This window comes from Phocoena phocoena, chromosome X, assembly GCF_963924675.1.
Source record: "Phocoena phocoena chromosome X, mPhoPho1.1, whole genome shotgun sequence".
Classification (NCBI taxonomy): domain Eukaryota; kingdom Metazoa; phylum Chordata; class Mammalia; order Artiodactyla; family Phocoenidae; genus Phocoena; species Phocoena phocoena.
This window is the reverse complement of record NC_089240.1, coordinates 90858233-91002411: the sequence shown is the minus strand read 5'-3', so window position 1 is coordinate 91002411 and position 144179 is coordinate 90858233. Positions and strand designations below refer to the sequence as shown.

Sequence of the window (144179 nt, the reverse complement as noted above, 5' to 3'; positions counted from 1 at the left end):
TTTAAAAACCACTCAAATGGACAGGACTAAATAACACCTTGTGGAGGTGAGCCTGCTCTGCAAGTTCCTCACTGTGGTGGGCCCAAACAAGAGGCTGCGGGAGTTTCAAGAGACTTCCAGATCTCCTTTACTAACGCTGCCTGCCCTTTGAGAGGTTCCAGGCTGAGTCCCTTCTGTGTTTTATGGCGCACAACTCTAGGGCCCTGACTGAGTACTTCAAATATCCAGCAACTTCAAAACTGAAGAAATTTTATTTTATTTTTCAAGAAAATTTTATTTTATTTTATTTTATTTTTCACTCCCTGCCCCCCCGCCACCTCACCTCCCTGACCAAGCTCTCCACTTCTCTGGGGGAGAATGAAAGTCAGGCATACTGATTGCCAATAAAAAGCCAATCGTGTCCTCTACACCTGGCGTGGGAAAACATAAACATAAAATGGAAATAAAGTGAATCTAAAAGTGCCTTTTGGTTGGTAGTATTCTTAAGAAAATCTCAAGAATTTAGATGGATGTTGGCACGTGCAAAATATATGGGATTAACTAACAAAGGTTAGAGTTCTTAGGAAAATCCTAGGCAACCAAGGTTAAAGTCATCCCCCTCTCAGCCTATCCAGAGTAACCAAATAAACCAAAGTTATTTAACAATATTGAAGAGAATTGAGTCCAAAAATTTAGTACATATAACAAGAAAGAAGCAGACTCACAGATATAGAGAACAAACCAGAGGTTACCAGTGGGGAGAGGGAAGGGGGAAGGGGAAGATAAGGGTAGGGGATTTAAGAGGTACAAACTACCATGTATAAAATAAATAAGTTATAAGGATATATTGTACAACACAGGGAATACAGCCAATATTTTATAATAACTATAAACGGAATATAACCTTTAAAAATTGTGAACCACTTTGTTGTACACATGAAGCATATAATATTGTACATCAACTATACCTCAATAAAAAAAAATTTAGTACATTCAGAAGTTTCAAAAGCCAGATGAATACTGTAACAGCAAAAAATTTAAAGAAAATACTCAGAGTTGGGCAAGTTACTTAACCTCTGAATCTTAGTTCCTTCATCCATAAAATGGGGATAGTAAGAGTACCCCCTCAGAGCAGTGTTGAGGGGATTAAATATTAGATGTGTATAAAGTGCACAGCATAGGAACTAGCACATTTTAAGCATTCACTATTTATTAATTATTAATATCATCATTGCTGATAGCAGAACTCGTTCAACTTTTCTAGAAAGCAAATTTGGCAATAGGTATTAAAAAGCCTGAGAGGGACTTCCCTGGTGGCACAGGGGTTAAGAATCCGCCTGCCAATGCAGGGGACACGGGTTCGAGCCCTGGGCCAGGAAGATCCCACATGCCGCAGAGCAACTAAGCCCGTGCACCACAACTATCGAGCCTGCGCTCTAGAGCCCGTGAGCCACAACTACTGAGCCCATGTGCCACAACTACTGAAGCCCGCGTGCCTAGAGACTATGCTCCACAACAAGAGAAGCCACCGCAGTGAGAAGCCCGTGCACCACAACGAGTAGCCCCCGCTCACTGCAACTAGAGCAAGCCCGCATGCAGCAAGGAAGACCCAACGCAGCCAAAAATTAAAAAAAAAAAAAAGCCTGAGAAGTGGTGTATACCCTTTAACCTAGTAATTCCCTTCTAGATATTTATCCTAAGGAAATAATCATAAACAGTCAAAAGATTTACATTCAAGAGTTTTCATATAAAAGAATCAGATCAAAACTTTTAAATATGTAATAGAGACTTGCTTATCTAAAATTATAGTAAAACCATGACAAGACTATACAGCTATTTAAAACCATGTAGACTAAATATTAAGAGAAACTACTCAAAATATATTGCTGAGTGAAGAAAGCTATAAACAACCTATCTTACTTTTTTTTAAAAGTACATAAACAAACAAACATCTGGAAGTTCATAAATCAAATGTTAAGTTTATCTTGGGTGGTGGAATTATTTGGGATGTCTTTTCTCCCCTCTGTCCTCTTCTATATTTTCCACATTTTCTGCAATACCATCACCACCCCTTACCAACACTGTGAATTTGTTAGACAATTTTCTAAGAACTTTACTCCTATCTCATTTAATTGTCACAATAGACTCTGGGTAGATGCTACTTTAGAGATGAGATTACTGAGGCAAAGAAAGACTTAGGATTCAAAACCCAGCTTCTCTGATTCCAGAGCCTGAACCTTTAACCTCTCATAGTTATTTGTGTGTGTCATACATCCACATATATGTATGTATGTTTCCTCAAAAACAGGACAGCAGGGGCTTCCCTCGTGGCGCAGTGGTTAAGAATCTGCCTGCCAATGCGGGGGACACCGGTTTGAGCCCTGGTCCGAGCACTGGTCCAGGAAGATCCCCCATGCCTTGGAGCAACTGAGCCCGTGTGCCACAACTACTGAGCCTGTGCTCTAGAGCGCGCGAGCCACAACTACCGAAGCCTGCGCGCCTAGACCCTGTGCTCTGCAACAAGAGAAGCCACCTCAATGAGAAGCCCTTGCATGGCAACGAAGAGCAGCCCCCACTGGCAGCAACTAGAGAAAGCCTGCGCACAGCAAAGGAAGACCCAATGCAGCCAATAAATACATTAATTAATTAATTAAATCTATATATATATGAAAAAACTAAAAAACTGGACAGCAAAGGATGATCCTGACTTCAGAAGAAAGCTACTCAAGACAGCATCGACCCCTGAGATTCAGCCAAATTGCTGCAAAACAGTCTCATTTGAGGATGGGCTCTGCAGTTCCCCATCTGATGACCCAAAGCACCCACTGAGCTGCCCTGTCCATGACCTTTAGATCCCAAGAGTCACACAGGGCAGCAGTTACCACTTATGCAGTGCAGAAAAGCCAAAGGTTGGGGGAGGGAGGTAAGGGGAAGCTCCATAAGCAACATATTCGATTATGTTCAATGAAGATTTCAGAACATCTAAGGAACCAAAAAGCTAATGATTAAGCCAGAAACAAGGCAACTTAACCAGTCAGCAATTTTCCACATTGGGCTTAATCTTATCCAATGTTTCCAAGCATGTTACTGTCCAGTTGTTTAAAAATGAATTCAGGGGCTTCCCTGGTGGCGCAGTGGTAGAGAGTCTGCCTGCCGATGCAGGGGACACGGGTTCGTGCCCCGGTCCAGGAAGATCCCACATGCCGCGGAGCGGCTAGGTCTGTGAGCCGTGGCCGCTGAGCCTGCGTGTCCAGAGCTGTGCTCCGCAACGGGAGAGGCCACAACAGTGAGAGGCCCGCGTACGGCAAAAAAAAATGAATTCAGCTTTTTATCTCAGGGAAGTACATTGGGACTCCTGCTAATTCCGATAAATCAATCAGTAGAACACTAAAGTGTTCTCCCCCTCCCCTCTCCCAATATAGCCTCAGGTCCTGATGTGTTGCACTAGGCAGAGGGTCCACAAAGAAAAAAAAGTCTTTGTATTTTTTCATGAAGCATAGGAAAAGGACTTAATAGTCACAGTTCTCTAAGGGGAACCAAAAAAACCTCTAAATGAAAATCATTCTTGTCCCCTAGCTATAGTGCCACTTGCAAAGTCTGGTCCTGTTTTGCTTTATTACAGCCCATGAGTCATAATGCTGTGGTTAAAGCTAAAGACAGCAGCTCGGCTAGCCTTTCCACTAAGGTACTGCCTGGTTACAAATGGCATCAGTGTTTGCACTATCATTTGCATCACAACCAACGATCAAGAATCCAGAAGGAAGCTGTCCACTACAGACGAATGCTCTTATCAGCAGGGTCTACAAAGGATAGGGGGAGTTACACTTTGGTAAACAGTTTAAAGAAAGAAAAAAGAGAACAAAAGCATTTAGGAAAAAATGTTCAAAGCAATCTTCACTAATTTAACTGATTCATTAGGTTTGGTGTAAACTTTCCCCTTAATAAGAGGACTGACTGTAAGACTGTGGGCACTGCTCTGATTTGATCAACAGGGCATCAACGAGAAACACAAAAAAACACCTAACAGAACCAGAAGATGCTATGTTTAGGTGGAAGGGGTATTGAAAGGATCAGGTGACCAAGCTATCTCTAAGATGGCCCCAAGGTGCAGGAGCACGGTAGAAGTGGGGGGAAGGTGCAAATTTAATTAGCAAGGCAATGAAAACAATTCATTGCAATGAATTGAATGAATTGCAATGAATGCTCTATGCATTCCTGGCCTTCCACTCCATGACCTTTTCTCGATTATCTTAATATTCAGGGATAAAACTGTTTCCTAAATCCCCCGCACAACGTTAGAAGTGGGCAAGTTCAGGATAGACTTTGGTACTGAAAAATATGCTTTTGTATTGTCTAGACCAGTAGCTACACTTGGGAAGATCAAGGATTCCAGAATTAAGGTTCCCTAAGATTTTCTGGATGGCTCAAACTGAGATGCTGGCAATCAGGATGCAGTTAATGCATCATTTTATCCGAGCAACTAGATTTAACTTAAGTATGGCTCCGAGTCTAAAGATGTGAAAAGCCAACGCTTGTCAATCGAAGGGAAGTCCTCAGTATTAATTTTGGCGGCCTCAGTACATAATGTCAAATTCCCTCAACAGGAAATCCGACCGACACCGTTTCGAATTGAAAAGCTACTTCTTAGACTCTAGGAGAAGCACTACGAGGGCTCAGTACGCAGTAGGATCTCCCAGGCAAGCTGGTCTAAGAGCTGAAGAGAACCCAATCTGGTCTGGATGGCTCAAAAGCGAAGCGACAAAGCCACGTGTCCCCACTGCCGAGCCTAGGCGTCTTTTCCCTCTAGCCGCTCTAGGCAGCCACCATCCCCGCGTTGGGTCCTCCAGCCCTTGCCTTCAAACCCAATAGCTTCGCCTCCTGCTCCATCTTGACTCCACCCAACCGCACGGTGAGAATGAACGTGACCCTCCCGCGAGAGGTAAAATAACGGAAACAGCCCGTGGGGCACGCTTGCCACAGAGCTGCCCCGTACCCCCCCACCAAAGCCGGCCCTTCAGAACTCACGCGGTGGCCCCATACCCCTACCCTCTGCTGCCCAAGTGTCGCCTGGCCGCCCCGGCAGGTGAGGCCGGTCGGGGTCCCAACTTCATCCTCACCAGGTCTCCTGGTTGCTGAATTTCTTAGTCACCACCTTGCCCAGCTCCAGGCCCAGGCGGTCGGCAATCTTCTGGGATAGGTCCTGGTGGGAGCTGCCGCTGAAGATTTTGATATTCGGCATCTTGGCCAACTACCCTAGGCACTCTTTGCTTGGTAATCGCTGCTGCCGCCGAGACCCGAACCGAGTCGGCCCAGAGACTCAGTACTAAACACTCCGCATTGCTACTCCGCCATCTTACATTCCCGCCGGCGCGCGGCTCTAAATTGCCCAGCGCCGGGTAGGCGGAGTCAGCGGGGAAGTTTACACCCCGCCCTTTCCGATTGGCTGAGCGCCGGCGAGGGGCGGGTCCTTGTTGTAGTTCTGCCTACACCCGGCTGTCTCAGGGATTGACTGGAAGCCCTGAAGGGGGCGAGGCTAAGGAATCGCCCCGCCCCCTATAGCGAGGCAGTCCGAGAGGGCTGACTAGAAAACGCTGAGATACCCGCGCTTGGCTGGGGGTGGAGGGGTGCTGGTGACGCGTAGGGCCAGATCTTTCCCGCAAGTCACGCTTTTTTTTTTTCTTCAGCACCTGAAAGCAAGCCTGGCTCTGGTTTACAGTTTCTTTTAAAAGTATCTGTTTATCAGGATGGCAGCCACAGTTCGTCTGAATGAAAGGGAGATTTCTCAACGTGATTGAGTTTGTATGTTTCTGAACATGATTTTTGTCTTTTTGTAAGGATGGGGCTGAATTAAAGCACGTTTGCACACAGACAGACGCCCATAGCACAGGCTCATCCAAAGGGCAAACAAGCAATTTCAGTGTCGCCTTTGCCTGGCAGACAAGTCCCAAGGGGAAAGTGACTGAGGGCAGGCTACCTGAGTCATCCAGGGACACTGCAAGAGAAGTCTCATTTTGTTTTCAGCGCTGGGACCAAGTATGTTCAAACAAGTGATGAAATATGGATTTTCCACGATATCTGGGCAATAAAGGTCTGATTTATCTGACCCTTGGAAAGGAGAGAAAATTTAGAATACTTATGGGACTTCAGATAAAGAACCCCGGAAGAATCAGAAAACCTGGTTTTTGGTCCTGTCTGCCTCATGTCCTCAGCATCATATTCTGCGTGTTACTAATGTGTCCTTTTACACCACTATTTTATTATTTTTATGATGATAACTGCTAATTGGACCAAAGAGGGCCTTTATTCTCACCATATTTTCATTAAGCATATTCCAACCATGGGTTAGAAGTAAGAGAAAAATCATACAATTTTAGAATCATACAATTTTAGTTATGAGTGCCATAATGCTCATAACTATAAGCTGTAAAAATAAAAGGGACTTCAAAAATCATCTAGTCTGGGCTTCCCTGGTGGCGCAGTGGTTGGGGGTCCGCCTGCCGATGCAGGGGATACGGGTTCGTGCCCCAGTCCGGGAGGATCCCACATGCCACGGAGCGGCTGGGCCTGTGAGCCATGGCCGCTGGGCATGCGCGTCCGGAGCCTGTGCTCCGCAACGGGAGGGGCCACAGCAGTGAGAGGTCCGCGTACCGCAAAAAAAAAAAAAAAAAAAAAAATCATCTAGTCTACTGGCTTCATTTTACATATGGTTGAAACTGAGACCAGAGATGGGAAGGAATTTGTCCAAGTGGCAAAGGCAGAAAATATGTAAAGCAGCATCCTAGCTTTCCCTTCCTGCCATTTTCAGCAGTGTCCGCAGAGGACCTCTCCTTCTGACCTTTTGTCATAATTTTACGAGTTCAGAAATGTAACATAGGCCTAGGTGTATAGGAATACTTGAAGAAGGAAGTAGACTGCAAGGCAGAATATTAGTAGTCTTCCATCACATTTCATTCATCAAAGATTTACTGAGTGCTTCATTGCATACAAGGCAGTACACTAGGCACTGAGGGGACTATAAAGTATTTGCCTCCAAGGAATTTGTTCTTTCAATATTTAATGAAATATTTATTGAATACTTCTAATGCACCGGGCCATGTTCTGGGCACTGAGAATACAGCAGTAAACAATCAGAAATCCCTGCTTTCATAGAGTTTATATTCTCAAACAATAAACATGTAAATGAAGAAATTGTATAATATATCAAGTGGTGATAAGCGATGTGGAGAAAAATCAAGCAAGGAAGTAGCAAAATGTGCCATGATGGTGGTGAAGGGGAGGAGTCTAATTTTAAATAGGGTAGTCAGAGAAGGCCTATCTGGGAAGGACACATTTGAGCAAAGACCTCAAGGAGTTAAAGGAATGAGCCATGTTGATATCTGGGACAAGCAGAGGGTACAGCAAAAACCCTAGGACAGGAGTGCATCTAACTTGTTTGAGGAATAGTAAGGAGGCTGATGTGTCTGGTGCAGAGTGAGTGTTGGGGCCGAAGGGGTAGAGCACACCAGTAAGAAAAAATAAGGTCAGTGAACTAAGAGCAATTGGTGGGAAGGTGCCAACCATGTAGGACCTTGTAGGTCATTTTGAGGAGTTTTGCTGTTACTGAGTAAGGGTATTTACCAAAGAATGACATGATCTGACTGCTCTCTTAAAAGGAATAGAGCGTAGGCAGCAAGATAAGAAGCAGAGAGACCAATTAGGAGATGGCTTCCTAGTAGAGATGAGACATTTATACAAATATTTATAAGACATGGCACAATTTAATACACTACCATAGAGAACCCTGTGTTTGGGTAAAGGGTAAGCTGCTGTAACACAGACCCTAAAACACAGTGGCTCAAATAACACAGATTATTTCTCTCTTGCATAACATGCTCCCGGGCCAATGGGACAATTCTGCTCCATGCTAGGTCATGAGCACATCCATGTTCCAGCCCATGGGAAGGAGGAAAGAGAAGAGGCAAGGGATTTCTTTTTAAACAAGTCACGTGGAATTTGCTAATTTCATTTTCCATCACATCCCTTTGGAATGAGCTTAGTCACGTGGCAAGAGCTTAGTTGCAAGTCACACCTACCTGCAGGAAAGACTAAGAAATGTCTTGTTAGGTGGCCCTGTATTCAGGATGCAGAGGAAAAGGGGATTTTGGAGGTACAACTAGACATCCGACCCAAACAAAGTCATATGCAGTAAAGTCAGCAGTAAAAAATATCACCTCTGCCTGGGACATCCTGTCCAGATATCCTGGAGGTATTTCTGGCAGTGGAAGCACATGAGCTAGGCCTTGAAGGATGGGCAGGGTTTTGACAGTGATGGAATAAAATGCATATATTGTGGCAAGGCTAAATGTTTCTCTGCCCGTTTGGGCCTCCTCCCTCCCTTTTAGTGTGTATTGTGTATCTGCACTAACCAGACCTCCCTAGGAAATAACCTTCCTTCTCAGTCTTGTAAGGGTTCACTATGACCCACTACTCACTTTGTATGCACAGATCAGGATTACGTAAACTGTCAATATATGATTTGATGTATAACCCTATGTCTCAAAAACTTATATATAACTGTGCTTTGACGTTTAACGGGCCGAACAGTCCTCACAGCTTTCTGAAATATTGTCTCCCACATTATAATCCTCGGGTTGGCTTGAATAAAATTTTCCATTTCTTTCTTAGTTCGATTAATTTTTTTTTGACAACAGGCAATGATTGGCAGGAGGTGGTTCTCCCCTGGCAGGAAGCAAAGTAGAGGTTTTGAGGAAAGGGAAGTAGTCTGCTTTGGCTGGAGTATCAGGTACCATGTTGAGATTTTATTCTGCCCGTGGTGGGAAGCCACTGACTACTCTGGAATAAGGGAATGACATAATCATAATTGTGCTTTTGGTAAATTTAACTGTGTGAATTAATAATAGGGAAGAGATTGGAAGCAGGCAAATCAGGTTGGGAGGGTAAGTTAGTAATGTCCTTAATTGGGCCAGTAGCTGTAGGGTTTAAGAAGAGGGATGAGAGATGTGAATCTCAACCTTTTGGAAATCATGGACCCCTTTGAGAACTTTATGAACACAAGGGACCTTCTCTCCAGATAAATGATCAAAGAGCCCTGCACTCATTAGATTAAAACTAATAATCCCATTAGGGCAAAACCTAAGGAATCTAATCAGAGAATTCGAGAATATAAATGTATGTGGGAAAAATGCTGTTGTCTTTGTTCCTTTTGTCTCTATCTAGAAAGGTAAACAATGTTAGGGCATGGGAGATAGGTGTCTTAGTCCATATCTAAGGTAAGGTAGTCCTGAGGAGAAAGTTTAAAGGAGACTTGAGTTAAAGTCATCTAGGAAAAAACTGTCCTCAGACCTTTAGGGATGGATGAACATGGACAAATTAGGCCATCAGAATAGGAACAATGTGTGCGAAACTGGCATAAGGATCCTAAGATATGAGGTTTTGAAAAGAGTATGCTGAGTTATATGTAAATGGTGATGGGCTCTGTAAGTTTGATATCATTCAAAAGAAATGTGCTGTGGGGCTCCCCTGGTGGCACAGTGGTTAAGAACCCGCCTGCCAATGCAGGGGATACGTGTTCGAGCCCTGGTCCGGAAGATCCCACATGCCGCAGAGCAACTAAGCCCATGCACCACAACTACTGAGCCTGAGCTCTAGAGCCCGTTAACCACAACCGCTGAGCCTGTGCTCAAGAGCCCGCGTGGCACAACTACTGAAGCCCGTGCGCCTTGAGCCCATGCTCCACAACAAGAGAGGCCACCGCAATGAGAAGCCCACGCACCGCAAGGAAGAGTAGCCCCCGCTCACCGCAACTAGAGAAACCCTGCGTGCAGCAACGAAGACCCAACACAGCCAAAAATAAATAAATTAAATAAAATAAATTTATATAAAAAAAAGAAATGTGCTGAGATCCTTCTATATGCCAGGGCCTCTGGAGGGTGGGTATACAGAGAATGAACAGTACACAATCCTTTCCCCCTAGCAGGCAAGACAGATAGTTACAGAAATAAGGTTAAGTATGGGGGGTGGGGCGTGAGAAATGCAATCAAATTGAGAGGATGTGCGAAGGGTCTTGCAGGAAATGGGCCTCCTAAGACCAAGGATTGCAACCTTGAGAAGAGGATTGTTGCAGAGAAAGAAGGGGTGCAAAAGGATGGTCATGTCCCAGGTCTCAGGTGAATCCCTGGGACGAGCTGCAAAGTATGGGTTCTTGGCTTTGCGCAGGAAAGAATTCAAGCCATAGTAAAGTGAAAGCAGGTTTATTTAGAGAGATACACATTGACAGAATGCAGCCCATCTCAGAAAGTGAGAGCAGCCTTGGAAGAAACATACTTGACAGACAGAGTGTGGGCCCTGAAATATGGGGTGGTTAGTTTTATGAGCTGGGTAACTTCTAGGCTAATGAGTGGGAGGATTATTCCAACTATTCTGGGGAAGGGGTGGAGATTTCCAGGAATTGGGTCACCGCCCACTTTTTGGTCTTTTATGGTCATGGCGCTCGTGGGTGTGTCTTTTTATTTTTTTGGCCTCACTGCACGGCATGAGGGATCACGCAGGATCTTACTTCCCCAACCAGGGATTGAACCGTGACCCCTGCAATGGAAACGTGGAGTCCTAAACACTGGACCACCAGGGAATTTCTGGGTGTGTCATTTAGCATGATGATTTATTACAATGAGCATATAATGAGGCTCAACTTCTAGTGGAAATAGCATCTTCCACCATCGGCGTAGTTGGTTCTAACCAGTTTATGTTGTGTCCTCAACGGCTATGTCGTTCTTTTAAAGGTTGTGCCCTGCCCCCTTCCTGACTCAGGTTTATCAAAGGCCCTGGGGAAGGCGAATGCACAAGTGGGGTGAGGTGAGGTGAGGGAAGGTGTGTTGGGAGCTGGGGCAAAAAAGGCAACTAGAAGCCTTTTATGTATCAACTTGTCTAGGCTGTGGTCCCAGTTCCTGAATCAAACACTAATCTGGAGGTTGCTGTGAAGGTATGAGGCTTCTCTAGTTGAGGCACGTGGACTCCACAGCACACTCAGTAGTTGCGGTGTGTGGGCTTATATTTGCCCCGAGGCATGTGGGATCTTAGTTCCCCGACCAGGGATCAAACCTGCGTTGGAAGGTGGATTTCTAACCACTGGACCACTGGGGAAGTCCCGGTATTTTGTAGATGTGATTAATATTCCTAATGCTTGTCTTTAAGTAGAGGAGATTTTCCTAGACAATTTGGGTGGGTCTGATTCAATCAGTTGAAAGGTCTTAAGAGCAGAACTGCAGTTTTTCTGAGGAAAAAGGAATTGCAGCCTGCCCTTCCTGATGGCCTGCCCACAGATTTCAGACTTGCTGAGCCAGCCCCACAAAGGTATAAGCCAATTCCTTACAAGAAATCCCTTAATATACACTTCCTACTGGGTCTTTTCCTCTGGTTGACCCTGACCTATACAAAACCAGATTGTGGAGAGCTTTTTTTTTTTTTTTTTTTTTTTCTGTACACGGGCCTCTCACTGCTGTGGCCTCTCCCGTTGCGGAGCACAGGCTCCAGACGCGCAGGCCCAGTGGCCGTGGCTCACGGGCCCAGCCGCTCTGCAACATGTGGGATCTTCCCGGATCGGGGCACGAACCCGTGTCCCCTGCATCGGCAGGCGGACTCCCAACCACTGCGCCACCAGGGAAGGCCTGTGGAGAGCTTTGAGTACCGCTTTCCGGGTGCTGAAGGTAAAGGGCTGGAATCCTGATCCCCAAATTGGAAAGGAAGGGAGGAGCAGGAGCAGACTATTTTGTTCTAGAAAAGGCTGAGGAATGCCCTCTTGTCCATATTTCACATTTCCAACTAACTCCAAAGCTCAGACCACTGGGAGAATTTTGTAAACACCCACCTCCTTGGAAGGGCCCCCTCCCTTCCCCTCCCCACATAGGGTAGGTATGGCTTTGCTTCCTTTTGAAATTCTAGGCATTATAGGAGGGTCTAAATTCATCCATTTATTCAGTCAGTCACTTCTTCTGTAGGTATTTCTTCGGCAGCAACTATGGGCAAAATAACAGTGCTCAGCCTTTGGATTACAGGAATGAATAAAACACGACCTTTTCCTTGAGAAGCTTTACAGACTCACAAATGACTACTTTAACAGCAGGCAGAGAGAAAGAATTCCCCCTGTAGGACTAGAAGGAAGGAGTTGCAGCAGAATCTCTCTTTCCTGGGCCTGCCACTTCAATCCCAGCGCGCAGGCTTTTTTTTTTTTTGGCTGCACCGCGCGGGCTTGTGGGAACTTCCCCGACCAGGGACTGAACCCTCGCCCCCTGCAGGGGAAGTGGGGAGTCTTGACCACCGGACCGCCAGGGAAGTTCACGCAAGGCTCCTTCTAGCGTCACCTTTGACTAGCTGGACCTCCTTGTCATCTTCAAGCAACCTTTCCTGCTCCTTCTGGGTATCAGCATTTCTTTCAAGACATTTTCTCTTTTCTGTCTACTGCCTTTGTTCAGATTTTTCCCTCTCGAGGCCAGTGTGGCCTGTCATTATTCATATCCTCAGCTTTGAATTTTCAGCCAACTCCTAATTCAATGCCAAATTGATGGCAGGTGGGCGTCTCTCTTTTGTAAGCACATCAGAGGGCTTTCAGCCCACCAGAAAGCACATCACATCTGTAGAGACAGCCCAGTGTGCTGCAGCCCACGCTGAGAGCACCAGCTCTCAGGAGTCAGCCCTTGCATTAGGACCTGGACTCCCAAACTTATGTTCTCTGTGTCTTCAGCAAGCATGCAAGCTCTTTGAGGCCAGAGACCCTGCATTTCCCACAGCCTCTTGCACAGACCCTCAGAGTAGATGCATTTTATTTGTTTATTTTCATTTGTGGGAGTTTTTTAAAAGGTTTTTTTTGATGTGGACCAGTTTTAAAGGCTTTATTGAATTCATTACAATATTGCTTCTGTTTTATGTTTTGTTTTTTTGGCCACAAAGCATGTGGGATCTTAGCTCCCTGACCAGGGATCGAACCCACACCCCTTGCACTGGAAGGTGAAGTCTTATCCACTGGACTGCCAGGGAAGTCCCTGGATGCTTTCTATTTTATTTATTTTATTTTATTTTTTTAACAGGGAAGTCCCTGGATGCTTTTTATTTTATTTTATTTTTTAAAATTATTTTATTTATTTATTTTTGGTTGTGCTGGGTCTTAGTTGCGGCATGTGGGCTCCTTAGTTGTGGCATGCAAACTCTTAGTTGCGGCATGCATGTGGGATCTAGTTCCCTGACCAGGGATTGAACCCTGGCCCCCTGAATTGGGAGCTCGGAGTCTTAACCACTGTGCCACCAGAGAAGTCCCCTTGGATGTATTTTAAACGCTTAAGGATTTGAACTGAAAAACTGGATTGACACCGAAGATATATTAGGAGGTGAGTATTAATGGCTTTGCAAAAGGATTCACTTTAGGAGTCCTTTGAAAGAGCAAAGGGCATACATGTAAATCATGGTTTTATTAACAAACGTGTATCTTTTTTGTGTGTGTGCTGTGTGGCATGGCTTGTGGGATTTTTAGTTCCCTGACCAAGGCCCTTGGCAGTGAGAATGCAGAGTCCTAACCATTGGACCACCAGGGAATTCCCAACAAAAGTCTATCTTAAAAGCAGCCCTGCCTGTTCCAGATTTATCTCATAAAACAAAGTTTGCTGTTTTACCTTAGGATTTGCCTGGCCCCTTTAGATGCATTTCACTCTCCTAGGGTGCCTGTGAGTTGGTTTCCCGTGAATATAGGCTTTATTGTACAAGTTCAGTATCCCAGTGAGTTAGAATCATCTGGGGATTTAAAAGAGATGGTGCTTAACTTTTATGAGTTGGGGAGTTCTCCCAGTTTAATTACTGATCTGAGGAGTGTTTGGGTGATGCTAGAAGTACTTGCCTTTGTCCAAAAAATGTTTAATGTAGAGAAAATGTGCTTTTTTAAAGCTAAAAGGCCCTCTAGTTCAACCCACTCCTTTTATATGGCAAGACACTGATACTCAGAGAAGGGAAGTGAATGCCCAAGGTCACACAGCTAGTTCTTGGAAGAGCTGCAAGTAGAACCAAAATCTCCTGGCACCCGATGCAGCTCTGTTAACAGAGCCAAGCTAGCGTGGGCTCAGGGCTGCAGAAACTGCAAGTCAGATCAAAGCCTCTTCCATTGTTCAGCAGGGGGAACATCTGTCTGTTTTCGACTTGGCTCTTTTAATTTTTCCAGGTCCCTGGAGGCATACATGCCTGCTGTACCAGGTTAGAAAAGGGGCAGGAATGCTTGTCTTTGCCTCTCTTTCCTAGCAATTCCCCTGTCCTTGGGGGCCAAGGGTCATGCCATTGCCATATAGCATTTTTTCCCCTTTTTTCCTATAAACTGTACTAGGAAGCAGGAATGGTAGTTACCTCCAAGAAACTGCAGAACAGCTTGCCCATACTGCGGGTTTATCTTCCAATTTAAATGAGGGGAATTCCCTGGCGGACCAGTGATCAGGACTCTGCGCTTCCACTGTAGGGGGCACGGGTTTGATCCCTGGTTGGGGAACTGAGATCCTGTATGCTTTGTGGCTTGGCCAAAAAAAAATTATTTTTTATATGAGGTAGGGAGAGAAAGGTGGGCTTCTGAGTTTACAAGTGGGCAGGCTGAGGGATTGAGTGATTAGGGTTCTAGAGAAGGCGAAGAGAACACTGTTTACCTTGATGGCTTAGACCCTCCCCACTGGCATAATCCCATAACTGAGAGAAGGGATTTCCAGCAGCCCCGTTACCAAGGTCACAGGCATGCATACCAATTAAAATATCAGATTCATTGCGTCCTGCATTGGATATGACTAAATCTAACTTTGTAGGAAGCCCTGAGTTGCAGCATACTGCTCTGTGTGTTAATCAGATGGCTCAAAACCAAACATATGCCCGTGATACCAGTTTTTACCTGGGGAGAGGAAGAGGTCATTTTGAAGGGAGAACAGGCCTAGAGGGTTATTACCATGTAGGGCATTGAGAAGCCAGAAGAATGCTTGAGGGCCCAGGACATCCTGGCGAGAACAGGGGGTAGGGAAGGAACCAGGAGGTGGGAATCGAAGCCAGCTTTGCCTTCTAAGCCATCTTGCCATGATCTGAGAACTGAATTACCCCTGCCCCCCACCATGGGTCTTCAAAAATCGTTTCTCCGGCTGCCCTTGGCATGCTGCCATAGGTTGGCAAACCGCTAGGGTGGGAGTGGGATGCACGGGAACTAAACACTGGGCACGGTAGCTAGAACTCGAAGCTGTCACCGGGAAGCTGGCTAAGAGTTTGGAGTTGAAAGCCGTTTCCTGTGACCTAAGCCTAAATGATGAAAAAAACCGAGAAGTTCAAGCCTCCTTGAATTATAGCTGCTTCTAGTGAAGAGGATGAGAATGAAGAGAGGAGAGGAGGGTGTCAGAGAAACAAGCTGGGATATTGGCCAAAGGCCAAGAAGAGTCTTGGGTCTGCCTGACTGTGTCCACCCCTGGACGTGGGTCTTTACTGAGGTAGCAGGTGGGCTTCCCAATTTCAAAAGAAAGGCCCAAGAGGGAGGAGGCAGGCCTCAAATATGCCTTTTTTAGGGGAAGGTGGTTTTGACGGAAAATAATGGATATTTGAAGGAAACAGACACCCAGTTTTCTAGTGCTAGGCTCTTGGTGCAAGCTTAATTAGTTTCTGTGGACCAGCTGCAAACGGGGCAGTTCAATTTGTACTTGTTAAGCTCATATGCCTAGGATTTGGGATTTTTATAGCTGTTTTATTCAGCACTACATCATTAATCCTCCGAGCCTCAGAGGGAGGCTGAAGACTCAGTCATCTTCATTTTAGAGAAGAGACCCAAGCAGGTGAAATGACTTGTATCCCATCATATGGCAAGTCAGCGGCTGGGCTGAAGATAGAACCAAGCCTTGATTCTAGGGGGAACCGCTCACCTTAGCCCACATGGCCTCCCTGCTTTGCTTGCTCATTACAGATGCGGAAATCTCGGCTGGCACAGAATCTGGCTCCCCTCAGTCTGTGCCTGGAGCTGACCCTGTGCTAAAGTGTATAAGAGGCGACACTGGGACTGAGAAGGAGGCTTTGATAACGCTGCCCCATCTCCTTCCTGGCACCCTATTACGCCAGGTCTCTCATCCCCAAAGAAGTGCCTGACCCCTACCTATGCCCAGATCCATGGAAATAGGCCAGTCCTAGATGTCCTCCCCTTGGGGCCCACACCACTAGTTGGTTCATCTGATGGACCCTGAGTGTGTCCAGCATTTCCACCAAAGCATCTCTGGGGTAGAGGAGAGTGAATCTGGACGCTGGGAAGGTGGACATGGGAATGAAACCAGAAGTATCAGGCACAAGTCTCAAGTGTCTTTGAAATGATGTTTTCTTTACAGGGTGTGCAACTTCTGCATTCCTCTCCATATTTTTACATAAAAACATTGAAGATATCATTTGTGTGATATTTGCCTCCAAAATCTTTGAGAAAAATGCAAATGCATAAGGAGTATGGGTCACAGCCTTGGGAGCTCAGACCCCAATTTGAGGAACACAGGGGGGGTCCCCTCATTTTGATGGTGCCTTTTTGGGCACAGCTGCTCTACCCACAAATTTTCATGCACAGATACCACTCCACCCCCTGGTTCCGAGAGGCATGTGGCACTAGGGCCACCTGGCAAAGGGAGTCAGGTGGGCTTGCCGTATCCCACACCTCACACCCCAACGTTACCAATGTCTGGTTACCCACAGGCTGCCTGTACCCTGAACAACTGTTACAGGTTATCCTCTGATGAGTGTGGCTGCATCCATGCCTCTGTTTTCAGGGGAAGGGCTTCAGAGGCGGCACTGGGCTGAGTACTGCCGGGTAGCAGGTGAAATCTTGGGCTGGGCTTGGAAACCAACTGGCTTACCGCTTACCAGCTGTGTGACCTCAGGATAGGGATTTAGCCTCTCCAGGCTTCAGCTTTCTCCTAAGAAAAGTGGATATGCTCATAGTATCTCTCTCAAAGGATTGTTAAGGCGATTAAATAAGATCGTGGGGAATTCCCTGGCAATCCAGTGGTTAGGACTCTTTTTACTGCCGAGGGCACAGGTTAAATCCCTGGTCGGGGAACTAAGATCCTGCAAGCCTCTCGGCATGGCCAAAAAAGAAGAAATAAAACTTAAAAATAATGAGATTGTGGGGCTTCCCTGGTGGCGCAATGGTTAAGAATCCACCTGCCAACGCAGGGGACACGGGTTCAAGCCCTGGTCCGGGAAGATCCCACATGCTGCAGAGCAACTAAGCCAGTGTGCCACAACTACTGAGCCCACGTGCCACAACTACTGAAGCCCACGTGCCTAGAGCCCATGCCCTGCAACAAGAGAAGCCACCAGTGAAAAGCCCACGCACCGCAATGGAGTATCCCCCGCTCACTGCAACTAAAGAAAACCCACACGCAGCAATGAAGACCCAACACAGCCAAAAATAAAAATAAATAAAATAAATTTTTAAAAAGTGAGATTTTGCATGTAAAGTACTTAACACAGTGCCTGGCATAGGGTAAATGCTCGTACACTGTTGTTTGTGCACATTTAAGGGCAGCAGTCAAGTTTTCTGTGTTGTGCAAGGCTCCCGACCTACTACAGCCACATACATATCCCTTTCAGCCAAAGCAGTGAACATAGGAATGAGGAGTCAACATGCAGAAGGACGGACATCACAGACAGGAGGGCAGGGAAGCTCAAACTGAGCACATTGCTAAGTGGTAGGTCTAGAACCTGCAGCTGGAAACGTCAGCGAGGGTGTCAGAGGATGTCCCTGTGGTGCTGGGAGCGTGGGTAGCACTTGATGCGTGGGCACGTGGTCATGAGTGGGAAGCAGTTGCTAGAAACCCAAAGTGAAACAAGCAGTTCTGTACTTGTGAGACGGCAGGCCTCCATAATTTCTACCTAATGGTGGCTTCCAGGAGGTCAGGGCATTGAAACCAAGAGACCCGCCTGGAATCTGGAATCCAGGACATTTTGTCCGGGCCCGAGACTGAACCCTCAGAGGCCATTCCCTCCCACTCCATGGAGGACCTCCTCCTTGCTCCAGACACACACCCACACTCTGGCTTCCAGCCTACAGGGTGGGGAATGGGGCGGAGTTATTACTGCCATCCTAGTGGCTGTTTGGAGGAATTTGATCCTAAGACATTAGGCTAAATTCATGTTTCTTCCCAGTGCGGGCAGCTGATCCTTCCCTGCCCCTTGGGCAGTAAAGCTCTGGCTGAGGCAGGTCCTTTCACATCATTGTTGATGAAATTGCCTATTATCCGCAGTGCCTTGACAACAGCTTGGAAAAAATGTGACTGTCCCAGCACCACAGGCATCCTGGGCCCACACCAATAGCGTGAACCCATTTTCCTTGAATGGACTGAAGTTGGAAAGGCAGGAGTCAGGCTCTGGGGATTTGTGCCAGGTATGGGATGGCTGGAGAGCACCAGCTTCAGGCTCCAGCTCAGGCCAAAGCTGGTGAGCAAGATACTGGGGGGAAGATGTCCCTGCCAGCCCCCACTCAGGGCTCCCAGCTCTGCAGAGAAAGGCCCTGGGACCACAGAAAAGGAGCTTGGGGAGTTGGCAAAGCTTTTGGAAAGTAGCTGGTGAAACTCAGCTGAGTGCGTGGGACGCTGGGTGATGGACCTGACTCCTCATCTTTGATAGGAGGATGCCAGGCTGCCTGGCCTCGTCCAACTGCACTGACCCGGATTAGTCATTCCCAGAGGAGAGAGGACGCTTTTCACGAGGTACAGAGGTCTGGGAGGACTCACTCACGGCAGACATCTCATTCAACACTCATGCATTCAACAAATACTTATTGAAGAACTACTATGTGCCAGGTGGGTGGGTACCCAGAGTATAGAACCAAATAAGAGTGCTTTCTGACTTTAAGGAATTACCAATGTAGTTCAGGAGCCCAGGTTTCTGGACTGTCCAGTCAGGTCGTCTTGAGTGGTGGCAGGCCTCACTTTATACTGGCACCAACTTCCTGAGTCCCAACGTGATGTTGTGGGACAGTATCCCTGGCAGGCACATCCCTGATGGGCAGCTCCCAGTCTGACTGTGTTGTCTCTGGCTCCTCCTCCATGCTTGGCTTCCAAACCACTATATACATATTTTTTTAGTTTTAAATTTTATTTATTTATTCATTCGTTTATTTTTAATTTTTTGAATTTTTGAATTTTATTTTATTCATTTTTTTATATACCAGGTTCTTATTAGTTATCTATTTTATACATATTAGTGTACATATGTCAATCCCAATCTCCCAATTCATCCCACCACCACCACCTCCTTTCCCCCCTTGGTGTCCATATGTTTGTTCTCTACATCTGTGTCTCTATTTCTGCCCTACAGACCAGTTCATCTGTACCATTTTTAGAGATTCCACATATATGCATTAATATATGATATTTGTTTTTCTCTTTGACTTACTTCACTCTGTATGACAGTCTCTAGATCCATCCACGTCTCTACAAATGACCCAATTTCGTTCCTTTTTATGGCTGAGTAATATTGCATTGTATATATGTACCACATCTTCTTTACCCATTTGTCTATTAACAGACACTTAGGTTGCTTCCATGAGCTGGCTATTGTAAATAGTGCTGCAATGAACATTGTGGTACATGCCTCGTTTTGAATTATGATTTTCTCAGGGTATATGTCCAGTAGTGGGATTGCTGGGTCATATGGTAATTCTATTTTTAGATTTTAAGGCACCTTCATACTGTTCTCCATAGTGGCTGTATCACTTTACATTCCCACCAACAGTGCAGGAGGGTTCCCTTTTCTCCACACCCTCTCCAGCACTAGTTGTTTGCAGATTTTCTGACAATGCCCATTCTAACTGGTGTGAGGTGATACCTCATTGTAGTTTTGATTTGCATTTCTCTAATAATAGTGATGTTGAGCATCTTTTCATGTGTTTGTTAGCCATCTATATGTCTTCTTTGGAGAAATGTCTATTTAGGTCTTCTGCCCATTTATTGAATGGGTTGTTTGTTTTTTTAATATTGAGCTGTATGAGCTGTTTATATATTTTGGAGATTAATCCTTTGTCCGTTGATTCGTTTGCAAATATTTTCTCCCATTCTGAGGGTTGTCTTTTTGTCTTGCTTGTAGTTTCCTTTGCTTTGCAAAAGCTTTTAAGTTTCATTAGGTCCCATTTGTTTATTTTTGTTTTTATTTCCATTACTCTAGGACGTGGATCAAAAAAGATCTTGCTGTGATTTATGTCAGAGAGTGCTCTTCCTATGTTTTCCTCTAAGAGTTTTATAGTGTCTGATCTTACATTTAGGTCTCTAATCCATTTTTTTTTTTTTTTTTTGGAGTACGCAGGCCTCTCACTGCTGTGGCCTCTCCCGTTGCGGAGCACAGGCTCCGGACGCGCAGGCTCAGCGGCCACGGCTCACGGGCCCAGCTGCTCCGCGGCATGTGGGATCTCCCCGGACCGGGGCATGAACCCGTGTCCCCTGCATCGGCAGGCTGACTCTCAACCACTGCGCCACAAGGGAAGTCCTCTAATCCATTTTGAGTCTATTCTTGTGTATGGTGTTAGGGAGTGTTCTAATTTCATTCTTTTACATGTAGCTGTCCAGTTTCCCCAGCACCACTTATTGAAGAGACTGTCTTTTCTCCACTGTATATCCTTGCCTCCTTTGTCATAGATTAGTTGACTATAGGTGTGTGGGTTTATCTCTGCGCTTTCTATCCTGTTCCATGGATCTATATTTCTGTTTCTGTGCCAGTACCATAGTGTCTTGATTACTGTAGCTTTGTAGTATAGTCTGAAGTCAGGGAGTCTGATTCCTCCAGCTCCGTTTTTTTCCCCTCAAGATTGCTTTGGCTATTCGGGGTCTTTTGTGTCTCCATACAAATTTTAAGATTTTTTTGTTCTAGTTCTGTAAAAAATGTCACTGGTAATTTGATAGGGATTGCATTGAATCTGTAGATTGCTTTGGGTAGTATAGTCATTTTCACAATGTTGATTCTTCCAATCCAAGAACATGGTATATCTCTCCATCTGTTTGTGTCATCATTGATTTTGTTCATCAGTGTCATAGTTTTCTGAGTACAGTTCTTTTACCTCCTTAGGTAGGTTTAATCCTAGGTATTTTATCCTTTTTGTCGCAGTGGTGAATGGGATTGTTTCCTTAATTTCTCTTTCTGATCTTTCGTTGTTAAGTGTATAGGAATGCAATAGATTTCTGTGCATTAATTTTGTATCCTGCAAATTTACCAAATTCATTGATTAGCTCCAGTAGTTTTCTGGTGGCATCTTTAGGATTCCCTATGTATAGTATCATGTCATCTGCACACAGTGACAGTTTTACTTCTTTTCCAATTTGTATTCCTTTTATTTCTTTTTCTTCTCTGATTGCTGTGGCTAGGACTTCCAAAACTATGTTGAATAAGAGTGGTGAGAGTGGACATCCTTGTCTTGCTCCTGATCTTAGAGGAAATGCTTTCAGTTTTTCACCATTGAGAATGATGTTTGCTGTGGGTTTGTCATATATGGCCTTTATTATGTTGAGGTAGGTTCCCTCTATGCCCACTTTCTGGAGAGTTTTTATCATAAGTGGGTGTTGAATTTTGTCAAAAGCTTTTTCTGCATCTATTGAGATGATCATATGGTTTTTATTCTTCAGCTTGTTAATATGGTGTATCACACTGATTGATTTGTGTATATTGAAGAATCCTTGCATCCCTGGGATCAATCCCACTTGATCATGGTGTATGATCCTTTTAATGTGTTGTTGGATTCTGTTTGCTAGCATGTTGTTGAGGACTTTTGCATCTATATTCATCAGTGATATTGGTCTGTAATTTCCTTTTTTTGTAGTATCTTTGCCTGGTTTTGGTATCAGGTGATGGTGGCCTCATAGAATGAGTTTGGGGGTGTTCCTTCCTCTGCAATTTTTTGGAAGAGTTTGAGAAGGATGTGTGTTAGCTCTTCTCCAAATGTTTGATAGAATTCACCCGTGAAGACATGTGGTCCTGTGCTTTTGTTTGTTGGAAGATTTTTAATCACAGTTTCAATTTCATTACTTGTGATTGGTCTGTTCATATTTTCTGTTTCTTCCTCGTTCAGTCTTGGAAGGTTATACCTTTCTAAGACTTTGTCTATTTCTTCCAGGTTGTCCATTTTATTGGCAGAGTTGCTTGTAGTAGTCTCTTAGGGTGTTTTGTATTTCGGTGGTGTCTGTTGTAACTTCTCCTTTTTCATTTCTAATTTTACTGATTTGAGTCCTCTCCCTTTTTCTTGATGAATCTGGCTAAAGGTTTATCAATTTTGTTTATCTTCTCAAAGAACCATCTGTTATTTTTATTGATCTTTGCTATTGTTTTCTTTGTTCCTATTTCATTTATTTTTGCTCTGATCTTTATGATTTCTTTCCTTCTACTAACTTTAGGTTTTGTTTGTTCTTTGTTCTCTAGTTCCTTTAGGTGTAAGGTTAGATTGTTTATTTGAGATGTTTCTTATTTCTTGAGGTAGGCTTTTATTGCTATAAACTTCCCTCTGAGAACTGCTTTTGCTGCATCCCATAGGTTTTGGATCTTCGTGTTTTCACTGTCCTTTGTCTCTAGGTATTTTTTGATTTCCTCTTTGATTTCTTCAGTGATCTCTTGGTTACTTAGTAACGTATTTTTTAGCCTCCGTATTTTTTTTTTTGCGTTTTTTTCCCCCCTTTAATTGATTTCTAATCTCATAGTGGTGTGGTCGGAAAAGATGCTTGATATGATTTCAATTTTCTTAAATTTACTGAGGCTTGATTTGGGACCCAAGGTGTGATCTATCCTGGAGAATGTTCTGCGTGCACTTGAGAAGGAAGTGCAATCTGCTGTTTTTAGATGGAATGTCCTATAAATATCAACTAAATCTATCTGTTCTATTGTGTCATTTAAAGCTTGTGTTTCCTTATTAATTTTCTTTCTGGATGAACTGTCCATTGGTATAAGTGAGGTGTTAAAGTCCCCCACTATTATTGTCTTACTGTTGATTCCTCTTTTATAGCTGTTAACTGTTGCCTTATGTATTGAGGTGCTCCTATGTTGGGTGCATATATATTCATAATTGTTATATCTTCTTCTTGGATTGATCCCTTCTTCATTATGTAGTGTCCTTCCTTGTCTCTTGTAACATTCTTTATTTTAAAGTCTATTTTATCTGATATGAGTATAGCTACTCCAGCTTTCTTGTGATTTCCATTTGCATGGCATATCTTTTTTCCATCCCCTCACTTTCAGTCTGTATGTGTCCCTAGGTCTGAAGTGGGTCTCTTGTAGACAGCATATATATGGGTCTTGTTTTGGTATCCATTCAGCGAGCCTGTGTCTTTTGGTTGGAGCATTTAATCCATTCACGTTTACGGTAATTATCAATATGTATGTCCCTATTACCATTTCCTTCATTGTTACGGGTTTGCTTTTGTAGGTACTTTTCTTCTTTTGTGTTTCCCACTTAGAGAAGTTCCTTTAGCATTTGCTGTATAGCTGGTTTGGTGGTGCTGAATTCTCTCAGCTTTTGCTTGGTTGTAAAGCTTTTGATTTCTCCGTCGAATCTGAATGAGATCCTTGCTGGGTAGACTAATCTTGGTTGTAGGTCCTTCTCTTTCATCACTTTAAATATATCATGTCGCTCCCTTCTGTCTTGGCGAGTTTCTGCTGAGAAATCAGCTCTTAACCGTATGGGAGTTTCCTTGTATCTTAGTCATTTTTCCCTTGTTGCTTTCAACAATTTTTCCTTGTCTTTAATTTTTGTCAATTTGATTACTACGTGTCTTGGCGTGTTTCTCCTTGGGTTTATCCTGCCTGGGACTCTGCCCTTCCTGGACTTGGGTGGCTATTTCCTTTCCCATGTTAGGGAAGTTTTCGACTATAATCTCTTCAAATATTTTCTCTGGTCCTTTCTCTCTCTCCTCCTTCTGGGACCCCTATAATGTGAATGTTGTTGTGCTTAATGTTGTCCCAGAGGTATCTTAGGCTGTCTTCATATCTTTTCATTCTTTTCTCTTTACTCAGTTCTGCAGCAGTGAATTCCAGCATTCTGTCTTCCAGGTCACTTATCCGTTCTTCTGCCTCAGTTATTCTGCTATTGATTCCTTCTAGTGTATTTTTCATTTCAGTTACTGTATTGTTCATCTGTTTGTTTGTTCTTTAATTCTTCTAGGTGTTTGTTTTTTAATTATTCTAGGTCTTTGTTAAACAATGTTAAGCATTTCTTGCATCTTCTCGATCTTTGCCTCCATTCTTTTTCCGAGGTCCTGTATCATCTTCACTATCATTATTCTGAATTCTTTTTCTGGAAGGTTGCCTATCTCCACTTCATTTAGTTGTTTTTAAGTTTTTTTTTTTAATATAAATATATGTATTTTATTTTATCTATTTTTGGTTGCATTGGGTCTTTGTTGCTGCATGCGGGCTTTCTCTAGTTGCGGTGAGTGGGGGCTACTCTTCATTGTGGTGCATGGCTTTCTCATTGAGGTGGCTTCTCTTGTCGCGGAGCACGGGCTTTAGGCGCGTGGGCTTCAGTACTTGTGGCTTGTGGGCTCTAGAGCGCAGGCTCAGTAGTTGTGGCACACGGTCTTAGTTGCTCCTTGGCATGTGGGATCTTCCCGGACCAGGGATCGAACCCATGTCCCCTGCACTGGCAGGCAGATTCTTAACCGCTGCGCCACCAGGGAAGCCCCATTTGTTTTTCTGGGGTTTTATCTTGTTCCTTCATCTGGTACAAAGTCCTCTGCCTTTTCACTTTGTCTTTCTATGAATGTGGTTTTCCTTCCACAGGCTGCAGAATTTTAGCTCTTCTTGCTTCTGCTGTCTGCCCTCTCCCAAACCACTTTAGCCACGACTTTTGCAAACATGAGAAAAAGCATCTGTGCCCAAGCTGTGGAAGGAAGTTACTCATCAGGGCTACTGTAAATGGTTGTATAGTTTGTACAACCGGCCATCAAAGTAAGTGGGGCTGAAATTACCAAGACCTGTGCCCACAGGTCTAGCAACAGCCAGAGGACTGGTTTTTTTGTTGTTGTTGTTGCTGTTGTTTTCTAATTCATCACAGTGGGTAGGTCCCACAGGGAGAATCTTTTTCTAGTTGGCACAAAGGCATCTCATAGGCTAGAGGGGACCTGTGATTACCAGAAGGACCTAGAACAGGAGAAATAGAATCATCACCCACCATTAGGTAACTCTGAAAAGCCGGAGAAGTCAGCTCTGCTTAGGGTCCTGCTGCTTCTATTGTATGGAAATACCCTCTCCCAAGAAATCGCCAGAGGCCATTGCAAGGGATTGGTTAGCCTGAGCTACAAGGCAGTCAAGCTACGTTCTGAGGTGACTGGGAACGTTTCAGAGGGAGAGGCCCCATTTCCCAAAGCAACTTGAGAGCTGACCTGAATCCCTATCTCCCAATTCCCAGGCTGTCCGGTGCTGAGGAGCACATTGTTTTTATGTGCCCAGCCCACCCCATCAGCTCTGAGGTCACAGCCATGGTGGCCAGGTGAGCCAAAGGACCCAAGGTCAAGAGAAAGGAGTAGACAGTATCCAACTCCCGTGACCAACAGGAGACTTCTAAGACGGGCAAAGGGGAGGCGGGAGGAGCAGGATCCTCATCTCTCCTCAACCACCAGGGCCCAGGTAGATGGGCGCAGAGGCCCGGGGGAGCACCCAGCAACCAACAATTCAAGGACACAAGCACACCCACACAGAGGCACTGCAAAGACTTATTGGGATAGTAAGATGAATAGATTTAATCATTCTTGTTTGAAAAACAAGACATAAATTAGTATATATATATAGAATTTATATATTTTATGTAGTATATATACTATGTACAGACATTAGAAAATATGTTCTCTCCGTGAAGCCGAGGGAGAGGTGAAGGATGGCGGTGGAATGAATGACACAGGCGGGGCCTGAGTGGTGAAGGGGCAGGATCAAGATGTTGGGAGAAGAGGCAGACCACGTCAGCAGGCAGGCTCGCGGTGGTCGCGGGGGGGGGAACGGTTCCCCACTGGCTGCATCTCTGGCCCATTAAACAACTTGGTCCTGTGGGAGGAGAGGCAAGGAAGAGGGGGCTGGCTTTTGCAGAAGGAGCTCCCCTAATCCTTGCCGGGAGGAAGCGCCACTCAGGGGGTCCTTTATCGCACTCGGGGATACCAAGGATGGGTGCGGGTTAAGCACAGTGTACATCTTTATAAAACTCACATAAGAACGGAAGGTTTCACGTGAGCCTCTCACGGAATGATGAAAGAGAGGCAGACACAGGGCACGAGCTTGTGGGAAATGGGGGTTATGGAGAGGTGGATGAGAAGCAATCTATACAGAAGAAACATTGGCTTTCTTTGTTCCCTACAATGGGCAATTAGTAGGGACTCCGTGTCTTCACTCCCAGGAACGTTGTAGTGGGGGCGGTGACGGCAGCAGATGTGTGTCAAGGAGGATGCTAAACAGTGCGGATTCCCTTCCAGATGACTCCGGGGGAGTGGGGGGGGGGGGAGAGAGAGAGAGAGAGAGGTGCCGGAATGCACCAGGTAAGGCGCTCAGCTTCTTTTCTTAGAGAGACAAATCCACAGGGTCAATACACAGCCAAAAGCATATACTCAGGGTTAACATATCACGCTAGCTTCCAGAAGTTTAAGATATAGTCATCAACAGCCCCCCTGACCCCTCCCCCCCACCCCCACCCCCCACCCCCCACCCCCCATCTGTAGCTAAGTCGGACTCCTAAGGACAGTCTGTCTGGTAGAGAGATGTTGAGAGGAGCCGCACGCCGGCAGCGACAGCCCCTGCGCTGGGCTGGGCCAGGCGGGCTCTGAGGCCTGCGCTGGGTCTCCCCAGGGCAGACGTGTTCACCAGGTACCTTACCCAGAATGAGCGGGGTGATCCCAGATGCTTGCTCCCTAGTGGACCGAGTCGCCCTGCCTGTCAGCGAGGGGCAGGGCACTTTGGGGATGGCTGGTGTGGAGCTACTGGGCCCGGGGGCGAGCGCTCCCTGAGGCCGCCAGCCTGCTGGGCCGGCTACAAACAGCTGAGCGCGGCTGTTTTCTGCAGACCCACTACCCGGGCACAAGCCCTCCGGGGTGGCTCCTGCCGAGTTAGTGTGAGCCCAGGGTGGGTGGGCACGTCTGGACTGCGTGCCCGAGCCTCTCCGCTCGCTCGGCGCTGTGGCCTGCTGCTACTGCCACTGCTCCCCAGAGGGGCACAGGAGCCAAGAGGAGCTCAGGGCCCACGGGCCCCCTGCTTCAGGCCCGCCTCCCTCCGGCTACCACGATGGAGCAGGAAGAGGACCTGACGTCACGTCTCAGCCCTAGAGAAGAGAGGCTATACAGATCTGCGGCGGGCGTAGTGACGGGGGAGGGGGGGCCTTGGCCCTCACAGTGACGCCCAGAGGCCAGGGAAGGGGTGAGGATACCCGGGGTGGCAGTTGCCGGGAGCCCTCAGGGACAGCCTCAACGCACAGAGCTGTCACTCCCTGGAGACTGAGGGCTCTGGGACCCTGACTGGCCCAGCAGACACCCATACTCACCACAAGATGCAAAGACCACAAAGCTCAAACCTGGGGCCACGGTTGGGGAAGGGGGGCAGGCCCGGGCAGATGGCCTACTTGATAAGGGTTTTTAAGGAGCGGGTGAATGTGCTCATAACAGTCGCTGAAGTGGGGGAGTCCGGTGTGTTCCCCGCGGCTGCTGCCTGCTGCTGCTGCTTAAGGCTCCGGGCGGTGGACTCCTCGGCTGCGCGCAGCAGGAAGGTGTAGTTCCTCACCACCTCTTCCACCTTGGCCAGCAGCTCTTGGCGCTGGGCCTCAGAGCGCACGATGAACACCAGCCGCACGAACGTTTCAATGAGGCTGCTCAGCACCTGGAAGCTGCCCGTGATGGCTGCCAGCATGTGAGTGGGGCTCTTGTCCACGTTGGCCACGCGGCGGCAGGAGGCCCGGAGCTCCTTGAACTTGAGAGCCAGCTCGAGCTTGTACTCAGAGATCTGGGAGACGTAGGGCTTGGGGGCGCGGGCCTCGGGGCTGGCCACGCACTGCCTCAGGACCGTCAGCAGCTCGTTGGTGTCCAGCCGGGCGGCCAGGAAGCCGTCAGGCAGGCCGTAGGCATGGGCCCGCAGGGCGTTGATCTTGGCCAGGCTCCCCTCGAAGGTGGACACCCGCAGGTCGATCTCCTGGGTGCGGGAGGCCTCCGGGCTGCTGCAGGTGGCGGCATCCAGCACCTGCAGGGTCCTGCTCACCACGGGCACCACCTGTTCGTCCAGCTTCATGCCGGGCAGGATCTTCATGGGGATGGAGTAGGAGAGCTCGTCCTTGCCATCGCTGGTGTCATCCGCCATGTCGCACTTGCGGTAGTAGAAGCAGTAGCGGATGGAGCAGCACTTGCTGCTCTCACTGTCCTCGTCCAGCTCCGCGGGCTTCCGGTACACCTCTTCCGGCAGTGAGAACACGGCCATCTGTCTGGGGCCTTTGGTCTCAGGGGCAACGTGGACGTAGGAGGGGTCTCCCAGGGTCGGGGATTCCAGCGACATGCTTTTGGGACCCACGCCTAGGGGGAGGCCTGCCTCTACCTCCTTGGCCTCCCTGGGCAGCATGCCCAGGGGTGGGTGCGGGTAGACGTCCGAGGTCAGCGAGGCCCTGTCGCCCTGGTCCAGCTCACTGATGCTGTAGCGGCGCATCAGTTTCCTGTAGTTGGGAGCTCCTAGACACTCGCCCCCCGAGGCACATGTGGTCAGGCATGAAACCCCGCTCTCAGGGTCCGATCGGCACTCTCGGGATTCCAGGCTGGTGGAGCGGATGCGCCGGACACTGGTGGGGCTGCCGAGGCTCAAGCCTAGGCCGGCCTCTGGCTGCCTCTGGGTCGGGGGGACCCTGTCCCTCTCCCTCCCCCGGAGGCCAGGCACCGGCGTCTGGGGGGCCTGAGGCCGGGCCCCCCGGCACATGCGCTTGCAATCACAGCTGCGCCTCTGCTCTCGGGACATGCCGGGCCCCTGCTGCACGGGGCTGCTGCGGAGCTGGCAGCTGCAGCGGCCTGGAGCTGGGGGTTGCAGGTACTCGGTGCCCGACAGCTCCCCCTGGCTCGGTGGCTTGAGAAGTTCCTCAAGGAACTCCAGCTCATACTGCTTCACCTTCTGCAGCTGGGCCTGCCGCTCATCGGTCTCCTTCTTCTGGCGGGTTGGGAAGGTGGCAGAGAATAAGTTGCGGAGCCGGAAGGGACCCCGGGACGATTTGGGCTTGGTGGGGCCTTCGGAGGCCAAGTGGGCTCCATCCAGGGTCGTTTCGATCTTTCTGGAGGGCATGGTGCTCACCTGCCGGCTGGCAGCCTGAGGCCTCAGCGGGCTCTGGCCTCGCTGCTGACAGCTGGGGCTCTGGCCTCGTGGCGGACAGCTGGGGCTCTGCAGAACCATGGGGTAGCCGGCTCGGGGGACCAGGCTGGTGTCTTCAAGCTTGCTGCTTTGGGGGGTGATCTCCAGCTGCCCCTTCTCCCCCTGGCCGGAGACGGTGCCCTGCTTGTGCAGGGAAGGCTTAGCACCCTCAGGCCCGCCCTTGCCCACCACCTCCCCGGTACCTTGCTTGCCCACTGACTCTCGACTCACTCGAGAAAGATAGCTTTGGGGAGGGAAACTTTGAATAGGCAGCCTGTCCTCTTGTGAAGAGAGGTGCAGGCTATCAGCTCGGCTGCCTGTGGGTGCTCTGGAGCCGGAAGAGACTTCCGGGCTCAGCTGCGGCTGGGAATTCCGTGAGGCCTCTGGAGCACTGGGACTCATTTTGAACTTAAGATTCTTATTGGCACTGCCGCTCATCATGCTAACTTCTGGCCTTCCCATGCTGACCTCTGACCTCCCCATGCTGGCCTCTAACCTCTCCCCACTGTTGGGGGGGCTCCCCGAGGCCCCGCCAGGGGCAGATAGACTCTTAGTATGAACCACCTGCTGTAGGGTGGCCGAGATGATGGCTGGGGTCACACTGCCCTTTGGGTCCAGGATAAGCTTGGGGCTCAACCTGACCTCCTTGGGCAGGCTCTCCCTTAGCTCAGAGACCTGCTCTTCACTGAGGGACGGTGTGGCCGCCCTCAGTGACATCTCTAGGCCCGCCCGAGTGTGGCCAGGCCCTTTGTCCTCAGGAACTGGGGACAGCAGGCTCAGATTCTTCTGCTCACTCAGCTGAGGGGACAGTGCTGGGTGCACAGCCAGGGCGTACGTTCGCTCGTTCTGTGGCTGCGCCTCTGACGGGGGCACCTTCCTCCGAGCACCAGGGGCGCCAGGACTCTGGCCTGTGACAGCTGGCTGGAGGGATGGGCTGGGATCCGGGCGCCCGAGAGAGTAAGGGGCCGTGAGAACGGCCTGGGCTGCACAGCTCTGGATCCGGAAAGGCAGGTCCTTGCGGGCCAGGAGGCTGTCCTTGTTGAGATGCTGGGCCAGGAAGTAGGTGGTATTCTGGTGCTGCTTCATGGCTGACACCACCTCCGACATGTCCGTGAGCTCCGAAGAGTTGGTTTCGTGGCCCGAGTCCAGCGACGATTCAGGGGTGATTGTGGCCAGCACAATCAGACCTGGAGGGACAGGGATAGGGTCTGCAGCATTTACTCGTGTCAAGTCCTTTCCAACCGTATGTAGAGAGTCTATGAGGGTCAAGGTTAGTCAGCAGGATTTCAAGCTGGAAAAAACCAGTCAGGCCTGGGGGGCCTGCAGGGCTGAGGGTGGGAGGTCGGGAGGGGAGGGGACAAAGAAAGGCAAGCTGGGAGAGGGGTGATGAAGGGCTGGAATCCGCAAGAGAAACAGAAGAGGCCTAGAGAAGATCTGGGCAGTTTGATGGCAAATTAACATGCAGATCACAGGCAAAACAACATGCTAATCATCACTATTTTTAGATTCAACAGCTAGGAAATTTTTGTTAATTGTCCTGAAGAGAGCCAGCAAAGAGAGCTCCCTCTCTCCCTGGCCCTCCTCATCTGGCCAGGCCTGCCTACAGTCCCTGCAGCTGAGGCCATTTAGCTGAGCTTGGCCTCTCTCTGGCTATCACATGGGCCTCTAGCCTGGGAGCAGCCAGTGCTTGGAGCTCCAGACTCTGAGCAAAGAGAAATGCCAGGCCCGGGGGCCGAACACATGGGGGCTGCCCGACACCAAGGATGCGCTCACATACAGAAAAGGCAGGTACTCACTCTGGTCAGCGAGGCTCCCTCTGACCCCAATTGCTTCACCCTCTCTGTCCACACTTGCCCTCGCCTCACAGGCTTTCTCATATGCCTTATTCCTCCCTATTTCCTTCCTGTCACTGTATCACTGACCTCTTTGTTTGAAGGCATATGTGTGTGGAAGGATGTATGTGTGACTATGGGTACGTGTCTGACATCCGTGTTTGTCTACAAGATGGATGTATGTGGGTCTATAACAGGGAATAGCATGCATGCTGTATAGTTTGCCCATCGAATAATAATAACAATAATAGTGGCTACCACTTACAGAGTCCTTACTATGTGCTAGGAAGTGTTTATGTACTTTGCATGAACGATCTCATTTAATCCTCACAACAACCCTACGTGATAGGACTATTGTTCTCAAATCCATTGAAGATGACAAAAGTGAGGCTCAGAGAGGGTTAAGTGCCTTGCCAAAGCAAAGGTGACACTGAAAGTGGTGAAGAAGCCAGGACTTGGATGCGTCTGAGAGCCAAAGCTCTTAGGCGGATAAAGGTCTCAGCCCTGAGCGGTGAGGGCTCCTGGCTCCCCTGATCCCAGGTCCCTAGGTGGTTAGTTGGTCATTTTGTTTTTCTTCCAGTCATATGCATGCTGGATGTTCTTTGCCTGTCTTCTATATGTCTCACAATCTTGCTCTGATCCTCCATCCTGGCCTGGCTCCGTAGCTGTCACGGCCCCAATCCCTGGGGTCCATCGGCAAGACATTTCCAAAGCGATAGGAATGGTGAGAGCCAGAGCTCTAGCGGGGGCTGAGCGGTAGATCCCTGCCGCAGCTTCGTCGCTCCCCCGACCCTACCTGAACTGTCTCTGGCCCATCCACTGCCCTGACACACCACGCTGACTTTGACCTCTGCCCGGGAAGAAGAAATGTCACCTGCTGGGTCTGCCTGGCCAGGAGAAGGAAAGGGAGGCAAGAGGGAGGAGGAACGCGCTGTTACCTGCAGTCTGAGGGGCTGGGGGGTGTGGTCCATCCTCTGAGGCTGCCAGGGCTTCCAGAGCCTGCAGAGTGGACACCAGGGCATCATCTAGCTCCTGGGCATGATCTCGGACTGTCCGGGTCTGCACGCTGTCAATCAGTGTCACCGGAATCTCATCGTACAGGAGCCCACGCAGGTGGCGTCCTTGCTCCTGGCTCTGGACGGCCCGGCGCTTGGGGTCCTCTTCATCAGAACTGTTGTCTCGGAAACCAGGAGGTGGGGCAGCAATGGAAGGCAACAGCGAAGTGCTCTCGTCTTCCTCCTCTTCCTCCTCCTCACTCCCGGGGGGTGGGAGGGACATCAAGTCTACCATATTGTCACGAGAGGAGCCAGACCTCCCACCTTTGCGAGGGCCCAGCTGCTCCTGGAGTTTGGCTTTGCAAGAGTCACAGTAGAAATTCAGGGCTTCAGCCCCAAGGGAATTGTCCAAAGTGTAGGACCGGGCCCTGCTGGCACAAGGCTCATGGTCTAGGCTAGCTGCATCAAAGTCATCAGGGATCACATAACCTTGGCCAGAACTCTTGGACGTGGGGTCAGACTTGGTCCGGGGCCTGGTCTCCTCAAAGAAGATTAAGTTCTCATTGACATCTGTCCGGCTTTCCTGATCCTTCCTTTGTTCCCGCATGTGGAGGTAGCAAAAGCTGACAAGCTCAGAGTCGGCAGGCGGGGGCGTGCAGCGGCTCGACTTCCTGGGGCTGGTGCCCATGCTGCCCACATAACTACTCTCCTTTTTCCCCAGGTGGCCCCCAGTGACAGGGCGGTGGGCGCTGTGCATGTAATCTAAACCCAGAAAGAGAATCAACACATGAGCCCTGGTGCTGAGGACTGTGGCTGAGTTTCCTTGGAGTCTCGGGCCTGGGTCTCTGGAGCCCAGTTGGGTGGTAGGTACTGAGAGGGAGCATTATCTGGCTGCCAGAGAGGAGGGCAAGGGGCAGCCACGCTGCTGCTGCCCCTGAAAGTAAAGTGAGTGGAATCAAATGGCCTGGGCTGCTAATAGCCCCATCACCTGTGAAATGGGAAAAGGCATGGGCTGGGGTGGAGGTGAACACCTTGGTATCTGGGCACAGCTGGACTCTCACACAGGTATGTCTGGTCTGAGAGTCAGCTGTAGGGTGAGGTTTGTTTTATGTCCCCCCTGGAACTGTCCCTGTCTCAAACCCCAATCTATTCAGGACCTGAACCACCCCCAGTGCTCTGTGACACTCGTGTTATGCTGGATCTCTTGAGGCAGAAGGAAATGAATCTGACAGGTTAGGAGTGGTTCAGTGGGCAAGTGTAAAGTAGGCTAGTACAATCCCAAGAGTGTGTATTTCAAAGAGGATTTTCGATGGAGGGGCCCTAAAAGAATAGAGCCCTACTAGTAAAATTCAGTATATCTGAATGTGTAAAGCATATGAGGGATACGCTGGGATGTGGGAGGAGGGTAGGGGGAGCATTTTTGTCAACTCCTCAAATCATAGCACTTCTCTGTATTCATACAGCGCTAGGCTGCCTGCTCTACATACATGTGGCAAAATGTTCTAGTCAAAAGTTTTTAACGATGGTAAGTGCGTGCATCTGTGAATTATCCATAGCAAATGCTTTCTTTCTGGTTTCTCTCCTTTAGTCTGTTTTGGGGACCCCTTCCCATGTTATCTGTGAGAATATACTCAGACAATGCCAATTCCCTTTGCTATCAGCAGACAGACAGACAGAGATGGCAGGCATTAACTTAGGCTAAAGTCATAAACATGATCCTATTTAATCCTCACAACAACCCAGTGAGGTAGGTGCTATCATATCCCCATTTTACAGACAAAGAAACTGATCCATTCGTTCTGTGACTTACACAAGGTCACATGAGTTGTAAATGGCAGTATGGATTCTTTTTTATTTTTTTCTTGGCCGTGCCACGTGGCTTGTGGGGTCTTACTTTCCCGACCAGGGATTGAACCTGGGCCCTTGGCAGTGAAAGCACAGAGTCGTAACCACTGGACCGCAAGGGAATGCCCTGGCAGTCTGGATTTGAGCCCAGGTTTGAGGGTCTACAAAGCCCATGTTTCTTTTTTTTCTTAAACATATTTATTGGAGTATAATTGCTTTACAGTGGTGTGTTAGTTTCTGCTTTATAACAAAGTGAATCAGTTATACACATACATATGTCCCCATATCTCTTCCCTCTTGCGTCTCCCTCCCTCCCACCCTCCCTATTCCACCCCTCTAGGTGGTCACAGAGCACCGAGCTGATCTCCGTGTGCTATGCAGCTGCTTCCCAGTAGCTATCTATTTTACATTTGGTAGTGTATACATGTCCATGCCACTCTCTCACTTTGTCACAGCTTACCCTTCCCCCTCCCCGTATCCTCAAGTCCATGCCCTAGTAGGTCTGTGTCTTTACTCCTGTCCTGCCCTTAGGTTCTCCATGACCTTTTTTTTTTTTTTTTAAATTCCATATATATGTGTTAGCACACGGTATTTGTTTTTCTCTTTATGACTTACTTCACTGTATGACAGACTCTAGGTCCATCCACCTCACTACAAATAACTCAATTTCGTTTCTTTTTATGCAAAGCCCATGTTTTTTAACCATTACCCTATAGTTCATCATGATTCTTAAGATGCTGGGGAAAAAACAATCTCAAATGCCCTTCAAATTCCAGCTGGACAGGGTCAATGTGTCAGCGTTGCTTTTTATTAGTGCTTATAGTCATCACAAAAGCATGGTGCTGTCACTTAACAATGGAGCCGTGAAATACATGAAGCAAAACCTGACTGAATTGAAAGGAGAAATACACAACTCAACTGTAATAGTTGGAGACTTCAATACCCTACTTTCAATAATGGATAGAACAACTAGGCAGAAGGTCAACAAGGAAATAGAGGACCTGAACAGCACTATAAACCAACTAGACCTAATAGAAATCTACAGAGAAAGGGGGAAGATGGCAGAAGAGTAAGACGCAGAGATCACCTTCCTCCCCACAGATACATCAGAAATAACATCTACACGTGGAACAACTCCTACAGAACACCTACTGAACGCTGGCAGAAGACCTCAGACCTCCCAAAAGGCAAGAAACCCCCCACATACCTGGGTAGGGTAAAAGAGAAAAGAAAAAAGACAAAAGGATAGGGACGGGACCTGCACCAGTGGGAGGGAGCCATGAAGGAGGAAAGGTTCCCACACACTAGGAAGCCCCTTCGCAGGTGGAGACTGCAGGTGGCGGAGGGGTGAAGCTTCGGAGCTGCGGAGGAGAGCGCAGCAACAGGGGTGCGGAGGGCAAAGCGGGGAGATTCCCGCACAGAAGATCAGGGCCGACCGGCACTCACCAGCCCGAGAGGCTTGTCTACTCACCCGCCGGGGCAGGCGGGGCTGGGAGCTGAGGCTCGGGAGAGGACTGGGGTTGGCGGAATGAACGCAGCCTGAAGGGGTTGGTGCACCACGGCTAGCCGGGAGGGAGTCCAGGGAAAGGTCTGGACCTGCCGAAGAGGCAAGAGACTTTTTCTTCCCTCTTTGTTTCCTGGTGCGCAAGGAGAGGCGATTAAGAGCGCTGCTTAAAGGAGCTCCAGAGACGGGCGCGAGCCGCGGCTAAAAGTGCGGACCCCAGAGACGGGCATGAGACGCTAAGGCTGCTGCTGCCGCCACCAAGAAGCCTGTGTGCGAGCACAGCTCACTATCCACACCCCCCTTCCGGGGAGCCTGTGCAGCCCGCCACTGCCAGGGTCCCGGAATCCAGGGACAACTCCCCTGGGAGAACGCACGGCATGCCTCAGGCTGGTGCAGTGTCACGGCGGCCTCTGCCACCGCAGGCTCGCCCCCCACTCCGTGCCCTTTCCTCCCCCCGTGGCCTGAGTGAGCCAGAGCCCCTGAATCAGCAGCTCCTTTAACCCCATCCTGTCTGAGTGAAGAACAGACGCCCTCCAGCGACCTACACACAGAGGCAGGGCCAAATCCAAAGCTGAACCCCAGGGGCTGTGTGAACAAAGAAGAGAAAGGGAAATCTCTCCCAGCAGCCACAGGAGCAGGGGATTAAATCTCCACAACCAACTTGATGTACCCTGCATCTGTGGAATACCTGAATAGACAACAAATCATCCCAAATTGAGGAGGTGGACTTTGAGAGCAAGATTTATTATTTTTTCCCCTTTTCCTCTTTTTGTGTGTATGATTCTGTGGGAGATTTTGTCTGTATAGCTTTGCTTTCACCATTTGTCCTAGGGTTCTATCCGTCTGTCTTTTTTTTTTAATTAAAAAAATTTTTTTTCTTAATAATTATTTTTTTATTTTAATAAATTTATTTTATTTTACCTTACTTTATTTTATTTTCTTTTATCCCCTTTCTTCCTTTTTTTTTTTTTTTGCATTATGCGGGCCTCTCACTGTTATGGCCTCTCCCGTTGTGGAGTACAGGCTCCAGACGTGCAGGCTCAGCGGCCATGGCTCACAGGCCCAGCCACTCCGCGCCATGTGGGATCTTCCCGGACCAGGGCACGAACCCGTGTCCCCTGCATTGGCAGGCGGACTCTCAACCACTGTGCCACCAGGGAAGCCCTCTTTCTTTCTTTCTCTCTTTCTTTCTACTTTTTCTCCTTTTATTCTGAGCCGTGTGGATGAAAGGCTCTTGGTGCTGCAGCCAGGAGTCAGTGCTCTGCCTCTGAGGTGGGAGAGCCAAATTCAGGACCCTGGTCCACAAGAGACCCCCCAGCTCCACATAATATCAAATGGCGAAAACCTCCCAGAGATCTCCATCTCAACACCAACACCCAGCTTCACTCAACAACCAGCAAGCTACAGTGCTGGACACCCAATGCCAAACAACTAGCAAGACAGGAACACAACCCAACCCATTATCAGAGAGGCTGCCTAAAATCATAATAAGTCCACAGACACCCCAAAACACACCACGAGACGTGGACCTGCCCACCAGACAGACAAGATCCAGCCTCATCCACCAGAACACAGGCACTAGTCCCCTCCACCAGGAAGCCTACACAAACCACTGAACCAACTTTAGCCACTGGCGACAGACACCAAAAACAACGGGAACTACGAAGCTGCAGCCTGCAAAAAGGAGACCCCAAACACAGTAAGATAAGCAAAATGAGAAGTAAGAAAAACACATAGCAGATGAAGGAGAAAGATAAAAACCCACCAGACCTAAAAATGAAGAGGAAATAGGCAGTCTACCTGAAAAAGAATTCAGAGTAATGATAGTAAAGATGATCCAAAATCTTGGAAATAGAATAGACAAAATGCAAGAAACATTTAACAAGGACCTAGAAGAACTAAAGATGAAACAAGCAACGATGAACAACACAATAAATGAAATTAAAAATACTCTAGAAGGGATCAATAGCAGAATAACTGAGGCAAAGGAACAGATAAGTGACCTGGAAGATAAAATAGTGGAAATAACTACTGCAGAGCAGAATAAAGAAAAAAGAATGAAAAGAACTGAGGACAGTCTCAGAGACCTTTGGGACAACATTAAACGCACCAACATTCAAATTATAGGGGTTCCAGAAGAAGAAGAGAAAAAGAAAGGGACTGAGAAAATATTTGAAGAGATTATAGTTGAAAACTTCCCTAATATGGGAAAGGAAATAGTTAAGTCCAGGAAGCACAGAGAGTCCCATACAGGATAAATCCAAGGAGAAACACACCAAGACACATATTAATCAAACTGCCAAAAATTAAATACAAAGAAAACATATTAAAAGCAGCAAGGGAAAAACAACAAATAACACACAAGGGAATCCCCATAAGGTTAACAGCTGATCTTTAAGCAGAAACTCTGCAAGCCAGAAGGGACTGGCAGGACATATTTAAAGTGATGAAGGAGAAAAACCTACAACCAAGATTACTCTACCCAGCAAGGATCTCATTCAGATTTGATGGAGAAATTAAAACCTTTACAGACAAGCAAAAGCTGAGAGAGTTCAGCACCACCAAACCAGCATTACAACAAATGCTAAAGGATCTTCTCTAGGCAAGAAACACAAGAGAAGGAAAAGACCTACAACAACAAACCCAAAACAATAAAGAAAATAGGAATAGGAACATTAATTACCTTAAATGTAAATGGATTAAATGCTCCCACCAAAAGACACAGAATGGAGGAATGGATACAAAAACAAGACCCATATATATGCTGTCTACAAGAGACCCACTTCAGACCTAGAGACACACACAGACTAAAAGTGAGGGGATGGAAAAAGATATTCCATGCAAATGGAAACCAAAAGAAAGCTGGAATAGCAGTTCTCATATCAGACAAAATAGACTTTAAAATAAAGACTATTAGAAGAGACAAAGAAGGACACTACATAATGATCAAAGGATCGATCCAAGAAGAAGATATAACAATTGTAAATATTTATGTACCTAACATAGGAGCACCTCAATACATAAGGCAAATACTAACAGCCATAAAAGGGGAAATCAACAGTAACACATTCATAGTAGGGGACTTTAACACCCCACTTTCACTAATGGACAGATCATCCAAAATGAAAATAAATAAGGAAACACAAGCTTTCACTGATACGTTAAACAAGATGGACTTCATTGATATCTATAGGACATTCCATCCAATAACAACAGAATACATATTTTTTTCAAGTGCTCATGGAACATTCCCCAGGATAGATCATATCTTGGGTCACAAATGAAGCCTTGGTAAATTTAAGAAAATTGAAATCGTATCAAGTATCTTTTCCGACCACAACACTCTGAGACTAGATATCAATTACATGAAAAGATCTGAAAAAAATACAAACACATGGAGGCTAAACAATACACTACTTAATTACGAAGTGATCACTGAAGAAATGAAAGAGGAAATGAAAAAACACCTAGAAACAAATGACAATGGAGACACGATGACCCAAAACCTATGGGATGCAGCAAAAGCAGTTCTAAGAGGGAAGTTTATAGCAATACAATCCTACCTTAAGAAACAGGAAACATCTCAAATAAACAACCTAACCTTGCACCTAAAGCAATTAGAGAAAGAAGAACAAAAAAACCCCAAAGTTAGCAGAAGGAAAGAAATCATAAAAATCAGATCAGAAATAAATGCAAAAGAAATGAAGGAAACAATAGCAAAGGTCAATAAAACTAAAAGCTGGTTCTTTGAGAAGATAAACAAAATTGATAAACCATTAGCCAGACTCATCAAGAAAAAAAGGGAGAAGACTCAAATCAATAGAATTAGAAATGAAAAAGGAGAAGTAACAACTGACACTGCAGAAATACAAAAGATCGTGAGAGATTACTACAAGCCACTCTATGCCAATAAAATGGACAACCTGGAAGAAATGGACAAATTCTTAGAAATACACAACCTGCCAAGACTGAATCAGGAAGAAATAGAAAATATGGTCAGACCAATCACAAGCACTGAAATTGAAACTGTGAATAAAAATCTTCCAACAAACAAAAGCCCAGGACCAGATGGCTTCACAGGCGAATTCTCTCAAACATTTACAGAAGAGCTAACACCTATCGTTCTCAAACTCTTCCAAAATATAGCAGAGGGAGGAACACTCCAAACTCATTCTACGCGGCCACCATCACCCTGATACCAAAACCAGACAAGGATGTCACAAAGAAAGAAAACTACAGGCCAATATCACTGATGAGCATAGATGCAAAAAACCTCAACAAAATACTAGCAAACAGTATCCACCAGCACATTAAACGGATCATACACCATGATCAAGTGGGGTTTATTCCAGGAATGCAAGGATTCTTCAATATACGCAAATCAATCAAGGTGATACACCATATTAACAAATTGAAGGAGAAAAACCATATGGTCATCTCAATAGATGCAGAGAAAGCTTTCAACAAAATTCAACACCCATTTATGATAAAAACCCTCCAGAAAGTAGGCATAGAGGGAACTTTCCTCAACATAATAAAGGCCATATATGACAAACCCACAGCCAACATCGTCCTCAATGGTGAAAAACTGAAACCATTTCCACTAAAATCAGGAACAAGACAAGGTTGCCCACTCTCACCACTCCTATTCAACATAGTTTTGGAAGTTTTAGCCACAGCAATCAGAGAAGAAAAGGAAATAAAAGGAATCCAGATCGGAAAAGAAGAAGTAAAGCTGTCACTGTTTGCAGATGACATGATACTATACATAGAGAATCCTAAAGAAGCTACCAGAAATCTACTAGAGCTAATCAATGAATTCAGTAAAGTAGCAGGATACAAAATGAATGCACAGAAATCTCTGGCATTCCTATACACTAATGATGAAAAATCTGAAAGTGAAATCAAGAAAACACTCCCATTTACCACTGCAACACAAAGAATAAAATATCTAGGAGTACACCTACCTAAGGAGACAAAAGACCTGTACGCAGAAAATTATAAGACACTGATGAAAGAAATTAAAAATGATACAGATAGATGGAGAGATATACCATGTTCTTAGATTGGAAGAATCAACATTGTGAAAATGACTCTACTACCCAAAGCAATCTACAGATTCAATGAAATCCCTATCAAGCTACCGCTGGCATTTTTCACAGAACTAGAACAAAAAATTTCACAATTTGTATGGAAACACAAAAGACCCCGAATAGCCAAAGTAATCTTGAAAACGAAAAACGGAGCTGAGGAATCAGGCTCCCTGACTTCAGACTACACTACAAAGCTACAGTAATCAAGACAGTATGGTACCGGCACAGAAACAGAAAGATAGATCAATGGAACAGGATAGAAAGCCCAGAGGTAAACACACGCACATATGGTCACCTTATTTTTGATAAAGGAGGCAGGAATGTACAGTGGAGAAAGGACAGCCTCTTCAATAAGTGGTGCTGGGAAAACTGGACAGGTACATGTAAAAGTATGAGATTAGATCACTCCCTAACACCATACACAAACATAAGCTCAAAATGGATTAAAGACCTAAATATAAGGCCAGACACTATAAAACTCTTAGAGGAAAATACAGGCAGAACACTCTATGACATAAATTACAGCAAGATCCTTTTTGACCCACCTCCTAGAGAAATGGAAATAAAAACAAAAGTAAACAAATGGGACCTAATGAAAGTTCAAAGCTTTTGCACAGCAAAGGAAACCATAAACAAGACCAAAAGACAACCCTCAGAATGGGAGAAAATATTTGCAAATGAAGCAATTGACAAAGGATTAATCTCCAAAATTTACAAGCAGCTCATGCACCTCAATAATAAAAAAACAAACAACCCAATCCAAAAATGGGCAGAAGACTTAAATAGACATTTCTCCAAAGAAGATACAGACTGCCAACAAACACATGAAAGAATGCTCAACATCATTAATCATTAGAGAAATGCAAATCAAAACTACAATGAGATATCATCTCACACCAGTCAGAATGGCCATCATCAAAAAATCTAGAAACAATAAATGCTGGAGAGGGTGTGGAGGAAAGGGAACACTCTTGCACTGTTGGTGGGAATGTGAATTGGTACAGCCACTGTGGAGAACAGTATGGAGGTTCCTTAAAAAACTACAAATAGAACTACCATATGACCCAGCAATCCCACTACTGGGCATATACCCTGAGCAAATCATAATTCAAAAAGAGTCATGTACCAAAATGTTCATTGCAGCTCTATTTACAATAGCCAGTAGACGGAAACAACCTAAGTGTCCATCATCGGGTGAATGGATAAAGAAGATGTGGCACATATATACAATGGAATATTACTCAGCCATATAAAGAAACGAAATTGAGCTATTTGCCATGAGGTGGATGAACCTAGAGTCTGTCATACAGAGTGAAGTAAGTCAGAAAGAGAAAGACAAATACCATATGCTAACACATATTATGGAATTTAAGAAAAAAAATGTCATGAAGAACCTAGGGGTAAGACAGGAATAAAGACACAACATACTAGAGAATGGACTTGAGGATATGGGGAGGGGGAAGGGTAAGCTGTGACAAAGTGAGAAAGTGGCATGGACCTATATACACTACGAAACGTAAATTAGATAGCTACTGGGAAGTGGTCGCATAGCACAGGGAGATCAGCTCGGTGCTTTGTGACCACCTAGAGGGGTGGGATAGGGAGGGTGGGAGGGAGGGAGACGCAAGAGGGAAGAGATATGGGAACATATGTATATGTATAACTGATTCACTTCGTTATAAAGCAGAAACCAACACACCATTGTAAAGCTATTATACTCCAATGAAGATGTAGAAAAAAAAAAGAAATCTATAGAATATGTCACCTAACAGTAGCAGAATATACATTCTGCTTAAGTACACCTGAAACGTTCTCCAGGACAGACCATATGTTAGGTCATAAAATAGACCTCAATGAATTTAAAAGGAATGTAATCATATAAAGTATGTTTTTTGAGCACAACAGAATTAAATTAGAAATTAATAACAGAAGGAAATTTGCAAAATTCATATATGCGTGAAAATTAAATAAAACATTCCTAAATAACCAATGGGTCAAAAGAGGAATCAAAGGAAATTCGAAAATACTTGGACATGAATGAAAATGAAGACAGTATATGATAACTTATGAGATCTAACTAATGTAGGGTTTAGAGGGAAATTTATAAACACCTACATTTAAAACAGAAGAAGGATTTCACATCAATTACCTGACCTTCCACCTTACAAAACTTGAAAAAGATGAGCGAACTATGGGAATTCCCTGGTGGTCCAAGTGCTTAGGACTCGATGCTCTCAGTGCTGTGGCTCAGGTGCAGTCCCTGGTCAGGGAACTGAGATCCTGCAAGCCACACAGTGCAGCCAAGAACAAAACAAAACAAAACAAAACAAAGCAAACAAAAAAACAAACTAAACCTAAAACAAAGCAAGCAGAAGGAAATAAATAATAAAGTATAGAGGATACAAAAATGGAGAAAAATAAATGAAACTAAAAGTTGGTTCTTTGAAAAGATCAGTAATAATAACAAACCTTTAGCTGTACAGACCAGGCAAAAAAGAGAAGATTCAAATTACTAAAATCAGGAATGAAAGAAGGGACATCACTGCTGACTCTACAGGTATGGAATCATTTATAAGGTGAATATTTTGAATAAGCTTATGCCAACAAATTAGATAACCTGAGATAAAACGGACAAATTCCTAGAAATATACAAATTACCAAAACTGACTTAAGAAGACAGAAAGTCTGAATAGGCCAATAACAGGAAGATAAACTGAATTAGTAATTAACTCTCCCCAAATCAATCAATCAAGTCAGTGAGTCAGTCAGTCAGTCAGTCAGTCTGTCAGTCCAGGCCCAAATGGCTTCACTGGTGAACTTTGTCAAATGCTCAAAGAAGCATTTAGAGTAATTTTTCAAAAACCTTCCAAGAAATAGAAAAGGAAGGGATACTTCTCAACTCATTTTGTGATGCCAATATTACCTTGCTACCATAACCAGACAAAGACATCACAAGAAAACTACAGACCAATATTTCTTATGAATTTAGATACAAAATATAGATCTCAACAAAATACTAGCAATCTGAATCCAGAAACATATACCAAGAATTATACACCAAGACCAAGTGGGATTTACTGCAGGAATGCAAGGTTGATTTAACATCCAAAAATCAATTAATATAATACACCATGTTAATAGAACAGAGGACAAAAGCCACATGATCATCTCAATAGACACAGAAAAATCACTTGACAAAGTCCAACACCTTTCATGATAAAACTCGACAAAATAAAAGGGAACTTCCTCCACACGATAAAGGTTAACTATAAAAAACCAAAGCTGGGCTTCCCTGGTGGTGCAGTGGTTAAGAATCCACCTGCCAATGCAGGGTACATGGGTTCAAGTCCTTGTCCGGGAAGATCCCACATGCTGCAGAGCAACTAAGCCCGTGTGCCACAACTACTGAGCCTGTGCTCTAGAGCCTGCAAGCCACAACTATTGAACCCGTGTGCCACAACTACTGAAGCCCATGCGCCTAGAGACCGTGCTCCGCAACAAGAGAAGCCACCGCAATGAGAAGCCTGCGCACCTCAATGAAGAGTAGCCCCCGCTCACCGCAACTAGAGAAAGCCCGTGCACAGCAACGAAGACCCAACACAGCCATAAATAAATAAACAAATAAATAAATAAAAACAAAGCTTAACATCATACTTGATGGTGAAAGACTGAAAGCTTTCCCCCTAAAATAAGGAAAAGTCCAGGATTTCCATTTTCACCACTTCTATTCAACACCATACTTGGATTTCTAGCCAGGACAATTAGACAGTAAAATGAAATACAGTCATCCAGACTGGAAAGGAAGAAGTAAAACTATCTCTATTTGTAGATGACACGATCTTATATAAAGAAAAATCCCAAGGAATCCACTAATAAGCTATTAGAACTAATAATCTCAGCAAGGTTACATACAGGATAAAAGTTTAATATACAAAAATCAATTGTATTTTTATGCACTAGCAATAAACAACCTAATTGTAAAATTAGGAAACAATTCTATTTATAATAGCATCAAAAAGAATAAAATACTTAGGTATAAATTTAATAAAAGAAGTACAAGACTTGTATACTGGAAACTACAAAACATTTGTGAAAGAAATTTGAAGGAGATTTAAATAAATGGAAAGACTCTATGTTCATGGACTGGAGGACTTAATATGGCTAAGATGGCAATACTTCCCAAATTGATCTATAGATTCAACACAGTCCCTATCAGGATCCCAGCTGACTTTGTAGAAACTGATAAGGTAATTCAAAATTTCACATGGAATCACAAGAGACCTAGAATAACCAAAACAATCTTAAAAAGAAGAACAAAGCAGGAGGACTCATACGTCCCAATTTTAAAACTTAACTATGAAGCAATGGTAATCAAAACTGTGGTACTGGCATAAGACTTAGACATTATAGGTTATATGGAATAGAACTGAGTCCAGAAATAAACTCTCTTTTATGGTCAAATAGCCCAATTTAAAAATGAGCAAAGGATTTGAATAGATATTTCACAAAAAAAGATATGCAAATGACCGATAAGCACACGAAAAGATGCTCAACATCACTAATTATTATGGAAATGCAAATCAAAACTACAGTGAGATACCACTTCACATCCGCTACAATGGATATAATAAAAAAGATGAACAATACAAGTGTTGGCGAGGATATGTTGAAATTGTAACCCTCCAACATTTCTGATGGGAATGTAAAATGATGCAGTCACTTTGGAAAACAGTTTGCAGTTTCTCAAAATTAAACATAGAACAGCAATCTTACTCCTAGATATAAATACCCAATAGGAATGAAAAAATGTGTCCCCACAAAAACTTGTACATCAATGTTTATAACATCATTATTCATAACAGCCAAAAGGTGGAAACAACCCAAATGTCCATCAGCTGATGAATGGATAAACAAAATGTGGTCTATCCATACAAAGGAATATTATTAGTCAACAAAAAGAAATGAAGTACTGATACAGGCTGCAACATGGATGACCCTTGAAAATATTGTGCTAAGTGAAAAAACCAAGCTACAAAAAGACCATATATTATATAATTCCATTTATACAAAATGTCCAGAATAGGCAAAGCTATAGAGACAGAAAAGTCAATTAGTGGTTGCTTAGGGCTGGGTGGGGGAATGGGAATGAGTGCTAATGGGTACAGAGTTTGTTTTAGAAGGGGTGAAAACATTCTAAAACTAAATTGTGGCAAGGGGCTTCCCTGGGGGCGCAGTGGATGAGGATCTGCCTGCCAATGCAGGGGACATGGGCTCGAGACCTGGTCCGGGATCCCACATGCCACGGAGCAACTAAGCCCGTGCACCACAACTACTGAGCCTGTGCTCTGGAGCCAGCGAGCCACAACTACTGAAGCCCGTGCACCTAGAGCCCATGCTCCGCAACAAGAGAAGCCACCACAATGAGAAGCCTGCGCACTGCAATGAAGAGTAGCCCCCGGTCGCCGCAACTAGAGAAAGCCTGCGACCCAACATAGCCAAAAATAAACAAACAAACAAATAAACAAATTTATTTTTTAAAAAAATGTGGCAAGGGGCTTCCCTGGTGGCGCAGTGGTTGGGAGTCCGCCTGCCGATGCAGGGGACAGGGTTCGTGCCCCAGTCCGGGAGGATCCCACATGCCGCGGAGCGGCTGGGCCCGTGAGCCATGGCCGCTGGGCCTGCGCGTCCGGAGCCTGTGCTCCGCAACGGGAGAGGCCACAGCAGTGAGAGGCCCACGTACCAAAAAAAAAAAAAAAAAATGTGGCAAAGATTGTACAACCCTGTGAATATACTAAATATACTCAAAAACACTGAGTTGTGAACTTTAAATGGGTGAATTTTATGGCTTAGAAATTATGTCTAAATAAAGTTGTTTATTTTTAAAAAAAAAAGCACAACCCTGGGTACATGATGAACTCCCAATCATTATAAAAAGAGCAAAAATGTGCCCTGTACTTGAAAGGACCTTATGGGGTTTATCTCACATGATCCTGTCAATCCCTCATGAGGCAGGAACTATTATTATCCTCATGATCACGCAGCTGGGATATGGCAGAGCAGGGACTGGAACCCAAGTCTTTCTGACTTCAGATCCCAACCCCTGCTGTTTTCCATAAGCCATGTTGCCTCTCTATACAGTCAATGTAACCACACTGAGTGGGTTCAATTTAGATCATAGTGGCTGTATCTAGGGAACTCTGGGTCAGCTGGGGGAGTAGTATGTAATGACCTCTGTGCCTTAGGTAAGAAGTGCTCTAGGGATGCACTGAGCCAGAAGCACAAACTGTCAGTTCAGGAAGTCTCTACCCGCAGGCACTGTCCATGGGTCCTCGCCATGTACCCGTGCTAACTCCCTGTGACACAGCTGAACAATCAGAATAGCCAGCCTGGCAATAAGCTGCCATCAGAGGTGGCTCCCACGGGCATGTCCAATAAGCAGGTGGTGACTTCTCTCAGACAAGATCTGGAAGTCTAAAGGCTTCCCTTCCTGCAAGACGGAAACATCGCCCAACATCAGGTTATCAAGGCCAGGTGATGCGCAGCCTGCCACTCGGTATTGTGATTTGCAGATCCAAGAAGCAGCATGGGGCTGTGTGGAGGAGAAAATGTGCCTGGAAAAGCCCAAATCTCTCTTGGACAGAAGGTTAGAAATGCCAGTAAAGCCAGGTGCGGTAGGCTGATGGCTGGGACAGCAGCCTCTCAGATTGTGAATTTGCTATAAATTGCTCATCAGCTTTCCCCAGGAGGGATGCCCTAGTCCATCGCTCTGTACTCAGCCACTCGGAAGGCTGACTTAAAAGAAATGCTTGCAAAGAAACAGGACGGCGATCCAAGTAGATCAGCATATATATATGCTCAAATATATATCTCACACACACACGCGCGCACACACACACACACACACAGCACAATGTTGACCCGACCAGCTTTCTATTACTTGGCCTTGCTGTATTCTATAGTCCGATGATCATTACTGGTTACAATGACCTAGGAGACTTGGAATACATTCATGTTCTTTCTGAATCATCATTAAAAAAAAAAAAGAGTCTGTTATGTTCAGTCTAGCTTTAGCACTCTGCATGTTGTGGAGTTTTAACTTCATGAAAATCAGTAAGCCATGCATGGGCTATGTAGTAGCCTTTAACCAATATTCAATTCACTAGACCAAACTGTTTTCTAACCACGGGAGAAAATGTAGAGTGAGTTCCTCCAACTGTGGTCCCAGTTGGGGCCCCCAAAGCCTTATTTTCCTGGATTTCCCCAGGACACAAGCGAATTCAAGGCTGGAGAGATGGTAGCTGCCTCTGGATTTCCCACCAGCGGTACAGCTGGAGAACTGGTACTTGTCTGAGCCTTTCTCAAGCCCAGGTGTTGTTCTGTTGTGTCAGCTGAATTTCCTCTAAATAAATGCAAATGTACTTACTGCATTGACATTATCCCTTTAATCATCTGTCCGTATTCCCCCACTAGATTGTAAGCTCAGTGAGGGCAAGGACCACGTCTGTTACTCATGGCTCTATCCGCAAGGCCTGGCACACAATGAATAGTCGAGAAATAGCTGCTGGGTGAATAAATGAAATACCTACTGTGGGGAAACTACTGATAAAGCCTAAGAGGTAACCCTTCCATCCCACTTCCCCATTTTCCTTTTGTTTTCTCGGTCTCAAAGGAGAGGTGATGCTTTCCCTTTTCCACTTGTGGGTTTAACAGCATCCTTTTGGCCCAGCCGGCTGAGCACTGAGTTGGCTAGCTGGCAGCCAGCAGCTGCAGAGGAACGAGAGTAGAGGGCCGGCCAGAGAGACCAGGCCCTGAGTAGGCTGGAGTTTTGGCCCCCGAGGGAAAAGCCCCGCTGAGGTTGGCAAGATTCCTGTTTCCTATAGGCCTTTGTTAAACAACAGGTAGCACTGGGGCTTCTGTTCTGATATGAAAGTCCGGGCCAAAGGAGGAAACCCATCTCAACTTTGTACCAGAGACTGATGGCCCCTCACTGTAACCTGGGCAGAGGTCTCCTCAGTGGTGCCGCTTGCTGTCCCCCTTGCCCGTCCTTGGGGCCATGGGATAAGATGTGCATACTAGCCCCCGACAGGCGGAGCTGTGAGGCTCACCCTGTCCCACTGGCCAAGAGCACTGGGTGGCTGCTGTTGAACCCAGCATCTAACAGTCCCAAATGCCACACATCTGGGCCCCAAGCGTGGACTCAGGGCCTTGGGGAAGTGAAGCACTGCAAACAGCAGTGACACCACCGTGGTCCATGTGGCTCCTGTATGGACAGAGAGGCCTTGTGCTAGAGGCAGCCTGAGCCCCCGTCACTCTGCAGGCCCAAGGGGGCTCTCAGGAATCAGGGAGGGGCTCTAAAGCCATGCCCAGCATTTCTAGAAGTCTCCTTTCCAGGCTGCAACACCTCCAAGAGAAATCGATTTGCCTTTGGAACAGCTTCCCTTTTCCCTTTCTCCCTCTCTATCCTGCTCAGTAAGAGGTATCATTGGGTGTGATGACAGAGAGGAAGACCACAGGGGACACTGACAAAGCTAATGCCGGCCTTGCCTTCCTTTGGCCAGATTTGATAGTACGGATGGCCACCCGCTTCAGAGCTATTCACCTGGAGGCGTGTGGCAGCTCAGCCCCTGGGCTCCTTCTATTCTAAGTCAGTTCCTTTGCTTCTCTATGTGGAGCCTCCTTCATATGCTTTGAGGCCACCTATCCTTTCCCACATCTGTGGTGGATTGCCTTCTAATTCCCGTGGACGTGATGAGATGTAAACGTGGGCCTGTCACGACGTTCGTGATGAAGAGATCATGAGGTGAGAGGGTGGGTGTAGGTACACGGCCCACGGGGTGCTGGTCATCCATCAGGAGTGTGTTTCTAGGGGCTTCCCTGGCGGTCCAGTGGTTGGGACTCCGCGCTTCCACTGCAGGGGGCCCTGCAGGTTCGATCCCTGGTCGGGGAACTAAGATCTTGCAAGCTGTGCAGCATGGCCCCCCACCACCAAAAAAAAAAAAGGAGTGTTTCTACTCTCAAACTCCTCGCTCTAGATCACATGGCACCACGCCGTAAACCAAGACAGCTTTGAAGAGAGAAGAAAGAGTCAAGCAGCAAGGCAAGTGGATGGAGCCATCAGCACGTGAGGAGGGTGACTCCTGGGTGGTCAGTCTCAGCTTCCACCCGTGATGTTTGGGTGCAGGGATGGGGAAAGCCTCGGGTCTAATACGTAGAGTACCTGTTCTTTGGGTCTCCCCCTTCTCCTCCTACTCTGGTTCGGAGCAGCAGCATCTGGACCGGTCCGATTTGTCCTGAGGCCCCTGTTTGTGTCATCACCAGGACAGCCCTGAGGGGTGGCTGTACTGAGTTGCCTAACTGGGAAGCCTTCTGTTTGGGGGCAGCACTTGACCCTGTTTGTTCTCAGTGATCGTCCCCTCCTATCTCCAAGCCTCCTGCTGGATTGCATTCTGGGCCTGCACAGCCTTTCCTACCCCAGCCTTCCATGGCCTCTTACTTCAGGCAGCTCTGTCGATGCCGACTCTGACGGACAAAGAAAGGTTTTAGCTTCAGTTTCCACCTCCACTTTCAGAACACCCGTGCATCTCTCTTAGATCACTGTAGCTCTACAGCTTTGCCTTAGATCCAATGCAATTCTCGAATTGGCTCTATGTATTGCTCGTTTGCTATTTTTATCTTACGTTCCTTGATCAACTAAGACACAAGGTATTGTCACAGGCATCCTTTGTGGGACAGGCCCATCTGAAGGCCAGCTGTCTTTTCCACTGCCTTGTGCCACGTAGGACGCAGTGGTACAGCATGGGCTCCTGGTAAACCAGGCGCTGGCAGAATGGGGTGAGCATTCCATGTCTCCAGGGTCCAAAGGGCCTCTGTTACACTGAAAACCGAGACTGAGCCCTACCTGCCTTGATCATTGGAGGTGGGAGAGGCTGGCTAGCAGGCCTGGAGAAGACCATCTTCCTGGAATCCAGCAGGAGGCGGCAGTACCCCGCAATCAGGCAGGCAAAGTTGGTGGCTTCGGGCCACTCCATCAACAGCACCAGAGGCTGGGGGAGACATGGGAGGAAATGTGAGGACACAGGAAGGAGCGGAGCAGGTGCGTGTCCAAGAGAACAACAGCGAAGGCAAGATGACTTGCATAGTTATGAGAACATACTTTCTGAACCCCAAATTAAGGCACACAGCCTGACAAATAATTTCTTCTGGTTTGAGAATTCATTTATAGTTAAACTCTTACCCAGGCATCAAAACTAAATCAACCTTTAATTACACATTTAATGAACCACTTTTACTGAAAAAGACTAAAATAATATAACATCATATGACTGCTGTGTAGCTGTTTGGGTTTTTGGGGGCTCAGCAGATGTGCAGGCCTGCCGGGAGAGCAGGGCCGAACCTGGGAGTCTAGGCTAGGTTGGGGAACATCCTTGACAGGAAGTTCCTCAAGTGCACAAGCTATCTCTTGCTCATCGCTATAACCCGTTATGGTACCCAGAACAGCCCCCCGGACACGGACACCCTGTGCAACCTGGTTCTCACTGTGTCTTCTGGGCCACAAAGTCTTTATGGTCTGCAGTCCTGCTCAGACCTTCATGCTCTCCCCCCCGTTTTCCTCTGTTTCCCGAAGTGCTCTCACGATGTTAACTGGTGCTCCTTAAAAGAGTTCCTTGGTCAAACATGTGGTGAAATGCTGAGTTAAACAAAGCTATGCAGATAGTTATGGGAATTCTCAGATCCTTTAATATATTAACGTGCACTGTGAAACTTCAAGAGGGCTTTAGTATTCCAACTTTTTCCAATTATTTGATGGAAAAATCTATTTTCATAGAACATCTCATGGTAGTAGGGTTGCCTTTTCTCTTTTGTCTTGTTTAACCCACGTTGGAAAATACTAGCATACCCTGTTGACTTCTGTTCCTGACCGTAAATCAGTCAAATTAATCTTGGCGTTAGCTAGTTGACTGCTTCAGAGACCTGGCAACGATATACCCCCAAAATCAGTACCTTTTTAAGAAACCTTCCCAATATCTGCATTGTAACTTTATGGTTTGAAAATAAATCTGGGTCAGACTGAAGTCAGCCATGAGAGTATTCTCCCTGCCATAGGGCAGTGGCCTCCAGATAAAGACCACTGAAGACTGGCTGAAGAGGGAGCCATGGGGTCGTGGGGCATCTCGTCTTTTGAGGGTTCCCGGACCAGGCATTAAGAGCTAAAAGAATTAAGAGCAGGGAATGAGTCTCTTCTCTGACTAGTGAGGGGTGAGGAGTGAGGTGAGGGGTGATTAGGGCCCCCACTAGGGTACTGGCAGTAAAAAGGGACATAATGAAGACTTGATGGAACTTGGTCACCAACTAGACTAGCCTTCTTTGGCTGGACCATCACCTTGGGAACAATTCTGAATCCAAACCAGCTCAGCTTTTAGCTAAAGTTGTACCAGTTTTCTTTGCTATTTCTCAGGATCCTGACATAGCTTGAGTTGAATATTTTCAGTTCATATAGACCAGGGGTTGGCAAACTTTTTCTGCAAAGGGCTAGATCGTAAATATTTTAGGCCTTGTGGGACACATGGGCTGTGTTGCAAGACCTCTGCTATTGTAGTGTGAGAAAAGCCACAGATCATCTGTAAGCTAAACAAATGGATGTGACGGTATTCTAAGAAAACTGTTTCCAGAGATAAGCAGTGGCGGGTCAGGTTTGGTTCATGGGCCATAGTTTGCCACCTGATCTAAGAGAAAAGCTTCTTTCCAGTTAAATACAATTGTCTGTATTCATTTTCACACCTCTCAGCTTGTTTCATTTGTCAACAGTGATCTCCTTGTCCACTGGAAATTCTTCTCTTGGCTTCTGTTTCTGTGAGGTGACACTGTGCTCTGGTTCTATAATCTCTGACCGCCTCCATCTCTGTCTCTCTCTTCTTGTGCAACCTCCCCACCTGATGTCCCAGGCTCAGTGCCCAGCCCTCAGTTCTCCACGAGGGCATCAACTTTCACCTTTGAGCTGGGAATCCCAAAGTCACCATCTCTAGTCTATTTCCCCCTTGAACTCTTCCTATCTCAGAGCTCGTACAGTGCTGGGTCTATATCATACAATCTCGTGCTGGATCGAATCCTCTCTTGAGTTGTTTAATAGTTATTGTTCATCCAATTATACAGCACGCCACGGTAAGGCATTCGGATTCTGCCCCACAGGCAATGAGTTAGCGATGTTCCTATGGAACTCATTCAATACCATCAGGAAAAAAAAGGAACCATCCATACTCGGAAGAGCAATGTCTCCTTTCTCCAGTGAGAAAGGGACCAGGGATGAGATGTTACCTTTGGGTCATCATTTGGAAGGGGCAGAGGGGACGTCTGTACCTCCAGTTAATGCATGCTTCTTAATCACAACAGAATGGTCAACTCTGGGTACAACAAAGTAGAGACAGAAGGGGAATAGAATGGGGGTGGGGGAGAATAAGATGCCCTTCCTTTCTGCCTCATCCCCTACCACCAATGACAGAGGTTTGGGTATGGATAGCTGCTACTGCCATTACTATGAGGTCCCAAGACCTGCTAAGCTGGCCTCCAGAGCATTCACAGACATCATGGCCGTCCCTGCTGCCACTGCTTTATTTCAGACCCTCAACATCTTCCTCCAAGGCCAAAACTTCTCAAGGTGTATGTGAACGGGTCCCAAGTGTGCTGAGATCCTGAGCCCCTCGGCTTCTGGGTCCTGCTGCCTCTGGCCACAAGGTACCTCATCTGTTTATTCCAGTGGGCCGTACAAATTGCGGCATTTTCATGATATGGAAAAGGTGGGGACACACTAACCTCAAGACCGTCAGTAGCCTCCTGATCGGCCTCTCTGCTTCTAGGCTCTACCCACTTCACCTCCATATTGCTGCCTGAGCGTCTTCCTAAGACACAACTCTCACTTAAAATCTTTAATAGCACATCACCTAAAACCCACTGCCTTCCAACATCACACAAAGCCTCCTGTGACCCAACCTATAACTCCAAGCATATCTCCCACTAACTCTGCCCTCCTCCCGCCACCGTCCCTCACCGTATGCTCCAGCAACACCACCTCATTTACAGGGTGCTAGAGAGGCCTTGTTGTTTTACCCATTCATACCTTAACCTATGTTGTTCCCTCTGACTGAAATGCTCCCGTGCCCCACTCTGTCCACCCAGCAAGCTGCTACGCACTGGCTAGATGGCTCATGGACCACGCGACCCGTTGAGAGGTGCAGCTGTGCATCCCAGAATGGGGCCAACGCAGGTCCTGCCCTCGTGGAGTTTATAAACCATCAGGAAATAAGACATAAATGAAGGGAATTTCCTGGCGGTCCAGTGGTTAGGACTCAGCGCTTTCACTGTGGTGGCCTGGGTTCAATCCCTGGTCGGAGAACTAAGATCCCACAAGCCTCGTGGTGTGGCCAAAAAAAAAAAACCAAAAAACAAAAAACAAAGACATAAATGAAATAATCACACAGAGGAATATGATTGCAAGGTATGATAAGCACTATGAAGGAAAAGTAGAGAGACCTACCAGAACACAGAATACCCTGGACTGGGGGATGGGTGGATGGGTGGGTGTGAATGTGTGCATGTGTGGCTACTTTGGTTTCAGAAGCTGGAGGGAGCTTCTTTGAGGAAATGGCATTGGCTGACAAACAGAATGAGAGACCACTGGACCAAAGCACAGGCTGACTGGCTGACTGACTGATGGACAGACTGACAGACTAGCTGGCTGCAGAGTAGCCTGACTTGCTGATGTCCTTGCTGACGAGCCGTCTGCAGGACAGGCACAATGCTTCCCAGCCTGACATCCTGACTGGTTAGCCGCCTGGCTGGCTGGTCTGCTGGCTGATGGACAGATCGGAGGCTGAGTGCCTAACTGGCTGATGGACTTAGCTGTCTGCCTTCAATTTCCCCTCTTCTCTCTTACCCCCAATACAGCCCAATGTCGGTAATAAAACAGCATGAAGGCAAAACCTTGTGCCCGGAGAGGGCCGAACACAGCCTGAACTGGTTCAGCACAGCACATCAGCAGCCTCTCGTCTGCATCCACCCACAGCCCACTGGGTCCCAGCACCGGCCAAATGCAGCTGGCGAAAGGGACACAGAAACAATTTTTGCCAGCAGGGGTAAAAATCAAATCAAAGGCAGGCAAGCAAAGAGACCGGATAGGTTTTCTTAGAAACCCTCAGAAACAACATTTTATTTTAAATAGAATTTTAATGATCATGACGCCTAATGTAATGCTTGTCCCGACAGAAAGCACGAGAGCAATAAGGCTCAAACACGAGAAGAGGAGACACACTGGACCGCAAGAGATCCCTTGGGACTTGCCTTTGATGGTTTACTTTCTCCCCTTACGGGTTCCTGCGGTAATGGGGTATGGTAGTGGCCCAGAGCTGTCTCATTCCCAGACTGTGCTGTCTCCTGAAGAAAGATATTTGCATACTACGCCACGTTTGCCCCACTAAGAGCAAGTAAGCTGAGTGAAAACTGTAACTAAATATGCCCAGGCCATCTTCAAATGGAAAAGGAGAAAAGGAGAATGGAGTTGGAGGCATGGCCAGCCCTGAGAAGGTACAGCAGGCATTAATTTGACATGCTCTAGCCCCATCTCCTTCCTGGGGTGCCCTGGGAGCTCAAACGCAGCCAGCACTTTGGGATGCCAGCTAGGGAGGGGACTGGCTTTGCGGTAGCCTTACCTCATGCTAGCATCCCTGAAAACAGGGGAAAAAAATCGGAATCCAGGGGCCTGGAGGAGTAAGTGTACAAGATGACGGTCCTTGAGTCCCAGGGGACCGGTACCTTTGAGTTCTTGCCTCCACAGCACTCACTCAGCAAAGTGCAACCTTCTCGTAGCCCCCTCCATGCACCAACACGATGTCCTGTTTATCCTGCGATGTAGGCTCTCACCTCTTCACCCACCCACGATTTGGACCGTCCGTGTGCTGTGTGCGCAGCACTGTCGTTCATCAGTGCACTCAGGATATAGGCAGCAGGCAGTAAGGGTTACGTATGACTTACGCCTTGTGTGTGCAAGACAGGAATGTGTCAGGGGATACGCATGCACTCTTAGTGATTCTATGTTTCATCCTCACTCTTTCTTTTCCATTACCACTGCTATTCCTCCAGCTCAGGCCCTGCCCTTGTCACTTCACACCTGCACTAGCACTACGATCCCCTCCCCGCCTCCCTGGCTTGGCACTAGCCTTGCAGACATCCGCCTGGTACACTGGTCCCAGTCAGCTTCCATCCTGTCACTCCTCTCTTCAAGGGCCTACAGTGGATTCCCACTAGGATTCTCAATTCCTCGGACTGGCCTTCGAAGCTTTTCACCAGCTTGTTCTGCCCACTGCCAATCTCTCTCCAATCTCTTTTCTCATTATTCTCCTCTCCAGTCAAGCAACTATGCTTATCGACCTGCACATATGGCTTGCTTATTTCTGTGCTTACTCTCTTCCTGTGAACACATCCCACTTCTCCCTGCTAATCCATGCCTATCACTTCAAGATCCAGCTTCAAATACCCTCTTGTGGGAAGCCAGTTCTGGTTAACCCCTTCCTCTTCTTTTGTTCCATGTTCCACACCACACTTACCTACAAAATTTTACTTCATATGAACTTCTCCTCATTGCTGTTTTGCTTCGGCAAAAATAACAGGTCTCGTTTGTTGACTACTTGCTCTGTGTCAGGCAGTGTCCTAAGACGTTTTACCTACATTTTCTCATTTAATCCTGAACGACAACCTATGGAGGAAGGCACTCCATTTTGCAGTTGAGGAAATCAGGGTTCACAGAAGTTAAGACACCTTTTCAAGGCCACACAGCTAGGAAGTGGTAGAGCTGGGATTTGAACCTGGTCTGTCTGATTCCAGAACTCCATACATGTTCCAATGTGGTGTGATTAAGGCAGGTCATGTGCCTTTGTGAGTCTCCCCACTAAGAGCGAGACCCCTCCTGGGCAGCATTCATGCCCACAACCGTGGCCAGATCACTCCTAGAAAAGAGAATAGTGTTCCTCACTCAGGCAACATCCACTGACCCTGCTTGGGCTGGTTCCTCCCAGAGCTTTGGACCCAGAGGTCAGTGGTTCTCAAACCTGGCTGTACTACAGAATCACCTGGGAAGTGAAAAAGAAATAAATCCTGACGCTCAGGCTGTACCCTGACCAATTAAATCACAATCTCTGGGAGTAGCGTCCAGTCATCTGTACTTTTTAAAAGCTCTCAAGGAAATTCTATTGTGTAGCCAACACTGAGAATCACTCGTAGAACATAGGAGACTTGGTTGGAAAGGTGTTTCTCAGTTTTAAACCCTTTTTATTTCTCAGGAAGCCATATCTCCCCTGAATGTCTTGTCTTTCCTCCCACGCTTCCCTACCTGTCCGTTTGGCTTTTTACCCAGCAACATCTGAGGAGGGCAGCAATCATTGGTTGAGGAAGTGGCCACAAGCCAATGAAATACCAGCTCCAGGCGGGTTCCTAAACCAATGGGAAGCCTGTGAATCACAGGTGGAAAACTTAACATATTAAAGCTTCCTGGGTTTCACAAAGACACAAATAAATAATTTGCTCTTTTAGAAAGAGCAAACGTTCCACCTGTTAATCTGCTAACAATATCTCCCCCCGGGAAATCCTTTAAGAAAGGAAACTTGCACCTCCTCTAAGAGCATCCGCCAGCTGGCGGGCAGGCCCTCCGCCACCCACGCTGGTCACTGGGTGTTGAAACAGGAGAGCCATGGAGGAGGCGGCTGACCACGGCTGTCAGACTCTGCACAGGCGACAGCTGCTTGCCAGTCTGAACGAGCTGATCTATGGGAAAGGTTCTAAGATTCGAGAAGAGCTGGACTCTGGGAGGTGAAATGGGGACGAGGTTCTGCCTGCTCCCTGTCTCCCCAGGCCCCCTTGGTCCTGTCCCCATATTTAGACACCCTCTCCTCCATGGATCCAAGTGTGCACGCCTACGGCAGAGCTCCCTAACTGGCATGCACATATCCCTTCAGCCTCGGGGGCAGCCAGGCGGGGCCTGGGGTGGCCAGAGTCCCCGGGGCTGGTCCATTTAACCCAGTGTCCTGCATGAATATGATTTTCTCTGTGTGCTGTGACACGAGAAAGATTGGGAAGCAATGGCCTGGGAGGTAGCTCCAAGTTCCCCAATCCCCCTGCCCATTGCTGGAAACCTGTCACAGGTTGATCAGACACTTTCTAGCCTTCCCTAGCCCCGCCTGATCTTAATATGGGGTCAAGACGGTGTCCCACAGGGTTGAGAACAGAAAGAAAGATGAGCCCCCAAAGGCCCAGGGTCTGAACCACTTCAGAATCACTGAACCTCACCTAATGGGTTGACACTCTGTTTCTCAAGTTTACTTCTTCCTCCGTTCCCAAGGCCTGTTCTTGGGAAGAAGTAGCCCCTCGAAGCCGCGCTTACCTTGGCATCCATGATGCTGGTCTCCACCCGGGCCACGCCCTGGTTCTCCCGGAACAGCTGGATCTTGCTGATCTTGCTGAACTCGGACAGCACAGTGGTGAGGTTGGTTTTGAGGTCAATAACATGGCTGATGCCGTGACGGGGTCCCACTAGGAGGGTGGTGGCCGACTGCTTCTCATCCTGGTGCCCCAGCGTGGTGGGCAGCATTCAAAGAAAGAAGGGCAGAGGAAGTGAGGAGAGGAGGTGGAAGGAGGAAACAGAAAACAGGCGTTGGACCGGTTCTGCTGGAAGGTCTGGAAACATCTGGAGCTCAGTGCCAGGGCCAGAGGACAACCTCGAGGGGAAAATGGTCTGGGACGCCCCTGTTCTCAGGCCAGGGCCCTGGATCATCGGTCCAAATGGACACATTAGCCTCAGCAGAAGGGAGAGCGAAGAGGGCAGCAGCAGGGCTGGTTCTAGCAAAATCGTCAAATAGGTGAGGTTTATTTTGGCGCCTTGGAAGCACCCTCTTCCTGCCAAGCCCCAGGGATTTTCCATTTGTTGCCTCAGGCCACTCAAGGCTCCCACCTGGTGCTCTGTCTGAACAGGTGGCATCCCGTGTTTGGTGTTTACCCTCCCTCACCAACAGCCACTTGAACTTGCACTTCTCACCTGGTGCTAAAAGCTGAAGTGACAAAGTAACTCTGCCCAAGGTGTCGAAGGTTGACTGGGCGCTTAATGACTGGAGGAGTGGAGGGGGACCTCCCTCCCTAAGAAGATATTTGCCCTTTAATAGGCATTACAGCAGTCTTACCCCAGAGGAATGACCTATAAGAATTTCAGCACTGGGCTTTCCGTAATCCTCAAATCCCAGTATGTAAATGGCCACCTCTGCACCTGATGGACTGGATTCCCTTAAGTGGTCGTGACAGGCTCCTTAGCGCCATCAAGCCTGAGCCCTCTGCCGGCCCATTCCCTGGCATTAGCATCATTCCCGAGGAACCTATTCCATCTGCTCTAGACGCTTCGGTAAACGGCTTTCCATCAGTTGCCCCACGAGCATGACAGCGTGTTCCCCAGAGCGTGACAAGCACCTGGATCCAGTCAGCAAGATGATTTGAATTTCCTTTCACCGAGGCTCACTAGGGTAAACTAGCCTGGGGCACAGTCTTAGGGGGACCACTTGTGCCCCGCTGGAGAGGAGCGTTGCTATAGTGAGGGCCCTGGCAGGGAGGGCGGACGTCTGGGCTAGGGGATTGAGGGAATATGGGTAAAAGCAATGAAACAGGGCAGGGGTCGGCAAACTCTGGCCCACAGGCCAAATCCAGCCCTCTGCCAGTTTTTGTCCAGCTCATGGACTAAGAATGGTTTTATACATTTTTAAATGCTTGGAAAAAATTCAAAAGAACCCTATTTTGTGACATGTGAGAATCACATGAAATTCACATTTCAGTGTCCCGTAAACAAAGAGATATTGGAACACAGCCAGGCCCATGTGTCTATGCGTTGTCGACGGCTGCTTTCGTGCTGCAGTGGCAGGGCTGAGTAGTTGCGACAGGGACCTTCATGGCCTGCCGGCCAGGCCTAAACTATTTACTTATCTGGCCCTTTATAAAAAAAGTTTGCTAACCTCTGAAATTGAGAAAAGGGGGCACAAAAGAGCCTAGAGGAATACTGTAAACGAATATAGCCTCCTACTTTACATTTTATCTTTTCTTTTTGTCCGCATCGCGAGGCTTGCGGGGTCTTAATTCCCCAACCAGGGATCGAACCCAGGCCCTGGGCAGTAACAGCGCGGAGTCCTAGTCACTGGACCTCTGGGGAATTCCTGAAATTTTTTATTGTATTTTTTTGCCTCCTACTTTCACCATTTTACCAGAGGCGGGACCAGAGCACCACAGGAGGTAAGAGGGAGAAGAAGGAGGAAGAGGACAGAGCATGCCACCTGAAAGATCTAATGGAGTCTCTCCCGTCCCCCCAGCCAAGGACAAGCGCCCCCGAAGGGTTCCCTCCCCCTTGCTGCCCTCACTGACCAGGCCCACAGTGTTGAACAAAACGCCCGTGAACGTCGGAAGTTCATTCAGAATTCGAAGATACTGGAGTTTGGCCTGAATGGCAGAGCCCTGTGGAAACAACCGACTCAGAAATATGAGAAACTTGAGGTGCACAGGAAAAGCAAACCCATGTTCCCAGGAAGGAGGGTCAACAGCTTAGGACAGGCACTAGTCAGACCAGTCAGAGAGCCCCACTGTGGGACGCTCGGGAGAACCACAGGAAGGTTCCAGTTTGGACAGCCCTTGCCAGACTCTAGCATCCCATCTCCCTTCCTAAACCCTCCTCCTATCCCCTGATCTTCATTCCTGAAGAATCCAGCTTACTCATTTTGTTCCCCGGTTAATTTCGATGCCCTTCCCCAACTCCAACACCCCACGACATCTATACCTCTCTCCTGAGATCCCTGATGGCCACTAGGTACTGGCCCTCCCCAACTGGGGGTCGCACTCAGTACCTTTATCCTGAGCACCTCTAAGTCCCGAGCCTGCTCTTCCTCTGGCAGAAAAGTCTCCATCAGTGGTACCCGCATCCCCCGGGCACTTGAGCCAGAAACCTGTGAGTCACACTGGACTCCTCCCTCAGCCTCTCACCTGAGGGCCACCAGTCACCAGATCATCTTGATTCTACCTCCTAACTCCCTCTCCACCCTACCCATCCCTCTTCTCTAGCCCCGTGGTCATTGCCTGGATGTCCCCCACTTGCATCACGGTGGCAGCCGGGTTACCTTCAGTACTAACCCTCCTTTCCCTCCATCCGTCCACATTTTCAGTTAGAGGGAACAGCCTAAAACATAATCACACCACTGGCCGCTTAAACCCTTCAGTGGCTCCAGGCTGCCTACAGGGTGAAGGATAACCCCTTTCCACGGCACACGAGGCCCTCCGTGAACAGGTTCCTGCCAACCTCTTTGGCCTCCTCTCTTGCCCGCACCCCACTCAGGCAGCTTCCTCGAACCCTCCGCACTGGTTTATGCTGATCTCTTTGGGTCTCCCTGCCTGGGAAAGTCTTCCTCCCCGCAACTCATCTAGACAAACTTCTATCTGTCCTTTAAGACCCAACTCTGGCATCAAATGCACCGATTCCTGGCCTTTTCCATCTCCTTCAGGCTGGGCTGGCTGCTGTTCCTCCGCGCTTCCAGGGCACCTGCACTGGTCGCACTGTGTTGTGACTACCTCTTGTTTCCCCACCAGCCCGTGCCTGACTTGAGGGCAGAGACCGGGCCTTCTTCATCTTTGTATCTCCAAATACAAAGATGGGGGGCGCTCAGAAAAAGTGTTTGCTGAGGAGATGGTTGGGAGCCCTGAAGCTCTCAGCTGGGAAGAAAACAATCTGATTAAAGATGCACAGCAAAGTAGGAATGGCTTAACTCTCCGGGGAAATCTGCATCTTAAAAGAGAAGCTAGTTGGTAATGCAGGGAATCTGGCATGGGTGGAATATAAGGGGGCAACTGTGTCCAGTGTCTCCATCTGCATGTGGATTCTGGTGCCCCTCACCACCCGCCTGCCTCCTAGGCAAGCAGACCGAGCCCTGCAAGCCTGAGAAGGGCCTGCGGGGCTGGGAAGGCAGGGAATGGGAAAGTGCAGGAGAGCACAGCAGTGACCTGAGTCCTCCACCTGCCACCCGGCGACCCATTCTCCAGGTCAGGCCTTGTCCCATGGGGCTGGGCTTTTATCTCCCAGAATTCCCTGTACCAGGGCTGATGAATTAGAAAGCTGATGAGGGACAGAGCAGTTGTTTCCGTGGGAAACACGTCTCCCCAGGGTCCAGTGCTGTCCACACGACAAGTACTTCATCAGCACTGACTAAATGGGTGGAACGACCCAAGAATATTCTCCTCCTGCACCTTTGTCCCTTTGCTTTGAGGACCCTGGGCTCTCCCAGTGACTTGCCACTGAGCAGTCTCTGGGGGTGTCTCAGGCTTGGGGAAAACCCCTCTCCACAATCATGCCCCATATCTGGCCAAGCTAGATGTGTATCCAAGTCAAAAACAGTGGGGAGGGTTCCCCAGAAGACCACACCTGCTGGGAAACCACACAGGAGTCCCCCATGGCCACTAGTGCCCGAGCAGGGTGCCCGGTGGCCTACTCTGGATACCTTGGTGCTGCTGGAAGGATGTGTTTGGTGCGCCTTCAGCTGCTGAGAGAGAGATTTCCGGAGGTTCTTCTCTTTGATGCCCTGTAGGAGGGAGGGGGGAAGAAAGGGTTCCAGGCCCCACTCCTTCCTAAAAGCAGAAGAAAAGTAAGAAATTAGAGAGACAAGGTGAGACAGAGAAAGCAAAATGGTAAGACAGAAACTAGCTGAAATATGAGACAGAGATGGAGGAATGGAGATTAGGAGAGAGAGACAGAGAGGGGCTGGAGGCAGGCGAGTAACATTGGCCACAGTTCTCTAGTAGAAGCTGTAGCCCAAGGGCATCCTGGTCTAGGTGTGAGGAATTCCAATTCTCACTCCCATCCCAGGCCCACATTCCTAAAACGCAGAGCACAGCTCAACCACTGCACCTTCTCCCTACACAGCTATTTGCCCCCATCCTGAAGGGCCCTGGCGCAACTCACTCCACATTCTTGAGTGAGATCTTCTGACTAGGTCGAGTAGCTGAGACAGTGATATAGATGTGGAGGGCAGCAAGGCCCAAAAGCATCTCTGGCTTGGGGTCCATTCCAAAGCGTTCTCGGATGACATCGTTCCGACTCTGTGAGAGAGGGCAGTCCAAACCCGTCAGTTAAAGGAGACGTTCCCTCCCCACCCCCCACCCCACCCCACAGACTCCCTTATATCCTAGAAAAAACTCGTGGTGTAAGTAAGCATCCTAGATCCAGCGGAAGAGGAAGATTCTGCCCTTGGGGAAGAGGTAACAGAGGAACCTCAGGTCTCAGAGACACTATTTGCTTCATTCAGTGGATATTGGACAGCCCCCTTCTCAGTGACTGGTACACACAATGGCAAGGCACAAATGGTCAGAACATCTAGGGCGCTGCAAAAGTGAGACATGGCACCACTCCCTTTCTTTCCTCCTGTTACAAGAGACCTTTCTGCCTTTTCTCTGGGGCCTATACTCACCGCCCCCCAGCCCCAGCCATGGGAGGCTCCTCTACCAGCTCAGATGGGAACAAAGGAAGAGAGACATTGGAAGGGATTCTCTACAGGTCTCTGGCCCAGAAGCCCACAGTGAGAGATGGATTGCAGGGATGGGGCAGATATTCTTTCCTTGGGGTCTGCAGATCAAAGCAGTGATGAGTCAGTCTTCCCTATGCTATCTTAAAAAGGGTCTCCTGGAACTACTGGCCAAAGGTATGACAACCCCCAAACCCTGAAGGTCAGAAACCCAGCTATCAAGGATTCAGCCTTGGTTAGACCAGTTGCCCATTGTGCTGAGGTGAAACCAGGATGAGCTAAGAGACTAGAGAGCCACAGTGGTATCACTACAGCATAGGAGAGAGTGTAAAAGGAATACTCCATCAGTGATCATCTATGCAGAAAATCCAATGGAATCTACAAAAAAAAAAAACTACTAGAACTAATGAGTTAGCAAGGTTGCAGGATATAAGATCAATATACAAAACCAACTGTATTTCTACATGCTTGCAACAATCAGAAATTAAAGTTAAAATCAAAACCATTTACAATAGCATCAAAAAATGAAATAATTAAGGATAAATCTGTCAAAACATGTGAAAGACCTGTACGTTGAAAAGTAGAAAACACTGCTGAGAAAAATTAGAGAAGACCTAAATAGATATATATTGTGTCCATGGGTTGGAAGACTCAAACCAATGTATAGATTCAACACAATCCCAATCAGAATCACGGCAGGTTTTTGGTAGAAATTAACAAACTAATTCTAAAATTCACATAGAAATGCAAAGGACCTAGAATGGCCAAAACAACTTTGAAAAAGAACGAAGTTGGAGAACAAACACTACCTGATTTTAAGACTTATTATAAAGCTACAGTAATCAAACAAGTGTGATGTTGGCATAAAGATAGACACATAGATCAATGGAATAGAATGGAGAGTTCAGTAATGACCCACACATATACAGGCAACTGATTTTTCACAAAGGCGCAAAGGCAACTAAACGGAGAAAGGATGGTCTTTTCAATAAATGGTGCTGGAACAATTGGATCTCCATATGGAAAAAAGAAGAACTTTGGTCAATACTTTGTACCACATATAAAAGTTAACTCAAAATGGACCACAGACATAAATGTAGAACCTAAAATGATAGCACTTCTAGAAAAAAATAAGAGCAAAATCTTTGTGACCTTGGATTAGGCAAAGACTTCTTAGATATGACATCATAAGCACAATCCATAAAAGAACAAATTGACAAATTGGACTTCATCAGAATTCAAACTTCTGCTCCGTGAAAGACACTCTTTGGAGACTGAAAAGACAAGTTAGAGACTGGGAGAAAATAATTGCAAATAACATACAAATGACTTGTATCCAGAATACACAAATAACTCTCAAAACTCAATAATAAGTAAACAAACAACCCCAATTTAAAAAGTGGGCAAAAGATTTGAATAGACACTTCACCAAAAAAGCTGTATGATGACAAGGAGGCACACGAAAAGGTGTTCAACATCATTAGTCATTAGGGAAATGCAAATGCAAACCAGAATGAGATACCCCTGCATGCGATTAGAATGACGGAAACTTAAAAAATACTGCTAACACCAAGTGCTGGTGAGGATGTGGAGAAACTGGGACTCTAACACACGGCTGGTGCTTACATAAAATGGTACAGCCACCTTGGAAAACAGCATTGGAGTTTCTTCAAGAAATTAAAGAAAGATAGATCTACCGTATGAATCAAGCCATTCCATTCTTAGGTATTTACCCAAGAGAAAAGAAAGCATATGTCATACAAAGACTTGTACGTGAATGTTCATAGAAGTTTTATTTGTAGTAGCCAAAAAGGAATGAACTACTGATACACACAACAACATGGGTGGACCTCAAAACCATTATGCTGAGTGAAAGAAGTGAGATCAAAATAAGTGTTCACACCGTATGATTTCATTTGTACAAAACTGTAGAAAACGCAAAGTAATCTGCAGTGACAGAAAGCAGGTCAGTGGCTGCCTGGAGATGGGAGTATGAATTACAAAGGAGTCTGGGGAGGCTTTTGGGGGTGTTGGATGTGTTTAATATCTTGAGTGCGGTGATGGTTTCGTGGATATAAACATATGTCAAAACTTATCACACTGCCATTTTAAATACGTGCAGTTTGCCGTGCGTCAGTTAGACCTCACTAAAGCTGTTCAGTATAAAAAAGGAATACAGCTGAACGCATCATCACAAAGGGGAGAGAGAGGGTGGACAAGGTCTTGTCACCAAATTCCAAACTATTTGAACTAAACATCCATCTCTGCACCCAGCAAACATCCACTCATCTTTCAAGGCTAACAGCATGCATGCACCACTTCCTCTGTGAAGCCTGCCTTGTGCCCCTCCCAGGCAGAGTTGGCAAATTGCTTCCTGAGCGCCCCTACTGACATTGTACCCTGCCATCCTCACAGTGCGTGCCTGTCACACTGCCTTTATTTGTGCACATATCTGCCTATGAGCTCTAGCGATCTAGGATAGTACTTTGACCACCTTGATTGTCAGCACCTAGCACAGGGCCTGGCCCAGAGTAAGTGCTCAGCAAGTGTTTCTGGATGAACTGAATTGGGAACCGTCTCCTCAGTGGAGCTCGGGACTGGGGATTGGGACCTCCTGTTACTCAAATGCACTTGTTAAACCAGGGTATGCTGTGAAGATGCCAGAGTTACTGGGGTTGCTTCCTCCTGAAAACTGATAAGATCTGTCTAGACAAACAGACAAGACTTGGAGCCAGAGCCAGCTCAGGTCGCCAGGCCAACCAACTTGACCATGGCCTACAGTGGTAGCAGAAAATAAGAGAGCCTTCAGAGCTACCTGAAGGTTGGAAAAACTTACATAGCGACTTCATTGTGATGGCAGAACAGCCTGCCAGCTTGTTTGTCCATTGGTCTGTCTGTCTGTGTATCCCCAAGCCAGACTCTACCTGGATGTACAGGTACTCGAAAGCAGCAGGATCCCGACGCAGCAGCTCCACCGGGTCTTTGGGAAAGAAACTTATCCGGAAGAGGCATTTCATTCCATGATAGTGTGTCCGCTGCACTACCTGAATCCCAGGGGTGAGAGGTAGGAGGAAAAGAGAGCTGGGATCAATGTCTGGGTGCCAGGAGTCAGCTCGGCGGCTCTTCAAGGCAGGGCCTGGCTGATTCCAATTACCACTGGGGAAAGTGATGAGGAGCTAAGTCTTTTCTGCCCTTCTGACCCAAAGTGACTAGAATTTTCGAACCACTTATCCACAACTTGGCCTTTATCAACAACCTAAGGCCCAGGACATGAGGTAGGAAGCAAGGGCCCCTGGCAACTTCTCTGACTCTTCTTGCTGTGGGGCTAATGCCTTTGCCTTGCAGAGGGGCTCAGCCTCAAGCAAAGGAAGTTGCTTATGAGAAACCAAATCAAAGACTTAAACTCCCATTTGGAGGTGTAGCTGAAACAAGTTGGCAATATACCAGTAACTGCTGAAGCTGGGATGGGTAATGAGGGTTCATTATCCAATTCCTTCTACTTTGGTGTATATTTGAGATTTTTTTGTAATAAAAATGCTTAAAAATCCCATTTGGAACAAGAGACCAGTTGGATCCACAAGGCCCCTTGCTGGGTGGGGAGGCGCTTAGGCCTCCCTCCAGGCAGGACACCCACCTTTCCTTCACAGGTGGGAACCTGTGAGTCTCTGGACTGCATCTGGCTGAGAGCTAAACTTGAAGAATTCTTCTTTCCTAAATCCTTTCATTTTTGCGTGTCTGATTTCAGCTTTTGTTTCGCTTCCTTCAGACATTTCTTCCCAGCCGTCCCCTCTCCAACTCTCTTCCCTCCCTCCCTGGGAATATATATTTTTTAAAGCAACTGAGAAATTATTTATTTATTTGGCCGCGGCACGCGGCATGTGGGATCTTAGTTCCCTGACCAGGGATTGAACCCCCGTCCCCTGTATTGGAGGCGCGGAGTCTCAACGACTGGACCACCAGGGAAGGAAGTCCCCACTCCCTGGGAACATTGATTGGCCCTGGTTGCCTCTCTTACTCTCCATGGTGCATCACCACTGGTAAAATACTATCGAGCAATCCTGGATTTCCTTGGCCTTTTTCCAGAGGCTGGGAAGATAAGACACTTCCTCCTACTCTACTTTGGAACTTGACACGGGTGACATGCTGTCCATGCTTGGTCGCACTCAGCCCGTTCCCAGCCCACATGTGTCCTAGCCTCAGAGGTCTCACTAGACTCCACTCGCTCATCCTTCCATATTACAGCCTTCACCCTGAAGGTAAAGTTTCCCCTCGCAGGAGGAAAAGTCTAGCAGGACCTCCAGGAGACAGTGGAGTTGACACTGCTTTCCCCACTAGTGACCGCCAAGACTAACAACTGTCATGCCTTTCTTAGGTCACAAGAGACATTTTACAGAGTTCTTTTTGGCTGTGCTGTGTGGCTTGCAGGATCTTAGTTCCCTGACCAGGGATTGAACCCGGGCCCTTGGCAGTGAAAGCACAGAGTCCTAACCACTGGACCTCCAGGGAATTCCCAAGAGACATTTGAAAAGGCCTCTGTGGGTGGGTCATAAAGATCTTGATTGAGAATTGGGACTTCTGGGAGCTGGCTGAGCATATCATGATGAATTTTCCAGAAGGAGAGTACCTGGTGGCCTCTTCTCTACTAAAGGCCATCTGCAAAGCTATCAGGCCAGGACAAAGCAGTTACTTACATAAGCCAGGGGCTGCTTGTCCTGGAGAAGCAGGAACTTGTGGTTCTGTTCTGGCCCGGCATACTCAAGGACAAGGGCAAAGTGCTCAATGTACCTCAGGGAAAGCCGGTCCTGTAATGTCACCATGACATCCTGTGAAAGACAAAAGAGCCTTGAGAGAGAGATCCCTTCCAGCTCTAAGATACTCTAAGCACCCAAAATGGGAGAAGGGGACTGAACATCCAGAAAGATAGTCCTGGGGAGAAGGCTGAAGCTGGGAAAGTGGGCCAGACAGAGACACCGGCCTTTATGGTAGCCCAGGCATGGTGCTCCAGGATGAGGAGAATGACCCGGGAGTGCTGTTCAGAGGCCTGGGCCCTGGGGAACACCACAGGTGCAGGGGGTGGAGGGAGGTGTTTCTGAACTTGGCCGGGCCAGGCATATGGCAAAAGAAGGTCATGGTCCTTCCTCCCCCTCTCTCTCCTTTCATTCAACAAATTGTCTCCTGAGTGTGTCCTAAGTGCCAGGCACTGTGTTGGTTCTTCCCTCAGCTTCTCACATAAGTCAGAATGTTCACTCTGGTTTGTCCGGCAACTTAGGAATTAACAAAAGCCAAAGCCACAATTACATGATTAAAAAGTGGACGATTTCTGGATTCATAACCTAAATTGAATGACTGGAGTTACTGGCAAAATGTTCATCTTTGATTTAGCTGGCTTTTAGAGACGATCAATTTAGCAACTTGAAAAACGCATCCACGCAGAGGAACAATGTCACGTGTTTTATGCACAGTCATGAATTTGACTACTTCTGCTCTGCTGCCCTACGTTTGATATTAGGGTGTCTGGAAGCAGATCCACGGGGGCTGCCCACATGTCAGTTTTGAGACTTCTACCATCTATTTGCTGTGGCTTCAGCACACACCGGCCTCCAGCGTGTGTGTTCGTAGAATCGGCATCGCTCAGCCTCCGAAGGCCGGAAAGAAGCAGGCTTGGGAATGCGAAGCTCCCTTCCAGCCAGGGTTGCCAAACAAGCCCCTCAGTGAACATTGACAGCTGTTTAGCTATTCAAATGTTAGGCTGGAAATTGGTGGGTACTTGAGAATATCTCTTTGTATTATCCAAGTAGTCACAGAGGCGCCAGTGTTGCTGAAGTGCTGGCAGGGAGAGACGAGATTTTCTCTGCAGTTCGGCTGCTTTGGGACTGTGGACGGCCAAGCTGGTGATTGCCAACCGGTGTTACAAGTCTAACAGCTCCCATGCCAGGCTGTCAATTCACCCAGGTACCTCTCTGGGACAAGCGGCCTGGCAGCCTGTCCAAGTTCCAATGAACAGCCAGTGCACCCTCCCTGAAGTCATGGTAAGGTCACAAGCCAGGGGACGCTGCTGTCCTGGAAGGCTGGGGCTACCTGGAAGCACTAACGGCGGTGACATTGTGAGGTGGGAGGACGCTCAGAGGAGCCTCCACGGGGAAAGAGAGGAGTAAATGCTCCAGTGTGGAGACAGATCGACAACGGACATGCCGGTCCATGATTTAACATAAAGGAGGATTCTGACACAGAGAGATACCCACATCTGGAGGAGGGGAACTTGGACACCTCTGGGGTGGCCTAGTTTCAATGTCCCTCCCATAGACGGAAACCTTCAATAGTCAAGAGACCATTCTGCGGCACCCTAAGGAGTGTGTTTTGGTCCTAAGTCCCCTGGGGGACCCACCCAGGCCTAAGCCTTCCTGAGAAACTCTCGGTTCAATCAACACGGGTTAGGCCCGGGCTCTTGCAACTCGGGTGCTACTGGCGCTTTGGACAGGACAATTCATCATCCGGGGACTGTCCCATTCCTTGCAGGACATTTAGCATCTCTGACCCTGAGACGCTAAACGCCAGTAGCATGCCAAACCATGGGGATGACCCCAAATACCCTCAGACGTTCCTAAAAACTACCTGGGAGGGGACAGTGCCAACGCTGGCTGAGAACCGCTGGCAAGGCCAATTCTGAACACCTGATAACGCCTCTCAGGGCAAGTTTCCTGGCCCAGGGCTTGCTTTATTTATAGGGTTGTCTTAGCCCCAGTAGGGGCACCTCAGGACATTCGTGGGCCAAGGTGGGTTTTCTGGGCAGGCAGCACTGATTGCATGGAAACATTCATTCTGGGGATGGCATTCTCTTTCTGGAGAGAATCCAGAAGAAGCAGGAGCAGATATTTCTATCCCAGAGCAGAGCTGAACCTGGGGGTTAATGGTACATCGCCTCTCCTCCTCAGGACTAAGGGAATAACTACAACTTCTAGATGCCTGGCTGAGCCGTTAAGAATCAGAGCTCATTAATTGCTCTTCCTGGGAAAGGAATAGCCAAAGGGACTGTTGGTGGACTTTTCAAATCTTGGTTCAGTGCTTAAGAGCTGGTTGGTATTTAAAAAGCAAGCCATGGCTAAGCTAATCTCCTGAGAGATGGTTTGTTGATTTCTGTGTGTAAACTTGCGTAGGTGTTATTGTATCAATTTAAATCACTTTTGCTTTATAAATGTTTTAATGATCTTCATACTCCTTAGCTCCTAAGAGTCTTGAAGGACGCAGTGTAACATGGACACGAAACAGTTAGCAGATGTGTGCACACATGCATGCATACACACATGCGTGCACGTGAACATGCGTGCACGCACGCACACACATACACACAAACAGTCACTAGCACACAGTTGGGCATTCAACTTTCCCTCACCACAGTCATCCGAGGACTGTATGTTTTTGCAACAGGGTGCTCCCAGAAGCAGGAGTTCAAAGACCAAGACCACCTTGCTCTGGTAGCAAGCGGCTTGGTGCAGACTCAGAGGAACCCAAGGACCAACAGTGGGGTGTGCTCCAGAGGAGAGCACCTCCTAAGAGAGGACAACACCAATCCGGGAGAGGAGACCCTGTGGGTACCTTAACAGTGGTCCGGCCATCAAACGTGAACGACTTGATCTGCCCATTTTCTAAGAAAACCTTCAGGACATTGGGGATGAGGAGAAGAGCTTCTTTCTTCATCATCTTCTGTGAACAGGCAGGGAAAGGACAAGGAGGGGGACTCATTTAGAAGGAGAAGGGAAGCCAGAGGAGGGGCGTGGAAAGGAAGAGAAAGGAGTGAGTGAAGGAGACAGGGAGCCAAAGGTATGGAAGGACAGAGATACAGAGGAAAGAACCCATCAATGATAACGTTAACGTGGAGACCAGAACCGAATTCTCCAAGAAGACACTGGGCCATATCCAAAGCTCACCCTTCATTCGATGTCACTGCACATCCACAGTCTACTGTGGCTCAAAGCTCCACAGCTCAGAGGGGGCTTGGCCCATAGAGACCACCACACTCTGAAGGGCTGATGGAAGGCCTTAGGAGCCTGCCTCACTCACCTGCTCCTATCTCCTGACTCCTGCCTTTCCACCTGGCCCTTCACACATCGAGATCACTTCCATGTCCATGCCTTTGCTCTGCCAGTCTCCCTCCCTCAAGGCATCCTAGGTCTTCTGTGACCTGGCCCCTGCCTACTTTTCCAGAGTCACATCTTACCATTCCCGGTACCCACAGTGCTCTTTCATGCCTGCATACTTTTAAGAACTCATCATTCAGGGACTGCCATAATCCCTGCAGGACATTTAGCGTCTCTGACTCTGACATAATAAATGTCAATAACATGCCAAATCGTTGGGATGACCCCAAACACCCTCAGATGTTCCGAAAAGCTTTCTGAGAGTGGGAGGTACTGACCCTGACTGAGAACCACTGGCAACGCCCATTAAAGAAATATTTAATTAATTAATTTATTTGGCTGCACTGGGCCTTAGTTGCGGCACACAGGATCTTCACTGCCGCGTGAGGGATCTTCACTGCGGCACGCGGGATCATTTAGTTACGGCATGTGGGATCTACTTCCCTGACCAGGGATCGAACCCAAGCCCCCTGGATTGGGAGCACAGAGTCTTAGCCACCGGACCACCAGGGAAGCCCCCAAAGCCCATTTTCGAATACCCGGGGCTACAGCAAGCGCGGAGGACCGGGGTCTAGCCTTACACTAGTAGTGACCTGGCACACATACACAAATCCACTAGAGAACAACAATAACACCAAATCAAACCAACAGGTATAAGACAGCTAAGGTCTCCTAGATGAGGTGAATTGGATTTTGATTTTAAAGGAGGTGGCAGGCGTGGACTATTAGAGAGGCCAGACAAGAACAGTCCAGATCTAGGGACTGTCACGGACAAAGTATGAAAACATAAGCAAGTCCTCCTGGGTCAGGGTGTGGTAGGAGGAGGGGGGTGGTGCTATCGTGACATCAGATCATTTCGTGATGGAGTCAAGCCACAGTGGGGAGTGATGGGATCTAAAGTTGGAAAAGTGACTCCCCGGTTCTCTCCCTGATCCCGAGACGCCTCGCTCCCGCCAAGCCCAGAGGCCCCGGATTCCCAGGCTGACGATGCTCAGCGGTGGCTGGTTTTATTTAGCACACTGGGTTGGACTCAGATAATTACTTAATTGATCTTGCTTAAAAATAGAGCTGGCAAGGAACACCCACAGGATTTATTTTTGCTCTGGCTACTTAATAAAGCCCTGGAACACCAAGAGAAAGGGATGGTAGGGTAGCTGGGAGTCACCTGGGCCTGGACTCCCCCCGGGACCTGACCGGTGGTGAAGCTGCTACGGTCCACACTGGGGTGGTGGTGGTGGGGGTGTATTGTGACATCATTTCCTGAGCACAGCGAGAGTGAGAAGGTTAATCCCTGTGTCTCTCCCAGACAAGAGCCTCTACCATGCTTGGTGGCCTGTCCGGGAGCCTGTCCTGGAGCGACAGAGTAACCCTGGGGGGCTTCTAGCTACACTGGGGCATTTATGTGCAGATTGGCCTGCAGTGGGGGCCGGCTTCTGCCTGTGGCTAGATGTGACATGTGGAGAGGGGAATCATGGGGGAGGAAGGGGGAGTGGGGAAGGGAGCGGAAGAAAGAGGAGGAAAAAGGAGGGAAAGAAGGGGAGGGGGAGGAGAGGAGGGATTCTTCACTGGGTGGCCTGGCCTTGGTGGGTTACTCGGTGATGCCAAGACAGGATAGGTTGTACCTATCTGTACTCTCCAAATTCAAGCCTCACTTCCTCTGGGTGTTCAAGGGTTCAGGACACAAATGTCCCCTTAGTGACTTGGACCTCAGGATCTGCTTTACTCCGATCCACAAGGACTCCACACGGCTCCCTTTCCTCTCTGCTCACTGGCCCCGGCTTCTCTTCAACCTCTTCTTCTGTGACTGACACGGGGCTCAGCCACCAATTATTCCGATGGCTTAGCCAATGGGGCCCAGGTGTCACTTGGGCTTCACAGCCTTCCTTGAACAGGGATGGAGGAGGGCCTAGGTGGAGTTTGGGTATGAGAGTCAGGGAAATGGAGACGGAAGACACCTCTGTCCTCTATCCATCCCTTCGTCTGGGTGGCTCTGCCTCAAAGAACTATAGGGGTGCCTGGCAACCCACTGATTTCTCCACTCAGGCTGGGCCTCCTAGCTTGTCTCAGCTGCAGCTGCTCCTCACTACAGAAATGCCACGGGCCTCCCGAGAGCCCAGCCCAGGGCAGCCTGTAAATGCACACAGTGCCTGTTAGTTCCGGCTGTCCTTCCCTCACCCACCACCATGGGATATCACCAACTTCTGCAGATTCCTAGAGGACCCAGAGTTATCATCCATGGCCGCTTAATACACATCTTTCTGCGCTCCACCCACCTCTTCTCATTTGCTTATCTGGAACAGATGGCTCAGTTCACGTTAACCCCACAAAGCAGTGCGAAAGAGTGGGCTGGCCATGACCCCCCAGATTGGCCGCTGCATGGCATGGGCGGTCAAGCATCACCTGCTCCTCGAAATCATACCACCCTGCAGTGGATTCTATACTGTCTCAGTCTGAGCCGCTTGTACTCCCAACATCACTGGGAGGTATCCAGAGGCAGGGAACAGGCATTTATTTTGCATCCCTTGTAACGCTGGGAACACAGCCGGTGCCTACTAAAAGCTCTGTGACTTAATGAGTCTATATCATTTCCCCCAGGCTGCTTCACCCTTCACTGCACCGTCTTCTCCAATTGAGACCTGGAGCTGTGGGATCACTTCAACATGAAGAGAGCTCAATGTCACCACCTCTTCAGAAAACCACTATTTCCTTCCTTCAAGTAGCCAAACGATGCTTATGGAGCACTGTGCTAGAGACGGAAATTTCTTGAAGCACCGTGAGGATTCTGAGTGTACTGATACATATTCCTTCTCCCCACAATGCCCAGGGCTTCTCTGGATGCCACACACCCCTCACTCAATACCCACCCAGAGTCCCGAGGTCCCCGCTCCAACCCCTTCATCATAATGCTGTCCATTCTGAGGAGCAGCAGATGAGCAACTGGCCCAGAGCGAGACCTCGACGGCCAGGCCGACTCTGGCCAAGGGCCGAAGGGAGGAGGCTGAAGCTGCACTTACTGCATCTGTTTCTCCAACTGCCACCTGCTCAGAAAATCGGACCTTCACGGGATTGGATCTCAGCTTGGCCTTCTTCGCGGCACTGATGAAGGCGGATTTGGGGGACTGGAAAAAGAACAGAGAGGGCTGGTGAGTTCTCCATGCCTGGGAAAAACCTGACCTTTGCTGCATGGGACTTAAGATGTCTCTGTATGGGTACCCTTTGCCCTGCTGATCAATAAGCCAATAAATAAGTATTGATTCCCTACTAGGTGCAAGGCAACGTGCTAAGTGCTTCCTTAGGTGACTGGTATGTTCCCTGTAAGCTGGGCATGAATCGAACTGGAGTAAGTTGAATCCCATTATTAATGCTCTAGGCCTAGGGGAGTTTGCAAAAATTCTTTGTAATAACATGCACTTAAGTTTTATATATTTGATTTTCTTAATGTGAGATATACCTAAATGGTGGTTTTTATTACATCTGAATATGAACATCGCAAAGGATTTACAGAAATAATCTTATTCACTTCAAAGATATGCCCTGTCCCAAGGATGGAGACTCATAGAAAATATTATTTTAGATGTGGAAGAAAGGAGGCCTAGCCCTCCAAAAGGATTTCTCCATTATTGGGGAGTAGAGCCATTAGGGATTTTACCCAGGTGTCCTGGCTTCCTAGTTCTGGGCTCTCCACTACTTTGTTCATCCAATTCTGTAAGAAATGCTCAATCAGCTAGGCTCTCCAGTTTTCGAAAACTCCCACAAATTCAGCAGGACGCATGGTTAGCAAATGCTGGAAACGAAGTCTTTCCTGGGTGGGCCGTGGATTTGAGGAAATGCAGGAGTCCTGGTGAGGGGCACCCTCACGTCTTTGGGGGCATTTATTCATCCGTGTGACAAATTTAGGGAGGGCCCACTCTGTGCCAGGCACAGTTCTAGGTGATGAGGGATCCAGCAGTGAACAAGATGGGCAAAACTCCCTGGCCTCAGGGAGCGCCCATCCTAGCAGGGACAGACAGACAGACAATAAACACAGAAATATCTCTTAGGTAGCAAATAAGGACACGAGGACAAATCGAGCAGAGTGAGGAACTACAGCAGAGACTGAGGCCGTGAGGGTGGGGAGCGGCCGGGGTGTTATCTTAGACGGGACGGTCAGGGAAGACCTCTTCCAGGACGTGACATTTAAGCAGAGGCCTGAAGGAAGTGAGGTTGAGACCGCCATGAGGACGTCTGGAGCAAGAGCCTTCCAGGAAGAAAGAACAAGGAAGTCTCTGAGGTGGGAGGAGGACTGGGGTGCGTGTGGAACAGCCAGGAAGCCCAGTGTGGCCGGAGCGGAATGACTGAGCGGGGAGCCGCAGAGGAGTCTGGGGGCTGGATCACGTAGGGCCTTGTAAGCCGTGTCAGGAACTTTGGATTTTGCTCCACCGGAGGGTTTTGAGCAGACAGGATCCGACTTGCATTTAAAACGGATGCCTCTGTCTGCTGTGTGGAAAACAGTACAGGAGGGTGGCAACCAGAGAAGGGAGACCTGTTCGGAGTCTACTGCACGAATACAGTTTAAAATATGATGGAGGCTTGGGCCAGGATGGTAATAATGGCGCTATGATCCCAAGTGAGTGGATTCTGGCTAGATTCTGAAGATAGAACCAAGATGCTATGTTGACGGACTGGTTGTGGGAGGTGAGACAGAGGAGTCAGCTGGAAGAATGGAGATGCCATTTACTGAGATGAGGAAGGGGGAAATCAGGCTTGGGGCTCCTTCAAACCATCTCCCCTACCAGTCTTGACATGGAGCCTGCGAGCCCTACAATCAAGCATTCCTTTGTGTTAAGGCCCTGAAGGGTCCCCACCAGCTGGGAAGGCAATACATTAAGCTATTTTCTGCCATTAACGCTGCGGTTGGGATTCATTTACTAGATCAGCCACAGGAGGGCAGGGCCCTAAGATAAAGACACACCAGCAACAAACGTCCTCGTCAGCTCTTGGGCCCTGGTCCCGGCTGTGTTCTCTTCCGGAGCCGACAATCTCACTCTCCACAGAGGGCGGACTGCAGAAAGCCACTGAGTCTCAGTGCTGGCTAGAGGGCAGAAACACCGGAGGGAGGAGCTTTAAAAAAAACCCCGGGGCTTTTAAAACATTTTTCAATTCCTGGGGATGGGGCCCAGGTATTGGTATCTTTTTAAGCTTCCGATGATTTCAAAATGCAGCTAAGGTTGGGAACCACTGAGCTAAAGGAACCTTAGACTTCTCATCCTGAGCCACAGAGACAATTTGTTGGCAGCAGACAATATAGCACAAGGAAATCCAAGGCTGGAGATCGTTGCAGAAAGCGATTACAGTATTGATTGTTCATGGAAGTCGAGAGATGCCTTTGTGTTGCGCAACTTGGTGCTCAAATCTTGGGTGGAGGCTGTGGGCTGGGGCAGGAGCAAAGGGAGGGGGCAAGATAGAAGGATCTGTACTTCTGTTCAGGCAGCTCTGCTTGACTCCGTCTCCACAGTAGTCACATTTCCACCAGAGGTGCCAGACACAAGGTAGGTGAACTCTTTGTTCTACCTGACAGCCACCCTCTCTTTTCTCTGTGATCATCCGTTATCGAATGCCCTCGTGCACAGTGTGGAATGAGGCATGTCTAGAGACCTGAATGGGTCATTTAGTCCACCCTTCATTTTTACATAAGAAACGGAGGCCAGGGAAGAGGATACAGTTTACTCAAGGCATCAAAATAAGTAGTGGAGCAAAAAACAGAACCCAGATTTTCTGAGTCTTGGATTAGCCGTCATCCCCCACAGCAGACTGAAGCTGGAAGTCCATTCCTGGTCTTTCGTTCACTGGTCTGGTTCTACCTTGGTCCTAGTGAATGGATTTGAACAAATGAAGAACCCTAACTGGTACCCTCTTATGTATCACGTATGGAGAGGGGACAGCCTCCTCGCTATCCTCAAGGATTACAGTCATTTCCAGTGTCTGTTGTACAGCTGTTTTCAGCTTGTTTGTGCCTCATTCCTCATTGACCCTTGTCCTGTTGGTTTCTAAGACTCCATCCTATTCTCGGTCTTCGGCCTTGATCACTGATGGTGACTCACTCGCTGTCAGCTGGTCTCTGCTACATGTCACAGAGTCACGTCTAGTTTTATGCTGCGACACAGGTGACACCTATCTTGCAGTGTGACTTGAGGGGCTCTCAAAGGTCACCCTGTCCCAAAGCATCTTCAGAGTGCAAATATGGGGCCTGAAGTTCCTGATACTAGAGTCGCTCATTTGAATTAAAGTACTGAGAATTGGGAAGGCCCTGGTCAACATTCAAATGTGGTACCTAGAAGGAATAATGAACCCACTTCAGGGGCCAGCAGACTATGGGCCTGTGTGGGCCAGCTCCTGCCCACCACATATTTTAGTAAATAAAGCTTTACTGGAACACAGCCATTAGGCCTACAAAGCCTAAAGTATTTACTATATGGCGGCCCTTTACAGAAGAAGTTCAGAGTCCTGCACTAACTCATTAGCATGCACTTACCCACTATGTCTAAAACTTACCTGATGATAAGAATCACTGGGAAATGCTCGTTAGAGAACACAGATTTCTAGGCCTACACCAGACTTCAAAAGTCAGAATCTCTGAGAGGGTAGTGCCCAGGAATTGTTGGAAACGTCCTAACGCACTAAGCATAGACTGAGTACCTTAAAGCTGGGAATCTGAGCTCCTGACTGACCCCATTTTTCCTCCAAGCAGCTGGGAGTCTCATTTTGCAATGGGCACCCTTTCTGGCTGAAATGAATTTTGGCCTGAAACAGGGGACTAGAATTGCTAAGTACCTCCGGGGCCATTGCAAGCCCCTTGAAGTAAATATGAAGCCAGCGGCTCCGTGGAATAAGCAACAGAAGAGAGAGGCTGCTTTTCCCTCAGGACTGAATTAGGCAGCTGGTGATTCTTTGACCATTTTTTAATTTGGTGGCTCTATTAGTACAGATTTCAGGGTTGTGTTCACTTATACCTTGGCCAAAGACAGGTATATGGCCAAACGTTTTAGTGTATGATAGGGCCGCACTTTGATAATTGTGAAAGGATTTTAAGAACACGGAGCTCAGGTTCCTGAAGCTTTGACAGCCTCCTGATTTCCCTTTCTGCTGCCTCATTTTCTTTGACACCTGAGCCTACTTATAAGCAATTCCCATAGCAACCACTGTGGGAGCCGGAGACAATGGAGGGCCATCCTGGTGCCAGGGGCCCACTGATAAGGGACCCAGGGGTCTTTCCTTCCTGCATTCGGGACTGCCTAGAGGGGAACATGTCCTCTCCCTGGCTTCCAAGGTCCCCCACAAACCACACATAACCCTCACTCCCCATCTATCGCCTAGTCGGGTGTTCTGCCCACAGCTCCCTGGACACATGGGGCTTCTTCCCACTTCTGTGTCTACCTCACGCTATCTCTTCACCATCCCCACCCTTCAGGGCCCCCAGCGTCCCTTTTGCTCAGCTAAATGCCACCTCTAAAACCCAGCTCAAACTCTACCTTGGTCCTGAACCCTTCCCCAACCTCGTCATTCCCCTCCCTGGGTTTCCTGTAGTACTCCTTGCGAATCCACACCACCGTTGCTCATCTCCCTAACCAGGCTGCGAAAGAAGAGACGACATTTCATATTGCTGTGTCTTCCCCTAGCACCAAGCGCAGAGTACGCAAATAGAAGGCAGTAGTTGATTGCTCGGGTCAATATCAAATTACTTCATCAATTCAGCAGATAGGGTTTGAGTACCTACTCTCTGCCAAGCAGTATACCGAAGAAGCTCTGTGGAAACTAATTCTTCTGCGGTGGTTCCCATTATTTTGGCTTTTTTTTCTGGACAGGTGGTTCCAAGCAGAGGGGACTGAGACTCTTTGGGTACAGGCTAAGTTTTCAAAACCAGAAGACTAGGGTTTCATTTGAAGGGACTGTCTGCTTGCTTTGCCAGGGCTATTCTAGGACACAAGCCAGTACTTTATTTTAAAATATTTATTGAGGGCATACGATGTGAAAAGGTCTAAGGGTACCAAAATGAATACATATTCAGTCAATCACGGGGAATAGTTGGTCACTCAAAGATTAAAGAACACTCTTAAATACATATAGACTTAGTAAGTGGCTATCTACGCAGTATGGTTTGAGGGTCCCTGGGAAAGGATTCCCTGTGACTGCCCAAGATACTCCCCAATGATCTGCCATGGTAACAGTCACTCCTTTAAAAGGAAAATGCCATCAGAAAGAGACTACACATTAGACTGTGTACCCTGGCTACATATCAGAATCATTGGGGGAGGGTTTTCAAAAGATCAATACCTGGGCTCCATCCCCAGAGCTTCTAATTCAATTGGTCCGAGGCTAGACCTCAAGGATCAATATGTTTAAGAGCTTCTCAGGAGGTTCAAATGTATAACCAGTAGAGAAGCACTGTATTAGACCATTATCAGCCACAGAATGTAGGAGTGGCAGGGGCCTTAAAGATTGTCTGGTTCAATGTTTCCCAAGTTCTACTGAGCATCAGAATTACTTGTGGCTCTTATTAAAAGTACAGATTCTTGGGCCACAACCTGGACCTGTCAGGAGATTTTCTTCTGGAGACTGTCAAGCTTGAACATGAGAGTCTGGTAAGAGGCACCCATGAGATGCCAAGTGCTACCATGTTCTGTGATGTAGGAGCTGTAACAGTGAACATGTGCTGGGGGTCTCCAAGAAGCTTTCACTTTAACGTGAGAGAAGATTCTCTCGGTTGATTTCTGCTATTCATAGTTGTGTGAGCACTGAACTAATGAATACTGAACAGTTGTTCCTGGGGGAAGTGTGTGTGTGTGTGTGTGTGTGTGTGTGTGTGTGTGTGTGTGTGTGTATCTCACATAGATTATAATCTTAAATTCTAAAAACAACTCATCCTGGTAGATTCGCTTTTCTTTATTTCACCAGGAGAAAATGAGGTTCTGAAGTGTTGTGACTTGCCTGAAGCTGCCCCATTAACAGAGTTGGCATTCAAACCCCATCCAACTGTCCCCAGAGCTGGAGCTTCCTGCACTACACTGCACTGCCCGCTACCATCTCCATCCTCTGGACGGCTCTGCATGACAGCTAAAACAAGAAGGCAGAGCATCGTCTTGTTTGACCTCAGCTGGGATTGTGCATTGGGAGACTCAAAATTTTCACGGTGTGTGCATGTCAGCAAATGACCAGGAAACTGCCGTGAGTGTGGATTTTGGAGTCACAAATAAATTTTAGGCAGTGGACGAATCTGCAAATACGGAATCTGTGAATACTGAGGATCGACTGTACGTGTATGCAAGGCTGACATTTGGTCGGGATGCACTGGTATGGCCATACCTGTGGTAAAATATTGAGGGATTCTCTCCCACTGATCGGTAAGTAGTCAGTGCCCTAAGCTTCCTGGGTGCCACCTGACCTCTCCCCTGGGACCTCTTTATAAAAGATCAACTAAAGGCTTAACACCTGGCACAGTTAGACGGCCTGCGAGACTATGCTCCAGTGCCTGTGGCTGGCTTACATTTTGATTGGAAGGCCCCTCCTGTACAGGCTGCTAATTGTTTTACCTATCACTCCTGTTTTTACAATATACACTCCTGTGTATATGTGCTCACCCACTTTTCAATGTTTCTAGGGTTTAGAGAGCACGAGGCCAAGGACTAGAATGTAAGCTCTCTGAGAGTAGGAACCATGTCTGTCCTGTGCACTGCCATATTCCAAGCCTGGAAGAGTGCCTAGAATAGTAAGCATTCAGTAAATGTTTGGTGAACAAATGAATGAACTAGAAACTCTCATTGAGGTTAGTCAGGCAAAGGTGTTTGGAAGACATGAGTCTCAAGGACAGAAGTCTGCAGGGCAGTGAGAACTAAGAAATGTACAAAGGAGAGAAGGAAAGCAGCCTGGCCATGGCAAAGAGGCCATGGGATGGGCAGTGGGGGCATAAGAACTGGGGGACAAAGGGGTGTTGGGGGCACTGGGATGAGAGTTGGGACAGAGATGCAGGGGGATGTTAGGCTCTTCATTCTGCACCTAAGTTTGGACGCTTGAGTTTAGTTTAGTTTTAGTTTAGGTTGCCGTGATGGCTGGAAGTTGGATTTCCTTCGTTCCTCCAACAAATACTTATCGAGTGCCTATTCTATGCCAGCTGCTGTTCCAGGCGCTGGGGATACAGCAGTGAACCACAGCCTCTACCCTCATGCAGCTGACATTCTATTGAGGGAGACAGACAATAAATACCTGTAAGTATAATATTTCACGGGAATGTAAAATGATGCAGCCACTCTGGAAAGTAGCCCGGCAGTTTCTTAATAAATTAAACATACATTTAATATATGACTGAACAATCACACTTTTGGGCATTTGTCCCAGAGAAATGAAAACTTAATGCTCACGCACACAAAAACCTGTACATGAATGTTTATAGCAGCTTTAACTGGGCTAGCCAAAGTCTGGAAGCAACCCCAATGTCCTTCAGTGGGTGGATGACCAAACAGTGGTACATCCATACCATGGAATACTATTCAGCAATAAAAAGGAGCAAACTATTAATACAAGCAATGGCTTGGATGAATCTCAAGGGCATTGCGCTGAGTGAAAAAAGCCAACCACCAAAGGTTACATACTCTATGATTCCATTTATATAATATTCTTGAAAGGATGAAATTACAGAAATGGAAAACAGACTGGTGGTTGACAGGGATTGAGGGTGGTGAGAAGGGGCACCATAAAAGGGCAACATGTGGGATCCTTTCAGTGACAGAACTGTCCATTATCTTGACTGTGTTGATACACGAAGCCACACATGTGATAGAGTGACACTGAAACTTACGCACACATTGTACTGACATCAGTGCCCCAGTTCTGATATGGTACTGTAGGTATGTAACATGTAGCCACCGGGAGAAACATGGTAAAGGATGTCACTGTACTAGCTTTGCAACCTCCTGTGAATCTACAATGATTTCAAAACAAAAAGTTAAAAAAATGTAATATTTCAGCTCTGCTGGGAAAATTAAGCAGTATCAGGAGATAGTGGCAGGTAGATTCTATCTTAGAAAGGATAGTCCAGGAAGGTTTGTACAAGGAAGTGACATTTGAGGAGACCTGACTAACAAAGTAACCCACAATGGGTCTCTGATCAGAGAGGTAAATTCCAACCATGCCACAAGCATCATTTTTTGGGGGAACTGGTAGCCATTTTCATGGCAGGTGATTGGGGAGTGAGGGCTGACTGCCCACTGCCCACTAGGCAAGTAATCATGTGCAGTAAGGTGGGGAGGGAGGGGCCTATTGGTAACACCCACTGAGGGGTGGAGCTTGCAAGCCCTGAGACAGGAGAATTGGAATTGAGAAAGGCCTAAATACCAGGAAGCGTGTGTGTATGTTTGTGTGTGTGGTTCACATTGACACAGAAGATGGCTGGGGGCCATGAGGAGAGGCAGTAAATGCCAGGGTTTGATTTGAACCCCGTCTTCCAGACTCGTGAGCCCATGCCTTGCATCTACGCACTGCCCCTCGCTTTGCACAGAAATGTCATCTCTCTCTGGATAATCTTTCCCTCCATCTGTGCCTGGGAAATCCTGCCCCATCTCTCAAGGTAGAGCTCAGGTGCAGCCTCCTCTGTGAAGTCTCCTCTGATTTCACGTCTCCCATCCCCAACAGATGTGACCTCCCCTGTGGCTATGGGATGGGGTTGGGACATAAGTGCTGGGGTGCAGGGTAGAGTTGGGGACACTGGAAAGGGACAACTAGGCTGGAGGTGGGAGGAGTGCTCTGAGTTTTGCATGCAGAAGTTTTGCACCTGGGTTTGTGAATTTGAGCTAAGATGACTAAAAGGATGTGACCTAGCAATGGACACTGGGCCTTCTGATTTCAACTTTTGAGAAGAAGGGTCTGGGGACTTTCACTTTTTTTTTTTTTTTTTTTTTGCGGTACACGGGCCTCTCACTGTTGTGGCCTCTCCCGTTGCGGAGCACAGGCTCCGGACACGCAGGCCCAGCGGCCATGGCTCACGGGCCCAGCCGCTCCGCGGCATGTGGGATCTTCCCGGACCGGGGCACGAACCCGTGTCCCCTGCATCGGCAGGCGGACTCTCAACCACTGCGCCACCAGGGAAACCCGACTTTCACTTTTAATAAACAGTCTTGGTGACTATTATGATCAGACAAGTTCAGGGAACACTGTTCTAGTCTAAATCCCTCAATTTACAGATGATGAAACAGGTTCAGAAAAGGGAACTAACTCACGCAGGGTCACATAGCCAGTTAGTGACTGAACCTGGACAGAGATGAACCTGTTTGTCCAACTGTACCTCCCCAGCAACTTTACAGTAAATCCCCCGAAACAGTGCTGTCTCACATATTGTAGGCCATTCAGTATACACCTGTGTGCATGAATAAATAAGATTAGCATCCACCGTCTGCAAGGATTAAGGGAATCGGACACTGGACAGGGAACTTTTGATGGGGCACAGCAAAAAGGAGGTAGAAAATATGTCCGGAACTGGGGCAGGGGTGGGGCAGCTTAAGTGGGGCAAAGCAGAGAGCACAAGGCAGAACAAAGCACTGTGTAGCCCTTCAAAATCCTCAAGTCTGGGATGTGAGTGTAGACAAGATGTTCCGAAAGTATGCTTCTAAGCTCACTCCTAAATCCCTGGCTCACAACGATGTTGGTCTTCGTCTCTCTCCTCGCCTTCTCCCATGGCTATAACTTTCCAATACGGGGATACGCTTGTCTCAGTCAGGAGGGAGGGCGGGTGGCGAAGAGGCTCACTCACCTGATGAGTGTGCAGAACTGTAAGAACGATGAATTCCTTAGCGTTCCTACAGAGAGAAGAGGGGACAGGAGAGTGGTGTGTCATGCACTGGGTACTCATCTAGCACAAGAAGCAACACCAGAATTCTCCCCTGGGCTGCATTCAGGTATATGGATTAGGACAGAGGGCAATCTAACTATGTGCATGGCTGCCTCGCCTGCCATCATTGGTGGCGGCTGACATACACCATACGTGTAGGTTCACACAGGCGTCTGAAGACGGTATTACCATTATCTCTGGGGTTATCATTTTTCAGGTCTTTTTTAAATATTCCTTCTCACATTCTCTCTATAGAAATCCTCAAACCCTAGGAGCAATTTTATCTATAAGCTAAAAAGTTCTCAAGGAAAACTAAAGACCTGAATTATGAAACTCAAAGGGAGCACAGTCAGAGTCCTGGGAAATGTGTACCATGATTATTGGCAATTTGGTATTTAAGCAAGAGGAGAAACTGAAAGGAAAAACCCAAAGGAGGTCATTTGGTCATCATGACTCATACTCAGCAGATTTGTTTTAATTGAAGGACCAAAAAAATGAGAGCCAGGAAGCAACAGACGGAAGGCAAGACTCTCCAGATAGCAAATATTCAAAAGGATGAAGAATTTGAAACTCTTCAGACAAGAATTACGCCAATGATCCAACAAGCTGTGAGGTATGAAAATTCTCTTCCAGGAATACAGAATCCTTTAAAAGAACTAAAGGAATGGAAAGAGTTTGCCTTGAAGGAGCTTCCCCTCTCGTTGTTGGCCTTTTTCAAATGTTTCTGGGAACAAAGGTGTTCAGGAAGCAGAGTCAAGATGCCCTTGATTCTGGGTATTCAAGAAAGGCCAAGGCTCCCTGCTCAAGGACTTGGACCATTTCCCATATTCAATGAGGCAGAGTCCAGGGATGAATCATCTACAGGGTCTGGGAAGCTCCCAGGGGAAGGAAGGAGTTGTATTCCAGGGAAAACACCATAGAAAATCCTGTCTCTTGACCAGGGCAGGTGCCTAGTGTAAATCGCATTATGTGACTCCTGCACTCCAGCCCCTGCCACATCTCCCCATGTCATGTAGAGCAAAGCCAAAGTCCTTGCAGTAGCTACAACTCTCCCCCTTCTTTACCCCACTCCACACGCTGGCTTCTCCCCTGTTCCCCAAACACACCAGACACACTCCTGCTTTATGGCCTTTACGCTGGGTTCTTCTTGCCTTCTCTAACATCCTCATTTTCTTCAAGTCTTTTTTTTTTTTTTGGCGATGCTGCGCGGCATGCAGGATCTTAGGATCAAACTTGTGCAGTGGAAGCATGGAGTCCTAACCACTAGACCGCCAGGGAAGTCTCCAAGTCTTTCTTCAAATGTCACCTCATTGAGGCCGACACTGGCCGTGCTATTTAAAGTTGCACTCTGCACTCCTGTGCCCAGCATTCCTGATCTTCTTTATCCTGATCCCCTTTCTATTCTTCAATAACATTCATCAACTTCTAGTACACTGTACAATACTTATTTATCATGTTTATTACTTATGGTGTGTCTCCTTCCACTAGAATGTAAACTCCAATGGGCAAGGATTTTCATCTAGCTTATTCACTGCTGTATATTTAGTGCCTAGAACAATGCCTCATGCACAGTAGACACTCGTTATAATAAATATTTACTGAATGAATGAATGATCTGCTAGCCTCTGAGGTTATCAAAGGAGTGAGCTCTGTCTTGACCCAGAAAATGCTCTGGGCTCCCTCACAAAATCAGGCTACCTTGTTCTGGGGTGCAAAGATATCCACTAGAAGCAAAGCAAAGACTTCCGAGGGGTCAGCCTGAAAGAACGCCAGTATACCCTGATGGGATTGAAAGAACTCACCCCATATTGGTGTGGTGGTGGAGTGTGAAGGGTGAAGGGTGGAGAGTGGGGGAATGCAATGGACAAAATGAACTTGGAGAAGAGACAAACTAAGGGTCATCAGGGACCAGACACATTCCAAGATATTAAGCTGGAGGGGGAGCATGTAAAGGAAGACCTGCTCTGGACTTCAGGAGGGAGTATTGCAAACCCCTCCAGAGCTAGCAAGGGGGTACCGCCCCTCTGCCTTTGAAGGGGAGGGAGGGGGTCTGGAGACAGGTGGGCTTTGGGAGAACAAGAAAGACAAGTGGGATGGAAACACTCCAAATCAAGAAGGGTTGAGGAGATGGATGCAGAGATGGAACAGACTACAGCAGGCAGAGAGGGAGAGCGGGAGGGCGAGCACAGGGCTCCATTTGAGGGGAGACAGCCCAGGTCCTCCAAACTGAGGTCAGCCCGTGGAATCTAGAGCCATCGTCTCTACCATCTCATTCCTTATCAACACGTGTATGCAAGGGGGCGTGGGGGTGCTGTGTGTGCATGTGGGAGTGCCTACAGTACGTGTGTGTGTGTGTGCAGGCATGTTTGTAGTGCATTATGTGTGTGTGTGTGGTATGTGGGGTGTGTGGGGGGGTGCCACGTTTTGTGTCTGTGTGTGTATGGTATGCATGTGGGTGTGTGTGTAGTATGTGGTATGCATGGTGTGTATGTATGTGGTATGTAGCGGCATGGTGTGTGTGTGTGTGTGTGTGTGTGTGTGTGTGTGTGTGTGTGTGTGGTATGTGGTGGCTTGGTGTGTATAGAGGTAAAGGAGAGGAAAAGTCAATGTGATTACTCCACGGACAGAGGGTGGTGGTCCTGCTAACACCCCTTTCTCTCTCTCACCTGCCCCCATATGGGGAGGGCACTAAGGGGTCACACACACTGTGAGCAAAATCCACAATGGCAGGTTCCTTCCTTCAACCCACTGGCCAGGGATTTGGATTTTCTTCTTGTGTTTTTTTGGGGGGGGATGGGAAACAGTGACTTGGTCACATTGTACTTATCTCAGAATGTCCTTTGAATGGCTTGTTTGGTTCTCACTGCTCACTTGGTCTGTCTCGTTGGTCACTCATTGTTCTCATTGGTCACTTACTGCACAGCAAGTCGAAAACCAAAGGGCATGGGTAAGGGGAGTAGCTGGGTGGAGGGAGGTGAGGTGAGCTCTGGCAGGAGGCTGTCCAGTGATGTGAGCAGTGATGTCTGCTCACATCACTGGACGAGGCTAAGCCAGAGTGTGTGAGGGCCCTTGGGCCCCGGATGTCCTGGGTAGCCAGGAACCCTGGCTCGGGCTGCCCTTCCTGGGAGGGCTCCTCTCTCAGGGCCAGGGAGAGCTGTGGCAGCCATAGCTACGCCACTGGTGGGATGGGGAGGGCCGTACTCAGCTCTTGCCAAGGCCCTATTACCTGATGAGTTCTATGAACCTCTCCCTGGGGGCTTCGCTCACGTCCTCCTCATTAATAGCCACAATCTGGTCACCAGCCAGGAGCTTGTCCTCAGAGGGGCCTCCTGCAGAGGAGAGGAGACAGGCGTGAGGGTTGGGAAAGCGCAGGCCTGGGTGGGAGGGAGTTGACACTGCCTGAGGGAGCTGATGTGGGTGCAGGCGACACTGCGGGCCACGTGGTGCCAGTGGCAGGGCCGCTGTTTGAGCCCCGGGCCACTGCTGCTGCCTGTTGTGGATGGAGGGCAGAGGACTGGACAAAGAGAATGGAGCGGCCCTCCTTTGGCTGGGAGTGGTGTGGTAGCAAAGGCCTGGTGCTCAGACGAGGTTCATGCGTGCTTCCTGGCTTGGGTCTAGAGAGGAGCACAGACTTCCGTTTCACCAGGAGGGATCTGCTTGGGCACAGAGAATGGCTTCCAGACTATTGGAGGGGCTACAGGTGATGGGAGGGGGCGAGGAATCTTCTTACTTGAACAATATCCAAACTCACTGGTCTGGAAGGATGTAGGCGCTCACTTGCCCGGAGACAAGGGGATGGACTAAAAGACCTGAAGGGTTTATTTTCTTTCACCTCTGAGACATGCTACTCTCCAAGAAATGAGGGGAACAAGGCATAGACCCTAAATCACGGGCACTTGGAAATTTCCTTTCCCTCCTTCCCATCTCTACTGTCAAGGTTTAGAAAGCAGACCTGCCTGAGGGCCTTACCTTCCTGGTTGGGGTGAAGGGTGGGTTTGAGGGGTGCCCCGGGCTATGCTGCCCGTGGTGTTTAGCAAAGACCTTCTTGGAGGAACGCTTTTTAGAGATTCAGGGAGAACGAGAAGTTGGACCCAGCTTAACTCAAACCTGAAAGGGATGTTTAACGACATGCCTCTCTCAAACCAGCCTGGACGCTTATTGGGATCCACTCAAAAGGGCCAGATCCCAACTATTCCTCTCTCTCTACCAAGAAGTGTGCTGTGCAAATTCCACAAACATGAACAATAACAGGGCCACTGTGTCACTTGAGCACAGCTCAGTGGCTCTGCAGAGTGGGGCCTGTGTGCTAAGTGTGGCTCAGCCAGCAGGCCCAGTCTCCTGACAGCACAGTGACTTCAGAAATGGGGAGCATGGTGGTGAAGAGTCCACTCTTTGCAGCCAGCCAGCCAGGCCCAGACTCTTAACCTCATATCGGCAATTCACTAGTTGTGGACGAGACATTTAATCTCTCTGAATCTTTCTTTCCTCATCTGTGAAATGGAGAAGTAACATCATGAGAATGTTGGGAGGATAGATGGGATGATGAATGTATAGCACTTAAAACAGCTGATTGATGTTGGTAAGAATTCAATAAATGGCAGTTACCATATCCTCCAAGGGACAATTCCTTCAACCCATTTCATTCCTCCTATCTACTTCTGCCAATTATGCCAATCTTTTAGGTAGAGGCCACTCTACCTATTCCCTCCCTCCCTTCTTTGCTTCCTCCCTTCCTTCCTTCCATCCAACCATCCCTCCTTCCTTCCTTCCTTTTAATGGAGGAGGGCCTCATGGAACTCAATCTCCATCACAAGCCTTGGCTCTCTGATGCAGTAGTAAGCTCAGTTTACTACTATTTTCACGGAATGGTCTGTTGGCTTCTTCAACCATAACTGTTCCTCTATAGGATGCATCTTATCTTTTCTTGCGCTCTCAAAAACAAGTTCTCTGCGATCAGCCTGCCGGCCCCGTGGCCTCCTGTGGTCTCCCCTGTGGCTTTCCTTCTCTCCACTTCTCCAACCCCCTCTTCTACATTCTCTACCACCTGCAGCAACCTTATGAATTCTGTCTCCTCTGAAGTTAAACCAGGGGCTCCTGGTCGTCTGTTACTAAGTTTTATCTGGGTCCCTCTTTCCCAGGACAAATTTGATTTCTGATCAGAAACTCAAAAACCTTTCGCCAAACTGCAAGACTGACTCGGGAGCCTTAGGTCAGCCATGAACTCTTGTACTGAATTGTTTTTTTACTTTATGCCCTCTAGTTGAAGAGCGAGCTTACAAAAATCTTTTTCTTTTCCTTGGAGGATTGCAAAATTCATCAAATTTCTGCTAGACCAGTTTGTACTCCGGCTGCTCCTCTTGACAGAGCGAGAAACTGCTGCAAACATCTAATGCCTCAGGCCCAGCAAGTCAGGAATAGAGCTCCTTTCGGTCTGTCTTTTCTGCCAATGCCGAGCAAGATTCAGAACAAAACAGTGCTCAGGCCCTTTCCCATTTCATTCATGACAGCAGGCTTTACAGTTCCGGTGGGGTTCTCGCTTGGTCCACCCCGCATGGTCCCATTCAAGCCCTGCTCCCCCCGCATGGCATCACACAGGCTTAAGTGCAAATCCTGGCTCTGCTGCTTCCTAGCAGAGTGACCCTGGACAAGTCATTTCCCTTCCTCTATGCCTCAGTTTCCTCATTTGTAAAATAGGAATGGTATTACTTACCTTGTGGGCGCAGCTGTGAGGATTGAACAAGATGGTGTAAAGCACACAGCAGTACCTCCATCAATGGTAGGTGTTGTATTGCCACTGTGGCATTCAGAGATTTCACTCTCCTCTCCCACCTATGGTCTATATCCTGACTCCAGTCTTTAATGGATGACCTATTTCATGAACGTGTCCTAGTCTCCAGAGCCTGATGGGTAGATTCTTGGGGACAGGAACTCTGTCTTGTATTTCCCTATAACCTTGCTGGGCTTAGAGTAGGCGGTCAATACATATTTGCTGAATTGAATCGGATGAGTATTCCTCATCCAAGGCAGTATGGCTCTCCTAGGAAGGTTCTGTGCAAAGGGAAGTTTTATTAAGACCCAGACCCTACTAAACCATCAGCTACGGCCTCTGTCTAGAGCCCAAGCAGCCTCGGTGGTGTGTGTGGGTAAGTCTTAAAAGCCTAGCTCCATCACACAGTCACTGGTTGGCAAGTCTTCACCCACTCTTCATGAGTTCCTTGGCAACACAGTATACTCGGGTACTCTGCTCTTTGGGGCGATGTGTGGGTGTTGGGGGGGGTAGGAGCCAGGGCCACGGGGACACTCTGAGGGACACCTACCTGGCCTCACAGATCGCACCACCACAGGCCTCTCACTGCCAGCCACGAAGCCAAAGCCATATATAGGGTCCCGGTGAATGGTCACTTGTCGCAGCGTCTCTGCTCGCAGCTGCTCACATTCCATATCATTTGCGCTCTCTTCCTGTATCACATGACTGAGGGGAAGGGGAAGACGGGAGCAAAACAAGACGCAAAGGCAACTAAGCCTCAGAAGCAGCTGGGAGGGACGCCGAAAAGGGTGCTGCCCATGGCACCAGGGAGTTCACGCACATCACCTCCTACATCCTCCGGCACCAGCAGAGGTGAGGACTGCCTCATATTTCAGACTGGGGAAAGAAGAGTCTAGAAAGGAGAAGCCGCTTGTCTACAGGGCCAGGGCCAACAGAGGAAATTGGCCTCATGGAGCCTGACATTAGAGTCAGTCCTAAAAAGGACTAACAGCTAGTTAGTTCAAAAGGTTATCACCCATTGAACTGGCTATTAACTCCCTAAGAGAAAGCAGAACCTTGAGGGAAGGGACCACAAGACAGGCAAGGAAGTGGGGAAGGAACGTGAAGTCATTTCAGAATGTGGAGCACCTTCAGGAAGTCCTTGTGTGATCTTAAACTTTAATGTCCCTTAGGTTATATATAAAAATAAACTATTGAGATGCCATATGTAAACAAACGGGCTCACGTGGAGGACCCGCACCTACGCAACCGTGCGTAACGCCAGCTTATTTCAGTTAATGGGATAGCTGGAGAGCGGCTCCCATGGGCAAGAAGGGGAGCTGCCTCCTGTGGCTGCCGGAAGACCCGAACCCAGACGAGCTGGGGGGAGAGAAATCGCTGGCTCAGGACTCGGGGGAGATTATAGATAGCACTCCTGATGCTCACGGCACAACTTACTGAAGCTTAGGAATTACACTGGGACTTTACAGAGGGTCTACGGTAAGGGCCAGGGTGAAGCGTCCTGCAGCCAAGGATGGGTCTGAGCTCACTATCTGAATGAAGAGCCCTAAGGGGTGAGGGCGTGGGGGACCCTGGGCTTTGTGAAGGCACTGTGTGCGGGGGCAAGGGAAGAGGCAAAAAGGGGGACGAATGGCCAGCAGGCAGGAGAGGGCAGGTGGAGGTAGAAGAGAGCGGACCAGACCCAAGAGGCCCAGAGCCTCAGCCCCCTGAATTGGCCTAATAAAAGGGATTGAGTTTCCTAGCCTAGGTGTGTATACTCTCAAAAATTAAGGTTCCAGGCAGTGCCCCTCTGAACAAGATACAGAGGGCCAGGAGCTAATTAATCAAACTAGCGTAAGGCTTGGAAAAGAAGTGGGAGGTTCTGACACTGTGAGAGTGATTGTTGACTAGCGAAGAATACCAAATTCCTCGGGAGCAGGTGGTTATAAGCAATTAGGTCGTTTATCAGGACGCAGATTCGGTAGGTTTAGAGTAATCGCATAAAAGAGAAATTCATAGTCCCGGGCTTGTCCCTCTCACAGAAGAACTCAGGCAGGAAGACGGACTGTGGCTGATCTGAATCCGACCACATCATCTCTGGCTGCGCTCATGCTGGCTTGGGCCCTGTCTGGTGCCCCCTGAGGGAGGCGGAAGGAGCTGCTAAGATGGGGTCAAGCCTGCTGAAGATGAATTCAGAAACTGGCTCCTTCCCTCTCATGCTGGTAAGACAAATGGTCGCTCTTCAACAGAAAGTCACTTGGAAGCTGGAACTTGGCTGGCCGGTGTTCTGGACAGGGACCCTCCCAGGAGGCTCAGTGAGGGTGGCCTCAGGCTGGCACCTCTCTCATTTCTGCTGCCCGTGGCAGGCAGGCAGGCACTTGGCCTTGAAGGGAGCCGGAGAACATCTTCCTGTAGCCGCCATCTTGCCTCACCCCAACAGCTGCTTCCCAAACGAGCCCTTTGCCTCCTGTCATCCGACCTCAACTCACTGGCACTAAAGGGGCCTCTTCTTGGGATGACACCAGCTCATTTCCGCCATGGGCACCAGCCAGGGCAACCTGGACGATGAGAGCCTGTCAGGCTGCACATCCTGGGGCATGGGGAGCAGGGACACTGCAAGGAAGATCCAGGCACCCGTGGGGAGTGCTTGCTACCCTGTCCTGCATGCAGGGCCCCCGGGCCACTGCAGCCTCGGTTTTGCTGCCTTTTTCTTTTTCCAAAGCTGATGACATGCCAGTCTCTACTGGGCCTTGAGGCACCACCAATCCTCATGAAAACAGACACTCCTGGTGCCAGGGGACCCAACAAGCTAAGAGCCTTTTGTGACCCAAGTGTTCTGCTTTCCTGTTTTGACTATGTTAATCCATCAGCAGGTATTTATCGAGGGCCTACTCACACAGTTGGAGCTTTGGGGGGCCCAAGAAGTTACAGATCTCTGCCTTCAAAGATCTTCCAGTCTAGGGCTTCCCTGGTGGCGCAGTGGTTGAGAGTCCGCCTGCCGATGCAGGGGACGCGGGTTCGTGTCCCGCTCCGGGAAGATCCCACATGCTGCGGAGCGGCTGGGCCCGTGAGCCATGGCTGCGGAGCCTGCACGTCCGGAGCCTGTGCTCCGTAACGGGAGAGGCCACAACAGTGAGAGGCCTGCGTACCACACACACACACACAAAGATCTTCCAGTCTAGCAGGGGGCGCGTGGGGAGAGGGGAGAGACAAGTGTACACTGAACAAGAGAATTAGAGTGGTAACTGAGAATAGTATATTAAGTCCATGATTAAGGCTGGCAACACAAATTGTGTGTTCAGAGAAGGGGGTGGAGGACCAGAGAGGGCTCCCAGGAGGAGACGGGAACCGTGCTGGATGGCCAGGAAAGGGCAGTGATGGGAAGAGTGACAAGAGGCTAAGCTCTGTCTGTGGGTGGCCCCCATCTCCCCACAAGGGACCCGGCTATTTCTCCCACAGTCACAGGCATGTCTCCAGGTGCGACTGGAGCACATTCGTCCCTGGCTTGTCCCTAACAGAGCTGGACTACCTGTCCCTAATTGGATCCTTCCCCAATTCTGCAAGCAGCCATTTTTTCACACTGTCTGGGCCTTCCCAGCTTCTGTGGTCAGGGAAGAAATACCTCCTTTAACTGACCAGAAGGCCATTTTGCAATGCAAATGGAAGCTGTCACTGCCCTCATGGGGTTTGCATCTTTCAGTGTCTGTGGCTCAGTCCCTCTGAAATTTGCTGAGTGCCTAGAGACTTGGGAGTGACACTGAAGTCAAGCAGTGACGGATGACGGGAGCTCAGCTGTCCACGGGTCACGTGACTGCCATCCTGGGGGAAATACGCACTTCGAAAGATGCTTGGCTTCTGCCTTCTGGTCCCTTCGAACAGGGCAACCCTGAACAAAACTATGAAGCAGCCAAAGCTTATGGTCCTCTCTCCCCACCCTCTGCCCAGCTTTGTTTCTGGGATCTGCTATTTTCTTCTGTTTGCCCCAAAGCACGCAGTGCCTTCAATCTGTCTCTTTCCTACCCAAGGCCCCCAGAGGTGTCCCTTCACCCTGCGCCAGGCTTGCCCTCTCTAGTCAGTGACCCGGGTAAAGGTCTAGCCTTTTATCTTCTGCCAAATGATAACAACACCTTATAGCCATGTGTTTTTTTTTTCATTTTTACACCCATTACCTCATCAGAAAAATGGTGCTTTCACATCCATTATGGCCTCACACTTGCTAACTGTCCTGCCAAATAGGCTAGGTCTCTGATCCTCCTCCAGCCCAGACTCCAAGGTGGAGGCCAATGAGGGCCTCGGCTAGAGCCAAATTTCTTGGACAGGGCCCGCAATCCCAGCACCCACACCCACACCCACTCAGGGTCCTGGACCCTCTGGCTATTCAGTCTCCATCGCAGGGTTGGCCCAACCCTGCAGCCAAAGCTCTCCACATCCTGGCTGAGTCTGGACGGCCACATCTTAATTCATCTGTCTCTGATCCCAGTCACTCAGTGTCATTGGGAGAATGAAATGACATCATAGTTACAGAAACACTTTGGAAGGCTTAATGTATCACGTAGATGTAGAGGTGGCAATGTTACTGGTAGCATCATTCAGGGTGACTGAAGGGGTAGAGGACGGGAGCTGAAGATAAACTTCACCCACTTCCTACAATCCAGGCCCTTCCCCCATCAACTCCTTGCCTCTAAGTGGCAGCCCCATGATATGCTCTGCCCCCTCGTTTTCCAGGGAACTGTCCCAACGATTAGACGACCTGCCTCCCTGTGGACACCCTGACTCCAGTTCTTCTCGGGGCTAAATTCATCTCCCCATCACTGTCCAAAGAGGGACTGGTGGCTGGAGCTCATGCTGACAACTGTTGCTAGGCAGGATGTGGCTGAAGGACAGGTGAACTGAGAAGAAGATGGATTGATTCTCAGCTGCTGCTCTCTCCCCTGCACTTTTCGGCAGGAAGCTGTTACATTTCTAACAGCTAAACTCCTAGGCATCAGCTTTTAGTTCCTCATCCCTCCTTGCCTTTGGCTCCTTTTTCTTTACATTTGGTTAGCTCCTTGGGGAGTCTTGTCACTCCCCTTGCAACTGGCAGGCAATGGAGTCACAGGAGTCTGACTCTCCTGGAAGCTCCAGAGATCCCGCATGGCAGCTGGGACCCCAGGAGATGCCATCTCCTCCTTGTGGCAGGGATGGGAGCTCCTTCCCTGGGACTGTGAAGGAGCTTCTCTGGGTGTCGCCTCACTAGGACCTTGAACACTAACCCTTCTTCTGCTAAAAGAGCCCTCACTTGGGCTCCTTACTCTAGCAGAGCAGCTCAGCCTTGAGTGTGTATATGCACCACATAGGGTATTGCTACAGTAATTCTGATACAGTAGGTCTGGAGTTAGGTCTAATTTTCTAGCAAATTCCAGGGTGGTGCCCAGGATGCTTGTTCATGGACCACACTTTACAATGCTATTCTCAGACGATGAGAGGGCCACAATTACGTGGGAAGGATGAGGTGCTTTCATTCTGTTGGATTACAGCACTGAAGTTAAAACACAGATGCTGAGAGGGTAGACAGCAGAAGCAAAAAGAACTACAATCCTGCAGCCTGTGGAACGAAAACCACATTCACAGGATGATAGACGAAATGAAAAGGCAGAGGACTATGTAGCAGATGAAGGAACAAGATAAAACCTCAGAAAAACAACTAAATGAAGTGGAGATAGGCAACCATCCAGAAAAAGAGTTCACAATAATGATAGTGAAGATGATCGAGGACCTCGGAAAAAGAATGGAGGCAAAGATCGAGAAAATGCAAGAAATGTTTAACAAAGACCTAGAAGAATTAAAGAACAAACAGAGATGAGCAATACAATAACTGAAATGAAAACGACACTAGAAGGAATCAATAGCAGAATAACTGAGGCAGAAGAACGGATAAGTGACCTGGAAGACAGAATGCTGGAATTCACTGCTGCAGAACTGAGTAAAGAAAAAAGAATGAAAAGAAATGAAAACAGCCTAAGAGACCTCTGGGACAACATTAAACGCAACAATATTTGCATTACAGGGGTCCCAGAAGGTGAAGAGAGAGAGAAAGGACCAGAGAAAATATTTCAAGAGATTATAGTCGAAAACTTCCCTAACATGGGAAAGGAAATAGCCACCCAAGTCCAGGAAGCACAGAGAGTCCCAGGCAGGATAAACCCAAGGAGAAACACACCAAGACACATAATAATCAAATTGACAAAAATTAAAGTCAAAGAAAAATTATGAAAAGCAGCAATGGAAAAATGACAAATAACACACAAGGGACTCCCCATAAGGTTAACACCTGATCTTTCAGCAGAAACTCTGCAAGCCAGAAGGGAGTGGCGGGACATACTTAAAGTGATGAAGGAGAAAAACCTACAACCCAGATTACTCTACCCGGCAAGGACCTCATGCAGATTCTATGGAGAAATCAAAAGCTTTACAGACAAGCAAAAGCTAAGAGAATTCAGCACCGCCAAACCAGCTCTACAACAAATGCTAAAGGAACTTCTCTAAGCGGGAAACACAAGAGAAGAAAAGGACTTACAAAAACAAACCCAAAACAATTAAGAAAATAGTACTAGGGACATACATATCAATAATTACCTTAAATGTGAAAGGATTAAATGCTCCAACCAAAAGACACAGACTGGCTGAATGGATACAAAAACAAGACCCATATATATGCTGCCTACAAGAGACCTACTTCAGACCTAGGGACACATACAGACTGAAAGTGAGGGGATGGAAAAAGATATGCCATGCAAATGGAAATCAAAAGAAAGCTGGAGTAGCAATCCTCATATCAGATAAAACAGACTTTAAAATAAAGAATGTTACAAGAGACAAGGAAGGACACTACATAATGATCAAGGGTTCAATCCAAGAAGAAGAAGATATAACATTTATAAATATATATGCACCCAACATAGGAGCACCTCAATACATAAGGCAAAACTAACAGCTATAAAAGAGTAAATCTACAGTAACACAATAATAGTGGGGGACTTTAACACCTCACTTACACCAATGCAAAGATCATCCAGACAGAAAATTAATAAGGAAACACAAGCGTTAAATGACACAACAGACCACATAGATTTAATTGCTATTTATAGGACATTCCATCCGAAAACAGCAGATTACACTTTCTTCTCACGTGCACATGGAACATTCTCCAGGATAGATCACATCTGGGTCACAAATCAAGCCTCGGTAATTTTAAGAAAATTGAAATCATATCAAGCATCTTTTCTGACCACAATGCTATGAGATTAAAAATCAATTACAGGGAAAACAAAAACATAAAAAACACAAACACATGGAGGCTAAACAATACGTTACAACATAACCAAGAGATCACTGAAGAAATCAAAGAGGAAATCAAAAAACACCTAGAAGCAAATGACAATGAAACCACGATGACCCGAAACCTATGGGATGCAGCAAAACCAGTTCTAAGAGGGAAGTTTCTAGCAATACAATCCCACCTCAAGAAACAAGAAACAACTCAAATAACCTAACCTTACACCTAAAGGAACAAGAGAAAGAAGAACAAACAAAACCCATAGCAGAAGGAAAGAAATCATAAAGATCAGAGCAGAAATAAATGAAATAGAAACAGAAAACAATAGCAAAGATCAATAAAACTAAAAGAGGGTTCTTTGAGAAGATAAACAAAATTGATAAACCTTTAGCCAGATTCATCAAGAAAAAGAGGGAGAGGACTCAAATCAATAAAATTAGAAATGAAAAAGGAGAAGTTACAACAGACACTGCAGAAATACAAAGCATCCTAAGAGACTACTACAAGCAACTCTATGCCAAAAAAACGGACAACCTGGAAGAAATGGACAAATTCTTAGAAAGGTATAACCTTCCAAGACCGAACCAGGAAGAAATAGAAAATATGAACAGACCAATAAAAAGTAATGAAATTGAAACTGTGCTTAAAAATCTTCCAACAAACAAAAGCCCAGGACCAGATGGCTTCACAGGTGAATTCTATCAAACATTTAGAGAAGAGCTAACACCCATCCTTCTCAAACTCTTCCAAAAAATTGCAGAGGAAGGAACACTCCCAAACTCATTCTACGAGGCCACCATCACCCTGATACCAAAACCAGACAAAGATACTACAAAAAAAGAAAATTACTGACCAATATCACTGATGAATATAGATGCAACAATCCTCAGCAAAATACCAGCAAACAGAATCCAGCACATTAAAAGGATCATACACCATGATCAAGTGGGATTGATCCCAGGGATGCAAGGATTCTTCAATATACACAAATCAATCAATGTGATACAACATATTAACAAACTGAAGAATAAAAACCATATGATCATCTCAATAGATGCAGAAAAACCTTTTGACCAAATGCAACACCCATTTATGATAAAAACTCTTCAGAAAGTGGGCACAGAGGGAGCCTCCCTCCACATAATAAAGCCCATATATGACAAACCCACAGCAAACATCGTTCTCAATGGTGATAAACTGAAAGCATTTCCTCTAAGCTCAGGAACAAGACAAGGATGTCCACTCTTGCCACTATTATTCAACATAGTTTTGGAAGTCTTAGCCACGGCAACCAGAGAAGAAATAAAAGGAATCCAAATTGGAAAAGACGAAGTAAAACTGTCACTGTTGGCAGATGACATGATACTATACATAGAGAATCCTAAAGATGCCACCAGAAAACTATTAGAGCTAATCAGTGAATTTGGTAAAGCTGAAGGATGCAAAATTAATGCACAGAAATCTCTTGCATTCCTATACACTAACAACGAAAAATCAGAAAGAGAAATTAAGGAAACAATCCCATTCACCATTGCAACAAAAAGAATAAAACACCTAGGAATAAACCTACCTAAGGAGGTAAAAGACCTGTACTCAGAAAACTATAAGACACTGATAAAAGAAATCAAAGATGACACAAACAGATGGAGAGATAAACCACGTTCCTGGATTGGAAGAATCAATATTGTGAAAATGACTATACTACCCAAAGCATTCTACAGATTCATTGCAATCTCTATCAAATCACCAACGGCATTTTTTACAGAACTAGAACAAAAATCTTAAAATTTGTGTGGAGACACAAAAGACCCCGAATAGCCAAAGCAATCTTGAGGGAAATCAAAGGAGCTGAAGGAATCAGTCTCTCTCACTTCAGACTATACTACAAAGCTACAGTAATCAAGACAACATTGTACTGGCACAAAAACAGAAATACAGATCAATGGAACAGGATAGAAAGCCCAGAGATAAACCCACGCACCTATGGTCAACTAATCTATGACAAAGGAGGCAAGGATATACAATGGAGAAAAGACAGTCTCTTCAATAAGTGGTGCTGGGAGACTGGACAGCTACATGTAAAAGAATGAAATTGGAACGCTCCCTAACACCATATACAAAAATAAACTCAAAATCGATTAGAGACCTAAATGTAAGACCGGGCACTATAAAAGTCTTAGAGGAAAACATAGGCAGAACACTCTATGACATAAATCACAGCAAGATCCTTTTTGACCCACCTCCTAGAGTAAGGGAAAGAAAAACAAAAATGAACAAATGGGACCTAATGAAACTTCAAAGCTTTTGCACAGCAAAGGAAATTATAAACAAGACGCAAAGACAACCCTCAGAATGGGAGAAAATATTTGCAAAGAATCAACGGACAAAAGATAAATCTCCAAAATATATAAACAGCTCATGCAGCTCCATATTTAAAAAACAAACAACCCAATCAAAAAATGGGCAGAAGACCTAAATAGACATTTCTCCAAAGAAGACATACAGATGGCCAAGAAGCACATGAAAAGCTGCTCAACATCACTAATTATTAGAGAAATGCAAATCAAAACTACAAGAGGTATCATCTCACACCAGTTAGAATGGGCATCATCAGAAAATCTACAAACAACAAATGCTGGAGAGGGTGTGGAGAAAAGGGAACCCTCTTGCACTGTTGGTGGGAATGTAAATTGATACAGCCACTATGGAGAACAGTATGGAGGTTCCTTAAAAAGCCAAAAACAGAACTACCATATGACCCAGCAATCCCACTACTGGGCATATACCCAGAGAAAACCATAATTCAAAAAGACACATGCACCCCAATGTTCATTGCAGCACCATTTACAATAGCCAGGTCATGGAAACAACCTAAATGCCCATCGACAGACGAATGGATAAAGAAGATGTGGTACATATATACAATACAATATTACTCAGCCATAAAAAAGGAACGAAATTGGGTCATTTGTAGAGACGTGGATGGACCTAGAGACTGTCATACAGAGTGAAGTAAGTCAGAAAGAGAAAAACAAATATCGTATATTAACACATACATGTGGAAGCTAGAAAAATGGTACAGATGAACTGGTTTGCAAGCCAGAAATAGAGACACAGATGTAGAGAACAAATGTATGGACACCAAGGGGAGAAAGCGGGGGTGGTGGTGGTGGTGGTATGAATTGGGAGATTGGGATTGACATACATACACTTATATGTATAAAATAGATAACTAATAAGTACCTGCTGTATATTAAATTAAACTAAATTCAATTTAAAGAAAAAAGAAAACACAAATGCTGTCTTGGAGAAAGAATACATAAAGCCATGCAAACAAAGAACTCATTGCCTGAGTCAGAAAAGGAAAGAACAGGGAGGGCTCTAAAAGTATATGAAATAAGAAAAGTAAGGTTGCATTAGGGAAAAGGAGAGACAGATCTGGAGAGATGGCGCACCGTTTAGCCTTACTGAAGAGTTTGGTCATCAAAAGAACAGCCTGAGGACACACAACATCTGGGAGTAAGTTGAGGAAGATGCTGAGAGAGCACAGTACTGAAAACAACAGCTGCCATTCACTGAGGACTCGCAATGTGCCAGGTACGGTGCACATACTGCCTCGATCCAGCCTCACGACAACCCCCCAAGTAGGAGATATTATCGCCATTTTACAGATGCAGAAACTGAGAATTTGTGAAGAGAGATTAAGTTAAACTTGCTCTGGAACACCCAGCTGTATACACTGTAGTGGAGCTACAATGTCACCCCAGGTCCGTCCAAATCCAGAGCCAATTTTCCCACATGATTTTGGCCAAGAACCCGTGGGCTAAGTAGAAGGCAATGAGTAGACGCGGGGGAAGAGTCAGCAGACCGCTCCTCTGCCAGTGAACGGAGGGCCACGCCAGTGCTCTCTGTCAGAGCAGCCTGCCTTGAAGCCACCACAGTAGAAGGGGCATTATCAGAGACTCCAGCCGCAGAACTGACTTCCTACCTGCCTGTGACTCCACCTTCCCATACGGGAGACTCAGCCCAGCGGGCCTCACATGCCTGTTAACTTCGGTCAACACCAAAGAGAAGTCCACTCGACTCTGGTCATCCCTCAGAACCCAAGGATTCTCATCCCCGTAGGGGTCTGTTCATCCCCTAATGCCACACTTCTCTTCTCTTCAAACCCTTCCGCTGTGCCCTCAGGAACTCTTGGTCAACAGCAACCCCCACTATATCTTTCATTTACTCTCTGAAAGTGCACTTTCACCTTCTTTCTCAATGGAAGCCTGGTCTATTCCTTGAGGACATCATTTGCCCGCCAGCCCTCTCAAGCGGAAGCTGGATTATTTTCCCTCTCAAATCTCAAGACCTTCAGGGCCTGTGGCGGGCGGAAGTAGGTGCAGGTGCCTCCTTGCTTGCCAGTGCCATTCCTCCTCCTTCCTCTGCCAAAAATCCTGCTCCCTTGAGGAACATGCCTGCCGCCCACCTCTACCACTCTATCTCCCTCCCCACTGCTGTCTATGATATCCTGGGTGGTCCCCACAACTCACTGAGGACTTCAGTTCCTAGTCACATGGGATCTTCCCCTCTGCTCTTTTTATTTTATTTTATTTTTGGCCACACTGTGCCGCTAGCAGGATCTTAGTTCCCTGACCAGGGATCGAACCTGTGCCCGCAGCACTGAAAGCGCCGAATCCTAACCACTGGACCGCCAGGGAATCCCCTAACTTTTTCTTTCATTGTGGGAAAATGTACACAACATAAAATCTACCATTTTCACCATTTTTTAAGCACACAGTTTAAGTGGCGTCAAGTACATTCATATTGCTGTGCAACCATCACCACCATCTGTCTCTGGAACTTCGTCATCCTCCCAAACTGAAATTCTGTATCCATCAAACACTGATGCCCAATTCCGCTCTCCCCACTGTCGCTGGCAACCACCATTCTATCTTTCTGGCTCCATGAATTTGACTACTCTAGGAACCTCGTGTAAGTGGAACCATACAACATTAGTCCTTTCCTAACTGGCTGATTTCACTTAGGCTAGTGTCATCAACGTTCATGCATGTTGTAGCATGAATCAGAATCCCCTTCCCTTTTAAGTTCGAGTAATATTCCATTGTATATGTGTACCACATTTTAGTCATCTGTCAATGGACACGGGTTGTTTCCAACTTTTGACCATTGTGAATAATGCTGCTGTGAACATGGGTGTACAAATATGAGTCCCTGCTTTCGCTTCTTTTGGGTATATACCCAGAAGGGAAATTGTTGGATCATGTGGTAATTCTATGTTTAATTTTTTGAGGAATTGACATACTGTTTTCTACAGTGACTGTACCACTTACATTCTTTAATAAATGTATTTATTTGTTTATTTATTTATTTTTGGCTGCGTTGGGTCTTTGCTGCATGCGGGCTTTCTCTAGTTGTGGTGAGCGGGGGCTACTCTTCGTTGATGTGCGCGGGCTTCTCATTGCAGTGGCTTCTCTTGTTGCGGAGCATGGGCTCTAGGCGCAAGGGCTCAGCAGTTGTGGCACGCGGGCTTAGCGGTTGTGGCGCATGGACTTAGTTGCATGTGGGATCTTCCCGGACGAGGGCTTGAACCCGTGTCCCCTGCATCGGCAGGCGGATTCTTAACCACTGCGCCACCAGGGAAGTCCCCCATTTTACGTTCTTAACAGCAATGCACAAGGATTCCAATTTCTTCACATCCCTGACATACTTCTTACTTTCTATCTTTTTAATATTAAACATTTTTTTGATAATAGCCACCCTAAAGGGTGTGCCCACCCCAACTCTCGATACCACCATTGGTGAATTCAACATCCACAGGGTGATGAAGAGGCCTCCAAAAACTGCTTCCTCTACCTTCACTCAGTCACTCGCTCCATCATTACACTTAGATTTGGGGTCGTCATCAGATACTCGACCACCTCCCCAATCTCCCTTGCCAACATCCCACTCTGTATTCCCCATCTATCCTGCCAGTGTACCTCTGCAGGGACTCCCACTGCAGGACTAATCGAGATCACCTATTCACTTGTTATTCCCTTCCTTGGAAATCTGTTCCTCCATTCTTTGCAGAGCGAACTCTTCATTCACCCTTCAGGTCTCAGCTTAAATGTCATCTCCTCAGAGAGGCCTCCCTAAGCACTTGCCCCTAGTTATTCACTTTCTGCTCTCCTTCTTATTGTCACTTCCCTTCATGTTCACATCATTCTTTTGCAAACACCTTCAACTTCCTTACTTCCTCTTCCTCTGCTATTCTCCCCTTGCAAACTCCACTCCTCAATAAACTCAACCATATGCATTATCCATGCCTGTATCCAAGTAGCTAAAGGCAGCTGGAGAAAAACCACACACTTGAGTAGATGGCTTTCACTTTGTACCCATGGTCTCAAACCTGGTATGGGCTCTCAATGCTATCTGGCCACTATTTTCTCACTCTCTCAGATGACTCTTTCATAGCTCCTCCTCTCTCCTAGATCTTCCTTCCCCACCTCCCCATTTGTCCCAACAAGTCTCAGCTGATGACCTCATTCCATATGTTACTGAGAAAACAGAAGCCATCAAATGAGAGCTCCTTTATCTTACCACCACCAAATCTACACACCACCCTGTCTGCACCTGTCCCTGTGTTTTCTTTTTCCCCTTCTACTAAAATGGAGGATCTTTCTTTTCTCCTATCAATGGCAGATCTCTTCAGTTATGCTCTGGTGCCATAGAGGGTACTCTTAACTTCTCAAGGATTTTACTCCTTTGGGCATTCACTCTCTTCCCTAAGTCATCAATCTCTTTACCTCTCCAGAATCGTGCTAGCACACTGATGGAAACCATCCATCCTTAAGAAAACTAACAGAAACCACCTGGCTCCACTCCACAATCCCCTTACACTGCCCCACTTCCTGCCCCCCTTCATGGCAAAATTGCTCAAGAGTTTTCTACACATATTTTCTCCACGTCTTCGTCTCCCACTTGCTCCTCAAGCCACTCTAATCTGGCTCCCACATCTTTCAATTCCACCGAGTCACTCTTGTTAAGGTCACCAATGGCCTCCATGGTTATCTCTCAGTCCTCAGCTTACTCAGCCTCTAACCAGCTTTGGACACAGTTGACCACTCCCTCCTTCTTGGGACACTCTCCTCCCTTGGCTTCTGTGATTGCTTCCTGACACCCAATTACCCTTCTGCCCACTTTTTCTTAGTCTCCTTTGTGGGTTTCTCCTCCTCCACTTAATCACTGGATACTGTGGTTCTTCTCAACTCGGTCACAGGCCTGCTCTTCTCTCTCTACTCTCTTTCCCAGGTGACCTCATCGGTCCCCTAGCTTGAAATACAATCTATCTATGCGCAGACAACTCCCAAATTTCCAATTCTACCCACACCTCTTCTGTGAGCTCCCAAACTCCTACATTCCAATGATCTACTCTGACATCTCTGCTGCCATGTCTCACCGGAATCACAAATTTAACATGTCCAAAACTGAACTCTTGATTCTTTTTCCCCCCTCAAGCCCAGGCCTCCCTCAGCCCTCCTCATCTTAGTACATGGCACCATCACCTCTTCAATGACTCAAGCCAGAAACCTCAGAGTCATTCTTGAGTTCTGTCTCTCCCTTTCCCTCACCCCCCACCTCTAACCCTTCAGTAAGTCCTTGCAGCTGTTCTTTCAGAATCTGACCAACTCTCTCCATCTCCATGGCTGTCACCCAGTTCAAGCCACCATCATCTCTCCCCTGGATTGCTGCAGTAGCCTCCTTCCTGGTCTCCCTCTGTAGCCACTGCTGCCCCCTTTTAAGCCTGGTCACTACAGATATTGCAAAACCCCGAATCAGATCCCGTCACTCCCCTGCCTAACACCCTGTAGACGTTTCCCACTGCGAGTGAAGAAAATCCAAAGTCCTTTGCCGTGGCCTACGAGGCCCTGTTGTGCTCTCTTCCTTGCCAAACTTCTCTTATGCTACTCGTACTCTTGCCTAGGACAATCTGGCCCCACTGGCCTCCTTTCAGTTTCTGAACACATCAAGTTCTATGCTACCTCGAGGTCTTCCCACTTCATACTCCTTTTTCCTGGAAAGCTCTCTCCCCGTTCTTCACGTGGCTCATCTTTCATCCTTCAGGTCTCCATGTAAATATCACCTCCTCACAGAGGTCTTCCCTGAGAACTCTGCCCCTTGATATTCCTAACACTGCAACCTAATCTGTTTCCTTTGTGAGACTCACCAGGCTCTGTAATTATAGATTCATTTCTGTGATTATTTGGCTGTAAACCCTGTAAGAGTATTGACTATGTCTCTTTTGTTCAACAGAGTATCTCTGCCACCTAGTATGTACCTGGCACATAGTGGGTGCTACAATAAATATTTTCTTTTTATTTATTTTTGGCCGTGCCGCACGGCATGCGGGAATCTTAGTTCCCCCACGCTGGAAGAGTGGAGTCTTAACCGCTGGACGGCCAGGGAAGTTCCAATTTTTTTTTTTTTGCCGTACCGCACGGCATGTGGAACTTCCCAGACCAGGGATCGAACCCATGCCCCCTGCAATGGAAGCATGGAGTCTTAACCACGGGACCACCGGGGAAGTCCCATATTTTCTAAATGGCTTGATGGATGCACGGGTAGGAGTGATTTTGAGGTATATGGATTAGAATCCTCTGGCCATTCCATGCAATCCATTATCAAATGCCTACTGGTTCTGCCTCAGCCTGTGAAAGCTAGGTTTCTAGTTGGGGACTCTGGTCCACGGGAGAAACCCTTCAACATCTCTGCCCAAAGACAAAAATAGGGAGAGAATGGAGTAAAAGGAAGAGTACAGCACAGGAGGGCTACAGTCTAAGAAGAAGTGGGAGCCAGAATGCCTCCAGTCCTTTTAGGAGTACCAGGGTGGGAAATCTAACGGCTACTCCTCCCCAAGGAAGGAATGTTTCTTCAAAGAGCAAACAACTCCTCTTTCGGGATGGCCAGAGGCCCAGAGGGTGGGCAGGATGACTTTGGATAGATAGTCTTTTCCCTTCCTGGGAGCCTCTGGGTAGACAATTCGATTACTTTCCCAGGGCTGCCTCCTGGGCTTTTCTCCTTTTCCTCCAGGTTTTCATGGCCCTGCGACTTCCTCCTTAGCTGAGCCTGGAGAGGGATCTTCCGGAAAACCTGCTGGCGTCTGGATTCGTTTTCTGGTTGTCCGAGCAGTTGCTTTTCCCTTGAGGGCTGGAATGGAGGCACCTATCACCTGTTCTACCAGGTCACAAGGGAGCAGGTAGAGAGACCAAAGCCATTTGTCCTTCCACAAATAACGGAGACTGGAGTCACCTCACAAAAGACCGACCCCATGAGGCTTCTGAGAGGACACTGCAGAGGACCCTCTTAACAGCCGACCCCTCCCCTCCCTACTTCTCCCCCTCAGGGGCTACACATCCAATAGACTCAAACGTGTTGTCTAATAGGCCCAGACACGCTCCTAAACCCTCCGTGCTGGGGCTGCCAGCCCAGTGACAGATGTGAGGGCTGTGCCAGATGTGAGGCTCATGCTATATGGCAGCGTGGGTCACCAGGTCTGAAGCTGCTGACACTGAGCTGTGGCGGAGTTAGTGCCTGCATTATAGACCCCAGTCACCTGTCACTGGCAGAGGCAGTGAGGGGGACTGGAGCAACGAAACACTCACGGGAGCTTGAAGGAGTGGTCGTGTCACTCCAAGGGGCTCTGGGCACCCCGCCTCCACCCTCCACGTACCACACCAAGTATTTCTAAAGTAGGCAGAGACAGAGATTGACCGAGCCAGAGGGGGAGAGGTGAGGACAGGAAGGGAAGACGGCTGAGCAGGAGAGGGGGCCAGACAGAGCCAGGAGGGAGGGGAGAGGCGAGATGAAGCAGAGAAACCCAGACAGAAGCGCAGAAATGAGACAAGAGGAGGGCCTTGGAGACAGTGAAGGAGAAAGGACAGGCCTGGAGAAGGCAAGCCTGGCAGAGAAACTGTGCCCGCCGACTCTCATTTGCCTTAGCTTTTTTTGGCGGCCCAGTCCTGTGCCTCGCCTGCTCTCAAAATGCCCTCGAGCTGTCCCCAGCTCTGCCCTCAGGCTCCGGCAGTGGGCCACGCAGTAATGAGAGCCTTCTGGTATAGGACTCCGGGCGATCAAGCTCTTTGGGGAAGGGCACTGCTATTCTGCCACACTGACAGCAGGACGGCACCCGCCCCATTTCACGGCTGGGGATGTGGCGAGCGAGGGGCAAATCCGAAATAGCCTGAGGAAGAGGACCCAGGACACCGTCTCAGCTTGGGCCAATTCCCCAGCCACCAGAGGCTGTATTTTTCTTGCAAAAGAGAATGAGATCAAGAGGAGAAAAGGGGAAGGGGAGAGAATTCCAGAAGGTGAGAGGGAATGGTCATGATGGGAAAAGTGGAGTTGGCAGGGAAGGGAGCAGTAGGTCTGAATTCTTCCCCTCAGTGAGCACATCTCTCCGAGGCCAGGCTGGGCTGCAGAGCTCTGGCACAGAGCGCTAAGCCGGCAGAGGGTCCCTGGCCACCCAGATCTTTCTCTCTTTTCAGATCCTAGCCTCTAGTCTGCCCAGGGCTGAACTGTAAACAAGGTTTGGAGGCCAGACAGGGGGAGCAGGTGTGGACAGGAGCTGCTGGGAGCATCCCAACAAGTAGCTTTCCCCAGCAGCCAAAGACCCAGGGCTCAAACAGCGGCCCTCTGGGGGCTGCTTGGCAGGCGCCGGCTGCACGGGGTTCCAGGCAAAGCCTCCTGAAGCCAAACGAGGGCCTACTCAGTGGGCTGGCTGTGCCATCTCCCTCCTCTCTGTGAGGCTGCCAGGCAGCGATGGGCCGGGCCGCCAGCCTGGGAGGCTCCAACCCCTGACTCTGGTCAAACAGCTGGAGAATCTCAGAGTTGCCGGGGACTTGGGAAGTTATTGATTTCGCCCTTATCCACTCTCTGCGGATTTCCAGAAGCAGCAGGCCAAGGCTTTCTGGAGGACTGCAGCTGGGGATTACAGGAGGGGTCAGATTTGGGCCTGTAGAGAGGGAGGGCACGGAGAACTGGCCCAGAGTCAGATGGGGCGGGGGCGTGGCTGGAGGCACGAAGAGGACAGCCCGAGTGGAAAAGGGGTGCTGGGGAGAGGTGGACTGGGGGAGCAAGTAGCTGGAGCTGACGCAGGGAGACAGCGAGCAAGTAAACCTTCTCCTCGCTCCCTCTCTCATGTCTGGCTCTGCTGGGGCATAAGGTCCCCTCCCCAGTGCCCCCTCGGGGCAAGCCAGCCTAGTCGTAGCTGGACAGAGAAAGGCACATCCTTCCCACTGCTTTGCCTAGATGGCCCATCTTCCCCCTCCTTGCCTGAGATGATGCAGGTGGTATGTGAAGCCCAGGCACCATGCCTAGCAGGCACCAGGCAAACCTCTTGTGAGGGAGCAAACCGAGCAAGGCCCGACTTCCGCCCTGTGTACCAGCCTCAAGCTCTGTCCATTGAGTCAGGGGGAGGGGGGACAGGGCAGAAATCAGGCCAAGAAGCAACTTAACAAAAGAGGCTATGTGAGCTCAATAACAAAAAAACAAACAACCCAATCCAAAAATGGGCAGAAGACCTAAATAGACATTTTTCCAAAGAAGATATACAGAATGCCAACAAACACATGAAAGAATGCTCAACATCATTAATCATTAGAGAAATGCAAATCAAAACTACAATGAGATATCACCTCACACCAGTCAGAATGGCCATCATCAAAAAATCTAGAAACAATAAATGCTGGAGAGGGTGTGGAGAAAAGGGAACCTTCTCACACTGTTGTTGGGAATGTAAATTGATACAGCCACTATGGAGAACAGTGTGGAGTTTCCTTAAAAAACTAAAAATAGAACTACCATACGACCCAGCAATCCCACTACTGGGCATACACCCTGAGAAAACCATAGTTCAAAAAGAGTCATGTACCACAATATTCATTGCAGCTCTATTTATAATAGCCAGGACGTGGAAGCAACCTAAGTGTCCATCGACAGACGAATGGATAAAGAAGATGTGGCACATATATACAATGGAATATTACTCAGCCATAAAAAGAAACGAAATTGAGTTATTTGTAGTGAGGTGGATAGATCTAGAGTCTGTCATACAGAGTGAAGTAAGTCAGAAAGAAAGAGACAAATACCGTATGCTAACACATATATATGGAATTTAAGGGAAAAAAATGTCATGAAGAACCTAGGGGTAAGACAGGAATAAAGACGCAGACCTACTGGAGAACGGACTTGAGGATATGGGGAGGGGGAAGGGTGAGCTTTGACAGGGCGAGAGAGAGTCATGGACATATACACACTAACAAACGTAGTAAGGTAGATAGATAGCTAGGGGGAAGCAGCCGCAAGGCACAGGGATATTAGCACGGTGCTTTGTGACAGCCTGGAGGGGTGGGATAGGGAGGGTGGGAGGGAGGGAGACGCAAGAGGGAAGAGATATGGGAATATATGTATATGTATAACTGATTCACTTTGTTATAAAGCAGAAACTAACACACCATTGTAAAGCAATTATACCCCAATAAAGATGTTAAAAAAAAAAAAAAAAGAGGCTATGTGAGCAGAGGCCTGGTAAACTCATGTCACCCCGTTTGGAGATGTCCAGAGATGCCAACTACAGCCTCAGGGCAACGAGACACCTTTTATTCTGCCTAATTGCATCTTCCTGCTGAGAGGGAGGAAGGAATTAGAAGGTCTTTCCTAAAGCACAGGGAAGATCCTATGGTATCAGAAAAGGGGGAGCAAGGTCGGTGAACCCTCCGCCTAAGGACAAAAGTGAAGGGCAAGAGCAGGTGCTGATTTTCTAGCACCAAACACTCTGCACCTCTTTCATGTCATTAGTTGGGTCCCCCTGTCAGTTTCGAGGATGTGAGTAGCAGTAAAACTGCAAACCTCAAAGGGCTTGTAGGCTTGTCTTTGGGTGAAGGTGGTAAGGTGACTACGCCATATTCTGCAACCAGGCTTGGGGAAGATAGAATCCTAGGGAATCCCAAGAACCCACAGGCTACGTACTTGGCAACACAGATTCAATGATGGACCCCAGACTCAATTCAGTAATTCTGGTTTTCACTAGAAAACCAGACCCAGACACTGCAGAAAGACCCCAAAAGGGTAAAGAAAAATGCCTACTTTTTTTTCACCTAACCCTCAGTTACCCAGAACGTGCTACTAACCAGAAAAGCCCTTCCCCAAGCATTCAGGTTTTGGCATTACGGTGTATTTGTATTTTTTCAGTGATTAAAATCCACAGAACTGGGACTCTCTGTTACAGAATAATGCCAGCTCTGCTCCCACCTGCCTTCTTGTAAGGGGAATAATAGCAGAGTCCCTTGCTGTGAGTCAGGGACTCCCTCCACCGGCTCTTAGATAGCATTCATTCATATACACAACGAAAATGTACTGAGCACCTACTATGTGCCAGGTACAGCGCCAGGCACTGAAGAGAAACTAGGGCCAGTCTTTCCCCTCAGGGAGGTTGCAGTCTGAGGTGGGGGCAGGTATGTCAATAGACAGATAAAAAATCATGTGTCACCTGGAACCACAGGGGTCAGCAGAAGATGTTATGGGAGTAAAGAGAAGGGCCATTGCCCCCTCCCCACGACTCCCACCAGATCCCAGCACCACCCCAAGCTGAGTGGTGAAAGTGAACAGGAGTCCAGCAGATGGACAAGGCAGAGAAGGGCATTCCAGGAAAGGAGAAGATTCAGTAAAGAGGGAAACCTCTAGGTATTTAAGCCACTGTAATTAAAATAAGTCATTGAGAAAATGCAGGCAAAACTGAAGTGAATCTGTAATTTCTAGCCACAGGAATGAGGGCAGAGGACTAGGGCTACCCAGCGGCCCCTTTCGTGCAGCCTTCTGACATGATGCACTGAACTCAGGAGAGGCCACAGAGACAACCAGGGACACAGCCCAGCACTGGACTACCAGCCACACATCCCATGCACCACCCAAAAGCTACACGTGGAAGACCCCCATCTCATGGGAGGGGGCAGGAGGGGTGGACCGCCGGCAGATACACTGAAGTTCAGCCATAGTAATGGAGACCAAAGCCACGAAGCTCACACGCTGTTATGTCCACACCGAAGAGGGTCTGTGGAAGCCAGCTCTGTGAATGGGTCAGGGCTAACGGTGGGAAATTACAAACATCCCCACTGCGGGGCCAGACGTGCCTCAGGAAGAGCCCCTCGGAACCTGGCCACATTCTGTTCAGTTCACAGGGGCCATCCTGGGGGAAGGAGGGACAAAAATCAATAGGAATAGCAATACTTCTACACAAGTGTCTTCTGCAGTCTCTGCTACTGAAGTCCTGGCCGAAAGAGAAGCCCCCTCTCCCTCTGCAGGAGGTGGGAAGATGGCTTTGCTCAGCATTGCAAATAAGTTTCTAAAAATGTTTCAGAAAATAATTCCTAACAGTGGTACTCAGATAGAGCCATAATGTTGGATTAACAGCTCCAAGCCAGCAGACCAGACACTTGTCCAATTAATAAAACTTATAAAGCAGAACAACTTATTGATGCTACAGGCACAGCACTTAGTGCAACGACAAAACCCAAATCCACGCAGAACACTCCATGTTCTTTAGGAAGCCCTTTCTCCACCAACCTGTACAATCCTTTCTTCAGTGCAAACAGGGGGCTGGGGAATGGAGGGAACAGTGCAGGGCTCTGGACAACTGGCGGAGGACGAGATGGCTCAAGGAGTTGGCACAAATCTGCCAAAGGTGAGATCTAATCTGGACTTTGGAGGCAGAGGATCTGGGCTGGAATCCGAACTCTGTGGCAAGTTACTTAACCTCTTGAGCCTCAGTTCCCTCATCTACAAAATGGGGTTCACGATAGTACCTATTTCAAAGTACCTACATGAAGATTAAATGTACAAAGTAAGTGTTGAATCACTAGAGGCTATTAGCAATCACGATTATCATTGTTATGTTTAGGTACTAATAGGATCTGCTGTCCTGTTACAGTCCACTTGGTTTGCCTCTCTCCACAGAATGTAATGAGGATGATTTGAAAATTGGTTCACATCTCTTTGGACCTTGCGCCCTGACTTCAGATCTACAGAATAAATAAGCTGCACTGTGGGGAAAACAAAGCCTGTGTTATTACTTCTTTAAAGTCAAATTCTCACCCTATTTCTAGTGGATAACAGTCGGGGTGCAGACGTAAGAAGTGGGGGTGTGGAACACGGTGGGGGGGAAGCCCAGCTCTGCTTCTCGCCAGCTGTGGGACCTTGGGCTTGTCCACCCCTCGATTTCCACCACCTCAATCTCCTCATCTGTAAAATGGGGGAAATATCGGGTTCTACCTCACAGAGTTGTTGTGAAGATTCAACACACGTAAAGCACTTACAGCAACTGTGCCGGGTACACAGAAAGCACCGAGTGAATGCCAGCTACAGTTCTGACTGTACACGAATTCTCATTACTACCTAAAGAGGTCAGCACGATGCTTGGCACACAGTAACAGTAGCTATTAGGATCATCAGGACTCTTGGAACAGATGAGAATCTGGGGGGCGGGGGTGGGAAGCATAAGGGAGATCTGGGTCTTCTCTAAGAATGGGACTCTGTGACTTTGGATAAACTCACCTTTGTGATCTCAGACACCACCGTCCCCCCCACCCTAGAATTTTACACAGCTCAGGAAAAGAAAGTGACAGGTTCGGGCCTGCATATTCCCACCTGCCAAGCTTTTACAAATAATGCATCACCTTGTCGGGCCGGCGGTCTTGTTTCTCAGCGCCGAGATGCTTCGTGAACGCTGAGGCCACGCGAGGGCAGGCCAGCCAGGGTGCGCAGGCCCTGGGGAAGCTGCGCCTAGAAGCCCCCGCACTTCTGACGTCGGGCTCCCGCGGGGGTGCGGAGCTTCGGGACAGGGCTCCTGCGGGGAGGGCGGGGCTCGAGTCCCCCAGGGTTCGCCCCTGCCCCCGCCGGCGTGTGCCTCTCGGCTTCTAGCTCTCCTCCCGCCTCGCCACCGCCACTTTCAGAGGAAAACTTTCCGCTCACGCCGCCACTTTTCCACGGGCGTCCAAACCCTCGGCCCCGCGCATCTTGTCTTCCAATCTCCTCGCGGGTGGCGCCGCGATGGGGCACGCGGGTGGCCTGTCAACCCGAACGGCTCCTTAGGGACTGGCGGTGGGGTGCTGGCGGATGGTGGGGAGGAGGGATGTCGGCTCCGGACGCGCCAACTCCGTCCACGGTCCATCGACTGCGGGAGCCCAGCGGGCGCGCACCCGGGACGAGGGACCCATGCCAGCGCCGCCCGGAGTCGCTGTGTGGGGCTGGCGAGGACCCCAGCACCCGGCTGCCGACCCCCCAACCCCACACACCCCGGCCTCATCAGCTGGGCGCCCCGCTTTCTGGTCCTTTCCCAGGCGATCCCAAACCCGGCTGCGCGGAGCGCGGTACTTACTGTCGAGGCCCCCTGCGGGCCGGGGCTGGGCGGCTGCCCTGCCCGGGGAACCCTCTGGCCACCCTCTGGCCGTCTCCCCCTCGCGCTGCCCCGGGCTGTGCCCAGTGCCGACGGTAGCGGCAGCGGCGTCTGTAGGAAGAGAGAGATCACGCCTGCCTTAGAAACCCAGCCCCTGCTGTGACCAGAATCTTAAAGAAGGAGGCGACTGGCTCGGCCCCAGAGCCGCGGCTGAGCTGAGGTGGCGAACTAGCGAGGCAGCTGGTAAATACAGCGTCTGCTGCCTCTCGCCCGCCCCCCGCCCGCAATCCGCCGCGGAGAAGCTCCCCCCTCATCCTTTACCCTGGACAGGCCCCCGCAGGGGAGCCGGCGAGGGGGGGCTCCAACTACAGTGACGTGCGGATAGTCCAGCTGCCACTGGGTGAGCACTTACTAAGCGCCGGGCACTGTGCTTTCCATCCATTTTCTCACCTCAGCACCCTCCCCATTGTACAGAAAATAAAACCGAGGCTCAGGGGAGCAAAGGAAATAGACCCAAATGCAGGAGCTGGTAATGAGTGGTGTGGGAGAGATCGGAAACCCGAAGGGTCGCAAATTCAACGCTGCCTGCCTCAAAAGCCACTCTGTGCTACTGCAAAGCAATTATTTGAATACCCGGCTCTCCACCTCCTGTTCCCCCATTTTCCTGCCAGGACTAGGGACAGGTGGCAACTCCAGGCCAGTCTGCTGGTGGAGGTGGGGTAGGGGCCCTGGGAGGTAGGATCCTGACTGCAGTGCCTGGTGCCATGGAGCGGTCATCCCTTTTTAACCTCAGACAATTCACCTACTACGTGCCAGGCCTTGTGGAAGACAGAAAACGGTCTAGGAGGTAATCTCGGCCCAGGTGTGATCCAGGAGACAGGCAGTGAGCCTGTGAGGTGTGGGTTATGCTAGAAGGGTCAAAGGTGGCGGGTGCAGAGGCCCTAAAGGAGCAAGTAACCAGTGTCCTCAGACACCCACCGCAGAACCTTGGGGAACCGCTGGCGGGGATCACACCACCCACTCCTCTTTAAAGGATGAGTGGAAGGCAGCCTTGTTGGGAGACTGAGCCCCGTGGCTTCTCTCTGGGAGCTACCCTGCCATGGCAGTGAGATCTGTGAAATGGGAAAGATCTCTTACTCCTTCCTTCCTGGTCAACATGATGAAATAACACCGAATTCCTGCCCTTGTATTCTGATCATAAAAAAGAGAGCAGTTTTAGAACTTGTATTCCTCCCTGCCTTGCCCCTGCTTGTCCACTCAGTCACTCATTTGGCAAATGTGTATTAGCATCTACTGCGTGTCAGGTACCACGGTAGGTGCTGGGCACCTCCACAGTTCTATGGGGGAGTCTACGTGGGAGGTGGAAGGCACACAGGGCTGGCAGTTAGGAAACACATTTTAAGTCCTAGTTCTTTGACTAAATAGCTGTGTGACCCTGGGTGAGTCACGTATCCTTTCGGGACCTCAGTTTTCTTGTTGGTCAGACAGGGATAATAACACCTTCCCATCCTATTTCACAGGGGTGTTTTGAGACTCAATGGAGACGATGGATGTGAAGGAGCTTTGAAAAGTATAAAGCCACTAGACAAATGTCAGGGATTAGTCTGTCTCCAAGGTGGGAGGGGGCTGCTGGGAAGTAAAGCTTAAGAGAAATCCTGGCTGACTTTCCCAAATGGATTGCGCTGAATTCCATCTTCCCCAAGTCACTGATTCTGCACTCAGGCAGAAGTCTCTGCTCTGTGAAACTTCATCTTCCATCAGCAGTGCCCATGACACCAGGGTTAGTGATGACCTGGTCTTAAGCCAGGGAGATTGTTTGGGGAACTTGAGTGGAACCAGGGGGGCAGTTTTGCCTCTGGGTCTCTAATTCCTGTTAACAGCAGCATCCTCCCCCCAAATCGAGCCCGCCGGATGTGTCTAGATAGAAACCACCTGAGGCCCCCAGAGACACCCTTTCAGGAAGCACAGGGCTCATGTCAGACAGCAGCGGTGGCCTGGAGGGTGGATGCTCTCTCTGTTCTTTTGGAAGCTAGGGGTTCTGGGTTCAGCCCAGATGACTGAGATCTGCGACAGAACCAGGGGAGCCTCTGGGAGGGTCTTCAGTGTGCTCAGTTCAGCCCTGCAAGCAACCTCAAATAGACCTATAGTCTAAATTATACTACTACACTTGCTATGCAACACACAGCTACAAGACAAATTCCCGAATTTCCAAGAAGTACTCTCCCCTACCCCCAGCTACCCCAAGTAAACACACAGTCTAAGGAAATACAGGGTCTCACCAGGCAAACAGCTTCCAGACAAACCTGCTAGCCTCCTTCCTTCTTCCCTCTCCCCCTTCCCCACCAGACTGTCAACGTGAAGCCCCTTCCATATAAAAACAGAGAACCGACGCAGAAAAGGGAGGGCTCTGGGGACCATGGCCGGGTGAGTCCAGAGCTGCACTACACAGCTCTGGAGCCAAACCAGGATGGAAGTCAGAGGGAGAGACAGAAAGGAGCCCGGACGTGGGCCAGGGCACCTCCAGTCAGCAGGCCCCTGGGGAGAGGTGCAGACTCCCAACCCAGCATCTCTTGGCAGTCTCAAGGCGCCTCTCAGTGTCCTCATAGATTCCGTTGTCACATCCATCTCGCCCAGGCTGCTCCTCTTAATAAAGTGCCCCTGTGGCCACGCCAGACGGCCTGATGTTATCCTTCTTCACTCTCCCACCCTCCTCCCCAGCGTGGGCCACACAGTAGCGATTCAGGCCTCCTGGGTCACAATACAGTCTCCTGGGGAAACGCTCCCTGAGTGCCCAAGCCAGGGTGTGACGAAGCTTTGGGTGTGGGTGTATCAAGTACTCCTTCCTTGCCCCCTCAGAGTGGCCTGGGCCCTGGATTCAGAGTCTCAGCCTGCATCTTCCTCCCTGGGCCAGCTGCCGCTGCTCTCCCCCCAGCTATATAACCTGAGTCCAATTTGCAAAGCCCTTCCTCGGTGATTGTCAATAAATCCCCCATCTATATCCCCCTGAAAGACCAGAAAGCTTCAAGATCCAAAGGAATGAATCACTCATGGTGAAATTTCAGGCACAGTGACAGGCAATTGAGGAGACATATTTGATCACATCATGTTTACCTATGTGTAAGGCTGGCCCTGAGGATATTCTGGCATTTTCCCTCAACTATAATGAAGACTTGGAATAATAGCAAAGGAAGCCATAGAAAACACACCAGGCTGGGAGCAGGGACATCTTGCTGCTCATCCCAGCTCTGGCGCTAGTTAGATGTATGGCCCTGTACTTTCCCTTTCACAGCCCTGAATGCCCTCCAACTGTCCCCACCTCCTTCAGATCCAGCAACTAAAGGGTTAATGCCTGGCCCAGCAGGGGCTGATCATTCTGCCTGGTCAGCCCTATAGGCCATATAATTAATATTTGTATTACCACCCCACTCTAGGATTCCACTCTAGTCTAACACCCCTTCCAGGCCATTTCTCTGTGAAGATGTGTCAAGGGCTTTCTGGACCAAGGTATGCCCCACTTCCCGCCTCTGAGGCAGGTGGGTCCTGGTTGTTTCACAGAAGGTAGAAAACGAAGGGAGCAGGGATGTTGGGGGTGACTGGCTCTGCAGTTAGTAGCAGCTGCCCTGGTGACTCTCTGTCCTGTGGTCTGGATGCACTTGCCAGAGGATGAAACCAAACGTGTTGAAGCTGGAGGGACGCTCCTTTCGACTATTACCTGAACGGGGCATTGATTCTGTACCCCTCCCTGGTCTCCCCCGTGCCCCTGCCACCTCACCAAGGCCTGTCAGGAGCTCTTATCTGCTCCCCAGGCCTACCTGGGGTGCCTGCTACCATTTCCTTTCCCTCCTTAGTAGCTGACCACTTCCCTTCTGCTCTTAGCCAGAGCCAGCCTCCTCAGCATTGAAAATCCCCCTCACTTGGCCTGTTTGCCCGCCCTCTGCTCTTCTACTTCCTTTTCCCTGCTAAGGCCTGGCTGCTCCAATGGGTGCTTTGCCCCTGTGGTGTGAATGTTCTGTTCTCGCAGGACCCGGTGTTAATTTGCTGTCATTTGTCAGCTGCTTTGTTAACCTAAGTGGCCTTTTCTCGATGTGTCTGCTTAGTGTTGCCTCTGTTACCTCCCCACCACACCCTCCTTAATCTTGTAATAAGAGGCCCTTCCCTGTGGAGAAGGGGTTGGGCTTTTTCAAAGCCCTTTCTGGTACAGGCTTTAGTAGCTCAGTACATCTTCACAACCACCTGAGGAAACACAGCGAGTGTGATTACTGATTCCTGCGGCAACGATGAGAAACCGGGGCTCAGGAGAGCTGAGAAGGCCTGTCTGCTCGGAGATACAGTGTGATGGCCGAGCAGGCCTAGAACCACAGCTCTTTTCCATAGGACCCCGCGTGCTTATGTCATTCATCTTCGACACTGTTCTCTGAGGCCCCAACCAAGACCCCACAAAGGTCACATATGCACACAAGCCCATATGCAATTTTACTTACGAATTTGTGAGGGCTCATAGGACCTCTGAGGGTCAAGCCCCCTGCATCAGTATTTTTTTAAAGCTGCCCAGGTGATCCTAATGCGTTGCAAGGAGTGAGAACCACTGCTTGAAAGGAAGGTGTGAAAATTAGAGATGAGAGTGTAAAAGTTTTAGGAGCCAAGAGTTTTCTTTAAAAAAAGCCTTGGGTGTCCCCGATAAGAACTGAAGGGAGACTGGGATGGGAACTAGGGCATAGCTTCCCTGCCTCGGTTTACTCCTTTCTGCCTGAAGGAAATCATTCTGCAGGCCTTCACCACCCCTCCCCAGCCCTGGACCGGCTCTGTAAATCAGTCAGCCCTCATTTTGCTGTGTGAAGGGACATTAAGAAATGCACCTCCCTCTCCATATACACATATTGGCTAATTGCTGGGTAAGCACATCACTAGTATCTTCTGCCTATAAAGGTGAAGCTGAATTCCCCTGAGTAAGGCATGGGGGTCTCTCTTGAGGTGAAGGTTAGAGACTTTCATGTCAATCACCTAGAAAGAGGTGCTCCTTAGGTAAGACACTGGAACTCCTAGGAATAATAATCCATCCAGATAGCTATCGTGGATTAATCACTTAGTATGTAATAGGCATTTCACTTACATTTCCTCATTTAATCCTCAGACTCATCCTTCTTTTACATATTAGGAAATTGAGGCTCAAGAAGTTACACTACTTGCCCAAAGGTCACCCAGCTAGTAAGCAAGTATGTTTTGTTTGGCCAGCTCAGTGTTTTCAAAAATTTTACAATGTACTGCTAAGATTTATAAATCCTCAGATTTCATACAAGAATCAGGATTTCTGACTTCTCTTCAGAAATCCTACCTGGCAACCCTGGGCCTTAAAGTCCCCCCAGCCCCCATCATTCCTTCCGTCCTCTAATCATGGGGCCAAGTGTCAGCTGCCATTTAATATTGTTCTTGTAGTGCTGTGTTCCTGGTTTTATTTTTTTATTATTTTTCCACTTTATTTTTTAAAAAAATTTTATTCGAGTATAGTTGCTTTACAATGTTGTGTTAGTTTCTACTGTACAGCAAAGTGAATCAGCTATACGTAAACATATATCCCCTCTTTTTTGGATTTCCTGTTTTTATTAAAAGAATAATAAAGAGGAGAATGAAACATTTCTTGGGCATACATCTAATCTTGCCCTAGTGAATACATTTACTCCTTTAGGTCTGGCCCTGTAGGCATCTGTGCCTATGATCCCTCCACGCCATTCCTGTGCACTGCCTCTTTAACGTGGGGAGAGAGAAGGCTGGGCACCCCAGTTTGGGAGGGCACTTGTTGGTGGGTGGGACTATAAGTGCTCTCTGGTCCATGGAGGTGGGCTGGGAGTTAGGAAGGAGGAATGGGTCCCCAGGGGACCCCAACAGTGAAAGATGACTGAGCAATATCTTCTAGGGCCGACTGTCTAGTCGAGCTTCCTGGTCTTTATCTGTGAAATGAGCGTAATGATAATAATAGTACCATGTCTACTTCATGGGCATATTAGGAGGATTAAAATGAGTATATGTGTACATATACATTTAGAATCGTGCCTGGCTCAAAGGAAGTGCTCAACAAACGTTAGCTATTTTCATTATTATTATTCTCCATGTTGGTTTCCCGGAATCTTGTCATCTCCTAGCCTTTGACATATGAAACTTTCAGCCTGATCTAAACAATACTGTAGAGTATTGAAAGAGCCCTGGCATGCGTCAGTGTTACAGGGGAAGGTGAATCTCACTGATGCTTCTTCCCGCTGAAACCATCTCTTTCTAGTGCCAATCGTGGAGGTTCTGGGTGACATTTTACTAAGTGAGATGACATTTCCTACTCTAGGGAGAAGGCAGCCTTGCCTTGCACACCAGAATGCCCTCCACCACCTTGTCTACCTGGCAATCTCCTACACATCCTTCTGGACTCAGCTCAAACCACTTTCTCTGGGAAACCCTCGCTGAGCCTCATCTGCCTCCCCAGGTGGAGTTACTATAAAAGTCTACCCCTCATTAGAATATGAGCTCATTGAGGGCAGGGCAGGGCATGACTTGTCCACTGGATCCCCAGTGCCCAGAACAAGTACAGGTGCTGAGTAAATGCTGGTTGAATGAACTGGGAGAAGGGGGATGTGGGGAAGAGAAAGGTTCAAGCCATGTCCTGGCTACTGTAAATAGAGCTGCAATGAACATTTTGGTACATGACTCTTTTTGAATTATGGTTTTCTCAGGGTATATGCCCAGTAGTGGGATTGCTGGATCGTATGGTAGTTCTATTTTTAGTTTTTTAAGGAACCTCCATACTGTTCCCCATAGTGGCTATATCAATGTACATTCCCACCAACAGTGCAAGAGGGTTCCCTTTTCTCCACACCCTCTCCAGCATTTAATGTTTCTAGATTTTTTGATGATGGCCATTCTGACCGGTGTGAGATGATATCTCGTTGTAGTTTTGATTTGCATTTCTCTAATGGTTAATGATGCTGAGCATTCTTTCATGTGTTTGTTGGCAATCTGTATATCTTCTTTGGAGAAATGTCTATTTAGGTCTTTTGCCCATTTTTGGATTGGGCTGTTTGTTTTTTTGTTATTGAGCTGCATGAGCTGCTTGTAAATTTTGGAGATTAATCCTTTGTCAGTTGCTTCTTTTGCAAATATTTTCTCCCATTCTGAGGGGTGTCCTTTGGTCTTGTTTATGGTTTCCTTCGCTGTGCAAAAGCTTTGAAGTTTCATTAGGTCCCATTTGCTTATTTTTGTTTTTATAACCCTAAGTGTCCATCGACAGATGAATGGATAAAGAAGATGTGGCACATATATACAATGGAATATTACTCAGCCATAAAAAGAAACGAAATTGAGTTATTTGTGGTGAGGTGGATGGACCTAGAGTCTGTCATACAGAGCGAAGTTAAGTCAGAAAGAGAAAAACAAATACCGTATGCTAACACATATATATGGAATCTAAGAAGAAAAAAAAGAAGTCATGAAGAACCTAGGGGTAAGATGGGAATAAAGACACAGACCTACTAGAGAATGGACTTGAGGATATGGGGAGGGGGAGGGGTAGGCTGTGACGAGGTGAGAGAGTGGCATGGACACATATACACTACCAAGCGTAAAGTGGATAGCTAGTGGGAAGGAGCCGCGTAGCGCAGGGAGATCAGCTAGGTGGTTTGTGACCGCCTAGAGGGGTGGGATAGGGAGGGTGGAAGGGAGGGAGACACAGGAGGGAAGAGATATGAGAACATGTGTATATGTATAACTGATTCACTTTGTTATAAAGCAGAAACTAACACACCATTGTAAAGCAATCATACTCCAATAAAGATGTTAAAAAAGACAAAAGAAAAAGAAAACTGACTAATGCCACATGTTGAAAATTATATGTTTGAAATAGTTGGTGAAATCATTTAATTTCAAAAAATATATAAAAAAATAAAAAAAAGAAAGAAAGGTTCAAGCCACATTTTCGGGGGGCTCCCTGAAGACCTTCTAAGTCTGCTTCTGTGTGGCTCCCTAAATTCTTCAAACCAGCATCACAAACTCTCTGTGCCCCTCCCAGGCCTATTTTAAGGCTCACCTGTAAGGTAGATGGATGTGACCGTGTTTTGGAGCCTTCCCCAACTTTCAGCATGGCCCTGCTCCTTTGAACAGCCCCTCACTACGATGGACCCATGAGCTTCCATCCCCTAGGCTGTTCAGGGTGTCCCCAAAGCATTGAGCACTTCCTGGGGGCATCCCTCGTGAGCATCAAAACTGAGATGTTTTATGTCCCCATAAAACATGTCAGGCCCTGCTCTCCCACTAGGTCTTCCTTCCCAGACGAGATATCTGAATCTCCGATGCCCCCACCCAAAGGGGATTTTGAGCCCTGGGAGGCTAGCTGGGGAGCCACTTCTGTGTGAGCAGGGTTCCAACAGTAATACAGCTGGGGTGAGATTTGTATCATCAACCCTGCCACCCTCCACTAACAATAACCCAGGGCAGCCATGGAAACCCCCCTCCCAGCCCTGCTCAGCGTGATCCTGGTCACCATCTCCTACCCCACTGCAACTTCCCTGCCCCATTTCCTCTGGATGATCTGAGTTCCTTTACCAGGAGCAACCTGTCTGTGTGCAAAAAAACAACTTGAGAGCCATTAACGGGAAAGAGCATCTTTCAGAAAAGCCAGATGATTTTAAAGCATTAACGGACACCTTTGCAATTCTGTCTCAGGAGGAGATGATGTCTCGTAAGCTGGCACTGGGCTGAGGACTGCTCCGCAAAGCAGCCCTCCAACACTGAGAACACGTGCCCTAGAACCAAAGATATGCCAGAAGAGCCAGGTGACATCCGAGGAGCAGTGAGAAAACCCAAAATGTGAGCTCCCGGAGTGCCGATCCCAATGCACGTGTGCGTGCACATGCGCGCACACACACACACATCCAGAGACACAGGCGGGGCCACACATTGGCACAAAAACACCACCCACACTCTTGCTATAAGACCCACGTGTGATTTGCCAACAAATTGCAAATTAACCTCCTAGTGAACAGATTAATGATATTCATGGTAATTTACACTCCAAGTTTCATAGCAACAGACTTTGAGCATTCTGGTTGCATAAGAATTCAAGGATTTTCAAGTTCCTGGAGACACTGTAGTAATTAACCTGATAAGCCTATGCAAATTAGCCCTAATTTGACACTGTCATTTTTGAATCCAATATCCAGGGTATTTGCCCAGAAGGTTGCCTGTCGCCGCTCCAACTCCTTGGCTTGAGGTGCGAAGCTGACAGATGCCAGTCTGCATTTGTCTATGCAAATGAGGCCCCAGAGCAGAGCTCCCCAAGGGACTGGACATGGGATCCTTGCACCGTGATGAGAATGGAGTCAAGGCTTCTAGGAGAAATGGGGAGGGGGCTCCAGTCAATTTGCACACTACTGACAGAGCTATCTTTTTAAGATCCTTGGTTTGAGGACAAAAATTACTGACTTGCACGAGAGTTTGAGCTTTTCACCTGAAGGTCAGAAAGAAGCCTCTTTGCGGCCTGTTGCCAAGTGCCATTGGAGTTTTTATCTTTCCAGAAAGATCAGCTTCTAAAAATAAAACCGAAAGCTGGGGTTCCCCGTTTCTTCCCTGGGAAGGTGAAGTTTAATTGGCTCTATTTCCCATTTTGAGCAAAAAATCACAGAACGTACTCAACTCCCTCATCAAATCAATCAGCCTATGGGCACAGCGTGTGTGTTCTCTCCATGGGTGGACTGGTTCCTGTCTGATAATGTTTAGCCTCAGAAGGTGGCCACTCCTCCACCCGCCCCCCACAGAGCTCCATCCTTGACCTCCTTCTTGTTTGAGCTCTTGAACCACCAGGAGTCACTGAACCCCCGGGGTAATCTGCCCTGTGCTTCGCGCTCTGCAGGGCACAGTAATGAAATGTCACAGAGGACAGTATTCTTGGCCCACTGGCTACCCACTGCTGCCCCCAGCTCAGCTCTCCCCAAGACCTCAGCTGGTTGCTCATGGTGCTGCCACCCCACAGATTGGTTTAGAAACAGCTTTCTGGAGCCCCGATTTGGGGGCAGGGGGTGAGGACGGAAATAGCGCAGAGAAACTGTCCAGGTCACCCAGATCCAACCTGCCCCTAATGGGTTACCATCTGGAGCTCAAAATTCTCTGGAATGCAAGGCCAGGCAAGGTGATGATCAGAGCAGCCTCACCACTCTAGGAGAGCTAATACTTGCAGGTCATAAAACACTTGAAACATATACCAGGGCCTTTCAGTAATACATCTTTACCTGTCTTCCTCAGTAACCTTTGGTTAAGTCAGGATTTCACCTGTGTAACTGTTGGCTTCCTCTCTGAATGCATACATCAAGCCACCAGTCCAAGATGATGCCACTCTCCCTCTTGTCTACATTATACTACATGCCAGACGCTTTACATGAGCTTGACATGCAATATCTCATTGCATCTTCATAACAACTCTGTGAGCTTGGTACTGTCGTTAGCCCCGTTCTGCAGACAAGGACACTGAGGCAAAGGTTTAAGCAACTTGCTCAATATCACACGGGTAATGCTTGGCAGTGCTGCAGATCAAACGCTAGCTGACAGACGCCAGAGACTAAGCATTTTTAAGCACCATCCTAAAACATCTCACACGTGTATGTACCACTATTTTCCAAATGTGAGGCAGACGTCATAATGATGAACAAAATTACTTTAAAAATATCACGTATTTAGATTACTTTGTGGTCATCATGTGTTTCTCAATCAATGGATACTAAGAGTAAAATAGCTATAAGAAGTGTCCAGAATATGGGTCGTTGGCTTTAGCCAGATTGAGAACCGTGGGTATTTTGTGCATAGAGTATTCCCACCCCAGGTCCTCTCACCCATGAAGGCGCACATTCTTTTTTCTGCTCATCTTCTGTTTTATCTCAAAGGACCTATGTGTCTCTGTAGCTATGATGCAGTGGGGAGCCATGTTTAAAGCTATCTGTACATTCATTAAGCAAACATTTATTGAGCTCCTACGACCTGCCAGACACTGTTCTAGACACGGGGGACGCTGCAGTGAACGACGTAGCTAAAAAATCCCTGTCTTCGTGGAGCTTGCCTCCTAGTGGCAATATACAAATAAATAGGTAACATTACATGATATTTTAGAGAGTGAGAAAGTGCTTTAGAGGAAAAATGAAGCAAGGAATCAGGGATGAGTGGTTGCCATTTTAAACAGGGTGGCCAGGGAAGGCCTCTGTGAGAAGGTGACAACTGAGCAGAGTCCTGAAGGGAAGGAGCGAGCCCTGTAGCTGTCTGGGGGCAGAGCCTGCCTGACACAAGGAACCGCACAGGCGCAGGCCCGGGGATGGAGTGTGCCTGGGGTGACCAAGGACTGCGAAGGAGGCGAGCTGTTGGAACAGTCTGTCTACGAGACTGCTGTATGTAGAGAGGTGGATTCAGAGATGGGCTCTGTCATTCTCTCTCCAAGTGGCCTATGAGGGCCACCTTAACCTCGGCTGGTTTGCGGGACTAGCTCAGGGCAAAATTATGAGACAAATGCTTCTGCCCATCACTCTTCAACTCCCTAGTCCTTTCTTGTTTCCTCCTCGGGAGCCCATTTGCTCCCCTCTCCCCCAGCATCTGGGGCCTCTCCAGTCCCCCAGCCTGAGAAATAAAGAGTACGACTTGGGGGTCCCAAAGATCTGGGCTTTTGCCACCTGGTTCCGCCTCTGGGACTTGCTCTGGGTAAGTCATGTACTTCTCTTGAGCCACAATTTCCTTATTTTTAAAATGGAGATAATAAGGTATTGGGAGCATTAAATGAAATAAATGCATGTAAAATGTCGAGGCCTGTGCTCAAGAAATGGTAGCTGCTATTTTCATTCACACCCAGGTATAAGCTATAGAGACAGTCTGTGTGCCTTGGGACGCCTGAAAGGCCTGTGGATTTCTTGCAAGGAAAATTCTCAAATACACCAATTGTGGGTTGTCAGCAGAGAGAGAAAAAAATGCAAGTAGAATCACTACTGTCGGCAGTGTCCTAAATTTTTAACATTACAAATGGGTATCGATACTTAGAAAGCTTAGGAACTACTGGCATCAACTGGCAATGTCAGCATCATTGAGCAGGTGGGAAATTCAAAGGAAGCCTTGGATCTTCTGATCCAGCGTGAGGAGGTGTTTCCAGAGTCTCTTCCCTCTTCCCTCTGTTGCTTCTGCTCACATGGGAGAGTGGGAGAGGTCAGAATCATGGTTCTAAACCCAGAGTGGGCAACCTCTGGGGTTGGCAGGCCTTTCAGCCCAAAGGGCCTAATGGCGTATGTCTTTTTTGCTTTCACACATCTCTAAGTACCATCCCGCTGCTCCTGTTACCTCCTCTTCCTGTACTCTGAGCAAACGTTCCTGGCCAGCCAGAGAAAGTGGCCACTGAGAGAGTGCTTGGTGATGACATCCAGGAAACGCTGCTGAGGGCTTTGCCATGACCTAACCAGAGCTTGGGCATGTCGGTCCCTTACTGTACAGAACGGTTGCAACCTGGACAAGCTTCTCACAAATCACAATTTCACATATCAAAGCCTATTTTCCGTTTAACTTTGAACATAAAATTGGAGATGTGTTTCTCAGAGGAGGAAAAAAAATGGGGCCTGAGACTTAATAAAAAGCATGTTTATGAATGCAATGCAGCAACACACTTGAAAATCACAAATGTTAGTGGAAAAAAATGAGAATTTTCTTATAAAATATTAACAATGCCCTCAAATGAGTCACAAGATCTGAATACAAAATAGCTATAGTGTTATTTCGATGTTTGGCACAATAGCTTAAAGGCCCTAAAGAAAAACAACAACAGCTTAACTGAACAGAACACACTGGACTGAAAAGTTGCCCTATAAAATTGCCTTTCTAACGTTTTACAGCAGGGGACCAGGCACATTCTTTGGAGGCTCGGATCCTGAGCTGTAGCACTCTGGAGAAGATGCTGGATTTCAGAAACGAACAGGTTGATCTGGCCCAGAGAATAGACAAAGCAGCACAGCCATGGCGATGCTTAAAAATGCCCCGGGAAATGAGTTAATTGGGATCGTAGAGGTATAGGAAGACTTTCTGGTAACACAAGTCTTGAAACTTCTGTAAAGTGAGGCTTTGGGTCATGTACAATGAATCAGTCCCCCAATTTCTAACTGTTGCTCTGGCTAATGTCTTTCTATGGAGTCTCTAGACAATGAGAAATTCCTATGAAGGGCTTTCTACCCTTGGCACTTCCCCCAAAGTATGTTGCAAGGAACACCGATCCCAGAAGAGGCTCCATAAATGCGTTTCATGGACAAAAAAGTGTGAGAAATGCCTGGTTCTCTAAATCAGTGCTTCTCAAATTTTAATGTGCGTACAAATCGACTGAGGATATCGTTACAATGCCGATTCTGACTCGGAAAGTCTGGGGTGGAGGCCTGAGATGTTGCATTCCCAGCAAGCTCCCAGGTGATGCATATGCTGCCAGTCCTCAGACGACACTTTGGGTGGCGAGGCTCTAAATGTCCTCTTGGAGATTCATAATTCTCATTAGTATGTTAAGGGCTCTGTGAAACCCTGTAGTAAAGTTGAGCTTATCTAACCCAGCATTTGTTAAACTCATTTGTACTCGGAAACCTTTCTCTCTCGTGGTACCTATTAATCGCTCACACTCTGGGTACCGTGGAAGCCAATTTGGGAAGTGATGCTCTAGCTAATACTACCCTACCTGGAGTGATTTCGCATCATCTGAGAAGTCTATATTTTTGGGTCGTGGCCATAGCCCTCATCTAGGGCTGGTTAATAGCCCTGCAGAGACAAAGGTATGCCAGGGCTGTGAACTGCCGTTGGTTTTCAAAGACTCCAAGCTCAATGACAGCGAAATACTATACAACTCTATTTACCTTCCTGCCATACTCACCACTTTCCAAAATGCTTTACAACCTTAATGTGGCTTGAGCTGAAATGAAAGGGAAAAGTGAAGAGATTTGGAGCACAGAGGGGCAGGCATTTTCAAAAGAGGAATGAAATAAGATGAGCAAATGGCACTGAAAGCAGACGGGAGGTAAGGGACTCAGGGGTTAGCTGGGGTGAGGAGGAAGGAAGAGGCATCAGTAAGAGATGTCAGTGGGCAGGGTGTCCCAGAAGTGCAGTGAAGAGAGAATATACACTCTATAAAACCCAACCTCATAGAATGAGGAAGAAGAAAATATGAAGAGAAGAGTCTTCTTGTTTACCCGGCTTCCACCTGTACAGGTCTCAGCTATGTATTTTCCCAAAGTTCTGCTATACAAATTGTTTGGCCGGGAGGCCCTCTCTGGGCAGGTTTCTCATTCTCGTGGCATTGGCTGCCAGATGGAAAGGGACTGGGTTGTCAAGTTCATGTAGGAGGGCATCTGCTCACACCCGTGGTGGCCTGTCACTCCAGCCCCTATCCCAATTAGCAGACGCGTCCGAGAGAGCTCTCCAATTATCAGAAGCCAGTGGCAGACAGTGTTTCCAAACTGGAAAACAGGGAGGGATGGGAACTCCTGCCCTGGGAGTCAGACAGAGACCACACCTGAGTTCCGCTGCTCACACTAGCTGTGAGGTCATGGGGTAAGTTAGCCCATCGAAACTTCAGTCTTCTCCTCTGTAAAACAGGGTTAAGAATAGGATCTATCTCCCAGCAATTTGGTGAGGAATGATTAGGGTGATCCTGGTAAGATGGTTAGGGCAGTGCCTGACACAGACTAGGAATCCAATAACTGTTAACTGCTATTAGTATTATTCTTTTTTATGATTAATAAAGGCTGTTTAGTGCAGTTGCTTGGCACAAAGAAAGTACTTGACAAATGATCGCTGATATGATGACAGGATGACAATGACCATGACAATGATGACAGTGATAATGTTGTTGTTCTTGATGGTGAGGGAGCTTGCCTTGCCTCAGCCCTGCTTTGGTAGTAGCATCGCAAGGGGGTGTGCTTTGAAAGGCTCTGGGGTCTGATAGTCCTGGGTTTGAATCCTGACTCTGCTACTGACTAGTGGGTGAGCAGTTTTCCCATTTGTAAAATGGGGACGATAACTCTACTTACCTCCCTGTTGTGAGCAGGGAAAGAGATGATGCATGGGGAGTAGGAAGCCCAGTGCCTGGTGCATTGTGAGCACCAACAGCTGTGAGCCGGCTAACTAGCCATCCAACGTCTGAGAACTTGAGAGAGTTCTGGAGAGCGAAGTGGCAGGAGTCAAGGTGCCCTTACAGTCCAATCTGAGAATCACAGGCCCATAAAAGGTGAACATACACACCACGTGCCTTTTCACACATCACCATTTCACACATACAAAAGGGAAATAACTTGTTTAGGCCCATATGCAGAAACCCACTCGTGAGCTGAGAATTTCCAGTGCATAGAAATTCCTGACTCAGAGCTTAAAGTGTTTGTTTTTCTTTTTTAAAATAGTGCCTTTTTGTTCAAGAAGAGTAGTTCCAAAAAAAGATGACTAAAACCCTCTAGACTGCCAGCAGCAGGCATGCAGGTTTGGGTCACCATCAAATCCAAAACACCTAGTCCAGTGGCTGGCATACGATAGTGCCCAATAACTATCCACTGACTAAAACATTACGTTTTCACCTCAAAGTAGTTTTGTAGCAAGAGTATCTATCTATCTATTTTTTAGGTCATGAATCAAGGACGTTTTTATCGGCACTTAGGAAAGTCCCGTCAAGCCTGCACATGGGCCAAATTTGAATATTAGCCATAAGGGCTAGACACCCACAAGTACACAAAGACTCCCTCAAGTGGATACACAGACAGTCACTCTCTAAATGCTTTGCCAACTTTGGGCCTCCCCTGCAAGACGTGGGCCCTGCTTCTTTGGATGGAAATAGCAGAGCACGCGTCTGTGATCGTTCTCAGAGCCAGTGGAGATACGGTGAAGAGGCCATCCAGGGTCCTTGTCAAAACCAAGTGGATCTGGGGTGAAATTTCAATCATCTCACCAGCTGGCACCAGAATCCCTCTTAAGGAGAGAATGGGGACTGTCTTCAGGAAAAGATGTTGATAAGCTACTTGCCTTGACAGCATTGGTAGGCAAGAGTCAAGGCAACAGAAAAGACAGCATAATGCCAGGTGGTGAAAGTGAACAGAACTTTGGGGTTGGTGGGGAGCAGAGGGGAGAGGAGTAGATGGAGGAGAGAGAAGGGAACTGGGGAACATGCTGGGAAGCTAGAGCCTGACTGGGAAAATGACCAAGGCCTCCCTAGGTCTAGGATTCCTACGTTTACATTCTCAGTTGTTTGTGCAAGTTGTACAACAGAATCACCTGAGGGAGCTTTTTTTAAAACCTGGGATGCCCCCGGGGCCTCCCTTCAGAGATTCTAACATAATTAGTCTGGGGTGGGGCCCAGGCATCAAGGCTTCTAATAGCTCCCCAAGTGATTCTGAACAAGCCAAGGTTTAGAACCACTGCTCCAAATGGAACTCTTTCAGGAGAACCACGTGCTGGGGGTGAGCGATGAGGAGAAGGGAGCCCTTCCCTGGGAATGCAGAGGTCTGGGAGGATGGCGATTTGGAAGGATCTCGATCTGCTGGGCAGAGAGGACCACGGGGACGCCTGGATTACAGGGATAAGTGATGCCTATTGTCTGATTTCCTCCTCGGCTGCCCAGTGCTCCCTCCCTGCACGAGCAATTATGACTCTCGGCTCAGCTAGTCCATTATGCTTCTCCTTGTCACAAATATAACCTCTCTCCCCTTCCCATCAAGCATTACTTGCCCTGCATCCCATTTCTTTGTGAGCCTGATTTTGGCAGGTAAAAGCCAATGAATCCGATATATGAAAACTTTCCTCAGACCAAAAAAAAAAACAGATATTTTAACAAAGGTCTTCAGAGGACAATGCCTTGACTCACAGCAATAGTGACAAAGCATGGAGAACACATTCTGGGGTGGAAGGGACCTGTGGAGGTCCTCAAAGCACACCTTGTGAGTAGATGGCTAGCCATGAAGCTGATGAATGGAGATCCACGTCTGAGAAATGTCGGGAACAGCTGGATCCATTCTTTGTGGGCGACTGGAGATGGCACCCAGGAAAGGTCCAGGCGTCCCCCAGCTTCATGGGGTTCTTCCGACATCCAGCCACCAGTGTCTTCCTCCCCACTCCTCCACCAGCCTTTCTAGCTCTTTACCCCTTCAATACAGCTCTGAAGAAAATAAGCTCCACAGGCGAAGCTACCCTGTTAAAAGCTCACTTCATCACGGATAAGGCAGGAGTCAGCATTTTAGTGGCACTTTAGCCTCCGCCAGAGAAGACATAGGCAGAGAAAGGCAGATTGCAGGTGCCAATTCCCTGGTTTTTATAGGCCCAGGCCTGAGGGATGGATCATCCTGTGACACCTCCTGAAGCGAAATGTGACAAATGAGTGCTTTTCAGTGGGAAAACCATTAAGCAGGATGGAACCAAGGAGGAACAGTCCTCCTTCCCCTGTGGCCCTCCCTCCGTCCGCTCCTGCCCTCCACACGAGGAAAGCCTAAGATAAGGTGAGGCTTCCAAGAGCCTAGGGTCTCAGAGGCTACCAGTGAGCTGTGGTCACAGCTCCGTTTCCCAGGGTGACTTACTAAGAGGCAGGAGCTTGAATGGAACAGGCTGTAAACTCTACATCAGAATGAAACCTGTTAGACGAATGGATAAAGATGTGGTACATATATACAATGGAGTATTACTCAGCCATAAAAAGGAACGAAATTGGGTCATTTGTAGAGACGTGGATAGATCTAGAGACTGTCATACAGAGTGAAGTAAGCCAGAAAGAGAAAAACAAATATCATATATGAACTCATATATGTGCGACCTAGAAAAATGGTACAGATGAACCGTTTTGCAGAGCAGAAATTGAGACACAGATGTAGAGAACAAATGTATGGACACCAAGGGGGGAGGGAAGCGGTGGGGTGGGGGTGGGGTGATGAACTGGGCGATTGGGATTGACATGTATACACTAATATGTATAAAATGGATAACTAATAAGAACCTGCTGTATAAAAAAAATAAAATTCTAAAATTCAAAAAAAAAAAAATGAAGCCTGTTAATTTGCTGACCCCTTCCTTCACTGAACTGGGATTCCTGTCTTATTGAACACAGAACTAGAATGCTTTTTAAAACCTAGTAAGCCAATTAAACCCGGGAAGGAACCTGCATATTTTCTAACATTATTGAACAAAATTTAAACACCTACTGCATCTGAGCAGGACTAAACATTTAATTTGGTCCAGGATCGTTCTCCGAAGCTGGGAGATGCTTGTTTGGGAACTCTTTCCTCTGCCTCGACCTCTCCCTCTGCTCCCTGGCCCCCCATCTGTCCGGTGTCTCTGTCCCTGAGCTCCCCACCCCCGCAAAGAAAATCTCAACTGACAAGTTCCTGCAGTGGCATCCCTGCAAGGACGCACCCAGCCCTAAACCGGATTCCCGAAGACCCGACTCACCAGCAGAGGAACCCAAGCTCCACGGCACAAGCAGCCCTTCCATCCCACGATGCCTGCCCCTTTCCTTCCCCCTCACCAAATTACTTGGTTGGCTTAGCCCACTGGCGTGACTAAATTGGAACACTCTTCCAGGGTGTGCGGTTCTTTCCAAGAAGACTTCAAAGAACCCGGAAGCAGACGTTTCTGACTGAGAGCAAACTGATCTGGGGTTCCCTCTGTAACCCTTACCTCTTGGAATAACCAGATCTTCGGCCTTCCCAATTAGCTAACCATCTCCTTTGGGATTTGCACCCACGTCTGGGGAGGAGACTGAACCGTGAGAAGTCCGGGAGGTGGAGGATGGTGCTGAAGTAGGCACCGGGAAAACCAGCAGCTTCGATTTCCCTGAGAGGCAGCAGAGGGACTACTATTGGACTCTACAAAGCTTGGCTCCCTGTCCAGTCGGTATCCGTCTAGAGTTGGACTTGCCCTGGTCTGTATATCCCTTAAAGGACCCAGGCTTGCTGGGCTTCTCTGCACCCCCGGAAGAGCCCCCCACCTTCTGCCCTGGCCCCTGGCTCTAAGACCCAGCACCCGACTGCGTCCTGTCTCAATGCCCCTGCTCCTCTTGGCCGAGACCCGAACCCAGCTCCCCTCCCCCTTGCCCCAAGGAAGTCAGCAGGAGCCAGGGATGACACAGCTTGTCAGGGCAGGAGATTGATGGCCGGCCCTCTGCTTTCTTTCCCCGCCCCTTCTTCCACTGTCTGGCTCCTTCCAGCTCTGGGATTTGGAGACGAGGGAGGAGGCAGAGAGGGAAAATGCTTAGCTGTTCCATTCACATTCTTCTTGATTCAAGGGCTTTTGCTAGTCTTCATTTGAAGGGGTTCAGCTGAGAAGACGCTGGCCTCCTTGTCAGAGTGGAGAGGTTTAGGGAACTGGGCTCCCTCCCTGTCGCCTCCCCCCTGGCTGGCCCAGTGCTGGTTCTGACCCGAGGCCCCTTTCTGAGGCCCCTCTCGTCTCAGAAGCACTTTGGGCAGTTTGCTTCAGGCCCATCTGGCACCATAACCCCCTGGCGTCTGGGAGGGCCCAGAGAGCTCATTTGGAAGCCTTGGGCCTGGGCCTTCACGCAGTGTGGGAGGGGACGCTTTAAGCATCACCAGAAGGAACTGCTGGATCCCAAGGACTAACCTGTCCTCCCCTCAACACGCAGGTTTCTCCCTGTTCCTGGCCCTGCCACAGCTCCTCAGCTGAAGCTCAGTAGGACAGGGTGGGGTCTTGACAGGCACTATGTGGATACAGCAAAGCTGTGCAGGCGAGAGCCCCTGGCCACTGTCATCCTCCTCGCCCACCTGGCACACGTGGTCTCTGGCAGTGAAAAGCACCAACAGGAGGCCTCCATCCAGATAGGCAGGCAGGAGCAAGAGTGAGCTGGCGTGCTGAAGGCAAGACCCCCCCCACCAGGGCCCCGCAGGCCTAGGGGCTGAGTGCTGGCTGCCACAACTGACTACACAGGCGCAGAAAACTGGGGACACGGCCGTCAAGAGTCACGATTCGGACAAACAGTTGGCACCAGACTACCAGGAAGGGAATGGGCATCCAAGACGTGGTAGCTGAGCCAAACAGGTGGGCAGAGCACAGGAGCAGAAAATGCAGGGCTGAGAGAGCTGAGAAATCTGGGAGTCTTCCTGAGGTGGGCCTGGGGCCCAAGAGACCTGCCTCACTAGATCTCCCGCCCTCATGCTCAGAAGATGGCTAGCAAGAACAAAATGCCTGGGACCAGGGGGTACACAGGGAGGGGGAGAGCCTCGGGGTGGGGGGACTTAGGAACCTAAGGGTGGGTCACCATGGAGCACAGGAGCCCATGGCTGATGGCAGCCAGAGCCGCCAGTAGTCTATCCAGTGCCTTTGTGTAAAAAGCTTAGAAGAAGCTACTCCCTCTGGGTGAACACAGCCCCATGAACATATGGCTTTGTCAGATGAAAAATGTACCCCTTCATCCAGGTGGACTCAGCCCGGCACGAGGGCACATGATTTGCGGAGCAGACTACGGGCGGGATTTCCTCCCCTACTTACCTCTTTGTCTAATCACCTTTATGCAGTTCACAACCTGCACAACCCAGAAGGCAACAAATAACTCCCCTACTCCTCCACATTGAGGCGCAGAGAGACTGAGCTGCCGAAAACCTTGCCCACATCCCATCCTCACCGGTTTAGAAGCAAGGAAAGCCGGGTTCACCGCTGGACAGGGACAACGGTGAACCCGGCTGGGGTACCAGACCATTGGGAGGCTACATTGTGAGATGGAGATAGAGAGGCCTTTTCCTTTTTGAGAGAGTTATTTTCTAGGTCCTTCTGCCTGTCAGCAACTTTGCAACTTTTTGTTTTTCTGTGTTTTTTTCTGTCATGGAAGCAATACGCATGTCGTGTGTGTGTGTGTGTGTGTGTGTGTTTTAGGGGGTCAAGGTTTTTAATGCAATACATACAAAAAACCTATATTTATTCTATCACCAACACTTATCCAGGAATTACTTTATATATTTTTTTAAATTGTGGTGAAGTATACATAACATCAAATTTAGCAGCTTAATTATTTTAAGTGTCCAGTTCAGTGGCACTGAGTACTTTCATATTGTTGTGCAATACACACGTGTCTTTTGCATCCCCCAACGTCTCACCTGCATTCCCCTCCCCCCAGAGCCCCCATGTAACCACCCTGCCCAATAGTGTTGGTATGAAAGCCAGCTCTCTGTGGCCCTGCTCTAAAGTAGAACCTAAGCAAGCTATATTATTGTGACAGCGCTCCTCAGTTCCCTTATCTATACACTGGAGGCTGATCAATGTCCCTTCCTGTTCTGAGGGCCTGTGACTATGAAAAGCCCGTACCACCCTCTGCCCCAATGTTTGCTTCCTGACCCCTCCTCTCCGGCAACTCAACAGAGGGCCCCACGGCCCTGGAAGTTGGGGTGGGAAAAATTACGAACCCCAGGGCAGAATCTTGTGACCGCTCAGCTCAGAGCTGAAGGGGAGAGTTGGGCCAGGTGCAGCATACCTACTAACGAGCACTTCACTGACATTATCTTCATCCCGGAGTGGCCTTTCCAGCAAGTCTCTGCTGACAAAGGTAGGGGGGTGGGGGGCGGGGCTTGAGGGTGGGCTGGAGACTGAGCGAGGACCTACTGGATCCTGGCCTGACTCCAGAGCATGGCTACCTTGCTGGGTAAGACAGGGAGGGAGGAGGGGCGAGCCTCTTCCAAGACTGAGCTTCTGTCAGGGCCACCTTGCAAAGATGTTTGAGAGGAAAAAGAACTCTCAGCTCACGGGGGTTTTGCCTGCCAGCATAATGTGTGTTATGATTTATAAACAGAGGACTGGAATAGGATTCAGGGGCTCCACCTGGACTAATTAATTAGCTGGGTGACCTTGGGTAAGTCCCTTCCCGTCGCTGAGTCTCGGTTTCCTTCTGTGTACGATTCGGAAGGAAATTGAACTAGTCAATCATCTCCAGAATTCTATCCTATCCAGGTCTGTCCAATCTCCCACCTGCATTCATTTGTTATGATGACACTGAATCAGGCCCCGCTCACAGCCTGATTTCTTGCAGCCCCAGACTCCATTATTTTGGAACATGGCCATCAAACATGACGTGGAAGGGGATCCAATTTTCAAGAGGCTGAAGTGAGAGCTCACCACAGATTCCTCCTGGCCGGCTCTTTTGCAAACCATCCTGCTCCCCTCCCATCAGGCCTCACTGCTTGCTCAAGCGTGCGCCCGCTCGCTCTCTCTCTCTCTGTCTCTCTGTCTCTCTCGTTCTTGCTCTCTCTGGCTTGCTCCATTCTCTTGGTGCCATTTATCCTTTATGGTGATTAATGTAGACACCAGGCAAATGCCGGCCAAAGGAGAATGCAAATTAAGTCCCTGTCCCTTGTGCACTGGGAGGGGCAGTCAAAAGCCCTTCTATCTGTGTCTGCTGAGGAGGGATGAGGCCTGAACCTGGTGGGTCTAGCAAAGCAACAGCAGGGGCAAAGTGACCCTTACAAATTACAGCTTGTCATGTGCTTGGGAGGGCCAGACCCCACCCTAATGGCTCTGTTTGTTGAGTTCTGAACTGACCTTAAGCCCTGCCAGCAGTGAGATGGATGGCACCTTCATACTCCAGCCAAGAACATCTGGAAGGTCCCCCAGCACTGGGCTAGATCCTTCTCTCTCATCAGCAAAGGCTCAAATGGCCGACAGAACACACGAAGGTAGAGCTGGGTGACCGAATCACAGGTCTTTCCTTTTGACTTCTCTTCTCGCCAAACCTTGGACCACCAAGCCATTATGGATCACCTTTCAGCAAGCCATTCTGACACCCACCTAGAGGATGTGTATTTTGATAAGATTTCAAGAGTGGAGATGAGTCCACAAAACCAACCAAATGAACTGATGACAGTTTTAGCAACTTCTATTTCTGTGTCAATCAATCAAGGAAGACTCACAAGCATCTCCATGGCCCAGAGGAAGGGATGAGGCAGAAACTGGATAGCCAGCCTCTGAATAACTTAGAGCCCTTGAGATACCCATAAACATGAGTTGTGTTACGTTGCAACCTAGGGACCCTCCATGTGACAACTTTCCTATTACGCACCCCAGGTAACATCCAGAGTGGAAAACTGTTTGAGCTCTGCCATCATACCCGTCAACTAACCAACAATGGCCAACCACACAGCAACTCATCATTGCCTCCTCTCCATCACGTGTCCCAAATTTCCACGTGCCCTTGGGGCCCGTGACTCATCTCTGGTACAATGTTTGGCTGCTTCCGACAACCATGTGTCCATTTCTCCATAAGCCTGCTCATACTAAGAGTTTCGTTTATTCCCTATGTTCTACTATGAATATTTTCAAATATACGAAGCTGCTAAAGTAGCCCTAAGACCAATACAATAATCACCTTTATAGTCATCACCTAGATTCAACATTTATTAATATTTTTGCTGTTTTTGCTTTATCTATCTCTGTATATTTACATATATTTTAATTGTGGTAAAATATCACAACATAATAGTTATATTTTATTTTTATTTTTTTTAAATTTATTTTGCGGTATGCGGGCCTGTCACTGTTGTGGCCTCTCCCGTTGCGGGGCACAGGCTCCGGACGCGCAGGCTCAGCGGCCATAGCTCGTGGGCCCAGCCGCTCCGCGGCATGTGGGATCCTCCCGGACCGGGGCACAAACCCGTGTCCCCTGCATCGGCAGGCGGACTCTCAACCACTGAGCCACCAGGGAAGCCCCGTAACAGTTATCTTTTAAATCGTTTTTAAGTGTACAGTTCAATGGCTTTAAGTACATTCACATTGCTGTGCAACCATCACAATCATCCATTTTCATAACTTTTTCACCATCCCAAACCAAAACTCTGTACCCATTAAACAACTCCCCATATTCCCCAATCCCTATTTATATCTTTTTAAATGCTGTATCAGTTTACTAAGTTTCAAACATCACGACACATCGCCCCTAAACACTTCATCATTCGTCTCCTAAGAATCAGAAAATCCCCACATAATCACAATGTCATTCTCACACTGAAGACAGCTAACAATCTGCTATCCAGTTGGCGGGGTCTTCTTAAATAAGCAAAGGGTTCTCCACGTAAAATGAGGGGGATGAGTCACACGTAGTCATTTCATAAACCATGGAGTGCTGTATAAATGTAGGGCATTAATAACCTTATTAGACGATCTTGAAATTTTGGTTCAGCTCTAAAATTCAATTCGGTTTCTGATTTTCCAAAGGGTTCCACCTCCAGATCAGCTGGTATGCCAGAGGCAGCCGCCAACCCCGCCCTAGCGCCCCAAGGCAGGGAGACACTCCTGGGGGTGAGAGCCTTCATTCCAGCTGCCTTTTCTACCCTTACACCTGATCAGCAATCAACAAGCATATCAAATAAATCCATACAAATCCCAGACTGACTCCACAAAGGAGTAAAAAGGCCATATAAAGTAGGTTCTCGAGACTCGGAACACGAAAGGAGCTGTAAGTACCTGGCCACAGCCGAGGGGGCCTTCATCAGCACGTGGAGGATGGCAACAGCCAACGTGGCCGCTGGCCCAGGGAGCAATAGGTCCCAAAGCAAGTGGGGTGCCGAGGGCCCTCCCTCCCCACCTCTAGCACTGCCCCCACCTCTCCTCAAACTAGGTTCTTGGCTCTGTTAGCGCAAATATTTGAGCTCCTTGGTCTCCGTTTTTGTCTCTGGCTCCAGATATCTGTGCACAGTCACCAATCACTTGAGTTTTCAGCTGCTTTTTTCCCAGCCATCTTAACAATCAATTTCTGTATGATTGCACGGCTTGGCTTTGCAGTCTAGCACAACCAGGCACTGAGTCAAACATTTTCTTTTTCTTTATTTATACTGTGTCTTGTTTCAGAAAGGATTTAAAACGAGGAGACAAACATTTAGTAAACATCCTGGACCAGATGCTCGAAACTACGCTAGGTGCTGTGGGAAATGCAAGAGAGAACACATGGTTTTCTGGGGGGTTTGTTGTTTTGGTTTGGTTTTTTGTTTGTTTTTACCCTCAGTTGAGTTTACAATTCACTTGGGGAGACACAACTCTCTAAGGAGGCAACTAACCCACAACAGCTCTGGCCCGGGAACTGGGAGCCTGAACACCTGGGTTCTTGCTCCCAGCTCGGCCACTAGCCAGCTGTGTGATCTTGGAAAAATCACCTCACATTCTCTAGGCCTCAGTTTCCTTACAGGTAAAATGAAGAAGCTGTGTATGAGCGCAGAGACAGAATGAAGAGACTGGTAATATTGATTTTCTGAGGGGACAGGATCAGAGGGGCTGGAGAGGGGGATACTTTTTTGTTCTTGAAGCTTCTCTGTGTTTTTTGACTTGTAATGAGCACGCATTACTTTTGTGGTTAAATAAATTTAGCATTTACAAGTGGAGATGGATGGAACTTGCTAAATTCTGCTTTGGCTCTAACCGCGGTCTGTGACTATCTGTGGCTCGGACAACACCGAGCCTTTGGCGTTGGGAGAAGGGGAAGCTCACTGATGGCTCTGACAGTCAGGAAAGGCTTCCTAGAGGAGGGGAGACTCCAGGCGGGTCTTGAAGGGTTGGCATGCTTTAGATTGGGAGAGACATGGAGAGGGCATCCTTGGCGTGGGGTGGAGGTGGGCAATAAACTAGCTGAGACCATAACAGAAGACGGAGGACAGAGAGTAGAATAACTCTTTCCCAAGGCCCAGATGCATCTTGGGTTGCCGATGGGGGCATCCCAAGCTGGGGAGGGAGCTTGAGAGCAGGAACAACGCAGCTCAGTCCCCTCCCAGGGGGCAGACACCAGGCCCACCTGCCATCACAGCAGCTGCAGAATCTGAGTGGCAGAAAGTCTAGAGGCCCCAGCCTGGTGCTCTTGGATCACGGAGTAAGCATAACACTTGGGTATTAGCTAATCAATCTCGTAAATTCATCTCTCTTTTACTGGGATCTGTCAGGAAGCTGATTAAATGCTGTGCGAGTGGGATTTGGCTCAGATGCTAGCCGGGAGCTTGGGGCTGAAGTTTTTCAATGTTCAGCTCATGCATAAAATTCATAGTTTATCATTACCCAGACTTGCTTCTCTAGAGCTATCCAGATGGGAATGCTTCTCCGTGACAGTCCTATCCTGGGTGTGCCGGTTGCCTGGCCTCGCCCCCCAGTTCTTTCTGCAGTAGGTGCTGCCCTGGTCCCCACCACCAGCTCAGCTCTGTCTGCAGAATCACTGAGCCAGGATGCCAACAGCCCTGGGCACTCAGCTGGCTCTTCCTCTTTCCTGGGGCCCCAAAGGGATTCCCTGGGGCAAAGCCAGCACCCTATACCTCCGATGTCCTCGGGCAAAATTGGGGAGTAGGCTGGATGTCTTGAAGGAGAGATGTATATGCCACCACTACCACTCCCTGCCCCCATCCCTGGGCAGAAGCCCTTTGGCTGTCTTTTTAGCCTGGGTGCCCCATTCATCCCTGCTTTCCTCTCTCAAGGCCCCAAGTTCCCCAAGTAACCTAGGCCTGGACTCCTACCCCGGAGGCCAGTCCTTCCTTTATCCTAAACCCTCAGTCTAACTAGGTGAAGTAATTCCAGCCAACAGGCCGATGGGAAAAGACCAGGGAGGAGACTGAGCCCAGACCACAACCTTCTTCAGCTTTGGTCTCTCTGCTTCCCTTTCCCCTATCTTCTCCGAAGGGACAATGGTTAGATTTGCCACCAGCATACCGCCTCTGACCTTGTTTCCTCATCTGTAAAGTCTCTTCCAGCTCTGCTACTCCCCTTGCTATGATTACACATACGATTCTAGCAGTCCCAATGGAATTGGAGACCCCATGTTCATTCCTACTGTCTTCCCCAGTTTCTAGGCAGCCCCCAAAGAATAATGATACTAGGACCAGCAACTACCATGCATTAAGCACTCACTGAATGCCAGGCCCTGTGCTTGTCCAGGTCTCAAAGCGGGGATCCCGTATGAACCTGCAGCCTGGCCAGGGGTGGAGGGATGAAGGCATCAACACAGGCACAGATGTCAAACATGACTAAGCATCGGGTAGGTGCTTGCAACTGAACTGGAAGCTAAGGGGTTTGAATGGTGTGGGGCAGATACAGTGTGTCCTTGGGGGGTTAAGAAATGGGACAAAAGTCCAATCTTCTGATCCATCAGTTGATCATATACAATTTTTGTTCACTTGGCTGTCTGGTAAAAGAGGCAAAGGCTAACGAAATAAGCCCGCATGAGGGAATGATTCAAGTAAGTAATTATCAGGGGATAGTCTGGATTCAGTACACATTTTCGCCTATACTTTCTCCATCCTATAAAAATAACAAAACTCCATCTTACAGACAAGGAAATCGAGGCTCTAACAGGATAAGCCACAGCCCAAAGTCACGCCGCTAGTATGTGGCTGCACCGGAAGTGGAACCTGCATCCTCTGACTTCTAAAAATCAGTGTTCTGACTGGTATACCATACTATCTTCCTGTGACCCCAAACATCGGGGCTGACATTCAGAAAGCAAAGTCCTTAGTCATCAAACAGAATCCATTTCACTGAGCCTTACATTCCAAGGCAAGAAAGGGGCCTCAGACTTTAGAGAGAATTTCAACAATGAATTGAAATGAAAACCCTCAATCCACCAGAAAACTGCATTACTATCTGCCCATTCCCAAATATTCTGGTCAACAGAGGTTTCGCTCCATCTATGGATAATTCTCTTTTAGGCATCTGGAAACAATGGCCGAGCTGACGTTTCATTGGCTCGGAGATTCTTCTCAAACCAATGATTGCTTCCCCCTTTGGATGTTGTTGAGGAAATAGCAGCTCAGGCTAAGGTTGGGGCAGAGGAAAAAGGAACCGCAGAAAACAAAAACACATTCCCAGCTGGGGCCCGTCTTCCACAGAGCAGAGCAAGACACTTGACAGGAGCTCAGGGAGGAAAGAGAGCTGGGATTAAATGGCCTTCACAGGCCAAGTAAAGATCCACTGCCACCCAGACAGCGGACAGAGAGCATAATCCCTTTCACACACACCGTGTGTGTTATCCATGGGTGTGCAATGCGTCTGTGGACTGGGAGAGGAAGTGTTCCTCTCTGGGAGCACACATACACAACACACACACACACACACACACACACACACATTCAAACACATTTGGTGGCCTTACTCTAAATTCAGAGCTAGCCCTGCTGTTGGTGGAGGTAGGCCTGATACTTCTGTAAAATAAGATTCTGGAATATACACCCATCTCTGGGGAGTCTCCCATACCAGGCCTTGATTTAGTCAACTTGTCCTCCTCGGGCTGCTGAGCAGAAAGCCTGCATCAGCACCCCTGCCCTCTACCCCCTCAGAGGCAGTTTAACCTGTTGCAGCCTTTGTAGACCCTTTTGCTTCTTTCCTTTTCTTTACTTCTTGTTATTTGATTTTTTTTCAGTCTCATCTGCACATAGGAGGTGCTTTATAAACGTTGCTCATTAGTGGCAGCAGGGCCAAGGGGTGGCTAGGGGAGAAACCAGCCTTCCCCATCATTCTCTAACAAGCACCTGCCCCCTGCTAGCTACCCCCAAGAAATATGCAACCTAAGTGAAAACCATGTGCACAAAGGCAGCTTCCAGTCAAGGCCCCTCAACTCCCTACCAATGAGACTGTTGCCCCTATGTTCGCCCTGCAGGACAATTGCGGAGGCCACTCTTGCAGGTTTTCTCTGCATTTTGCGATCTGAGTTTGCCCTCCTTAACTTCCCTCCATTCCTCCTGTCTCTCAAACTCCACTCTTCCTTGATTTTCTCTTCCCTTTCCCTTAGCCTCTCTCAACCCTTGTGCTTTTTTTCTTGATCCTCTTTTGACCTCTCAGATCCGCATATTCCTCACCTCACCTGCCTCTCTCTCCACACTAAGCCTCAATTCTGGAATCTTCTCTATTCCTAATTCCTTGCCTCAGACTCCAAGGGTTTCAAGCTCTTCCCTCTCTGCAGCTATTGCGGATAAAGAAGAGGATGAGTCTGTCGTGAGCTGTGAGTCCAGGGCAAGTTGTAGCCAGCCCAGATCTCCACCTCCTGCTGCAGGGACCGAGGTTTCCCTTGGTAACGAACGAGGGGAGGGGATCTGCATCTCTGCAACGCTGACTGTGCTCTTGGAGCTTAGCATTTTGAACAGGTCCTCAAACACACCTGCATCCGCTTCCCAGTTTCTTGATCTCAGAAATGTGTTCGAAAGGAAATTAGCCATTTGGTAGAAAAGTGTGCGTGTGCGTGTGCGTGTGTGTGTGTTAGGGGTGAGGGTGGGAGAGTGTTGTTACACAAATTAGAACCTCTATTCCTGGCTCAGCCATGTGGAGATGGAGTAGAAACTGCAATACAAAGTCGAGTTTGTGGGGCTCCAAAGGGTTGTATGATCTGGACCCAAAGCCTTCTCCCTCTGTAGCCAACCTCTGGTCCCACTGTAAACCTCCATCACATCCTGAAATCGGACTCGGGGCCAACTAACTGTGGGTAGGATAGAAAAAGGGCAAATTTGGGACCATGACCTGGGTCATGGTCCCAACTCTGCCACCTGTTATTAGCTGTGCGCCCCTGAGCAAGTCACTTCACCTCTCTGAGCCTCAGTTTCCTCTTACGTGAAATGGCGATCATTAGCGTGCCTAACCCACAGACCATGTAAAGCCCTCAGCAGAAGAAGACACACTCAGAGGGGTCCTTATTGGGTTGGGAAGTGGGGCCTGCATTGGGAGAGATCTGCCTCATTTGGGCTGGGTGCCCTGGGTCAGAGCCAGGTACATAAGTAGTAGCAGCTACCATTTATTGGTACTTTCCCTACATGAGCTCACAATTCCTCACAACAACCCTGAAAGCTAGGGACCATTTATCTCCATTTTGCAGAGGAGGAAATGGAGGCACCGAGAAATAAAACGACTTGCCCTAGGTCACAAAATCAGCAAGTGGTAGAGCCAGGACAGGAACACAGGAGCGATAGCAGGGAGGAGGAGGCGCCAGCAGGCAGCTGCTACCCACAGCACTGCTCTGCCCAGGGCTGGCTGGGCCCACCTACCCAAGGCCCATCACACCCAAGGGAGCCCACAGCCCATGCAGCCCTTCTTTACTGTTAGCCAAGCTCACCACCCTGCAAACAGCGGCTTGGAGCTGACACGGCGGCAGTGGCCTGTGGGAGGCAGCCAAGGGCTAGCTCAGCAGATATGACAAACCCTCCTGCTTCAGCCCCTTGTGTGAAGCTAAAATTAACAACTTTCCCAACTGCAAACAAATGCAGTTGCTGAACCTGCATTCCCCTCTCTTGCTTCTGCTGCCACTGGGCTTCCTGGACCTCATCCCAGCTCCCTCTTCTCTCCCTGGCCACGCCCATAGGGTGGGTCTTGTGGGCAAGGGCTGGGGGCGCTGATACCTCTGCACAGATATGGGCCTGGATCAGAGGAGCATCGCAGGGCATCTGGCAACTCCAGGTGTGGGTCAAACACCTCCCAGCTACCGCCCATGCTACCTTTTCATTCCTCTCTTTGCCCCTTTGGTATCCAATATCTCTGGCTATCACTAAGTCCAGTAACGACTTACGCTGACCCTCAGTTGGCCAGGGTATTCCAACTTTCCA

The 144179-nt window shown here is 48.0% G+C and overlaps 2 protein-coding genes across 3 annotated transcripts in view; both read right to left on the bottom strand.

Annotated features, from left to right (window-relative positions):
- The window catches only part of PRPS1 (phosphoribosyl pyrophosphate synthetase 1), a 17974-nt gene extending 12613 nt beyond the window's left edge, over positions 1-5361 (bottom strand). The window contains exon 1 of one of the 2 annotated variants that reach the window (XM_065900391.1): positions 5097-5361. In XM_065900391.1, coding sequence (XP_065756463.1) covers positions 5097-5218 — 122 coding nt within the window. In that variant the 5' untranslated portion in view covers positions 5219-5361. The remainder of the gene's footprint in view (positions 1-5096) is intronic. The other variant, XM_065900390.1, reaches the window with a different exon arrangement.
- Positions 5362-27564: 22203 nt separating this feature from the next.
- FRMPD3 (FERM and PDZ domain containing 3) lies at positions 27565-90615 on the bottom strand. The gene is made up of 14 exons (XM_065901290.1): positions 90468-90615; positions 87377-87479; positions 84073-84118; positions 74312-74416; positions 70756-70863; positions 67854-67985; positions 66087-66206; positions 62604-62740; positions 62143-62269; positions 60026-60115; positions 58014-58193; positions 50490-50634; positions 32093-32911; positions 27565-30509 (listed from the first exon to the last, which is right to left on the bottom strand). The coding sequence occupies exons 1-14, from the start codon at positions 90589-90591 to the stop codon at positions 27565-27567; spliced, it is 5181 nt and encodes a 1726-aa protein (XP_065757362.1). The 5' UTR covers positions 90592-90615.
- Between the last annotated feature and the right edge of the window lie 53564 nt (positions 90616-144179).

What these genes read in the sequence shown, in the direction of transcription:
- FRMPD3 (XM_065901290.1), bottom strand. Translation starts at nt 90,591, where the DNA reads ATGGAATGTGAGCAGCTGCGAGCAGAGACGCTGCGACAAGTGACCATT. An exon ending in GGTGCGATCTGTGAGGCCAG is followed by an intron (nt 87,480 to 90,467) that starts GTAGGTGTCCCT and finishes TCTCCTCTGCAG; the next exon opens with GAGGCCCCTCTGAGGACAAG. An exon ending in AGGTTCATAGAACTCATCAG is followed by an intron (nt 84,119 to 87,376) that starts GTAATAGGGCCT and finishes TTCTCTCTGTAG; the next exon opens with GAACGCTAAGGAATTCATCG.